The sequence below is a fragment of the Trachurus trachurus genome, assembly GCF_905171665.1.
Source record: "Trachurus trachurus genome assembly, chromosome: 13".
NCBI classification, from domain to species: domain Eukaryota; kingdom Metazoa; phylum Chordata; class Actinopteri; order Carangiformes; family Carangidae; genus Trachurus; species Trachurus trachurus.
The window spans coordinates 31,343,271-31,478,929 of NC_139892.1; the positions used below are offsets into that span (position 1 = coordinate 31,343,271).

At 42.3% G+C, this 135,659-nt stretch overlaps 5 protein-coding genes across 5 annotated transcripts; 2 read left to right on the top strand and 3 right to left on the bottom strand.

Annotated features, from left to right (window-relative positions):
- Window positions 1–12,524: 12,524 nt before the first annotated feature.
- Window positions 12,525–20,683, top strand: LOC310995482 (putative G-protein coupled receptor 149; the record flags this gene model as incomplete). Its single annotated transcript, XM_083984550.1, has 5 exons — window positions 12,525–13,496; window positions 14,933–15,113; window positions 15,260–15,762; window positions 19,637–19,780; window positions 20,177–20,683. The coding sequence occupies 5 exons, from the start codon at window positions 12,525–12,527 to the stop codon at window positions 20,681–20,683; spliced, it is 2,307 nt and encodes a 768-aa protein (XP_083840676.1).
- An 8,605-nt stretch (window positions 20,684–29,288) lies between these two features.
- On the top strand, window positions 29,289–49,940 carry dhx36 (DEAH (Asp-Glu-Ala-His) box polypeptide 36). The gene is made up of 26 exons (XM_083985046.1): window positions 29,289–29,839; window positions 30,700–30,857; window positions 31,022–31,135; window positions 31,275–31,479; window positions 32,114–32,152; window positions 32,346–32,516; window positions 32,611–32,690; window positions 34,489–34,563; window positions 36,698–36,864; window positions 36,981–37,062; window positions 37,147–37,284; window positions 38,379–38,484; window positions 40,768–40,855; window positions 41,842–41,897; window positions 42,021–42,085; window positions 42,648–42,791; window positions 43,214–43,331; window positions 44,500–44,598; window positions 45,443–45,616; window positions 45,768–45,854; window positions 45,945–46,028; window positions 46,180–46,279; window positions 46,397–46,487; window positions 47,500–47,620; window positions 49,106–49,258; window positions 49,340–49,940. Exons 1-26 carry the CDS (start codon window positions 29,567–29,569, stop codon window positions 49,568–49,570), a joined length of 3,219 nt encoding a protein of 1,072 aa, XP_083841172.1. The 5' UTR covers window positions 29,289–29,566; the 3' UTR covers window positions 49,571–49,940.
- A 452-nt stretch (window positions 49,941–50,392) lies between these two features.
- Window positions 50,393–77,627, bottom strand: LOC310995883 (rho guanine nucleotide exchange factor 26-like). The gene is made up of 15 exons (XM_083985047.1): window positions 77,456–77,627; window positions 75,285–76,972; window positions 74,596–74,647; window positions 74,284–74,426; window positions 72,093–72,149; window positions 71,479–71,639; window positions 68,924–69,076; window positions 68,613–68,742; window positions 67,952–68,026; window positions 67,513–67,602; window positions 66,852–67,006; window positions 60,606–60,815; window positions 53,479–53,549; window positions 53,166–53,270; window positions 50,393–52,088 (listed from the first exon to the last, which is right to left on the bottom strand). Exons 2-15 carry the CDS (start codon window positions 76,878–76,880, stop codon window positions 51,946–51,948), a joined length of 3,141 nt encoding a protein of 1,046 aa, XP_083841173.1. The 5' UTR covers window positions 76,881–76,972; window positions 77,456–77,627; the 3' UTR covers window positions 50,393–51,945.
- A 30,191-nt stretch (window positions 77,628–107,818) lies between these two features.
- Window positions 107,819–110,511, bottom strand: LOC310996179 (ras-related protein Rap-2a). Its single transcript, XM_083985553.1, has 2 exons — window positions 109,601–110,511; window positions 107,819–108,928 (listed from the first exon to the last, which is right to left on the bottom strand). The coding sequence occupies exon 1, from the start codon at window positions 110,207–110,209 to the stop codon at window positions 109,658–109,660; it is 552 nt and encodes a 183-aa protein (XP_083841679.1). The 5' UTR covers window positions 110,210–110,511; the 3' UTR covers window positions 107,819–108,928; window positions 109,601–109,657.
- Window positions 110,512–128,270: 17,759 nt separating this feature from the next.
- On the bottom strand, window positions 128,271–131,215 carry p2ry1 (purinergic receptor P2Y1). Its single transcript, XM_083984685.1, has 2 exons — window positions 130,968–131,215; window positions 128,271–130,629 (listed from the first exon to the last, which is right to left on the bottom strand). The coding sequence occupies exon 2, from the start codon at window positions 130,598–130,600 to the stop codon at window positions 129,539–129,541; it is 1,062 nt and encodes a 353-aa protein (XP_083840811.1). The 5' UTR covers window positions 130,601–130,629; window positions 130,968–131,215; the 3' UTR covers window positions 128,271–129,538.
- Window positions 131,216–135,659: the final 4,444 nt, after the last annotated feature.

Genomic DNA, 135,659 nt, shown 5'->3' on the forward strand with positions numbered 1-135,659 from the left:
TGTTTCCCATGAGACAGTTTAATCAAATAAATATGCATTATTTCACAAATTACTCTTAGTTTGTGTGTTTATTCTATTATTATTCTCTTACTACTCTGTGCATGTTGTTGTGTTCATCCATGTGCAGGGCCGTTGCTAGAAATTCTGGGCCCCCTGAAAGAATACTAAAGTGGGCCCCTGACATTTCCACTTTTTTTTCTTAGACTACGTATGTATTATCATTTTTTATTAAGCCTACTTTGTTTTGATGCTAATGCATCATTACTATGAGTATTAGTCAGGGTCTTGTGCAGAATAAATCAGTCATACAAAGATTAGACTACTGGGGTTTTCTGTGGGGCCCTACTGGGCGCTGGGCCCCTAGAATTGTCATCACCTTTCTCCCCTATACAACGGCCCTGTCCACGTGTATGCAGTTCTGAACTGGTACTAGACCCAGAAGAATGCTCACTGATAGCTCTCGTCTGTCATAGCCACTTAGCATGCCTTCTCCTCAGTGTGTTCCCTTACCCTCTGGCACTTCAGTGTCAGGCTCTGAAAGACTGATAAACTGTTACACCATGTCCCACTACCATACCATTTGTCTCTGTACACAAATGACCTGACAGAGGTCGGTTAATGTATGCGAGTGACTTTTCTTGCAGTGTCCATGCCCCACAAGGAGCTGATGACAGAAGAACTACGTGTTTCATTGTCATAATTAAAAGCAAATTTGCTTATGCTAAACATTGCTCAAATAAACGTACAAAGGAAGAAGTACCTGTTTCTAATAAGTCACCTTTTATCAATGGTTTTACATTGTTACAAATGAGTTCATATGATGGTTTATTAATAACCTTGTAATCCCATTTAGATAATTCAAAAGCCACAGATGAGATCAACTTTTAGTTTGCAAAAGAGTTGAGTACGTAGACAATAATTCATTACTTAAACAACTTAATAATTATTTAATTAGGTTTGTAATAGAATTATTACCAAACAGATCAGGAGAAACAACATTATTGTTCGAAACCCAAAGTGTGAAGGCTAATTATTCACAGTTTTTCCTTAATTTTTTGTTAATGCTTTAAACTTAAATGACAAATTATAAACTCTTAAAAAAGGTTGTCTTATTAGAAAGTGGTGGCAGAGCTGCTTTTAGTTACTGTACATAAAGATGTGGTGAACAGACCATTGTTACATCCTCACTCTTTCATTATGAATTACCCCCAGTGTTTTTCCAATTCACTGTAGCCATGTACAGTGATTTCTGTAGAAGATGCCTCTTTTTCACTTTCTATTACATGGAAATGGGACAAGCAATATGCTGGTTTAGATATACTAGCACAGTAACCATGGGTTATGCTAAACCTCTTGTTGTTTTAATTATAACTGATTGTAGAAAAGATTATGGTAAAGGAATGTGCATACAGCAACTGAAAAAAAGTTTTTATTTTACTTCACTACGTGGTAGCAATGAACTGATTCCAACACAGATTTTGTCCTTTTGTACCTTTTATGTTTGTTCTGTCATCATCACACTGCATGTTTCAGCAGGAATCTGGGCACAGCATACTGTGGGCACATAACAATGCAGAGGCAATGATGGGATTCAGGCTAATCCTGATACTGAAGATGGATTTGACTGAAAGCATCCGCTGATCAAAATGTAAGGCATGTCTAGACCGATCCTCAAGACTGCGTTTGGTGTTTTTGTTTTGTTTTGTTTTTTTTGTTCACAGTAAACCAGTCATTTAGTGCTGTGGTATTTCAGTCCATTCTGTGTGACAATCTGCTGTTCATAGAGACAAACATCCCCGTGAACAACGTGTGGTCTCCTTTGTGCGAGGTTCTGTTTTCTCTCAGCTGATATCACTCAGTTTCATGCAATATTTGACTTTGACATGCCAACACAATGTGCCAACCACTGCTGATATTCCTACATTTCTGTTTGGGTTAACACTCTCCGTTTCCTCCTCCTCTCGCCTGTCCCTTGCCCCTCTGTCCCGAAAATTCACAGACAGGAAGTGTTTTATTCCACTTGACTTTGAACAGTCAGCGCAAACACAGACAGATTGTAGACTACATCTTTCCTTTTCTCTCTCACTCACTCTCAACACACTGGAGGAAAACAACTGTCTACTTCCCAAGTTTCTAAAAGTTTCTGCAGTAAGTGAGCATATGGGTGGTGTAAAATATACAGCAAATGAGGTGAAAGCAGCATGCAGGTGAAACACACAGCAGACAGAGAGACAGACAGACAGACTTGTTAATATGGACTACTGAGTGTCATCTACCTCTCCGATGTATTTCAAAGGGCTCTGGTGGATCTGGAAGCCACTTTGGTGCTTTATGTAAAGCCACTGCCCTCTAATGTTCTGTAATGAAAGCACAGCAACATCGACTTAGCTGTAACCCCCTGTGGTGAAACAGACGTGTTATTTTTAGTGATGTTCAAAAGAAAGAAATTTTTTTCTTTACACCAGCCAAGTATTTCAAACCGCTCAACTCTGTCTGAGATGCACACTGGATTGGAAAGACCAAGATTGAAAACATACTTCCCAAGATAAAATCTGCTGCCAGTTGACTTGTCGGGGAGTTGCTGCGCTTCCACAGTGTTTTGAAGAGCGCTCTAGTTTGATAGCATGCTTGGTTGAGAGGTTTTTAAAAGTTTGCCCAGCCAGGCTTGTCAGAGTGTGGATGATAGCCAAACAAGTGCACGGCTGTCAGTCAAGAAAAGCTTTGGACCAGGCCTCGGTCCCATATGATCTGTTTGTTTTTGGATAATTCAGACATTTAGCTCCTAAATTAAAGCACTAAATGCACAAATGTTTATTTAATGAACAATCATATTTCATAATTTATGTCTCACCACTTTGCCTTTCTGCCTCATTTCAAGCTGATGGCTTTTTCTGAAAACCCCATTTGTTGGTTGCATTTAAAAAAGCCTCTCTTCTCTAAGAGTGGCTCCAGATATATTGCAGTTTACTGAATTCTTGTGACAGTGAGCCATGTGTGCTGCCACTCTCTGTCTGCTTATCTATGGTTATTGCATCAGAGGAATGAATGAGAATGCAATAGTGAGATGGGGCCCTGAGGGAAAGAGTGGTACTAATGGGCCCTTAATGAAAATCTCCAGTCCGCTCATTAATGTAGAAATATACACACATCATGCACATGGGCGGGGAAGGGAAACAAGGCTCAGCACTTGCGCGCGCACACACACGCACACACACACACATGGAAACAGATGGTTTTGTCACATCACCTACTTATTATGCTCTCCTTTTATCTCCTCTCTCGTCTGTCACTTAACGCTGTCTTTCACTCTAGTAACGAAGAAAACAAATGGTAGATTTTCATCACCAATTTCTTTGCATAAATACTCAAGACAAATGTTTCCCTTATGTTCTCTCTTTAACCATGCAGGTAAATTACTCCAGGCTAGTTGTTTTCTCCTTCTTTTGCTACAAGTAATTGATTCCATTAAGGCGGGCATGCTGGAGGAATTCATTATGCTGATTAGTGTGGAGCAGGTTGTTGGTATGGACGTTTGGAGATCTGGGAGTGAGATAGTCAGAAAAAAACAGAGAACTAATTTGTCACATTTCTTCACAGGCAGATGCCTTGATGAGTTCTGTCTCTGAAGGACTGTAACAGTGACCCAACTCAAGGCACACAGGATCCTCTGCAGTCAGGACTTGCAAATCAACACCATGTACGTATACGTTATACCGGAATGGTTAAAGACCTGTAGAAGAAACATGGTGGACAAGCCAGATATATTGCTGTGTTGCTCTGGTTTTGTTCAGCTTATACTGGCTTTAGGCAATGTTTTGCACACCTGCTTCCTCCATAATGGGTTGTTTGATTCTGGCCACATACTGTGGGGTTCGTCACACAGGCCAGTTTTCCCACAGTGCAACAGGCCCACCTGGTGGACAAATCAGAAAAACGGTGTGACCTGCTTGCTGTAATCATTTCTACTGGCCAGAGATTCCTTCCTCATGTGGTTACAGTATAATTAACAGTCCTCATTCAGTGCAAAGCTGGTTCATATGAGGTGTCATAGTAGAAAAAATACAGGTACTCGCAACTCTGCAGGACTCAGCGTATGAGGTGTCAGCAGTCTGACTTATCCATTCAGTATCCTCCAGAGTTTCAGTGCTTTTAGTACAAAATTAATTCTGTATCTTACTGTCTCTCCACTGCAGTGCAGTACAGAAACACTGTCCAGTATACATCAACGGGGAATGAGAGGAGGGACTCTACTTTATTAGATTAATCATTTCTTTCCTATGTGTTTTTACACAAAACAAGGATTAGGGATTTTCTCCTCCAGCATAAGGGATTTCCTCATTGATATTGAAAAAGAAGAATAGTTACAGGCAGAAAAACTGTGCTTGTGTGCATATGAGTCTGACTATTGTTTTAATACAGACACATGTAGAAAAAAATGTGAAAATACCCTGAAAAGGCAATGGTCCCCAGCCCTTTTTTCTTGAGCACACTGCTTAAATAACCAGAGGACAGAAACAAAATAATCCCTGGTAGTTTGCTGGAAAGCACAAGGGGACATATTACTGTAATTCATGACTGGTGTGTGTATAAACATATATGTACTTACCTGGACCGAGGTCTTCAACATTCATCTTCATCATTTTCAAACATCCAGTGACCCCTTTTGCCCTGTTTGGAGATATTTATAGTTTAATCAGGTTTTCCTCCTTTATCACTTCAGTGGGTTAGGGTTACTTAGGGTCCATAGCTCCCTAGTGACATGTTGACGTCTTCCACATTTTTAATAGTTTCATTTCTATCAGCCCCATGACACTTATTCCAACTCAATGATGATGCAAAGCTTTTGCAAATGCAAATCAGCCTAACGCGGCTCTAAAATAAATCTCTGAGAAACTCTGAGAAACTTCAAGGTTTGTTGGTCCTATTTGTGCAGAGTTACCTGTTAGGGCTAACCTTGAATATTTGTTGAATCGGGTAGGCAGAGAATGGCTTTTTTCCACTAATGGGTACTGTTTCATTACAGGTTGGATATTCCTCCACTCATTGCTGCTAAAAGTCATGTTTTACCTGTGGAAAAAAGAAATGTAGTTTTGATTTAGCCTTAACGCTCACAGAAAACACTATCAGTCACTTTTGAAACCCTTTATGAAAATTAATGTTCAAACTAGTCAATTAGTATGCAATACAAGCTAATACAAACTGCATGTGTTTTATGTGTGTGTGTAAGAGAGAGAGAGAGAGAGAAAGAGAGAGAGAGAAGCAAAAAAGTGTTTGTGTATGACCACAAATGCCTGTCAGTGTTTCCATGGAAACAGCAGCTGTGAATTACATGTGGCCTGGTCAGACTTTCTGACAACTTCAACTGGGCACATAAACACATAAAAAACAAATACTTACAAATACCACTTTTCCTGTTCTAGCTGTTCTAGCTGTTTTGTTTTGTTTTTGTTATAAAGCCATCAGCGAGTAATGGAAATGTGCTCAAAGGTTTGGCCTTCTGACACAGTCTCCTGTATTATTGATGACTGCCCTTTACAGTATGTGCACACACATTTGTGCACACTGACACACTCACAGACAATTTCACAGACGTCATAAGCGACTGAGCCTACAGGTGCACACACTTGTGCATATCAATAGCTCCAGATGCATGGTGCAAGGGTTGCCAAACAGTTTATAATCTTACACTCTGAATTTGAATTCTGAATTTGTATGAACATTTCTGAAACAGATTTTTTGGATTTATTTCAGACATTTGTGTCGTTGCATATCAGCACCTTCTCTCTCCTCTTGCATTTCTGTATTTTTATCTTTATTGTCTCCACCAAATGGGGGCAAAAATGCCAAACAATCAAGTTTAAAACAATGTTTGAAAATTAATTCATGTGCAAATAATTTAAACATGCATGTGGCAAGCTGAAAAATGCACAGTTAATTTTTGTATGAACTTGTCGATCTTTAACTCCCTCTTCAATGAAAGATCTGTTTTTATATACCCATAAAGTCTGAGAAATAAAGTTACTGACACACTGCGAAAATGTGCTGTAAACAGGATTTTTCTTTCTTTTACAAGTCAGCCTTTGCCTATGAATAAGTAAAATCTTTTCCCCAGATGATGGGTATATGCTGGGAAGCCTATCCAAGCACTGACTCAGCAGACCAAGTACTGTATACAATACACAGTGCCTGTCTTGACTCAAACAACTTGAGGCTGCATGAGTTAGTGTTTGGCCACAAGGGGGCAGAATACATTACAGTTTTTCTCTGTTGGTTTGGCTCATTTCTTGAAACAGAAATTACATTCTTAAAACTATAAGACCATTTGGCCAAACAGTCTTACAGTTCTGCACAACATTACAGCTCACTAGCAAAAGCGCATATCTCTCCCAAAACTGTTCACACATGCTTCAAAACTAGATTCCTTTACCATGTAAAGTGTCAGTACCATCAAAATGGCAAAGATCTTTCTCAATTGCTTTTGGCTCATTTGCATTCACTTAGTGCTTTTACCAAAAATAAACTGGATGGTTCAGCATAACACCATGGATGAGCTGCAGAACCTCATATCTCTCCCAAAACAGTTTACTTATGTGTCAAAACCAAACTTCTTTCTCATGTAAGTAGTCAGTGCCCCCAAAATGCATCATCCCTGTGGCATTCTGTGAGCACTGCAAGTCAAAATGCTTAGATGTTTTGTCACTATGGCAGAGACGTATAAAACCTAAGAAAAGGACTTTACAGTAAGAGCAGCCTCCAAAGTTTGACATCACACACACTGCACTCATATTGCCAAGGAAATTGTAACCATTTTTATTCACATAGCCTACATAAAGTAACTCAAGATTATGTACTGTAAAAACAAAATGTATAGGCCTACAGTTCTCTGTACATGTACATGTATGAAATCCGCCTATTCCACCACGCATCCGCACTCCTCCTCCTCTTCTTCTTCTTCCTCCTCTTCCTCTTCCTTGAGCAGGGAGTTGCTCATGATAATTTTCTTGGCCAGGTACCTCCATGTTTATACTGCAAAAGGTACAGGCCCTAGCCAAGCTCTATACGCGTTTGGCAGCATTCACAATCATAGACAGCACCAGTCAGGTAGCTAAACAGCTGATTGATTGGTCATCTGAGATGTAGGAACTCCTCCTTCGTTAGTGAAGTTCTAATTTCACCTGACTGTCGATTACTGTCATGAATTTATGAAATGCTGCAAGAAATTCATATGGTTTTCATGGTATTAGCCTACAGTATGTTGACTAATTTTGACAGTTGAACAGACTATTGTGCATATGATGATTTACACAGTGAAATCATGCTGACATGTTTTGGAGAGAGCAACCATTAGACTGAGAATCAACTAATCAGCTTAGATCAGCAAGATCTATTCATTTGGAAAATGTGCTAAATGTATGCTAATTGTGCTAACTCTAGGGTACTTGTACATAACCATTTGCAAAGATGCACTAAGACACTTGAGACATGTACTAAGACATTTGCAATTTGATGAAATCAATGAGAAATGCCATTCTGTTGTGAACATTTGCAAGGTGGTTTGGAGATTTGTCCATGTTATTTTGAGAATGTAATTTCTGTTTCAAGAATTGAGCCAAACCAATAGAGAAAAACTGTAAGTCAAATGTGGCAGAAATCGAATGCATCCACAGACTGAAGTTATTGAACATAAAACCAATATATTCCCTATGAATTTAAAGTTTCTCTCAAGGCATGTTTTAAACAACTCAAGGATACTTCACTATGATTATTAGTTTGACTTTCTCTCCTCTAAAAAAAATCAAAAACTGGGGTTTATCTACTCTAGTATTACAGTAATTGAAGGTTCTGTTCTGGACTTATATCTGGACTTATGCTCACCACTGCTGCACTGCACACCCTGGGCATGTCAGGTAAAGTAGCAGTAAGCTTGGCTATCCATATGATAGCAGAGGAAACATGGGAGCCTTATACTGGAGTTTCACTCAGACCAAGTGTCTTTTAGGAGTCTGACATGCACTAAAATCAATGTGTCTGAACAGTTAGTGTGGCTTCTTGTTTGTTTTTTGTTAGCTTGTGTTAGCTGACAGTGCTGTCAGTTGTTCTAATGCAAACTCTTGCTTTTCTGCTGACCAGGTTTTGACTACTTCAGTGGAGGAAACATCAGAGACTCAGTTACATGATGGAGCCTCACCATCACTCAGATGAGCGTGTTTTGCACCAAAACCATCTACAATGGCAGACATATCAGAGTGGGTAGGATGCAGCAGCGTCTCTTTTTTATTTATGCTGCTTGCCAGCTTGCCAGCTTGCCACTGGCTGTGACTAACAGTGTTAGTGATCGTGGTACTGCAAACTCTGCAGAACATATTTTAGGTTTAGTTTGCTGACCTCTTGTCATATATCCCTGTCTGTCTGTCTGAGTCTGATTTACTGTAATGAGTGTGTCATTGGTTCACTGTAGGTGCAGATCCAAGGTGGCGATATTGCTAATTGTGTCCATAATATGCATTTACATAATATAAATTACAGTAAACAACAAAAAAGCAATGGACACTTTGGTAATGTTAGCTTCATTTTCTTCAGAGGGCCTGTTGCTCTGTTTTGCCCCCACCAAGCCTTGCTTTAGCAACATTTGGCTCGACTCAGCCTTGACTCTGTCAGTCTTTGAGGATTACTAATTTTGATTTACAGTAAGACAGTGTAGTATGTGTGTTTGCTCCAATGCTCCTACTGGTCATACATTTGTTAGCAACATGCTGTGTTTTTCCACTACATTACTGTACAGTAAGCACATTTTTGGTATTCAAAGTCAACCTAACTCTAAACAGCACTTTAACAACACTAACATACACTGCATTTATTTTAAAATGCCAAACCCTGCAGAGCACCTGAGCAGGGAGTTAAAGGTTGAGTCATTAGGACTTCAGCCTCCTTTTCCTCACTCACTTTTAGTCTTCCATTCTGTTACCATCTTTGTGCCAGTTGTTGCTTCATTAATATTTGATGTGACATGGGATAATGATGCACATAGACTCTCTCTCTCTCTCTCTCTGTGTGTGTGTGTGTGTGTGTGTGTGTGTGTGTGTGTGTGTGTGTGTGTGTGTGTGTGTGTGTGTGTGTGTGTGTGTGTGTGTGTGTGTGTGTGTGTGTGTGTGCGCGCGTATGTGTGTGTGTGTGTGTCTCTGCCTGCAAGAGGTGGATTTGTGTCTGATGGCAGTGTCACTACAGCAGCTCTAGAATTTACAGTCACAAAATTTGCAGTGCTGGATTTAGGGTGCACCACCAGAGGCCAGTAAGCAACAGAGTAATGTGAGCTGTGGGATTTGCGCAAACACGCATGCAGTTATATGAGCATAATGCAACAACACGGTACATTATTAATGAACTTGAAGGGTATTTATACATCATATTACAGCCATTTGTCATTGATTAGCTGCTTCCATTTCATGGTTCAGATGAAGTGCAGCAGACACACAATGAGGTTTCTCTCCTAAGCATTCCCACGGTTTCATTTTCATTTTGAAGCCAATATTAAGGATGAATGATTTATTAGATGGCGTAAGATATCTGTAATTCTCAAATCAAATTCTCACTTCATTAGTTTTAATGTAATTTGTTTGACTTCAAGAGGCTCCGTTAAATGTTTATTGAGGTAGACACAGCAATGGAAGTAGACACCTTAATGAAAATAACTGATTTTAGGCTAACACCTTTTCTTTGTTAATAGAAGAACAACTTTTCACAGATTGATTGTCCCAAAACCCTCAACAAAAGAATCAATGCAAAATGAATTGAAATTTCTGTTTGCACCTATAAAAACTCTGTTAGTCATCATGTAGCAGCAGGAAGATCTGCGTTTATATCAGACTGCAGATGGAGAAGTATATTTCTTCTTCTGCATATAGCACATTCTGCTAATTTGTGCATTGAGCACACAGCCACAGCTAACTATGGCATCCACAGCAAGTTTGCCATAACGGTAACAAAATCAAACTTTATATTTTCTGTAATAATTTGTTTTTGCATTTTTATTACAGGTACTATTAAATATGCTTCACTGTTTAAGCTCTGGGAAGCATAGCCTATAAAGGAATATGCTTGCAATATATCCAGACTTGAAGGAGCTCATTTTGAATTCATGATGGTGTGTATGAATCTGTATGCTATCTATGACATATTATTTATGACATAATATTTAATATTTTTTTGTTTTGGCAATGCATGTCCATATTGATACTGCTGCACATACAGTATATGATTCTAATAACCTATTCAAAACTACATATCACACCTACCATATGCACTGATACACATTTTCTGAGATTTTGTGTCCCTCATTTTCTATCTGTAACTGCCTTGATATGAAATTTATTTTCACTCTTCCCTCCCTGGAAATATGATTGGATTTGTTTTGACAGGATGGCTGCAATTTAAATTTTCTAACAGATCCTGTTTCATAGACTTACTCCCTTCCTCACCAGCGCACTTGTCTCTGGAAACCTATACTGAGCTGCGCTCTCACCTCTTTGCCTTTTCATATGAGCAACTATTGCATGCAAAAGGCACAAACAGGCACACACACACACACACAAAGTAGGTCACCTTGATGTGTGACGCTGAGCTCAGCTGGTATATCTGTAAGCCTGTGTCTGTGTGTGTTTTTGTGTTTACCCTTGTAGATTGTGTTTTGTCCTCTTGTGTCCCTTGCTGTGTCCTCGTGGCCCCAGAGAGAGTCCAGTCATTAGACTGGCTCTAAGTCACTTAGCCCAAACCCTAATTGAATTACCAGACCTGAAGTCAGATGCACTCACAGTTATGTTTGCATTCACATCGATATATGCTGTGCAAGGCTAAAAAGAGCTGAGCCCCCACAGATGTGGCAGAGTGATATCATACAGTGAGTGAGAACATGACAGAGTGTAAATAAATGAGCATGGACTGTCATCATGCAGATCCATGTGTACATTTGCATAAAGGGCATAAGTCCAAAAATCTTTCACCAGTGATAAACAGAGCACTACTCAGGGAATATTATTTATATCTGTGGAGCGGCATGAGGATAAATGAACATTTACCATCTAAACAAACGGAGGAATCCTTCAGGCTGAAAATCCTTGAACACCAGGGAAGGGAAGGCCAAGGCCAGTTCCACACCAGGGTATAGGATTCACACACACACACACACACACACACACACACACACACACACACACACACACACACACACACACACACACACACACACACACACACACACACACACACACACACACACTGGTTTCACACACAAACACATCTGCCTCAGTCCGGCCTCAGGGTCATACACTGTTGTAATTTATTTTCTCTAATTGGCTACAACCCTTTGTACTGTCCCTCTATAACCTATCTAATATAACTATCTGTTGTAATTACACCATAATTATTAATTAAATTGCCTTTTAAAACACATGTCTCTGGAGACAAACAAGATGAATATGTTTCCGTGTAACACAGAATCAAGCAAGGATAACTTTTCTTCTGAAGTACTTCAGTACACACACACACACACACACCCAGCTGCCTCATGAGGCCTGCTCCACTCACTGTCATGGCATAAATGACAGACATGCACTTACTGTACAAACATGCACTTACTGTACAGTAAACTGGCCGTCTGGCTGTGGGAAGCATTCAGCCGACATGGTCACAAGATACCACTCAAATCTTATCTAATTTATGTTTCCTCTATTATTCTAGCCCTGGCATTTAGTTCTCAGACTGCAGTGAGTGAAAAGGCTTTTGAAAATGGAACATTGAAAGGTAATCTGCTGGAAGAGGCTCGCACAGACGCAGCCCGTCCGTTTAAATGAGCATCTTTGGTTTCTAAATGGAATTAACCACAAAGTGATGTGCCATTTGGACAAAAACACAAATCTCCAATGGCAGTAAAATACTTTTTTTTTAAACCCTCTTATAGCCTATGTTCAATCCTAAATTGTGTTTAAATACCTCTTATTGAGAGAATGGGGTTGAGGGAAACAGAGAGGCAGAAGGAAGAGGGAGGGTGTTGGTATTTGGAACCCGGGGGGACGCGCCGAGCCAAGCTACAAAATAAACGCATCAGCTCCACACAGACACTGTAGCGGCAGGCTGCGTTTTGGCCCAACCCCAAATGACTGCCGTGAGAGGAAACGTTGATGACGACAGCACGTAAATCGGCAGCTGGAGACTAGAGGTGCTCGCGTTACGCGGTTTTGAACGGTGAACACAAGTGCCTGCCAGCACGGTACCCGGAGGCTCAGGCTCTACGTCCAAAGACACCGGGAAGCTTCGGTTACGCGTGCGTTCCGGCTTGGATCGGAAAGGAGGATGTTGCGCCGTGTCCCTCACATCCTCTCCTCTCTCTGATGTGCGTTTGTGAAGAGATGCGGTGCACGTTGTGCCACCCTCACGTCTTTTGCGGCGCGGTAAACTTTACAGGCTAATGAGTCAGATTTGACCAATTAAAAAGTGCCAAAAGAGGCAAAAGAAGTTCCATTCAGTGAAAGATGTCCACGCCGCACCTTACCTCCCCGACGCCAAACCAGAGCTACCTTTCCACGGCAACCTATGATGAGAAGACAGACCCTTCGGAAGTGGAGAGGCAGATCCGCCTGCTGCTTTTCGGCTTGTGCGTAACCATCGCCGCTGGTACCTTTGTCGGAGGTGTGTATTCGCTGCTGTCTCTCCTACGGATGAGGAGAAAAACCTCCTTGTGTCTCATTGTGGCTTCCATGTCGGTGGACGACCTGCTCAGCGTGGTCCCCCTCTCCTTGTTCATGCTCCTCCAGTGGGAGGCAGATGGGAGTGGAGGGTCGGGCAGCCTCTGCACTTTATCCGGACTTCTCTACGTGTTCCAGGGTGTTTCTAGCAATATGAAGGCTTGCCTCATAGCAGCCTATACTTTTTATGTCACCAAGAGGTTTGGAGTGCTTCAGTCTGTCCGCCGGCCCGTGAGAGTGATGTGGGCTATTGCCGGTGTGTGGGCGGTCAGCCTGGCCGTCAGTGTGTTACCTTTGTGCGGATGGGGCAGCTTTACGCCGGCCTCTCTCGGGTGTTTCCCAGAGAGCGACAGTTTTTACATCCTGCTGCTTTTCTCGTTATATTCCCTGTGTTTTTGTGGCTTGTTGTTTTTCTTTATCTCCCTCACCTACCAGCTGCTGTGCTCCAGAGAGCCCCAGAGGACTTTACTGTACCCCGGCTATTTGGAGATGGTCAGGGGACTGAGTGGCACTGCTCCCCTCTCTGAGTTGCCGTCCTTCTCTCGGGACAGCCTGAATAAAAGTTTCGGTGCCTATAACGAGCTGAGCCCAAGTTCATGCGTGACAGAGCTCAGGGACAAAGAGGACAGTGGCCTGTCCCCAGTGTCCGTCAGCGGACAGAGGATCCCCACTGTCGGAGACACACCAGTCGTGTTTGCACAAAAGCGCTTCTCCATGATCCTGGCGGTTGTCCGAGTGGTTTTATGGATGCCAATGATGGTAAGCACCGTGATAAAAAACATCAGAGGCTAAAGCCAAAAGTTAGAGTGTCTAAGAAGTCTGAGTAAACGACCTGACATTTCAAAACACTTAGCCTAATGCCAAACATGCATCTAATAGACCAGAAATGTTCTTGACAGGTGACTAATGTTTGCACTTTGCAAATCATCTTGTTTGCAGATCATTAAATGCTATTTAGTTTGGATAAAATGCCCTTTTTAGGGAAGGCAGACAATTCATTATACATGTCATGAAAATATATGACAGTAAACCTCTCACTTCTTTAAATGATAATCCAAAAACACTCATGTATGAGTCTGTCTCTATTTAGGTACACTCATGCATCCCTAAATGAAAGATTGATGTTGTTTGTGTACTATGAGTTTATAATGTGGACAAAAGTACCAGAGAGTGGGATATAATGAAAAAACAGGAGTGGGTTTCTTACTTTTTAAATCTTTTACTGTCATGAAGAAATAAACTACTCTGTTTCGGATAAAGATTAAGAAATCTTTAATGTTGTTTGAGGCAACTTTGGGAAACTGATGCCTCTAAGGTTTTGAAAGCATTTACATATCTGGCAATGGTTCACTGTCTCGGTAATTTTGTTAAACACTGATTACTGAAACAAGCATTTTTTGTTATAGCTCACATCCCACTAAAAGAGCATTCCACTAAAGGCCCTGAAACAGTAGTTGGCAGGTTTTAGTCAACACTTAAAGGGCAGCTTTAATCAGGTTGCATTGTGAAACACTTTGCATCATTGCACCACACTGAGTGCTGCTGTTATACAATTTTGTTTTTACTCAAAAAGGGAGTTTTAGGTGATGAAATTTATCATTGTCCACTGTGCAGGCAGCACACAATGCCATTTCAAACTTTTGACTCCTGAAAATTAGTACAAGCACTGGAAATGACTGCAACAAAAAAGAAAGAGCATAGATCATAGGCCTACTCATAAAAGGGTTGTCTTTCTGTGTATGTGATTTTTGTTTTGTTGAAATCAACATGTTTTGCCTAAGAGAATTTCTTTTCAGATATCTATTGTTCCAGACTGTGTTTTCAGTTACAGGTCATATAATTTTCTAGAAATCTGTTGCGGTCCATATAACGCGCTACACCTGTTGTCGCACGATTTACAAATGAGCAAATTCACCTTTTGATAAGCAACGCAAATATCCACATTTATTGTCAATTCAGTGAACCCATAGACAGTATAATATATGCATCCTTAATTATGTGGCATTTCCACTCAAATGGCACTGATATACAGTAGGATAGTCCGAAACAAAAGAAAATCAAAAACCAAAAAAGCCCTCTATGTGTGAAGGATCTGAATTATATTTTTTCATTCATGTGTTCCCCAACCCCCCATTTCCTCATGCATATTGAATCACTCCTCAGTGAATTAATTTCCCCTTCCCTTTTATTCACAGACCTTGGTTTTGGTGCGCCATGCACTGAATGCGCGCAGCTCGTCCCTGGAGACTCTGAGCTTCTTTCTCACTCTGCTTGCCCCTGCGGTCACTCCGTTATTCATGCTTTCTGAGCGCTGGATCCACATGCCATGTGGCTGTTTCATTAACTGCAAACGGGATCCAGCACAGGAGCCTTCAGGTAGACCCTGGGATAATAAAATTCAGCAACAATGCAGCATCGATAGTGTTTCTACTGAATGAACATGTTTCCCAAATTGAGATCATATTTGGGTTAAAGGTGCCATGAAATTATTCTCAATGTTTTTTTTTTTTTGTATTTTACAGTGATGAAAAGAAGATTTGAGTTCAACCTGTCCTTCCAGCAAGGCTGTGGAGTATACAAGCTGTCACATGCCACCATGTCTCAAAACAGTCCACCCCTTGAGAAGCCTGCCTATCACAGCCTGTTTAACTGTGACTTCCCTAATACCCGCCTTGATGCACTAGAAAGTGGTGGGCTCTCCAGCTTGGGGCCCAATTTTGATTTCAGCACCACAGGCCCAGTGGACAGTTCCTCTCACGCAGACCTTCTATTAGAAGCTGTTGCTGGGGGAGGAGAGGCGTTGGCTGACTGTCCTCCACTTCCCCATGAGAACCATGGAGATGATGATGATTTCCGCTGTGTCCCCTTGCTGCCTCCTCATCACCGGGAGCAGGACCACAACCTCACAGACACGTCGTCGGTGTTTGAGGGGCCGGAGAGGAGACTATCGCATGAGGAGTGTCGAAAAATTGAGCTGACCGACTGGGAGTGGTGCAGGAGTAAATCAGAGAGAACACCCAGACAGGTAGACAACTGTCATTGTGTGGTTTATGGCTGACATTAATTGATTTCCCCACTCTTCCCCCATCTATTACTCCTTTAAACCAGTCAAACAAAGGCTGTGTTACAGTAACATGCAACATATGGTGATGTGCTCTAGAGGTGATCGTTTAGCAGTGATCAGTATCTTTGGACCATTAAATGGTTGGATTTTTACTCTCCTTTTATGTATTTACATTTTGTCAGCTTTTGTGTATCTGTGCGGTTTATGTCTGTCTGGATGCCTGTCTGACTTTCTGTGTGTTGTGTGTCTGTGTCTCTGTGGGGGGATTTTCCACATCTGTGAATATGCTTCTTTATAATCAACCTGACGGACTGGGAGCTGCTCATTTCATTTAGATAAAATGTTTAAAATCCCCTCTCCTTAACCTTAACCTCTCTCCTCTCCTCTCCTCTCCTCTCCTCTCCTCTCCTCTCCTCTCCTCTCCTCTCCTCTCCTCTCCTCTCCTCTCCTCTCCTCTCCTCTCCTCACACCATCTTTATCTGTGCTAAATTTCAATTGACTCTGACTAATAGAGCAATTGATCAAGATACTATCAGCAGCATACCATGTTAGTAATAAATGCCACATCGTCTTTCAAACCTGAATATTCATTCAGTGCAGCTCCACAGATACTCTAAAATCAGACAAGCTCTCAAGGCTGAGCTCTATTCATTGATTTAGTCTTGTGTTTATGGGGTTTTAAAGGCAGTGTTTACAGGTTCAAGATCAGAATTTAATGAGATTTATCCACTGAAGGTTACCTCCCTTTTGTGTGATTGTAAATGCAAAACCCCCAATCAGCAACTTTTTCTAATGAAAACCAAACAGAAAAATTCAACGGAATCAGTTTTGATTCTTATTCTAGTTTAGAGTTTATAATAGATAGATAGACAGACAGACAGACAGACAGACAGACAGACAGACAGACAGACAGACAGACAGACAGACAGACAGACAGACAGACAGACAGACAGTATGGTGCAGCTTTGTCCATCTGCCAAGACCTAAGTTTGGCTCATAAATGTATTATTTGCTCAACCACTCAGTAGTTGCTGCACCTTCTAGTATGTCTCCTGGCATTGCAGCCTTATTCTGAGGAACATTACCTTTGAAACTGACAGCACAGTTGTTGTGACTTTTAGAACAGTAGCACACTGAGATTGTTGCCGACTCACAAAACAAACTGGGACATGAATAGATGTGCAAGCATGCAGGCATACATGTGCACACACGCATACACACACTCTATCTCTGTCTCTCTTCCTCTCTGCCTCTGCTCTGCTGTACTTATAAGTTTGAAATGTTTTGGTTTAGAAATCACCAGAGGGTGGAAAATCCATGGAGTGTGCATCTACAGCTTGGCTTTGCCACTCACTTTGCATCATATAAGTCGGTCACTGCTAGCTTTCGCATGTGTGTGTGTGTGTGTGTGTGTGTGTGTGTGTGTGTGTGTGTGTGTGTGTGTGTGTGTGTGTGTGTGTGTGTGTGTGTGTTTCTCAGTAGCAAACTGTGTATATTATGTCCCCTTAGGCTTCATTCAATGATTTGTGTCAGTAGATACATTTGCAATTATAGTATGCATATGCACTAACACAGTGCATATAAACAAACATGAAAACACATGCACACACAAGAGTATACAGAGCAAAGATAAAAATTAAGCTGCACAGATGCACAAGCTCTCCCTCCCCAAAACAACAGTCAAAGAAGACATAAATATCTAAAATAAGCTCACAAAAACACGCAAGTACTGCTGTACTGTATTCACACACAAAGGCAAACAACAGATGAAAGCCAAGTCTAAATAGTTTGTGATTTATAGTGTTTCCTGGCTGTGTTTTGCTCCTCATTAACAGGCTAGATGTCATTACCCAGCGTCTCCCACTTTGCTGTCAGCCCTACTGGCCTTAAGTATCCACAGGGAGAGGTGGAATTAGAGCTTAAAGACATCTTTACCCTCTCTGTGACTTTAGACTCTCTGTTAGCAAGCGCAGAGCTCGGGGGCGCGTTCACAAGTGCTGTCTCTGAGAGGGAACGGAGGTAGTGTGCATTCAGATGCTGGGAACTGAGGGCTGTTTAACTTTCTGAAAACACATCTGAAGCTGTAAACTAATGTTGTTCTCACAAATAAGACTACACTAAGGAGAAGGGGAAATATATTGATTTTCAACAGACAGGCAAATCACACAACCTTAATCAATACGCTGCAGGATGTAATACACATCAGCATAGGATATTTAACAGTGCTGTTGCTCATTTAAAGTTGTATGCTTGCACTTGAGAGTCAGGTGAACCATAAATGTTTTGTAGATGTTGAATTATTCCACCAGATAAGTGGGAAGCTTTCAAACTGCTGGCAGTGCTAGAGAAGAAGTCAGGATGGGACAAATGTTGATTTAACCCTCTGGGCCGCATGTGGATGTTCATTTTCAAATTTTGTGGCGCACCATTTCAAATAGTCAAGACTAGGGATTCCCCGATTGATTAGCTGCTCATTATGCCCATTATCAGCCATTTTTTATTAAAACTGATTACAGTAACTGTGACTAATACTCTGGTGTTTGCTTATAGTAACCCTAACCCAAGTTATGCCTCCCACCTTATTCAACATGCCGTTGTATGGCAGGCTACCAATACAAAACATATCAGCTGTGGATTGGTCAGTCTCACCCATTGATGCTCCGTTACGGTTACGTCAGCAAAATATGTGATCATGGCATCCGTATAGTTAAGATATTTCAGAAAAAAAGTAGTGGTGCTAGAGGAAAGTAAGGAATCACTGGATGAGTAGACTCATCCTTTCATCCTGCATAAAATGTGACAAGTTGTTGAGATGAATCAGTCTGGATCCATGAAGATAAAGCAACATTGCAGTGTGTTTACATTTATGTCATGTAGGCTTATATCAAAGTAGAATTACAACAGCACGTCACATAGAATAAAAACAGGCACATTGTGTGAATATAGCAGAACACACACACATCCATCAGTATGCTTCCCACATTGATGGGCTCTGAGCCTTATTTGATTTACTTGACAATGTGTTTTCAGCTCAACGTTGCGGTCTGTCTCCCTCTCATGTCTCTCAGTTCACAATGATGCACAGACAATGACAGGAAAACAGACAGAGTCAGGGCGGACAAGAGATTGACATCCTCTTTGTTTTTTACTTTGCGTCATAGTCACAATTGGATCATTACATTGAACTAATCTAAATAATTTAGAGGACTTAATGAGACCTGCCACGGTCTCCCACCGTCGCACCGCAGCCGGCAGAATGCATTTTGTCAAATGCATCATGTTAACAGAGGCTCACTGTGATGCATGTGTGGTGAATTAATCTCTATGAAAACAATATGAAAATATGACTGGAAGACATGCAATTTGATTTAAAATGTAAACAGTATAAATGAGCCACATAATTTAATAACAATGGCAAAATGATAAGAAACTGAGAGGAAATTGGACTGATACATTTTACACTATTTGAATAAGTGAATTAAAAAATTGTGATAACAGCTAAATGGCTTTTAGATAACACCTCCCATGCTTTGGCTGCAAACTTAAAAGTTCAGTGGTAATGTCTTTATGCACAGAGCACCAACATCTCATTTTACCTGCAGAGTGCTATTGACAGAACTCTTACATGTTCGCCTCATTAACTCTGGGGAGAAAAATGGTCAGTCAACACATTCATCTGCCTGCCCTTGACATCATGGCTGCAAATAAGCTCAATTAGTTTGAACAAAGGGAACGAGATGCAAAAAGACCTTGTAGTTGATGTAAAGCATCACATGCTTTGTACTTCTTTCATGAGTAAAAAGACCTGAATCTTTTCTTTGGTTTTCCTGTTTAGCGATCCTCAGGTGGTCTGTCAGTCCCCTTGTGCGCCTTCCAGGGCACCGTATCTCTGCAAGCGCCTACAGGGAAGACTCTCTCTCTCTCCACCTATGAGGTCAGCAGTGATGGACTCAGAATCTCACCAAACAACGCCAAGAAGGTAAAAGCAGGTTTTCACTCCTCTATGAGTGAAACTGTCAAAATACAACTATTGTGTCACTGCAGTGTGAAACGATTTGTGTGGTTTTCATCGATTTTGTAAATTTCCTTTTGGGGTCCTGGGGCAAAAACCAATGAAGGTTATAATTAGAATGATTGTAGTGTTGAGATTAATGAATATCCTTATAATAAGTCAGTGGGATGCTTTGGTACACATGAAGCAAAAAGACATTGTACATTGCAATCTTAGACAGAATATGATCAGACTTGAATAATTCCTGTTATGAAAATGTTTTTATTGAATAAAGCAATTATCTTAGCTCAAAAGATTATCTGTTCTCTGTTAGTCTGTTTCTGTTTAAGATTTTTTTACTATTAATCTCTCTCTGCCTTAAAGGTGGAAGTGTATCGCTCCAAATCAGTCGGCCATGAGCCCAATGCTGATGACCCAGCGTCAGGAGGCCAGGCCAGAGACGTGAATGTCAGCGGCGTGGAGATGGGCATGGAGATAGGGATGGGGATAGGAGCGGTGGTGGGGGACACCAACGTCAAGATCCACCTGGAGGTTCTGGAGATCTGTGACAACGAGGAGGCCATGGACAGCGTCTCCATCATCTCCAACATCAGTCAATCCTCCACCCACGCTCGCTCGCCATCGCTGCGCTACTCGCGAAGGGAGAACCGTTTCGTCTCCTGCGACCTGGGCGAGACGGCCTCCTACTCCCTGCTAATCCCCAGCGGCGGCAACCCGGAGACGGAGACCATCAACATCACTATACCGGACACCGTGGAGGCTCACCGCCGGAACAGCAGGCGGCAGACGCAGGAGGGCACGGGATATCGCGAGGAGATACAGCTGCTCAATGAGGCCTACAGAAAGCAAGCCGGGGAGATGGAAGAGTGACACACCTGTTGGATGACAAGACGGTGGTTCTCAGGAGGAGGTTGAAAAAGGACCTCTGCCACCAAAGATTAAAGACAAATTGCCTAATCATTCCACATTTACTTCTTTCTGATCATCAGAGAAATGACAGGTGATAGAGACTAAACAGAGACTTAGATGAAGACTGCTATAACAGTTTGCTTACTCTCATACCTCCTCTTTCATGGCCTTATGAGAGCAACATGCATCTCCTGTCTGAGTACACAGAGATAGATTTGTCTGTGAACGGACAGACAGTTGTTAATCTGGGTAAGGAAGAGAGAGATGGAGAGAGAACCATAGGAAGGGGAGGAGTAGAGAGAGAGCCGGTGTTCCAGCAGAGCATCTGTATTCCTGCCAAGACTTTCACCATATGGCAGCCTGTCATCATTAAATAGATACATCGAGACAGAAACTCACTTAGACGTGGAGAAGGAGGGTGTAATGCCACAGTCTGGTCACATGTCTGACATAAAGCAGCTCTACGTCACCGGTGACTCAGCCGTGAGGGGAGGGGTCACCTGACCCGTGTGTCTGACTCATCCTAGCGTGTTGTGCATTACGTGTGCGAGGAGTTAGCCCTGCCCATGAGGAAGAGGGTACATGTAGGAAAGTAATGGTTTGTGACGTCAACTGCCAAAAGTATTCAAATGTTTCCCTGTATAAGAATGTGTTCATCCTGCGTATTTCTTTAACTTAAGGAGTGTTTTCCTCTGCACCAAGCTGCTATGTTCATCCTGTGTTACACAATTAGTGTCGCTACAATCAATTTGGAGAGAGACCACTATCTGTGCTGAAGATCTTAAAAAAGAAAAGAAAAGGAGAGTCAAGCATTAGAGGGAGAGTACAAGTGATCATTGGAGAAGAGGTTAAGGGGATACTTATGCAGAGCAGTTTTCTGCCTCGTGCACATTCGGTGCATTTAAAATGAGTGGCAGTGTGTGTATTTTACGACAGCAGGCAGCATATGAATGTACATTCCACAGCCACTTTGGGGGCTCAGTTCGCTGCCCATCCAATCAGTGGGCCAAAGAGGCCTCGCTCTCACTTTCTGTCGAATACATGCATAAATTCAGGACTCAAATCAAATTTTCATAGATTGTGTTGTGTATTTCACGACCATTTCATGAACGGCTAACATCTTTAACCTTTACTCTTGTTCTCTGATGATACAGTATCAGTATATCCATCATTACTTTTAAACACATTGACGTGTACATGTATGTAAAACCAGTATTATAGATTAATTTTAGAATATATATGTATTTATGTTTGTTTTAATGTTGTATTTTATATATCAGCATTCGAGATCTTCAGCACATCATTGGCACTTTGTGGACCTCATTTGTAGGCTTTTTAACTGTTCTTTAGTGAGCCCACTTCATCAGTCGCAACATGTCCCTTCCTCCTGAAGACTGTTGTCATTAAAGATTCATACAGGAAAATTGCCTCCAACAAGGTTGCCATGCATTTCTGTTTCGAGTGCTCCTGGGAAAAATGTAAAAGAAAAATAATGTACAGTTGTATGAATCATAATGAATGTGAAGTTGTATTCAGTGTCAGCCGTGTCAGTTGTTAATGGTGCCAAAGGTTTTCAGTTGAGCAAGGCTCCATCTCTGCGGCCGTGGAAGTAATTCAATCATCTGCTTATTCTTACTTTGAAAGAGGACTCAGCTTCTGGTCAAACATTCACATTAACCATGTTGATCAATAAACTGTTGTTTGCCTTAGGAACTGCACATTGGCTGTGAAAGAGTGTGCATGTTTGCTTATTCACGTCATCCATCTGGACTCATAAGGTAATTCACAAACTACTCAGATGGGATTTTTTTTTATTACAGAATAAAAGCAAATGAGGCGTTATAATTAACTACTTAAGAGACTGACCTACATAGAGTGCAACCATCGTTGGCTGCTGTGCCCCTAGGATGACAGCAATGTGAATAATCCATAGGAGCTGTTTACAACAGTATGATACTTTCATTGTGCTCTTATCAGTGTTTGAGCTAAAAGAAACGGCAGTAAAAAACTCACGTATTCTTGTGTTTTTGGAAGGTTTCAGTATTTTTTATCTGTGTGCGTGCACACATTTAGATGTGTGGTGTTTGTAGAAGGAGTGAGACTGGAAAGCAAATAGTGGGGAAGAAAGCCAGAAAAGGGCAAATGGCAGTAAAAACAAAAAGCTGAATAATATAAAAATTGGAAATATCAAAGGTCTTGACCAGCCGCTTTTCTTAATGTTTTATGATTTCTGTCTAATCCACAGACTTTAACCTTCCCATTTGCAACATCTCATTCTGCTGAAACAACCAGGTGCAGGTAAGCCTTTACCAGAGTGTGGTAACGATGGAACTGCTTGAGCTAGTCTAGTTCAATACATGCACCTTCATCAAGAACAGCATGCATAGTTGAAAATGTAAACCAAAGCCATAAACGGGAGAAAAAGCAACATAGTTAAAACTTGATGTCTTTCATCAGAGGGTTTTTTTCATCTCCATATGATTCTGTAGGTCAGAGATCATTTGTATGCATCACAGGCAGCGCTGAGGGTATGAATACAATGTGCAGAAGAATGGTATCTGCAACCAAACTGAAAGGAGCAGGGGGGGGGGCATATGAAACAGTGCCTTTTCCTTTCATATCATTTTGTTTTCACAACCAATCCACTACTCAGACAATTCTCATATTTCTCTCCCTCCTCACACATCTCAACTTCACGCTCAGCATGTTTTTAAACTGCCCTATAGTTTCTTATCAATTCCCTGCACTGCTTATACTGACTCCAGCTCATTTTGAACCCCCATCTTTTTCCTTTAAAGCAGCCAGCTAAGATATTCATGGAGCTCATATGAAATAAAGATACAGATAAATGTATTAGAGGCTAAATTATGTGCGTCACTCCCAATTCAAACAAAGTGTGGTCATCACAGTTGATGTTTTTTTTTTTCAAATTGAGCCCACGCTCAAAAGGAAGGGAAAGTCAAATACTTCATGCTTAATGATTAAAGATGATGAAAACAAGCGGTGCACTGAGACATATCGGATAAATTAGGGTTATCTTTCACTCAAAGTGACAATGGAATACATTTTTACTAATCTCCGGAAATGATCTTCCTCAGCTCTATCTGTGTGAACAGCTGGATTTTTTTAAATAACAAAGTGCTTGCTGGCATCATGAATGTAGACAAGCTGCACACGTTTTTCATTTCACAGTTGATAAACTTAAACGTATCTTATCCTTGGTTGTATCACGAACGAACACAAGTGCGTGCAAAAGGAATAAGTTAATTGTAAAGTGGTGATGCATGACAACACTGAGCTTTAGGGTGGAACCTATCTGCAACCTCCCATGAGCATCATGCACACACCCAGTGATTGACTCTTTCACGCCATTCATCCCTTTCTCTATCCTCTTGTCTCCGCCTCGTGCTTCGGCACTAATTGGATGTATATTTCTTTTACTTTGTGAAACAAAGACAGAAGGAGAGACTGGGGGAATGAGAGCGTAAGGGGATGGGGATGGAAAAAATAGCACATCTCTTTTAATATTCAAGCTAATTTAATGAGAATGTTGCGCACAATCCTGTCAGATATTTGCCAACAAGCTATATAATTCGAGGTAAATACATGATGAGAATGTTTAGTTAGAAAGCGATACATTGATATTGTTCATTAAAGCAGAAGTAAGTGGAATATTTGTGTTAATATAAGTCTTAAATAGTTATATCTTCCTTCCTACGGCAATCACTTACATAGAGTGTTTGGTCTGAAACACGGGTCTGTCAGTCACTCTGCTTTGCTGTAAGCCGAGGAGAAAACTTTCCTTGTATCCTATACAACCTTTATCCAATGAGGAGAGAGAACGGCATAAAGGGGCGGTCCTCTCTGTGTGTGCAGCCAAGGGATGCGCGTGAATATGGTGACGTATAGGGACGAGGGCGGGGACTGCTAACTCCATCGGCTGACAAGAAGTTAGCCAAAACGACCAGATCGCTTACTTCTACATTAAGTGTTGCTTGTTATGCCACCACAGCAGAACAACTGATTGTGAAAAGCTGCAGACTTTTTGTAAAATTAGGGTAAATGCTTTGAATCTGACTATATGGACTCAACACAATGTCCATGTTATAGCAAAGCAAGAAGCCTTAAGGTGATACTGTCCAAAGCAGTCATGGTAGATCTGTTTCATTTGGCTGTAACCTTTAAGGCCCAGACAACAGGTCAGTCCCTGATGTTCCATTGAGCTGCGAGCACAATGAGTCGGTTGCAACAGTTACACTGACAGCACATACTGTCTCTGTCTGCTGTGCATGCTCCCTAGAGTGGAGCTTTAGAGCCAGAGAACATTGTTTAAAAGTTTTTTTTTCTTTGAGTGCAATGTCTGGCCTGAAGGGGAAAAAAAGGATGGATTTATCAAATCCTGGGCAAAGGAACACTCTTGTTTTGCTGCTGAAATCTTTTCAGTGATTCCTTTTGTTAATGAAAATACATTCAGAAAAACTGATTAATAGTATTAATATATATAGTATATAATATATACATCATGAACTATTTCCCTTACTTTCATAATAATGTATTGACTGCTTTAACAATGAAAAGGGTTAGTATTACGGATATAAAAGTTTTGACCCTAGCCCTGGTGTTGCTATAGTATTGGATCAAAACCACATTTTGTTGTGTCATACTTTTATGAGTGATTCAGTTTCAAATAACCAAAATGTTATTTTCCAGCAGAATATACATTAGTCCATAAATAAGATGTAAAGGTTTGCTTCTGAATGAGGTTTCAAAGGCTTCGTTTTTTTCTCATAGAATAAGAATTATTACAAATAAGTAATTTAAACATTAGCATAACTAATAATATTGATAATGTAATATAACAATAATAACTACGTAATTACTAAAGAACATTAGCTCACCAATCATATCACCATCAGTGTTGGAAGAAGTAGGACAAAACCTTGTACAAAAATATGTTGGGCATGAAAAGGAATAACATAGTACTCATTTCTGGTTCAGGTAATAGCAAAGGAAACACTACTGAACACAAAAATGAGTAAATAAATACAAAGTGAGTGGTGAGTATTGTTCATTGTTCAGTGAGTTCAGATCATTTTTCACTGTAGAATTTTCTGTCTTAAAGTGCAGCAATTTCCTGATATGGTGTAATAGTGATTATAGCAGCAATTGTACAGTGAGATGCAGAATCTGTCAGCGAGTAAAGAGCATCCAGGAACTATAAACTGTTCCTCAGCCTTGTGGTTCTGGCCTTGATGCTTCGATGCCTCCTGCCTGAATGGAGGCAGGGTGGCCAGAGTCCCTCATGATTGCAGGAGGCCTTTTCCCATACCTGCTGTTGTAAATGTCACTGATGGTGGGTAGGCCTCTGCCAATGATGCAGTTTCTAACATCCCCTGCAGTGCCTGTGTATATCTGCTGCAGAGTACTAAACAATGGTGTCCAGACTTTATGATGTTCTCTGACAAATATATGTTGAAAAAAGTGAGGACTTTGGTGCCAAGTCCACTGTGCTCCTCCTGAAGACCTAGAGGTGTCGATGGACCTTCTTCACAATGCTGCATTGAGGCAGAGACGTGCACTTGCTGATTTTTAAAACAGGAGATGACCTCGACAGCAGCGCCCAGGATGTGAATTTTCTTTACATTAATGGAGAGGTTGTTTGAAGGTGTTTTTACTTTTTTTTTCTGACTGACACTGTGAGTCTCAGCAGCAGTCTCAGATGCTTGGCTGAGCAGCCATAGGTCAGCAGTGTGTACAGCAGGCGCCTCAGGGCCGCACCCCAGGAGGAAACCACTATTGATGAGTTGTTGTGGATTCTATCAGTGTGGGGCCTATTTCTTAGGCCAATAAGCATTTTCACAAAGATGAGCTCAGTCAAAGTGGTGTCAGTTTGCCTGTCAGGGTCTGTGGTGTGTTGGTGTTAAATAAAGTCAAAATACAGCACAAAGTGTTTTTGTTCTTTAGGTCAGTGATTCCCAACCAGGGGTATGTGTACCCCTAGGCGTACACAAGCATATTGCAGGGGGTACATGCAAACATTTATTAATTTATTACTGTAAAATAATAAGATGATAAATGGCCTAAATATTCCCAATCATTTCATAAGCCCACCATTACTAAAATGGTATGTGCGCGCATAACTAGTTCCTCCTGGTAGACAATAACCTGTGGAACAACTTTGTGAAGACACATGCTGCCAAGGCCAGGCCAAACTTTGATAAATGGCTCCAACATCCAGTTACTGTTGCTCCAGACTCAGAAGAGGTCTCAGGGGAGCTGAATGTTATACTGTATATTATGAATGTTACAGAGTTTAATATAACAAAGGCGGGTTGATTTTTATTTATTATTTATTTCATTTTTGAAGGTAAATAGATTCTTATTTATTTTTATGTTTAAAGCAGAAGTAAGTGGAATATTTGTGTTAATATAAGTCTTAAATAGTTATATCTTCCTACGGCAATCACTTACATAGAGTGTTTGGTCTGAAACACGGGTCTGTCAGTCCCTCTGCTCTGCTGTAAGCCGAGGAGAAAACTTTCCTTGTATCCTACAACCTTTATCCAATGAGGAGAGAGAATGGCATAAAGGGGCGGTCCTCTCTGTGTGTGCAGCCAAGGGATGCGCGTGAATATGGTGACGTATAGGGACGAGGGCGGGGACTGCTAACTCCATCGGCTGACAAGAAGTTAGCCAAAAGGACCGGATCGCTTACTTCTGCTTTAATTAGAGTTAGAAAGAACAAAAATGAAGGAGAATTATTATTCAAAATACAGTACACTATAAGCATAAAATGTCTTTGTACAAATTAAAGAGATAAATTAAAGCAGAAGTAAGCGATCCGGTCGTTTTGGCTAATGCTGCGTTCCAGGCAGGCTTTTGGAACCGTAAATTACAGCTTCAAGTCACAACGTACGACTTTGTAGCGTTCCAGGCAACCCACTCGTGTTTTTCCGACCTGTTTTACCGGTGAAAGTCACTATAACGGCCACTCGTAACTTCCAACCCGTGAACTCGCACCAGATCGAACTGGTACAACTTCACAGGTCGGAAAAACACGAGTTACGGGCTGCCTTGAACGCACCATAACAGTCCTCGTCCCTACGTCACCACATTCACGGCGTCCCTTGGCTGCACACACAGCCCTGCATGCCGTTCTCTCTCCTCATTGGATAAAAACTGTAGGATACGAGAAAAGTTTTCTCCTCGGCTCAGAGCAGAGCAGAGGGACTGGGAGACCCGTGTTTCGGTCCAAACACTCTATGTAAGTGATTGCTGTTGGAAGATATAACTATTTAAGACTTATATTAACACAAATATATCACTTACTTCTGCTTTAAAATGATTTTCATTTCATAATCAGTTGTGTTATGTTTTATATGACCACTTTTGGATAATTATCAACACATATGAGTGAGGGGATACTCATGGTAGGACAAAAGGCTCACATAAGGTTGGGAACCACTGCTTTAAGTGAGGGCCAGTGAACCACAGATGAGATGGCATCTGTAAAGGAGGGTTCTGTCTAAATGATCATCTGTGTCTTTTCATCTGTACAATAACCAGCTGTTCAAATAATTTTGTGATAATTAGGGTAGTGCTAATGGGCATTAGTCATTCAGGCATGGCATTGTTGAACTCCTTGGCACAGGGATAACCAACTGGGACAACAGTCTTCAGCCACTGGGACGGACAATCACTTGGGGCAGTGAGGTGTTAAAGATGTCCATTAGCACCTCTGTTAACTGATGTACACAGTTCCTATAAGGACCTAACCTGGGATGTTGTCCAGGCGTGTGAATGGAGGAAACAGGTCCCTGGGGTCTTCTGCTCTATCGCCCCTCCACATGCTCCAAGGGGCATGTTGCAAAGGTGACCTTGGATTTTGAGAGAATGTGTGGCTTCCACCACCCAGTTTCACCTTGTTGCTCTGTTGCTGATGTAGCCAAAGACACCTCTATAGAGGCATCTCTATATTCAAAATTATGATTCTGATCCGCTTAGAGGAGAAGCAACCAGCTGAGTTGAAATACAGCAACTTTGAACATGTAGCCCACTTAAAATATTGATCATGCAGCTTGGCTTCATTCACTGTGTGAGGTTATAATTTATTAGGCTATACAGTAGATTATTAGGAGTTTGTTTCCAGCTCAAACAAATTCATGCCAGAGCTCCTTCATGTTAGCCTACATTAGATAATTAATTTAATTGTAGTCATCTACGGAGTGGATTAGTTGTTTAGCACTCCAACATGATATTCATTTAAAATGACGATAAATAGCCTAGACTAGGCTATAGGCCTAAATATAAATATAAGGGCACTTAAAAGTAGCACAACATGCAAAAGCCCTGGTGAAGTAGAATATTTTCTGAATTGTATTAAATTAAAACATTCCAGTAAATCTGCTCAGTTAGTGGATATTTAATTATATTTAGGCCTATTTAACGATATGAATTTACCACTCAAGAGTGTAATGCGTTTGCGTGCGCGCGTGCGTGCGTGGGTGACAACCAATCGCAAAACGCAACGTCAATAACGTGCAGCAACAGCAACGTCACTGTTGTGCGACGTGCCGGACGGATACGAGCAAGCCGCAACAATTTGACAGCAGTAACTCAGTTTTGTTGTTTTATCAGTGGCTTCATCGGCCAGGATTGAATTTGTACGAGTAGATATTAAGACAGCCTGTCAGTAGTTTAGCGGGTGTAGTGTCATACTTGAAGCCTCAGTGACTGGTCCACAAATCCAGTGAGCCTGCAGCTAACGTAGCATCAGTTAGCACCGTAGTCTCTGGTCCATCAGTATTTGCTGCTAAGTTACCAGTGCTCGTTTGTGACGACGTTATGAGTTATGGATACGGCGGCGGAGGTGGAAGAAGAGGCAGAAGAGGAGGTCGAGGGAACAGGGATGGCAGCAGAGAGAGGTGGGACAGAGGAGGAGACCGAGGAGGTTTCAGGGGACATAGCTCCGACTTTGATCAGGACCGAGGAGGCGGAGGAGGAGGAGGAGGAGGAGGACAACGGGACCGTCCTCCTCCACACCTGAAGGGCCGTGAGATTGGACTGTGGTACGCAAGATATGGGGCCGTGAGGAGAAAACAAGCTGACCGGAGATCGGTAAGGGCTGTGTTTTGATGCATGCTCTTGCACATTGTGGCGAGCAGGACCGGTTGTCTGCAGAGTTTCAGTCTCCCATTTAGTTTGGAAACTAACAGAGTTATGTAAATGCTCTTGAGAACTGTGCAGAGTATTCGCATGAACTTTTTGCTCCACTTCTCTTCAGAGGAAAATGGTATTTACTATAAAATAGATTTGTGTATTTGACCGTTTATTTCTTCTCCCATTAATCAGCCCCTAACATTACTTTTACTCCTACAACCACTGTAGCATTAATCTCATAAAGTCAAAAATAATTTGACAACCTTGGACACTTCTATTGCAAAATAAGTCATTTTGACACTGACACATTTAGCCAGTGGTACCTTTGTTCATGTACTCAGGAAAGCTTTATAATGCAGAACTTTTATTTAGTAGAGGATCTTAGTATTCCACCCTGCTTAGAAATTGTAATATTGGCCTCTGGGTTTAATATGAGATACAAATGTTTTAAAGAAGTGGCAGTCGTTTCCCTCACAGAGTTATTAACTTCTGCTAGAAAACAGGTCTGTGGTCTGAACACGAGTGTTGACTGTAGAGCACTGGGCATAGGCTGATTTAATTGGAAAATGGCCCAGAGCACAAAGTCTTCAGAATGTGAAGAACTGTTAACAGCGAGTGGGCAGCAACCCTGCACACATGTGGTGAACCAGCCTGATACTGACACGTCCTGTCATGATAAATTGGTGGGGTAGACTGTAGCCAAAACAGTAGACACTTTTTAAAACAGAAGCTAGAGAATCTTAAATGAGCTGGTACTTTTCATCCCTGACTAAAATGATAAAAAAAAAAATGATTGCACTTTCCGTGTCTGTGTGCAGCGAGCAGTGGTCCAGATGGATGAGGCCAGAGAGCAGCACATTACCAAGCTGCTCAACTCTGTCCAGAATGACCAGTCTGGTCCAGGGAGAGACAACAGGCACGCAAGAGCCTCTACGTCTGACAGCTGGCGGACAGACACTGATAGTGGTGGTCATTGGTGAGAACAGCTTGCATAGCATTTCCATTTGAAACTTGTGCAGTATAGTTTTTTTTTCTTACAATAAAGAAAGTGAGAATGCAAATGTCTAGAGTGTCAGTCATTTATTTCTGCTGACACTGGTAGGACTCTTAGTCTAACCTGTTTATGACCCTTGTGAGCAGTTACTTTGACGGGGATATGCCTGAGGAGGAGAGACTGAAAAACGAGGTCAAATCCGAGGAAGAGGAGGAAGAAATTAGTTCAGGCCAGAAGAAAGGAGCTAACACATCACAACGGTAAGCAAATCAGATGCATGCTCGGAAAGAAATGACTCGCTCTAAAAATATGATTTTATAGTTAATGATGGTCCATGCCACAATCACAGACCAACCAGTATTGTCTGCTGATTAACCTGCATTGCTGATATTTGCACAGTCGCAGTCGAGCAGTCGCCAAAGATGAAACTCCAGACACGTGGGATGAAGATGAGCCGCAGGAGGACGAAAAAGAGAAGTTGAGGAGGAATGACAGAGATCTGGACTTCTTAATCCAGGAAGTAGTCAGAGATGATTCACTGGACGACTACTTAAATAGAGATCTACAGAGCAAGCAGTCAAATTCAAAGTACAGAGAGATGCTGGTGAGTTATATCAAGTTTTATAGCAGCATCAGTGAAAGTGAAGGCTTTGTGAATCCTAATAGATTTTTTTAACAGTATTGATATCATCACAGTTGCAAGATGATTTGTATGGAGTTACTGTAGCAAGGAAAGGTGGAGCATGCATCAGGACAAATCCATCATTTAAGACTTACGAAGAGCAGAGAGCTGTTATTTAGCTGGATAATTAATAAGACATACATTACAGTTGTTTTGCAGGAATTTGCTGCTATATGGGCTGCACTGACATTAACGGGGTGACAGATGTTTTTGTTTACAAATGTTCATTATTACAAGACCCCAATGCGAAATAAAGCTGGAGTTCTGGTTAATTAGTACCTCGGTAATTCTAGCAATGTTATGAAATATTCCTTATCTATGCAAAATACCGTAATGCTGTTTTATTAGTCTGTCACAGCATCATAATATTATCACCTCATTTTATTCCATGAGTGAAATTTACACAGTTACTGATTTGTTGTGCCATACTGAGCTGTTTTACAAAATCAGAGCTTATCTGTGACTATTTGGATCATGTAGATGTTTGGATGTGCTAAACCTCTACTCACTATCAAGTGAGTGTTATTAAATTATTACTCATATTTTGTCTCACCAGAAATTCAGGGAAAGACTACCATCTTATAGCAAGAAAGAGGTAAGTTTTTGATTTTATATATATACTGTATATTATAATGTTTGCACAACTCCTTATCATCACAATCTGTTACAGCTGAATTTGTTTCTTTTTTTTTAAAGAATTAAATGAAAAACACATTATCCTTTTCTGTCAACCTTTCCGCCTCCTTATGTCACTCTCCATCTGCTTCCTTCCATCTCTCCATCCTCAGGAGTTGGTGGAGCTGATCAACTCTAACCGTGTCCTGGTTGTGAGTGGGGAGACAGGCTGTGGAAAGACCACTCAAGTCACCCAGTTCATTCTAGACGACCATATCAATAGAGGCGTGGGCTCCATGTGCCGGGTGGTCTGCACGCAGCCTCGTCGCATCAGTGCCATCTCAGTATGTACTCTGCTGCTTTTTCAGGTCTGACTGTGTTAGATTATATGGTGCTGTTGCCACCCTTATATTTTGGTGTGTGTGCTCCTTCTCTCAGGTAGCAGAGCGTGTAGCAGCAGAGAGGGGAGAAAGTGTAGGCAATGGAAATTCTTGTGGTTACCAAATCCGCTTGCAGAGGTAAGGAAGTCTCCACAAACATATGTTGATGCATAAATTTGAAGAACTGTATGTAATTAGAAATAAGCATTTGGTTCAGTGACACTGAGCTGGTGGAGTCACCACTGTTTTTTTGCTGGTATAGTTGTTCCAGCTAGCACAGATACTGTTTCTCTACATCTTTAAAAAAAAAAAAAATAAAAAAAAATAAAAATAAGGGACGGGAGATGTAAGCATTAGTGGATGGAAATAATGATCTTACACCACACACACAGGAAGAGATGCTCAAAGCTCAGAAGAAAGGCACTGCACTTGAGCAGACTGAGCAAGCAGAGTATTACAGGGGACACAGGAGGACGCAGCTATCTAAAGTGAATCATACAATAGAGTATAGAGCATGAGAGAGTCTGAGATTGATGTAACAGGGGAGGATACAAGGCAACTCTGGTGTGGTATGAAGAGAGACTGATACTGGAGAAGTAAAAGGATAGGCAGAGGAAATTATTACTGACTGTCAACATAATAGAACAGATAAAAAGATGCCAGACTAAGAGTTTAAGAGCATTTTCAACATTTTCTAAATCTCTAACCTATTTTGAAATGCATCTCTCTGAGCTATTCTCACACTGTGGTGCCGTCACCGCTTCTGTCACTTTCACTGGTGATGGGTGTCTCTCAGTAGGTACATATCTTATCTGGCAATTTGTACCTCAAGCTTTGTTAAAACTCGCCTTGATGCACCAGCTCCTCCACTTAGCAAGTAATATAAGAAAGTACACACCTCCACACTCTACTTTTCTCCTATTGGTTACTCAGCGGGTAATCAGCTTTTTTTTTAAAAAACTGAATACAAATCGTCCAGAACACATTTGATCATCAGCTTGTGTGCCAAGGAGCCAGTGTATTCATCTACACAACTCAGTCGTTGCTTTGGGTAGTTATAAAAAAAAGCACAATAGGAGATAGGAGACTATTTAGAACAAATAAAGTGAATCTGATTCATAATAATCTGTCGTAGCCAATATTTCAAAACTGTCATAAATAGCCAGAGATGACGGAGAACTAAAACTACTGTATTTGTATCCCTTCTACTCTGGTTGAATTTCAGAATTGTTATCACTGATGCACTGATTGTGCTCTGTTGTGTCTATCACTCTGTTTTATCATTATTTATTTTCTTTATATATAGGCTGTTTTATCATTACAATAGGTAGCAGTGAGGTCTGATTTGGTGCACTGTTTCACTGCTTTGGTTGTGTAACTATTTGTTGTGTGTTGATGTTGTGAATTACTGAATATTTTTCAAAGCTGCTTCATAATTTTTTTTGTTGTTTATTAGAGTGTTATCTCCCCTGAATTGAGTCCAAGTTCTGTTGGAAATATTACTTTTGCATCAATTATTCAGCAAAGCCTTTGATGTGGTTCAATTGTCAGTGCAATTCTTTTAAATGTGTCATAAGAGAGGCAATTTTATTTTGTTTGTGAATAAAACTGATGAGAAGCTATTTCATGATTGCTTTTCATTGGGCAAATCCTTCATCACTGACTGGTACTTAGCATTTTGTGCATACGCATGGTTTTTATAGCAACACCTCTCAGCTTTCTGCGACTTTTGTTCATAGAGAAGATATTGCGATTATGAAATCACATTTGAATGTTTGAATATTTGATATTTGGAGTCATAAAACAGGATAAAAGGGTGGAAATACAGAGAAAATAACAGAGAAACTCATCCTGGCAACGTTTGTCTTACTAAGTCCTGTGTCATTTGGGGAATTTAAAGTTCTTTTTTTTTTTCTTTCTTCCTCCTGTGTCTCAGCCGGTTACCACGGAGACAAGGTTCAATCCTGTATTGTACAACAGGCATTATTCTTCAGTGGCTTCGCTCAGACCCGTGAGTTACCCCGACTCCCTGCTTCCTCATCACTTCCTCACCCAGAATTTCTCCCTGTCTGTTTTTCCTCCTAGTGTCTCTGCTCCAGCTGTCCTTCCTCTGCTCTCTTATTCTCTGTGTGTCAGTCACTGTTTTATCCCCATTGATTTGTGGTCGAGTCTACTGTCTGTAGAAGAAGCATTAGTATGGGTCTCCAGTCTTACAGACAGAGCAATGAAGGCACACACACACACACACACACACACACACACACATACACACACAGCTTCTGTTGACTCATCCCTGCATACGCATCCTTGCATTTTGAGTGTCTTCAGAGAAACCACAGAGACTAAATGAGGGTGCCAGCTTTTCTTGTTGCCTTGCTTCATGCTCTTTCAGAATTGGCACGACTCTTGTGAGTCATTTTAGGACTACAGTTGTCTGACAAAACACTGCAACTTTTTGGCATTAATGTAGATTTATATATATATAATCTGGCTTACTGGCCGACAGTCTGATGGGCTGCGGCTCTGACTGCATGTCTTTGTCAGTTTTGGTGGGACTAATTGTCTCCAGCCGCAACAGTAGTGATACATTAACCTTTTCACTCCTATAGGCCAGTGTTCATTACAGACCACAGCTGTACGCCCTTAGGGATTCTCTTCAAATTTGGAACAAATGTCGGCTTGGACTAAAAGCTGAACTGATTTGATTTAGGTTGTCAAAGGCCAAAGTTCAGCTCAGTGACCTCATGTTCTTGTGAATGCAATCCATCAGAAATACCCTGAGAGAATTTAGTTAAATTTGGCACAAAGATTCACATGTAATCAAGGACGAACTGATTCCAATTTTGTGATCATATGTCAAGATCACTGTGACCTCATGAACCATGTTTTTGGTCATTACTTAGAAATGTATACAATACATTAAAGCAGAAGTAAGCGATCCGGTCGTTTTGGCTAACTTCCTGTCAGCCGATGGAGTTAGCAGTCCCCGCCCTCGTCCTTACGTCACCACATTCACGTGCATCCCTTGGCTGCACATACAGAGAGGACCGCCCCTTTATGCCGTTCTCTCTCCTCATTGGATAAAGGTTGTAGGATACAAGGAAAGTTTTCTCCTCGGCTTACAGCAGAGCAGAGTGACTGACAGACCCGTGTTTCAGACCAAACACTCTATATAAGTGATTGCTGTCGCTTAAGACGAATATAGACACTAGGGCTGCCCCCGACCAAAGATTTTGTTGGTCGACCAGTAGTCGTCACCTATGGCGATTAGTCGACTAATCGACCCCCCACCTTGAGGGAAAAAAATAAAATAAAATAAAAAAAAATAAAAATAATAATTATTTTTTTTGCCCGCGGTCAGGTTGAGAATTAATTAATTAATGCTCGTGACTACGGCCGTGTTGGGTCCGAGATTCAACAACAAGCCGGTCGGGTTTCACCGTTATTACCGGCAGAATGCCCGTTTATCACCAATAAACACAGTAGATGAGGAGGGTAAAAAGTTACTGAGCTCAGGCTGTGACGGGGGTGCGGGGGTGGGGGTCCGCGGCGTGGAGCGGTGCGGGCATAGACATATGTCTATGGGTGCGGGTCTCTGACTGCAGCGGGGACTATCATGGATCCGCTCCGTGACACTGAGACTGACCGCCGGTGAGAGCTGTGGGACGGGACCGGGGCTCAGACAGCACCCGCTAATGGTGACAGCGGTGATACGAGAGAGACTGCCATGCCGTGTAAAAAAAAAAAAAAAAAAAAAAAAAGTGTCACGTCACGACTTCCTGTATCTGGCCCTTCAAAATAAAAGCCCCATAACCTTTCATATACAGTTCAGTCATTGATGTTGGCTTAATTTTGACAAGACACGGCTCCAAATGTTTTTTTTTTTTTTCCTGCGACCAATCGACCAATGCAATTTTGGTCGGCTAATGATTTTTTGGTCGACCAGTGCTTGGTCGACTATTTGGGGGCAGCCCTAATAGACACATTAAACTCATATCAAACATATCAAAATGGTCCAAAGGTCAGCTTCACTATGACATCGTGATGTTTCGTAAAAGCACTTTTGGTCATCGTTCAATTCTACGACTGTAACCACATGTTAGATAACCTGGACAGTTGGTAATTCTGGATTTTCATTTTGTCAGGTTGTTGTCCAGCGTCAGTCACCTGGTGTTGGACGAGATACACGAGAGGAACCTGCAGTCTGACGTTTTGCTAGTTATTGTGAAGGATCTACTCAGCCTCCGGGACGATCTCAAGGTCATCCTCATGAGTGCCACGCTCAACGCAGAGAAGTTTTCAAATTATTTTGGTACGCAACACAACCAAAGGACATTTTGTGCATTTTGCTCAGCTGATGTGTTGTTTAATTGGTTTGGTTTTTCCTCCTCATCTACCCATCTACTCCCTGTATCAAACTCCCTTCAGACAACTCGCCAATGATCCACATTCCTGGATTGACGTTCCCAGTGGAAGAGTTCCTACTGGAGGACATTGTAGAGATGACCAGGTAGAAAAACACTCCTCCAAATCACATGCATACAGATACAAATGAAAAACTGTGTACATGTAAGCGGGTTGGTGTCTCTGCCAGGTATCGCCCCCAGAATCAGAACCGCCCGTCATGGAAGAGAGGCTTCTGGCAGGGCCGCAACTCCAGACCTGAGAAGGAGGAAAAAGAGGCTGAATACAAGGAGAGCTGGCCTTGTTATGCACGTACACTGCAGGGCAGGTGAGCAGGGGTGCATAGTGGGTTAGTGAAATTGAAAGAGCAATTTTGCATAAATAACTCTCTTTAATAACTCTCAGCGCCACAGGAGATGTAGTCCACTTCTCTGTAACACTGAACAAACCTTCCTTGTAATTTAATACAGCTGTTTGCACAGCACTCCCTTTTCTTTGCTGCTTTTATTACTGCTCTGTTCCGGAAAAAGAATATGAGGGAGTGTAAACATGATTACTTTTGGTGCACTTTACCTGTAGAAACTGTTTTCAAACACACACAGCCTGAATGCCCTGCACTACAATCTCACTATGTGATAGAGTTAGAAAAGCAGTGGGCAGAGCTGTAGACTGCATACACCTACACTGCCTTCCTACGCTGCAGTAAGTCCTTCTTTTTGCGAACATCTTCTTGTGACTGCAGCGCACATATGGCGTGTATTGTAATGAATTCTGATTGCAAAACAATTTTATACATTCAATCCAGAATATGAACAAATGTGAAGTTTGTTTTTCAGGGTAGCAATGTGTGAAAAATGACCAGATTAATAAGCTTCACATGCACAGAAATGACAACTGAAAGCACTCGTTTCATTTTGTATTGAGTCCTGCCTGAATTTTCTGAGGCAACGTCTTTTTTTTTCATTTTTATGTTACATGATAGTCCTAAACTGACGCAATCTCTCACTGATTAGCTCATTAATGACCTGTCACTCTCACATTGAAAGCGATGCCCAGAGAGCCGAGTTTCCATATTTGGAAACGTTCATGTCTGCAACAAAATAATTTGCAACAGTTCAAACCTGAGCATTAGGAAATACGGATGCAAATGTGCTAAAGGAAAAAAAACAGAAAAACATTACAATAAACATTTAATGATCGTGTTTACTGAAGCTATGATCACGAATACAGTTAAAACTGTCAAAACATTTGTCAAGTCCACACTATTGTTTGACGCCGTAAAGAAATTGGAGAAAGACTTCTGTTTGCAAATGTATAAATCTCAGTCAAAGCCACAAGTAATGGAATAGTTGGAAACGTAGGAACACTTAGTTGTCATTTAAGGAGGTGGTTTATTTATTGTTCATGTGTCATGTTTCACAGGTATTCTGACAACACTATTGCGGCACTAGAGATGTTGGATGGTGATGACAAAATTGACCTGGAGCTGATCCTGGCTCTGATCCGTCATATTGTACTCAATGAGGAGGTGAGTTTAGCCTTGGATGTCTGGTTTCAGGCCAGAACTGTGGTGTCTGAAAAAAACTATATTTGTATTCAGAGCTGAAAATTGGATTTGAGGGAGATATGTGATTTATGTTTTTAAACTTGCACCATCTCTCAATGTTTTGATAATAGACAGGCTGACAATATTGATCAAATAAGAGTAAGTAACAAAAGGAAAAGAGTACCTTATATTCAGAGGTGAAGCAGATGGAAGGAACAGGAGGGCTAGCTTCCAAACACAGTGCCACATTAGATCAGATGAAATAGCACAGATCCTGGCAGCAGATCTGTGCTAATGAGTGATTGAACAGATGCTTTCCCTTTGCACATTCCCTCTTTTTCTCTTTCCAGTTCTTGTTAAATTTCATCATTTTTGTCAGTGCCATTTCAATGCTCAGTGCACAGTTTGGTAATGTGATGTATAATATCAACCAAGACAGATGAAAGTACCCTTTTTGTGTAAATGTTTTACTAGACCCAGAAGACCCAGTCAAACAGAACCGCAAGAGCTGCAAGTTAATCACTGTTTCAGTACATTGCCTGCTAAAAAAATATGTGTTTGCAGCACTTCTCGTGTAGTCACAGCGTCATGCGAGACATACGCAAGCCAATATGTGCAAGGCCAGACTGGCACAATGGAGCAGAATATCACAGAATGCAGCCTATTGTCGCTATTAAGAGGAGAATAATGAGGGTGAGGATGACTTGCTCTCACTTGCCCTGCTGGTTTTCCAGCTGAAGTGGAGCCGCTCTAACGTTTATTTCTGTGTCCATGGAAAACGTATACGAGACAAGGACAGAACAAAGAGACAGGCCCAGAATGAGGAGTGACTAACACTGATAGACAGAATAATTATCCTTTCCCCACACGAGGCTGTATCTCTATCAGTCACGGCCACCATGAGCCAGTCGAACAGCTGATTTGCCGTGGCATTGTCAAGTGGCTCAGAGGGAACCGGCTGATGTGCTGTGACGTCGTTCTGAGCCGAGGATGGGAGGGGGGATGGGGGGCGGTCTGCCAGGCTTTCATCTGTGAGGATTGGTTAATTATGTTGCAGGGGACTGTGATTAGACACCTTGGGGGTTGACACAGAGGCGGTAATGAACGCCTGCTGGGTGCAACTATGTGTGTGCGAGCATGCTGCCGGTTTGGTGTGCGTACACGCTAAATAGTAGGCCAACATTGCAGAGCTTACTGTGCCGTTAGTTTAATTTTCGCTGGAGTAAATCGGAGCCTCCGTCTGTTCTGTGTATGTGTGAACATGCGTTTCTGTCAGATTTTAACAAGGCACACTGCCTGCATCTCTCTGCTCCTCCTCGCTTTTCTAACACATGTACACGTGCACTGACATTAACACATACACACACACACACATACACATACACATACACATACACACATACAGTCCCACGTGGGTGCCAGTTGTTGAGCGCTGGTAATAATAATTAGCTTTAATTAAAAGGCAGGGGTGCTAGGGGCCCGGAAGCGACTTTTAATGTCTTTCCTCATCTCCACTCAGGAAATGAATAGCAGAGTCCTTTTATAAAAACAGGGTTATTTTACACCAGCTTAATATTATCCTGAGAATGATTTTTCTTTAAATGTACTGTAGGTCTATAATGTGGTGTGGCAGAATAGCATTTCCTCAAACTTTAACCCATTGATGATTTTGCTCAGGTTCAATAAGTTTAGAGCTTCTTAAATAATAATTAGTCATAATTACTGTGCTGTCAAAAATACTGTTGACTGTTTAATTATGGTGCCTGTAGCACATTGTCTGGACTGCTGTGTACAATCTGATCTACATGTACTGTATATGTCAGAAACATTGTGTTTGTGTTTAGGATTAACACTGCAGCATCACTGTATTTCTGCATGGTGTTTTCAGACTGCATTTGTGTGAGTTTTAATTCCCAGGTGACCGATTGCTTTTCTTTTTTTGGCTGTTTGGAGAAAATCAAGTTGGTCCCTGTGGTAATGTGAAGCAGAGGATGCCAGTTAGTGGAAAATGTTGTTGTCATGATGGTGTTGGCAGTGAGTGTCAGGGACTATTGTGTGGCTGAATGTGGAGGCTGGGAGCTCAGGGCAAGTCACCTCCATCTGCCTCAGCTCAGCTCCTGCGGGGACACGGGCACCTTGTTCACTTCTTGGCTCAGTTGTTTTTTTGAGGCTTCTCCAGCTGATGGCTGCTGCTTCCTGTGTGTTCCCGCTGGTTTTTGTGTGACTTTCAGCCGCTAAGTGTTGTTTCGTGTTTTTGTCTGACAGGAAGGAGCAATCCTGGTGTTCCTCCCCGGCTGGGACAACATCAGCAGCCTCAATGACCTGCTCACGGCTCAACAGATGTTCCGATCAGGTAAATGACACGGCTACAAGTATATGCATTTTCCATTTTTGAATTGTTGGTTGATCAAAACAAGTCAATCAAATGGTTGTTGTTTTTTTCTTCACATTTTTAACTAATCCATTACAAAAAAAGATAATTTATAGATGGGGACTAATCAATTTGTTGATTGACAAAAAAGGTGTGTGTGTGTGTGTGTGTGTGTGTGTGTGTGTTTAGTTATACAAAAATGTGATGGCTCTTGATCAATTAGGAAAATATTCTGCAGAATAATTAATAATATTGTGTGTAGTGTGATGTGGAAAACCTCCACTGCACATATAAACAGATGATATAGATTTATACAATCCATAAGTATTTTTCATGGTTTCATGGTAATTGAATTGAAAATTTAAAAGGGACACAAGGCAAGCATACATGTCTGCAGACTAATTACATGGGAATCTTCAGATTTTTTTTTCATTTATGAAACATAAGTGTTTGGTTTGAGGTGAGCCTTCACCCACGCACACACTTCTAGGGCTCTTTAATTTAACAACAGCCATGATTACGAGATTGCCACCCACAATTATTTTGATTTGATTAGGTGCAATTCTGATGCTTTCTGTTTGGAGTGATTGCTCTGGTGTTTCAAATCACAAACACAGGGGAACTCTGGCCAAACAGCCATTTCATTTTAGCACGTTGATTAACCGATCTTTGATTTCTAAACTATCAGTGACCTTCAGATCTAATGTAACTGCCCGCTCTAAGCAGAGTTGCCCTAAATGTGTTTTATTTCATACGTACATCATAATTTAATAAATATTAAGTGTAATATAATATGTGTTTCAAAAGATGGAGAAAAAATAATGTGGTAAATGAATGTGCTCTCAGTATGCAGCAGGCTATTCATGGTTATATATATTTAGACAGACACTTGCACCTACTGTACGTATCTGATGCTTACCGGTGGTGCTTTGTTTGAGTTTTTCCTTTTGTGTCCTGTTGTATTTCAGATCGGTTCGTTATCATCCCTTTGCACTCCCTCATGCCAACCGTTAATCAGACCCAGGTCAGCGGCACTCTTCTGTTCCTCTCTTTGTCCATCTCTTTGACTGTGTCTGTCTCTGTCGATTGTCCTGCTTTATTCTGTTCCTCAATGTCCAATCTTGCCTTTCTCCCTCGCTCGTCTCAGGTGTTCAAAAGGCCTCCTCCTGGAGTTAGAAAGATCGTGATTGCTACCAATATAGCAGAGACCAGGTAAGTGTGAGTGTGTCTGCGTGTTTTATTCATCCAGCCTTTCTACTTACTCTCCTTTAAAAAAAGTCTGTTATGTTCTGTTATTTTCTGGTAAGTTTATGAATAAATGATGATATTTTCTGTCACACTCTGTAGTTTATGTGTGTGTTTTGTATGTGGATGTGTAATGTAAGTCCCAGTCATTAATGGAAACAACAGATTTGTTGCCAATTAGCATACATTTCTTGGAGTGATTACGAATTCTGTCATATTGGCCTGGATGGAACACAGTGAGTCTCCGACAGGCAATTTGTTAATGCGTTCACATGGGCCTTTCACACGCACACACACACAAACTGATTAAGGAGCTGTCTGCACTCCCCTCACATCCCTCCACTAAATATAGAATCTAAACCTACCGAAGGGCTAAATTTAATTTTTAGAAACTGTCTCTGTGTGTGTGAGTATTAGCTAAGCATTCCTGACAGGCTCCTTTGAAGTTTTTTTTTTTTTTTTCTTTCTTTTCACGTTTGGTCTTTATTCCGTTCCCTTTTTCTCTCACTCTCTCCGCTCTTGCTCACAGCATCACCATCGATGACGTTGTCTTCGTGATAGATGGAGGGAAGATTAAGGAAACCAACTTTGACACCAACAACAACATCAGCACCATGACAGCCGAGTGGGTCAGCCTGGCCAATGCCAAGCAGAGGAAAGGCCGCGCTGGCAGGTGTGTTTGTGTTAATTTGCTTGCAGGGGCTTCCGCAGATATTTTTATAATAAGGGCATGCTGCATATTAGTGCCTCTGCGTGCATGATACTAATCTGGGAGGATTATTTTTCCCTCTATTTGTCATCCCAGCTCCCCGGCAGTCTTCCCCATCAGCCCACTCCCTCCTCCCTCCCCATCTGTAAACACAGAGAAAGGCAGAGTCTAGTCACTCCCAGGTTGTTTCCCGTCAGTGACTATAGACGTTCTAGACGTTAGCTAGCGCTGACATCAAAGGGGGAACGGGCCCAATTATCAGGAGCTGCTTACTGTGCGCAGTTTCATCCCATTAGTTTTGAATTAAGCCCTTGTCACAGAACTAATATTACACATAACCTTTTCTTTTCTCTCTCTCAACTCTCTTCTTCTCTGCTTATCTCCAGGGTGTGTCCAGGGAAGTGCTATCATCTGTACAACGGTCTGAGGGCCAGCCTGCTGGATGCCTATCAATTACCTGAAATTATGAGGACGCCGCTGGAAGAGCTCTGTCTGCAGATCAAGGTTTGTGAATGTGGAAAGAAAGAGTGAGACAGAGTGACGGAGAGACCCAAATAGGTGTTGGCCCGGGAGTTGAGATGAGGACAAGATAGCTGTGAGTTTTGTAAGGGGGGGGGGGGTGTGAGGACAGTGCTTCTGTTTTTGGTCTTCCATCGAATTATAGCCTCTCCCGCCTAATGAGAACAAGGGATGGACATCCAGGGCTGACTCATGTCCCTTGCTCTCTCTCTCTCTCTCTCTCTCTCTCTCTCTCTCTCTCTCTCTCTCTCTCTCTCTCTCTCTCTCTCTCTCTCTCTCTCTCTCCTCTGAGCCTTGTTCTGGCTTTCTTCTTCAGTTGCTTGCTCTTTTTTTTCCCCCTCTATTTTTGCTTTCTCTTTCTAAAATCCCCGCACTGCACTCAGACATATTTCAGTCCATGCTAATGGAACATTAAGGCAAAGTTCATTCAGATCTAGTATTCACAGTGATTGTTCTCACCCATGGCTTTATTGGATATGCATTTGAGTGTGTGTCTTCCACTGGTTCAGTTGGAAGTATTTGTGTGCGTGTGTGTGTATGATGTGGTTTTTGAAGCTAGTGGGTGAGAGGCGGACTAATGCATTATATTGTCCTTAACGTGAGAGAGAAACTGACAATAGGCTAACCCTGAGCAGACTCTCAAAAGCATAAACACTCCAACAGCACTCTGTTAGTCAGATAGGGAAATATGTTCACTTCCTTACTCTTAATTTTGCTGCATGTTGGTGTTTGGAGCGTTTAAAAAAACATTTTCTGAAGTGGAAGTGAATTCATGTTTAGAGATTGTCGATGTCATAGAATCATGTTTTAGCATATTTGTTTTGTTCTCAACCCAGAACTTCTAGAAGAATGCCAGTGTTGTTAATGTTACACAGTGTTATATCTTGTATAAATAGCAACAGCCATGTGAGCGAACAGTGTCTTGGTATGTGTTGGAAGTAAACAGACACAAAGCTAATCGCTCTGCCACAAGCGTTTGCCTGAAATAGATGCTAATTCCCCTCCCTTCCAGGGACTTGATGTTGTCCCTGTTGTTGTTGTTGTTGTTGTTGTTGAAAATTAATTTAAGAATCATGAGATGCTTTTGCTTTTCAGTAATGTAATGTGATGTGTTGGCATGTTGACAGTTGACATGTGATGTGTGCCTCCTTAGATACTGAAGCTTGGGTCTATTGTTCAATTCCTGGAGAAAGCCCTCGACCCTCCAACTGAAAAGGCTGTCAGTCTGGCCATCAAGAACCTCTTAGACCTGGTAAGAAAGAATGACCATTATTCAAAACATTTAAAATATATGTTCGTATCAAACCAGCAATAACAATTAATTAGTAAATGTAATAGCCCGAAACCTAAAAATCATTTATTTCAAGTTTGGACAAATCAATAATTTGTCAGTTGTTTCATCGACTCAATTTTCTGCTGATCATCAAATGTATTAATTGACTAACTGTTTCGGGTTTTATTAAATTGTTTTAACAATAATGCAAGTGACAAGAACACAATCGCTTTTTGGGAGATAGTTGCAGACTACCCCTTGACCTGAGCTTGTGATTTCAAGGTCTCCTGTCAAGAAGCATTACTTACAAATCTGCTAGTTCGCAGGATGTTATTTTGTAGCTTACCCTCTTATCCAGGAGGGAGGTGGAAAAAAAAAACCTAACCCATGTGGAATCAGCAGAAAAATGAGCACTTATTACACGGGTTCAGACGATATAATTTGAGAAATGTTTCATGCTCCCGAGGTTAAAACACATTGTTGAATTAGGAAGCAGTACTTGAATTTGACAATAACAAAACGCAGCAGTGGTTCCCAAAAGCTTTCAGAGGACTTAATTAGCACAGCAACTCGTTTAAAAGCAACACCAGCGCACACTGACTGTACACTGGTCGTCTGGGAGCACCTTGCCTTTATTGCCCTGTTGTTATTGTGATAAATGCATTTTAGTGTTTTCCACTTTAACGATGCAGTACATTGTTGAGCTTTGGGAAATCCATTTCATGTCTTGTAATTGTGTTTGGATAACACCTGATCTTGAGTTAAAGATGACTTAAATGTGCACGTTGTGTTTGGGCTCTTGTGTGACCATGTTGTGTGTTAGAACGCCCTGGACCATTCGGAGAATCTGACAGCGCTGGGCGTCCACCTGGCTCGTCTGCCTGTGGAGCCTCACATCGGTAAACTCATCCTGTTCGGAGCTCTGCTGGGCTGTCTCGACCCTGTGCTCACTATCGCTGCTTCACTCAGCTTCAAAGACCCTTTCTTCATACCCCTGGTAAGCCACTCAGGTCACAGACATGAAAGCTTTTCGTTGGCAGTGACACAAACACGCAAACACTTCAGCACATTGCTGCAGCCTAAATTGTGACTTTTTCCATTGCAAAGTAGCTTTTTTTTGTCCTTAATGCATCTAATGCTTCTCTCAGGGTAAAGAAAAGATGGCAGATATGAGGAGGAAGACCCTCTCCAGAAACTCCAAGAGCGACCACCTCACTATTGTCAATGCCTTCCAGGTAAAACGACTGACACTTGTCGATATTGTTTTATCACTGTCTTCTTTACAATCGGATTTTGTCTTAATATATCATCCATTGATTGGTCAGGGGTGGGAGGAAGCAAAAAGGCGTGGTGCCAGGTATGAGAGGGAGTTCTGCTGGGACAACTTCCTGTCTGCCAATACACTCCAGGTGAGCCAGGATGATTATGAGTGTTGTGCTGAGCTCTACAGTTAAGTGTTTTGAAAATAAAACCAATGGTAGTACATGATTTCATTTTGAGCTTGACTTTGGTCTGAGCATTTAAAGGCATACACCCTTTTTATATGATTAATCCTTTCAGATGCTGCACAACATGAAGGGTCAGTTTGCTGAGCATCTAATGAATGTAGGCTTTGTCAGCAGCAAGGACCCCAAAGACCCCAAATCTAATGTCAACTCAGGTGACTAAGACAAAGTTTTGGGCTTCAATTCAGTATTCAGAAAACTCTCACGAATCTTAAAACCATGGTGTGGAGCAGTAATAACACGATGTCTCTAACTCTCACTTCCTTCCTCAGACAATGAGAAGTTAATGAAAGCAGTCATTGTCGCCGGTCTGTACCCTAAGGTGGCCATGATCAGACCATCTCACAGCAAAAAGAGGCCGGGGTGAGTCTGTCGAACAAGGAGGGAGAGGAGCGATAAAAGACAGGGAAAGGGGCTGCACAGCACAAGATAGAGAAGTGTGCAATCATTCTTATTGATCAGCGGGTAGAAGAATAGGCTTTTCAATGCAATATCATCAGAGCTCATAGGTAATAGTTCTGTGACAATCACCTCAGGCTGTGCAGGGAGCGTGTTAGGAAAACTCTCAAAAAACAGAGGCGCTTTTGCAGCTGAAGATTAATGCAGTCATCATAAACCTGCCCTCAGGCAGCTGTCAAAGGCAACGGCTGTGACCTGTGTTTGAAACGACAGACGCATGCAAGAGGGAGACAGACACACTGTCTCGCAGTAGGACTGTCAGTTATTTTTTGTCTGTATTGGTGACAGCTTTGGACCCAGTTGCAGAGTGAAATTGCCGGGGTCATTTCCCCCCCCCTGCATAAGTTATTCAAATCAGTCGTGATGCCCCAGCCAGTTGTAAGTTTTCACATGTCCGCATCGCAGCTCTGCAATATTTAACAAATTCAATGCTCAATGAAGTGTGTTTTTGTTGCTAAATCAGACCACTGTCTGGTACAAGGAGCCTGTTGCCGGCAGCCAAGCAGTCGGCTTTGTCTGGCTGACACGCAGGAGTTTGGAACACAGCTTTGCTTTGATGTTGGAGACGTCTTGCCAACTGCAGCACAGTTTCTCTTTGGTACCCCTTTGGCTCGTTAATATGATGCACAAAGAATCTCCTGCCACTTTGGCACTTGGAGGCTTGTTTCTGGCGCTTTTTGGAAGTCTGAGGGAAAAAAAGAATTCGGTAATAAAGCATTTTCACTGGACGACCGTTTGTACACACACACACACAGAGCCATTTATCACACTTGGAGAAGCTTCACAGCTGAAAGGGGAAATCAATACCACCTGTGACAGAACAATAATGGTAGTGCTAAAAACTATATTATTGTTAATCGCTATTAGACTTTTACCACAACAACGCACAACAACTCCAACACTATATCTTTCTCAGGGTTAAGGTGTATACCCAGGCCGACGGAAAAGTCTGCATCCACCCGAAATCCGTCAACGCTGAGGAGACAGAGTTCAACTTCACCTGGCTCATCTATCACCTCAAGATGAGAACGAGCAGCGTGAGTAGGCGAAAGAGGGGAGGGGGGGGGGGGGGGGGGGGCATGGGGACACTTTCTGTCATGTTTTGCTCACCGAGTATGAATGTTGCGTGTTGCTGTGTGTCGTCTTGGTTATGTATGTGTCCCCCCCTGAAGGGTGCATGTGAGCGGAAAGAGGGACCTGCGGTTAAAGGTTAGCAGTGGCGCTACGCCCAGCTTTACACTGAATGAATATTTGATTAAAAGGCCGCCTTTCAACTCCCTCTCAAAGGCTCTTGTGCTTCAAAGCTTCCAGACACAATGTAAGATGTGGTGGTGGTGGTGGTCGCTGACTGCCGCCCTCACTCCTGTCCCCTTTTTCTCTTTTTTTCGGTCTTTTTTTTTTTTTTTTTTTTGGCGCTCTTCACACTCCCATTTTCCCATCCCTTCCATCTATCTGTCTTTGTTCTTTCCGTGCTGTCTCTCTTTGTGAATGTTACTATTCTGCAGAAAAACACCTTTCATGTCCTGTCTGATTGCTGCCTCTGCCTTTGTCTCTCACTTTGCCGCTTCGTCTTTATGAAGAAAAGTGTTTTGCTGTATTTCACCATCATCATTGCCGCCATCAATTTTTTTCTCTCTCCCTCGTACCCTGTAAGTGGTTTTGTGCGCAAGGCACGGCATTTGTGTCTATAAAAAAAAAAGTAAGATATTCTGAAATAGATAGTCAAGGTCATTTGTTTACTGAAAAAGAAAAAAAAGGAAGGAAGCGGGAGACCAGCACTGTAGACAGAAGAAAAGAAAGTGAGTTATGACGTTACACTTTATCTGCTCTGACGCACTTGCCCCTGCTGGTCCATTACATTACACATTCATGGGGCAAACACAGCTGTCCCAGCTCTCTCCTTCTTTCTTTTCTCGCATCATCTTCTGCCCACTCCCTCTACGTTTCTCTCCCTCTTTCAGACACTAATTCTCCAAACTTTCGCCCGGTACCTTCAAAGCTGTATTAGGTTTTGTCTGACCTCAGTCTGCTGTGTCTGTAGCTTCAGCCCTTAAAGCTTAGGCGTTTCTGTTTCTGAGTGTGCGCATACAGATCAGTGTGAGTACCACTTCTGTTTTCTATCTGTGGCAGTCCGTTTTCAGTAATTTGTGAAAAATATTGATTTACTTTGACCTTCGATATGTGAACATGAAAACTAGCAGTTCTCTTAAATCAGTGACAAACTCTTCTACAGCTGTCAGTTCAGCCCAGTGCGCAATATGGATGGAAAAGAGTGTCACACGTTAGTGATATTCACAGACAGGGCAAGATGACATTTTTTTCTAACACTGGAGGCACTGAAACACATTTCAAACACACACAGCCACTCCTCACTAATGGGACACTTTCAGCCCACACCACGGAATAGCTGCTGGGCACAGTGTGTCATAATGATGCTACTCTCTGTCACTGAGTGTGTTAGCGTGTTTGTCGCAATACTCCCGTCGTTGTGTGTCAGCGACATCTCTCTGTGTGCCTCTCAGATCTTTCTGTACGATTGCACCGAGGTGTCCCCGTTCTCGCTGCTGTTCTTCGGAGGAGACATCACCATCCAGACAGATGACGGCCAGGAGACCATCGCGGTGGACAAGTGGATCGTCTTCAGGTCCCCCGCGCGCATCGCTCACCTCGTCAAGGTAAGCCGAAGACACGCTCACGTAAAACTTTTCTCAGTCCTGATGAGATGACGATGAACTAAACTTCTGTCTTTTCCACAGAGTTTAAAGAAAGAGCTGGATTCTCTACTGGAGGATAAAATCCGTAGGCCAGCTCCTGTGGACTGGCAAAACCGTGAGTCCAAAGACTGCGCTGTCATCACAGCCATCATAGACCTCATCACCACCCAGGAGAAGCCTGCAGGCAGCACTAAAGGCTACGGCAGAACGTGGGAGTCTGCCCCGAGGGGACAACACGCTTACTTCAATGACGACGACGATGATGATGACTAGAAGTGGCCAGGGTTTTGGTTGGCGAAGAAAAGAGGAGAAGAGACTGACTTCATCCTTGGACACAAAGGTTTGATGGGATATGTATGCTTACCAGCTGGCCTCTACCCGATGGTGCTGCTTGGTTGAAATTTTGCCTGCTCCTGAAGGCCAAAACTCGCACTTGAATGACACCCACTATTAGTTGTCTCCTCTTTTTTTTGCCTATTTGGTCACAATTTGGCAAGGACCAATCCATGTTCACAAACACTCTATAACTGTTTTGTTTATTCTTCAGTTTGTACACCTGTGGTTTGGATAAAGCCCCCCCTTGTTTCAAAGCAATGTCACTTAATGGACTGGCAATAAAAGGAAAGATGTATCATAAAATGCCCTGCTGAGCTTCATCTACATTACGAGGCTAACATTTAGGGATTAAAAACACAGAGATAACCATTACTGTGAAATATTGCTGACTTTTTGATGGGGGGCCATTATCTGCTCACTGATTAGAGAACACCATTTGCTCTGAGCTCTGGATCATTAAATTCACATGGGTAGTATTTGGTTGGAATGAGCACCTGCATAGCTGTTAAAACTTCAGCAGCACAGTTGCAGATTTAATGTTGGATATCTCATAAATAACTGAGAAGCTGCTGGTGGCCAGAGGGTTTCTACACATTTCTAATTGACCTTCACTAAGTGTCCAGAGAGCACACGGTTAATTTATTGTTCCAAATGTAACTGGAGGAAAACAAGTGGAGTCATCGTCCAAGGGATGTCATATTGATGATTAAGAAAACACGACAGGTACCAAGCAAATAACTTTTTTATTAATAGTGGCTGATTAAAATATATAGGGTTGACTAATAGGTTTCTGCAATATAAATCTGTATTTTGAAAAACATAGCATGTTACAATTCAGGCTGTTTTACATATTTACATGTACACAAGATGATTTACAATAGTTACAAGTATGTGATTGAAATAAAAGGTCAGTTCATGCTTAGCTAATGACCTAGCTAATTTTCCCTGAGTGCAAATGCAAACCTTGGTCTGCTCTCTTCAGAGTCTAGATACTTGTGTCCTTCCTGCAGGATGTTCTGCCCACTACTGTCATGCACAAGAGCAGTGGGCTTGATATATGGCGTTATCACCAGTCTCTGACCAAGCCATTCATTTCCTTTAGCTGGACATGGCAACACTAAAAAGATGACTCACAGTGGACAATCAAATTAAAAGCAGGGCCAGGCAGGGCTGCTCGTCTCTTACCATCAGCACACAAATTAATTTCATCTTGCCTTTGTAACATCACAGATATAAATCCTAAGGGAGGGTATTTATATACACACTTTCAAGCTGGCATTGAGTGTGTGTGTGATATTTTTAAGCTGTCCCAAGTCATCGAGTGGATGGAGAGAATAATGGTAATTGTGTCATAAATGTGGAGTCTGATTCATGAGGGCGACATTAACTGGTGACAAACAGCAAGGTGGAAAACAGATCTGTGGCCCTTCTGCTTAATCACACAGATGACATGAGATTTTACACTTCATAAATGATTGTAATTCCTGATATTATCCAATTATTTTTGACTTGTGCTATTTACACAAAGTGCCCCAGGTTTAAGACAAAAATAATTCATTCGAACATACAAAATATTGTATTGGTGAAATATTACTGTGTAGTTTCACTTTCTATCAGATGCTACTGAAACATTTTCAACTGACAGACACAATGTAAAAGCATCGTCGATGTCACCTTCTTGCCTCATTATCACAATCAACATCCTCATTGTTACATAGTTACTGACAAAGCTCCCAATCACATAGCCTGAGCCTCATTAACAGGCTGCTGTCAGTTTCACGCTATTCTATCTACCTTACCTCCTATAGTGGTACTGTAATCATCACACTTAACACTCAAAAACGATTATGTTTTAAAACCAACATTTACATATTTGACAGCAGCAGTCTTGTAGGGTGTGACTTTGGCTGTGGGAGTGAAATCTTCAAACCAACTGGAGAATTATTAAATGTGATGAATTCCACTGTCAAACCATCCCACCCACACAGGGACTGATCAGTACTTAAGGAAATATCTGTCCTTCCACTGGTTTTGTCCTGAGCTCTAGTCTTTGTTATGCAGCTCAGACTTTATGGAAGTGGATGCTCAGCAGAAGTCTGAATTATGGCTTCATCTCTATCCCACTTTCCAAAGGGTCCAACATCCACGCAGCTCCCCGTTCTGCTCTGCTTGGTCCCTGAAGGCAAGTCAGTGGTGCTGTTATTGAACTCATTTGTCTGGGTTCACAGCTTGAAAAGGCAGGTCGCTGCTGTGTCAAAGGGTCACTAACAGCTGAGGAAAACCCTCGGTGGTTTCAACAGTTCTCCTCCCACTCACACATTAGTCTCTAACCCCTGCAGGCGGTCCATCCTCTGCACGTTCCGCTCGATGGTGGCCGGGCATGTTATCGGTTCGGCGCACTCGGCGAGGAACCACCCTCTCTCCCCATCGCGCAGTCGCTCCCCTTCACACCAGCCTGGGAGAGAAAAATGTATATATTGACGTGAAAACTGAAGCACACGCTGCTATTACTGTCTCTTTGCTTTTTGACGCTTGATCCTGTCTTTTCTTTAACATGAAAGCCTGTTGCCATGGTCACCACAAGGGAAATAACCTTTGGCCTCTGCGTATTTGTGTAGGTTTTTAAAGGGATAGTTCAACATTTTGGCAAATTGGCCCATTGCCATAATCGCTATAGTCATAGCAGTAGGTTCGTTACCTTTATTTGTCGGTGTAAGCTATTTTTAGAACGGAGGAGCGGAGCGGCAGGCTGTTCAGAGCTACACTATGGAGGCTAATGGAATTTCTTGGTTTCCCTCATCAAACTCATCAAATACAAAATCCCAAAACTCCAAAACGCTTTCGTGGACAAGTTGTGACCTGCACAATCACCACGCTATGAGATAATAATGGAACGTTACGAAACGGAGCCGTTTTCGAAGTAAATACAGAGTCTGCTTGCTGAAAAACTGTCCCTGAACGCAACGCGCATCAGCGGTTTTGCATGAATTTACCTCTAAAACAACTCTGTCTCGTAACGTTCTATTATTATCTCATAGCGTGGTGATTGTGCAGCTCACAACTTGTCCACGAAAGCGTTTTGGAGTTTTGGGATTTTGTATTTGATGAGTTTGATGAGGGAAACCAAGAAATTCCATTAGCCTCCATAGTGTAGCTCTGAACAGCCTGCCGCTCCGCTCCTCCGTTCTAAAAATAGCTTACACCGACAAATAAAGGTAACGAACCTACTGCTATGACTATAGGGATTATGGCAATGGGCCAATTTGCCAAAATGTTGAACTATCCCTTTAAACCAAGTCATCAAACAGGTATCATGTCCTTTATATTTAAAAAAAAAAAAAAAAAGGTGGCTGCTGAAAACGAGAAGGAGAGCAGATAAAAGTGCATGATGAAAGGGTGCGTCTGAAACAAGAAAGTGGAATATGAGAGGAATACTAAAAGGGGGAGGGGAGGCGAGTGGAGTGGAGCTTTACAAGGAGCAAGAGAGCACGGCTGAGTCAGAGAGGTGAGGGAGGTATGAGAGCTAACGCACCGTCTTCTACAGTCTGCGAGACCAGCACCACGTCAGCCACCTGCAGGGACAACTCATCTGGCTGCTTGGCTGTGTAAGTTCTGATCACCTCCATCTGCATGGCATCTGGAAAGTAAATACACATGTAAATGGATGCTGTCAAGTTCATAAATGACATTTGTTACACTGTTTCTCTTTGATTATAGTGCATCTATTAACATGCATGAAATCAAGTGGAGGAGGGGAAAAAAACACATGTCATCCAGTGGCCACCAGGTGGTGCAACAGCCTAAAAGGAGAAGTCGATGTCCAAGTGTGTTTGTGTGTAACTCACTGATTCTGTCCTCACTCTTCTTGTTGTTGACACTCTGGCCCAGAGCACTGATCCATCGAGCTCGCTCATTTCTAAAAGAACACACAACATTAAAAAGTCATTAAACCACTTATGAGTTCTGAACACTTAAGAAGAGTTTTAATTAATTTCACAACTGTCGAAAGTTGACAGCATTATAGGAGCTCACTTAGATTATGTGGGAGTTGCTCACTTCTTAAATTCCTAAAACGCTTAATGCATTACACAAGTCAAGTGTAATGTCAGAGGTGTCATTAAGCGCATACATAAACACAAGCTAAAAGGCTATTAAGACAAAATGATAATGAAGTTGCTCAGCGAGTTTTGTCTCCCCTCCCTCCCTCCCTCCTCTCGGTTTCTTGTGAAAGGAGCACAGAGGTGTGTTTTCAGTCGAAGCAAAACGAGGAAAACGGGCACAAAGGCCCATTCTCAGGTGCTGCTTTTTCTTGCTCTCTCTCATGTGTTTCATGGGGGTGAGGAGGGGACACTGGGTGGAGTCGCACAGGTCAGATTCCATGAAACTCTATCTCCTATTTCACCTGTTCCCATCTCCTACAGAATGGAGAGCAGAGGGGTGGATTTCCGACAAGAGCAGGAGGGGGAGGGCTAAAGGGGGTTCAGGAAATGAACTATGGGGGGTTTATTGAGGCCCTCTGTGAGTCAGCACCATCGGCCTGCATCATGCAGAAGGCAGTAGCATGCACAGACGATCACAGACTGACCAGTATTTGTGTGGACCCTCTTCACAGGGACCTCAAAAGGACCTGAAACGGGCAAGTCCCATGAGTCAGGCCTCATTATAGTGCTGTCATTGTACAAATGCTGTTCAGATCCTTTTCAGGACGCAGCTGTAAAATAGTGGGTCACAGCATCGCACGCACGGTATGAAATCACCTTTATGACCACTGCTGTGGATAAAACCATTAACCTGAAGGCCATCACATACACAACCTTTGGAATTGCACAATAAATGTTTCCGTCTTGGTACAGTTAGTCGCTATCAATGCAAAAATCCCCGATTAGTGATATGTTTTTTCCTCTCATATATTTTATATCCATAGTTTGATGATTTGTGTTGGAGCCTACCACTGTTCTACCACTGACTTTGGAAGATAACTCCAACCATGTGATGCAAATCTGCTCTTGTGACAACTATATTAAATTGAACTTTTTTCCTAAGTTAGTTCACTAAATGCATTAAGTAACACAACAACTGCTGTTTACGACCATATAAAAGAGGAAAGAAAAGCAACGCCATTGTTCATGTTCAACACCACCATATCCACATTGGTTACCCACAAAGAGGAGCAGCAAATCTTTTGTAGCGCCACATTTTAAGCATGAAACTGTAAGCTTATAGCAGGACAAGACACAAGTCTGACAGGGAAGACGTCAGCTTTACTGGTATTTCTTAGACAAACGCTTCTGCTGGATGGAAAGTCAAAGGATTAAAGTTGTTTATGTTTTGCGACATGAATCTCCATATTGAATCCCATAGCATCTGTACCAGTTGATAGTTACTATTTAAGTCTGAACCAAAACAATGGGTAACTGCCATTCACAGAGCCGTGATTTTAGCATGGATACAAAAGAAGGAAAAGACAATAGAAACACTTGAAAGCGGGCATCATCTTACATAACCCATAGACAAAAAGCAGCCTTTATGTAGCTCAACCTATTCTGCCTATAACTGTCCCTGAATGACAAAGCACATAACAGAGAAAAGTGGGAAGAGACTGGGTGGAGAAGGTACAGTAAAAATGAATACACACTTGATTATTAAGACAAACATACTGATTATTCTACTCATATTTTAGTAGACACCTATCAGGAGGTGAAAGTCACAGATCAGTCTGCGTCCACTGCTGTGGCTGCTAATGAATCACCTTCTCTGAACTTTCCTGCAGTTTAGAAGTGTTTTAAATAATAGACCGGACATCCTGTGAGAACAAACTTGCATGAATTAAATGATTTTTCAGTGAATACATGTTACACAAAAAGGAAGAAACAGGCTTCAGTCAAAGGCCTGACTCTGCCTGTCTCTATCTTGAATGTACAATGTCTGAGCTCCTCTGTGGGAAAGGCAGCTGTTAGACGTTGCTTTTGACAGCTGTACACACACATGCCCGGCATGTCTGATACATGTGCACATACAGCGCACACCATCAAGACAGGTCGCCTTCTCACACTTAAACAGCTGAAATACTTTATTGAAACTATGAATGTACAAATATTTAATATATCCTGCACAGGTGCTAACAGATAACCATGTGTTTAACAGGCACTTAATGGTTATCTGTGGAATGTGCGGCATGTGAAACAGTGTTCAGGTAAAAAAAAAACATATATATACAGTATATATATATTTTAAGGGTGTGTGTTTACATACAAGCATGTGACTAGTGCATTATGTACAAACAGCAGGTGCTTGCCATCTTCCCCCCTCTAGATGACTACAGGCCTGTGCAGGATCAGGTCTATTCATGGTACTAAAGCTCCCACTGCCTTTAACCATTCATCCCCAACCACGGGAGAATGCCAAGAATCATAAATCCATTGTCAGAGGTTCTCCTTTCACCTCCAAAAAGAAGCAAGGCCTCACCGCTGCACTGTAAAACCTCTTTCACACAAGCAGATAAAACGTGATGACAGCCTCCTCCTAACCTCTCTTCCCTCTGCCAACTCCAAATCACCACCAGGCCACTGTTTTCCATCTCATTTCGGTTTCATCACAGCCTCTCCTTCCTAACCCGTCTTGCTAACTCCTATCAATTTGTTTACTCCCAGCTGAACCCTTCCCTTGTTTCCACTTAACCACAGGTCAGAACAGCATTTGTGTACAATCCCTACTCTTCCAATAAAAACATGACATCTCTCTGCCCGGAGCAGACCAGTGAGGGGAAACTCCCAGGCAGAAGGAACGATTCCCATCAGCAAGTTTTTTCGTTATCATATAAACAAAAGCAGACATAGTAAGAAAACCAAAACAATCTCATAAATGAAAGCAGACGGCGTAAAGTCGGAAAAAAAAAAAGAAAAACCAAAAACAACTCCAGAGTTTGCAGCTTAAGTACAGACTCTCCCCTCGTGGTCGGGGCTGTTGCATAACCGGTGCTGCTTTGTGTTATAACTGCATATCTGACTAACAGAACTGTTTTGCTGCAGAGTTCTGTAGCCGCTCTGTTCCACTAATAGAGAAGCGCTATTCACTGAGTCTGGGAAGGACACAACATTGGGTCATGGGGAAGGCGCGCTGACATGCGCACACTGAACAAAAGGATATAAAGAAAAGGACAAGGACACAGACAGAAGAGAAGAGAATCACAGACGATGCTGAAGAGGAGAGCAGCCACACAGACGTCCCTGTGCCATCTCCACTCCAGCTGTCTGTCTGAATTCCTCGTGTATTACGCCACTGCTGCGCGCAAAGATCACTCTATTGTATGCTTCTTTCTCGGACCTCACACAGTGGCGCGTAGGCTACAGTAGATACAGGTTAATTGGCTTAAAGGTTCTGCAGGTGGAGAGCGAATGGAACAAATGAAACTGACAACTGAAACTAACCCCAACACGGACTGACCAACACAGAAAAGTCCATATCTGCTGTTTCATTTCCACAAAAAACACAGACCCGCCTTCGGTCAGAATGTGTGGAATTTCACATTGGAACCCGACCTGAGCTGCACTTAAATGAAGCAGGGAAGTGAGCAATACACAAGAAAACACAGCAAAGCCACTTCCTTGTTTAATTCTTCAAAATCACTGACGCTTGGACCTGAGAAGCCACACACAAAGTAGGGCAGCATTTGACTGCCCTGTCCTGTCCAATCAGCAATTTCCTTCTCAGGCTCTTTTTGACTTGAAACACACATGCAAAACAGGTTTAGTTTAGGTTCAGTAGGTAAAAAAACGCACATTTTGTCAAAGACAAAGATGGCATTAACTGAATCCAGAAAGGAAAAACCACACGCACATCCGTGCCAAAACTTTGGGCAGGTGCTGAGCCGATAACGTACAAAAATTAAAAAGAAAATAGAACGGCTCGCACACCACAGGGCTCCAAAATGCAGTCCATTTATTCTCAGGAGATAACATGTAACGTTTCGAGCAACAAACGCTCTTCGTCAGTTGTCTGAGTGTAACGCTTCGAGCAACAAAACACTCTTCGTCAGTTGTCTAACGAGGAGCGTTTGTTGCTCGAAACGTTACACATTATCTCCTGAGAATAAATGGACTGCATTTTGGAGCCCTGTGGTTTGCGAGACGTTCTATTTTCTTATTAACTGAATCCAGCAAATCATGTTTCACTCTGATGGAATGATCTGAAAAAAAAAAGAAAATTAATCAGCAAACGTAACAAATCTATTAGTTGTTTAAGTTATTTACCAAGAAAATAAACATTTTCTAATCCCAGGTAAAAAGTCAGGATTTGCTGCCAACTTAAATTTGAGCAGGAGGTCAACTAGCCTACGTATAATATTTGTAGCTTAGGAAAACTGACGAATTGATGGTTTTTCAGCATTTTATTGATTAAATAATTGACTGTTCCTCCATCCTGCTTTTTACCATTTGAGGTAATTTTACAAACTCCATGAGTGATCAAAAATATAAAATTGTATAATCTATAATGGAACTAGTTATTAGTTAGAGTCCCGACACCGTCTGTCCTGCTCACAGCAATTTCCGAGAAAACCTTAAATCTCATCATGTGTCCTCTGTACTTCATTACGCTCTGTTAGAAGACCAAAATAGGCTGGCTAATGTAACACCACTTCAATGTGTCATGTTGGGTTAAATCACTAAACTGGAATGAATGGCCGGAGGAAGAGGAAGTTATTCTGCGGTCATCAAAAACAAAGAGCAGACACTGGCTGCTGTCTAACGGATCAGATGCGGGACTGTGAAGAAGAGTCGGCGAGAGCGAGGCAACAGGGCAGGAGGAAGGATAGTCGTGGGAAACAGCCCGCTTAACAATGGGCTGCTGCTAGGCAACAGCTTAAACAATGCCTAGCAACCACTGTAACAATGGACGGTTGCCAGGGTCCCCCTGTCCTCCTCGGTCCATTCAGTATTACAGTGAGTGGAGCGCTACAGACACACACACACACACACATCATTACATCTCAGCCGAGGGCCCCAAACCCCAGCTATCAAAGGGAGGGAGGCCGGGGGCTTTCCACAACAACACACACTAGACAGAGGGGGCAGTCAGACAAGGAGATCCCCACATGTATACATGGGCAGTATCTAAAGGCTCAGTGGGCAGCACATTGAGTCATGTCAGTAAGATTGCCACCTACACAGGCCCTCAGTCAGTCACACTTAATGCTATTACTGCAGTCGCTTTGTTCTGCTTTTCACATCACAGCGACTTACAGCCTATACAGTAAGTGACCCACTCGAGAAAATAGTTTTAATTTTGAATCACCACAGGGAACAAATAAAAAACTGGACCATGGAGGTGTGTGTGTGACTGGAGTGGATGGAGTAAGGATGACACATAGGTGATTCTTCTCATGAGAGTTGTATCAATGCTGTCTGCAAGTCTAATGTGACATCTTTAGATGTCTTATATTTCCTTGAAAACAACCCAAACCCCCAAAATATTCAATTTACAAATGACAGCAAACAGAGAGAAGGGGAAAAAAGAAAATCCTCATATTTAAGAATCAGAAAATTTATTTTTCTTCCTTGCAGATGGCTTAAATTAACTGATCCATTATCAAAAGTTGCCTGCTGATCAGTTATCTGTAGATTGTTTCACATTAATGAGTGTAGCTAAAAGTTGTACTCTTGGCCCTTAGGCACCTGTAGCTACCTCGTGCTGAGTCATTCTCAAGCTGTTGAAAATAACCATTAGGCTACCGTCTGATCTGAGCCCTACTGGAAGGTCATTCAATTACCTCCATTACAATTAACTTTTGTTTTCGAAGTAAATTGGATGGATTGAATCTTTACAGCATACATGGTTATAGAGTGATACACTCTTAAAACATTTGGCTGATTTGAGAGATGGTTTAAAGCAGCACTTTGTACAGTGGAGCTGAACAGAAGGAGGTTCACTGACTACACAGGAATGAGGAGGAACAGGCCGTGTGTGTGCATATGAAAACACAGCATTACAAAGCTTTGATCCACAGCAAATAATTAAACTGTGTGCGTGCGTGTGCCATGTTGTGTTTGTGTACATGTGAGAACGTTGCTAACACCAACTAGAACAAATACGCCCTGTATGAAGTCCAATACGACAGATCTCCTTTGTGTGGGTTATGTAATCCATGTAAATAACTTCGCTCTTCGGTCAATTCACTCTACAAAGAGCGATGGACCTGGTGGTGGTGGTGGTGGTGGTGGTGGTGGAGATGGGCGAGGGTGGTTTGAGTTTTACCCATACAGCTACAAGTAAGAACTTCAAGGAGCTTCAAACCAGCTGAATGTATTTCTAGGTCAGCTGTGTGAGTAATCACTGTGCACATGCAGTAAAGTTCAGCATACTTTAAAGAAGGAAACTTGCTTCCCTCGTATAGATGCTTGTGTTGCAAGACGCTCTGTCAACAAAACAATTATCTGGTACAGCTGCTCCACGTTACAGTGCCACTGCAGACTGTAAAGTGCAATAATAAACTCTATTTCCTAGGTCACATGAAGAAGAGGAGCGAGGCTCAGGCTGCATCTAGAGAATAGATGTAACAAAATATGCCTGGGACCTGTAATGGTCTAAAATGAGACTAAGAAATAAGAGCTAAGGAGAGAAGGGTGAGGGGATTCTCTTACATGTACTTCACGTTAAAAAGCACACTAGGGCACATAAAGGTAAAGATAAGGGAGTAGGAGTCTGTTTCAAGGTGAGGAGCAGATCCTGAGCTGTTTTGAATCCAGCCATGGAAAACAAACTCTCTCTGCCATCCTGACTGGAAATCAACCCTTACCAGCACCCTGGCCTAAATGTGTGTACGTACAAAGATGCAGGAGTGATTTTATCCAAGAGGCAAAAATGATTCACCAGTTGATTTACAGCAGATCTCGTAAATGTGTTGAGAACGCAAGTGAAACAAAAACAGCAAAAGTTACAAGGCTCAAAGGTTGAGAAAAAAAAAAAGAGCACTCACAGCAACTCCGTCCCCAGGATCATGGGCACTTTTTCACCGGAGTGGTTGCTACGGAAACGCAGACAGAAAAGATGGTTGGCGCCGGCTTGCCGGGAGCCGAGCATGCCGGCGGTGGTTCTGACCGGTGACAGGTGGAGATCCTCGGGCTGGCAGGAACCCACCCAGATCTGGTTCCTCAGGGCGTAGTCTATGACGGTGTAGCTCTCCTCACTGACAAGACAGAGAGAGACAGAAAGGGTTAACAGAGTTTCACTTCAGGTATTCAAGATGGAGGTCTGGGTGATGGATTTATTGGCAATGGAGACCTAGAAAAGTGTACAAGGCCGCCACTTTGGATTGTTACTCCGACCGAAGTTGGACACTCACATTACAACAACTGATAAAAGCATGTTTGCTTAAAAATGGACACAGTCCACCACACATACAGACACAGCTGTATACTCACATACACACACACATTGTTGTTTTGGCAGAAAACTATGAGAAATTGAATTTGACAGTCAAATTAACTCATTCAATAACACAACTCCTGGAGGTGCAGCCACGAGCCAATACAGTTGAATACACATGCAACATAAACACAAATGAGACCAGTACATTTTACATTTTGTTCCATTTTGCAATATAATGAAATAAAACTTAACTTGGGTTCACTTGGGAGTCAGACATAAAGGTGTGGTCTAAAAATCCAGATAATAAAATGCTTCTCTGGCAGCTTGGTATTAAAACAGAAATGTGGATTCAGCTTCTTTTCCTCAACTTCTTTACCAAACATTTAGACAAACATTAGTATCATTTAACTTGAGTTTGTTTGTGTTACTCTTTCTCAATGATTCCTGTGGGTCTGTTGAAAGCCTCCATCCACCACTGGTGTAATGTGCACTTCAGCCCTAAATGTTATAAAGAGAGCTGAAAAGAGACTAATGGATGTCATGGCAAAAACATTTTTCACTAAAGCTTAAGAGCATATTCTAATATTAAAAAAAAATACAAAATATTTCAAAAAAATTCAGAGCTGCAATAACTGATTGCATAATTTAAATACACCATTTATTATTGTGTGCCTTTCTGCACCATCGACTGCCTAAATATCAAGTTGAAGTTCATTGTTTTCAGTAGAGATCCAGTTTCTTGGTGCCTCAGCTGCTCGACCCCCGAGAGGCTGCAGACCGTGAGGTTAATCTAATTCACCTGGATTTATAAATCAGATGTCACATTATGTCTCACAGTCGGTGCCAGTCAAAACTCCACATGTTCAGCCGTCTACCTGTCCTTACACTAAATCAGCTACCCTCTGGTTCCTCTAATACATGCCTACATTTCCCATGGGTGCTTTTACCTGAGCACAACCCCGTGTCTAGCGGTAAACACAGAGGTAGCTGGAAACATCTGGAGCTGATTGAGAATCGAGTTCGCTCTAAAATGTGTGTGTTTTTTTCCACAGCGCTCTGGAGAACGGGAGCTTAAGTCCAGATCACATGTGTTTTATCAACCTGAGAATGGAGCTTTGAGAGACTGCTGGATTCTTGTAAACCAGCATACCCATTAGTCTAGACACTCAGGCCGTGCACACACACACGCGCATACACATAAGCAGAGACAAAGGCAGCAGCTACAAAAACAAACACTTGTAAGCAGTGTATCTTACCCATGTCTTACTGTCTCACCCTTTTACCAACACACACAAACCCTGCACTCTGGTGTTGTGACTGGTTGGGGAGTCCAGATACGGTTGGAAGGTTCTCAACAAGGTTCAACTGTTACTGCTCAGCTCTTATTGTTCAGCACCAGCAGTCAGTCAACTTCAAGACTGTTGCCCACAACCAATTTACCTCTAAGAGGAGAAAGAAACAAGAACAATGGGAGGCAGATAAAAGCAGAGGGAGGGAACTGGTGATCTGTGCACAAGGATAAACAAACCAAAGAGAAAATCTAGAAAATATGCAGATTTTCAGTCTTCCTGAGTTAGATGAACAAAGGACACCACTCTGAATATGAAGCTGTCAGTTAGCTTAGTTAAAGCAGAAGTAAGTGGAATGTTTGTGTTAATATAAGTCTTAAATAGTTATATCTTCCGACGGCAATCACTTACAGTATAGCCTATAGTGTTTGGTCTGAAACACGGGTCTGTCAGTCACTCTGCTCTGCTGTAAGCCCAGGAGAAAACTTTCCTTGTATTCTACAACCTTTATCCAATGAGGAGAGAGAACGGCATAAAGGGGCGGTCCTCTCTGTGTGTGCAGCCAAGGGATGCGCGTGAATGTGGTGACGTAGGGACGAGGGCGGGGACTGCTAACTCCATCGGCTGACAGAAAGTTAGCCAAAACGACCGGATCGCTTACTTCTGCTTTAAAGGTGTTCAGAAATATTACACTAATGTTAGGACCCACAGTGGGCTCAAATTCAATTTTCTTTTCTGTACAGCTTTAACATTTTTTACCATAATAATGTACTTAAAGTTTTAAATGGGATTTTAGTGAGTAGCAGATAAATGAATGTGCAATAGTGCTTGGTATTTCAATATATCCCACAATGAGTAAGGAGTTAGGAGTAAAAAAGAGAGAAAAACATTACACGCACCAAAAATAATGAAAACATCTACATAAAATTATAATTATAATTCTAACCCTTATAGAAAATGTAAACTGGCCTCCCTGAATACTGTTGGGAAAAAATCCATACAATATTCATTTTCAACAGAAGAAAAGAAATCTGACTTTCATATAACCCAAAACCCTTATGATCCCAACTGGTTTCTTCCAATAAAAAAATAAAAAATCCCAAGTATTCTTGGGTGGTAAAATAAGAATCTCTGGATTTCAGGGCAGCAGTATTTGGCTCCTCCAGGCTCTACAGGTAAAATACCTGGAATACCATTTACATGAAACACCAGGATGGGATGGTGAAGAATCTGCATGTTTGTGAGGTGAGTTTGTTGATGTGCATGGGCGGATATGCAGTGTCAGATCATTGCTAAACAGAGGAATGAAGGCGGGAAATGCATCCTGTGTGGAAATGTATACGCAAAGAACAAAAAAACGGAAATACTAGGAGACAGAGACTGTATCTCATCACATCAACCACCTACAGGAAGACAAACACACAACCCTGCTGGTATGAGAATCACTCCACTGTTTGAAACAGCACAGACACCTTTCACACGTCATCAATACTGTGCCAGCTGCCATCTTGTGAGCGTACAACAAGTTCTCCAACACACAAGCCGAAGTGAAACAAATCCTCAGAGAGATGTCGAGATAGGATTCCAAGCGTACGCAAACACACACACACACACACACACACCGCTCGGTGAAAGCATAATGTTCTGGTGAGAAGTGGGAGTGTTGTGACTATAGCATCGAGGGGCAAAAGTGGAACAGTGTGTTGGGATTACAGACTTACAGACACACACACACAGGACAGACAAAAATGCCAGAAGGTCATGATGACTATCAGAAAGAACAGAGTTAGAGAAAATACTGTAGAGGGATGGAAACCTCACCCTCAGCACTACTCAGTGTTTAGATGATGCCCAACATCACAGAGGAAAAAAAGGGGGGAAGTGAAGATGAGAGAGGAGCCAGCTGGTGTGGACTGGCTGTTATGTAAGTGTTCCAGTGAGCCAGAGTGCAACACTTTCCCCCGCTGCGTGACAATAGGCCAGTCAGACATGGAGCTGGTTTGCAACGGCTAGTTTCTTCTTGGATCAAGTCTGAACTTGATAAAACAAACACATTTGTTAAGCTTTAAGTCTCACGAAAGTCTTAGCGGATGGTTTATCTCCACTCCTTCCTACAATAAGCCGAGGGCAATGAACAATAAATACCAAATATGTAAACAAACAAAAAGCAAAAGAATAAACTTTGTTTTGTTCATTCTTAAATACTTAGGACAGGGCTGAAATTATGAGCATTATTTTTACACTTATTTATTAGTTATTCTCTTCATTAAACTCACTTACTGTGTTTTATTTAATGTCCGAAAGTCAGAAGAAAAATTATCTTAAGTTTTTAAATGAAAACCCAGAGTAATTGAATTCACATCACTACACAGCATCAATAACAATAAATCCTCACCAGAGGAAGGTGGATCAGCAATTAATTAAGTGGCAAAATAGTTGTGAGTAAATTGTGTCAACCAGATTTACAACCTTTATATAGTATCTCAACCGAGAGGCAATGCTAAATTCCACTGTAATGTTACTTAATCCAAACCACAAACAGCATTTTAGGATTTGCAAGTAAGTAACACAGGCTAACACCCACACACGCCCCCACAAACAGACACACTTGTGTTTTCTTTCTCTTGCATATCGAGAAAATCAATCAAAAGGAGTGAAACCATTCTCAGGTCATAGGTATGTTTTTCTCTGCCATGTAAGTGCTGTTGGTTTGGCCTTTTCACCCCCTCCCCCTCTGGTTTTTTCTGATATTCCTGGAAATGTAAGTGAAAGGATGTGAGCATTTGGTGCAGTTAGCAGCTTGTAACCCACACACTCCAGGCCATAATGACAAGGGAAGGAGCTGTTATACCATTATGTCTAGAAGGGTGTGTGACCTGGTAGTGCCTGGCTGGCCTTGTGTACCCCTGGTGTGTTTTTGTTTTGATGACTGCAGATGGAGTGCAGTGGAGTAGCGTGCCACAGCAGGGCTCCAGCGCTACAGTACAAACCAATATTATAACAGCTTCTCCCATTCAACTGTGCACACACACACACACACACACGCCGATTCTGAAGCACTCCCTTTCCCAAATCCCTCGTCCAAAAACAGGTTTGACACCACCCACTGCTGGAGCCGGCCGTCCAGGATCAGATTTCCAGAAAAATATCACAAGGAATTTTTCTTCTTCTTTCTCTTTTTTTTTTAAATGATTCTTCGGAATTCTGAGTTTGCGAGTGGCGGGACAATCAGTTCCAGACACAGAGGGAGATGGACGGGAAAGGATTTTTTTTCCTGGCACAAATAGACACACATGTGCACGCACACACCCACACAACACGCACGCAAATGAAAACCACATAATTCGGAGGAAGTTGTCTTTATGGCTCGCTTCATGGTTCTGCCTAAAACCAGAGGAAACAGGAGGGGGGGACGCGGACAGACGACACAGCTGACAATGAGCAGGTCCACCAGCTCCACGTGATTCACGGCTCCACGGCGTATTGAAACCTCTGAGACCTTCATAAAAGGAAGCTTAGATCCATAATCCTAAGTAACAGTAGGTTCAGGTAACTGCACCTGTTCATCTTCATAAACACAGTAACACACCCATGCAGCAGGGGGACAGCGAGGGGAAACCAGTGCGGGCGCTGTGATTGTGCAGTGCACTGCAGGTACCAACCCTTCTTAAAGCAGAAGTAAGTGATATATTTGTGTTAATATAAGTCTTAAATAGTTATATCTTCCGACAGCAATCACTTACATAGAGTGTTTGGACCGGAACACGGGTCTCTCAGTCCCTCTGCTCTGCTCTGAGCCGAGGAGAAAACATTTATCGTATCCTACAGTTTTTATCCAATGAGGAGAGAGAACGGCATGCAGGGCTGTGTGTGCAGCCAAGGGATGCCGTGAATGTGGTGACGTAGGGACGAGGACTGTTATGGTGCGTTCAAGGAAACTCGTAACTCGTGTTTTTCCGACCTGTGAAGTCATACCAGTTCAATCTGGTACGAGTTCACGGGTCGGAAGTTACGAGTGGCCGTTATAGTGACTTTCACAGGTAAAACAGGTCGGAAAAACACGAGTGGGTTGCCTGGAACGCTACAAAGTCGTAAGTTGTGAATTGAAGCTGTAATTTACGGTTTCAAAAGCCTGCCTGGAACGCAGCATTAGCCAAAACGACCGGATCGCTTACTTCTGCTTTAACTTTATGCAATCTTCCACAGCCCTGCTGATAATGACTTAAAGCTGCTGCTGCTGTGACGCAACTGCTATTGTTGTCGTTTCATGTTTTGTCATTGTTTCATTCTTTCTTTTCAACATGGACATCTTTGTTTTTTTAATCTGAGTAGAATCACTTCCCAGAGCAAGTTAAAACACGAGAACAATGTCACACGCCCTGTGCCCAGGGACTTAGCCATATGCAGTTCACACACACACACAGTGACAACAGACGGATTTTGGTTACACTTTCACCTTCAACATGTCAGAACAGGTGAGTAACGAGCAAAGTCGGCACACCAAGGTTATGCTCACACCAGATAAATCTAACACACAGAGAGCGTCTGTGCACTGTCCAGCTCACCTCTTCTTCCTGGTCACAATCAGGACGTCGTTGAAGAGGAAGAAGTAGACCTGTTGCCGTGACGTCCGCTTGAGGAAGATGCCGTTGTCTTCCACAAAGGCCGTCAGCTCCCCTCTCTTCACCATCCACCTGGAGGATGACACCAGGGGGAAGGGCTGCAGGAGAAGAGGTGAGGAAAATGTGACAGAGAGAAAAAGATGACAAATCGAACCAAATAAAAGTATTTAAAAAATGTCGGTTACTGTCAGGAGATGCTAAATCACAGTTTGTGTGTGCATGTGTGAACAGCTGGTTATGTAGAGAGAATATGTCCACTAGACATCTGTGAATCCCAAATGTGCCAACAGTTATTTCCCACACTACTTAGACACTCTCGCACCTGCCAAGCCTTGTGTGCGTTACATGTGTAGATACTCGCCGGGTGAGTGACGGTAATGCGTGTCTTATTGCATCTGCCTGTGTGCACATGCCAGTGTATGACTTCATGACGCCATGTTCTACATTCCTGATTAGGATCTAAACAAACTGTTTGGCACTTGGGAAATATTCTTATTTACATGGTTGCTGGGAGACAGAGAGCAAATCGGCACACCAGCCAAAAAGATAAAACTAGCTTGTTTGTGTCAAATGTATTAGTTTGAATAGAAGAGCATGTCCCTACCTTGATTTTGAACTCCAGCTGAGAGTTAATGGTGTACATCATTTCAGTTCTCTCCATTGTGCGAGCTCCTTCATTACACTTTCTGACCACCTGGACACACACACAAAAGAAATGCACACAAAATTTGTTAATCACACATTTTCTGGTGTGATAAAATATATTAGTAACAGGGGGATTAGAAATGTTCGTATTTTCGTCACAAATTCGTCACCAAAATATATACTTGACAGTGACTGCCTCTTAGCCTAAACCTAGTTTCATTCAGTTAAGAACAGTCAAGTGTTGTCAGTGTTGTTACATATCTATAGCAGAATGGGGGAAAAGAGAGGCTGTGGAGATATTGTATGTACAGATATGTGTCAAAGTAATGAAAATATGAACACATAAAATCCAGATTGAGGTGTGTAACATTTCAGGTGGACTCCTCGAACCCACTGACCTTGCTGACCGCTTGTAAAGCCTTCTTACACTCTTCATATTGCGTCGAGTCTTTAGGCGTCTTCTGACAAATTGTCTGCAACACAGTGGGGGAGAGGTGGACGTCAGGGCACAAATCACTTACAACAATTCATACCATTAGAAAAAAACCCAGCATAAACCACACTTTTGCACAAAAATATCCACAACTCTTCATTTCACGCAGGCACACTCCACACTCACACCAGAGGCCTGACAAAATACTGATGCGTTAAAGGCACTGTGGGAAGAAATGAGTTGAAACCAAACTTTCTCAGGATCCGACAGCCTCTGAGTTTATGAGCATAAAACCCAGAGTCCCAAGGGAGACACTGACGGAAGACGGGAGAGGGGAGGATGAAAGTAGAGCACAAGAGAGCAAGAGAGGGAGGCACAGTAGGGAAAGAATAACGCGGTGCCGAGGGAGGCATGAAAGCGAAGAAGGAAAATATTAAACGAAGAACGTGGAGAAGTGAAATCAGTTAGCATTATAAAGGATTGATAAGGTCACGCAAACGTCTGTGAGGTCAGAACACACCCCGAGTGGAATTAGTCAGGGGACTATGACTAATCAAACTGTTGCGTAAGAGCGAAAGTCTTGTATTTCCAAAGCCCGTGCTACTGTTTGTCTTGTGTGCACTCACATCCATGAGCAGAGGCAGACGGGTGATCCTCTGCATGGGCAGGATGAGGAAGGAGATCATGGGGAGGTTCCTGCAGTCTGGGTGGCCCTCGATCCTGGTCAGCACCTCCTTAAAAGCTGGATTCTTGGACCTGCAAAAGAGACGATAGAGGGAGACTTGGAGTTCAGAAGGAGGAGTAACTGATGATACAAAGAGAAAGTATGGAGGGGAAAGCAAACTCCCCGGTTCAAAGTGTCAGGACAGTCATGTTGGATCACATCTGAGAGAGATATGATAAGACCGCATGTTTGTGTGCTCGCTCGGTCACTCACACCAGCCTCTGCAGGGTTCTCTGCTGGTAGACCTCATTGGAGCAGTAGGTGATGTAAGGATCAAAGTTGGACTGAGCGTGCTTGCAGACGATGTCGCTGATGTCATCGATCACAATGCTCTGTTGGTGCCTTTCCTCCAATTCCTTGAAAAACCTGAGCACGGGATGAAATAAAGGGATTGTTTGTCAGTGATTCACACTGTAGATGGCAATAGTTTGAGTCAGAAGCATCAAGTCATGAGACATCCCACACTAGGGAAAATATAGGATATAATGACAGATGCAAAAAGTCAGCAAGGCAGGAAGCACGGCCAACACCTTTCTCCTCAACCTGCTGTAAAGATCACAAAAGAGGAACTCCCCACCTCTTAAAATAGACATAGCCTACCATTAACCATAACACAGAGGCTTTTCCTCTTCCTGAGCACCACCAGATGGCCGGTTTAACGGCACGCCACATGAGAGCTTCAAGGGAATAAGTGTTTTTGCATGCTTGTCCAAGGTGACAAACAGGAAACTGTCGCACAGACACAGGACGCTGACCTTGACTGGTTGGACCAAATTTGAGCTCATCTGCAAAAGCACCTCATGCCCCTGCAGAGCCCCATCCCTGCCTACTCCACACACACACACTGTGCTATTCCTGTCGATGGCAAACAATGCTTGTCGTGTAGCCTTGTGTGCATGCCTGACCCAGCGCCCTCTGAACTGTAACCTTTCTAACAAGGGCACAAGCACACAAGCCAACAGAAAATATACGTGCACACACATCTACACACATATTTCACCCTGTCCTCTGATCCATGCCCTGAAGGTGTATCCACACAGCTACAAGTTCAGGCCGGGCTCCCTCCTGGGGTAAAACCCACTGACCCCAATAACAGCATGTTGCCAGGAGGGGAGAGGTCAAGGGATGAGAGTTAAATCAGGATGCTGAAAATAGAAAAGGAACTGCACGAAATTAGACTGCTGACCGGTTATGAAAGAAAATTAGAGTTCTACCACCACATACTGAGGGACACAACACTTATTAGGCCTTTATTGGGGACATGCTCTTTCTCTCCTGCTCTATATCACACACAGTCTAGACAGGAGTCTGCAGGTGGAGAGACATTCTGCCGTTTTCTTTGAGAGGCTAAACCCAAAGCCTGTTTCAAGTGAAACATCTAGTTTTACCAGTGCCACAGGGCTCTTCATATCTTTCAATCTGCTGTCCTTACGACTCCCTGTCCTCCACTCTCCCTAGAGCTATGCAGCCCTAAGTATTCAGGTGGGGAAGGGAAGCTAAAGTATCACATTAATGTGTGTGGCCTGTCTATGGGAATGAGAAAGGGGGAGATATGAGCTGCAGCATGTCTGAACACAGTAAGGAATTGTGGAGGAATTTACAGGTACCCCTATTTATGAGTGTGGAGCATGGGAATGAGGTGTCAAATGCTGTAAATATCAATCCACGTGTAACTAGTGAAGCTCAGAGTGTGGGGGGTGATATCTACAGTAGCTGCTTTAATCCTGATAATGGAGTCACATTCACATGTAGGCGCCACATTGTATGCAAGGGGGAGAATCTGTCCCCCTCAGGAGGGGGTTGTAGTCCTCACATGGAATCTTTGAACAAATGTCATGAACAGTTGTACGTGGGAGGCAGTAAATACCCAGCATGGATGCACACACACACACGCACACACACACACACGCGTTAAGCACTGTCAACTCAATGCTCAACCTCAGCATTCTGCAGTTGCATCAGAACAAGAGCAGACCCTGTTACCCATAATTAACACAAAAAAGCTGACAAAATCCACAGATCAATCAATCTTTCAATCATTTGTGGAAATAATGATGCTTGGTCCAGCACATTTGCTGCTGTGCCAGCACAGTTTTTTTTTTTTTTTTTTTTTACCAGTTTCATGCATGGTTTCCATCGGTTTATGGGATCCTTGGAAGTTAATGGTCACCTGGCCATGACTGCCATTAAACAGTCCACACACATGCACTGTAAATCATGATGGACAGCTCAGCTCAGAGGGCTAGAGTAACAGCGGCAGATTTTGGACACTGCATTTAAATGCGCTAACTCTAAAACCAGGAAAATCACTGACATCCGGTCTGCTTTTGATTTCCCTCCGACAGTGAGGAATGTTCCTGGTGACAATATAACCTTTAAGATGTTACATAATTGTTTTTTTTGCTCCTTTTTGTTCCACTCAATTTGGTCTCTGCTTCTTCACAAGCTCTTTTTTCTCTCCATCAACATGTGACATTATAGATGGTAAACTCACAACCGACCAATAGAATAGTATCAGCATGCAGTAAATGGTGTTTACAGACACACCTCACATGGAATGAGTGTGGTGCACCAACTGTTAAAGTGCAGTTAAACAAGAGCATTATCCAGCTCATTAGCCAAAACCAAAAACCACAAACACTGACAGGGTGAGTTAAGTCTAAAAACACTAGCTACTTAATGTAAAACATTCCTACATGAATACACACAGCAAAGTGTTCCTGGTATCAATTCTGACCACAAATTAAAAGAATAACTCAACCACTTACTTTTTGCTCCCCTCACAGACGTCGGTAATGTTGGAGAAGAGGTGGTGGTGCTCAGTCTTGGTCATGGCCTCACTGAGCTCTGCAGAATTCTTGAACATGCGGATGAGGATTTCCAGACTGTGGAGATAAGAGTGCTCCGACGAGATAACCTCGAAAATGGCCTGATGAAGGACAAGAGAGAGGGAGTTTGTGCTTTTGTTCCACATGCAACATTTCCTACTGTTGGGCCTTTCAATCCTGAGTCAGTCGGAGGAAGGTTGTGATATGAAGGCCTACCTGTGTGTGTGCTTGGCATGTTATTCAACAACGCCATGCACTTACATAAATCTGTCAATCAATTTAATAGTCCTAGTCTTAATATGACATGGATTCAGGTTAGTACTGTAGAATTTATGTCCTTCTCCTCCCCTTTACAATGCATTCACTTAATGATATAATACTCCATGATGCATGTTTCCTGCTGTACTCCTTTAATGGATTTTTTATTGGTCTAGTGGAGTTTACAGAGAGCAAATGGAGAGCTCTTCTCCCCAGTGTTTGGTAGGTCTTAACTAAATGCATGTGTTGTATTAGATTCTCCCCTAACCAAACAAAGAGTAAAATATAATTCCCACCTCTTGTCTTTTGCGTTCTTCCTGACTCATCCGCTCAGACAGACCACTTTTCTTTACCTGAGGGGAAAACACACTTTGTGAAAAATCTGAGGAAGGATTTTAAAAAAGGCATGCATGCAAAGATTAAAACACAAAGTCTCACTTGTTTGACTACTCTAAGATTTTCTCAGGTTTAGGGCCATTTGCATTTTAGAATGGGTGTGTGCGTGTCTGTGTTTGCGTGCCACTGTTGTCCCTATATACAAAGAGAGGAGCACTTTACATACCACACTGAATAGAGAGCCAATTAAACTGTTGTTAAACAAATGGGGGAAACGTTAGAAATGTCACTGAATAAAGATGCATGGAGTAGAAATAGGAAATTTGTTGTATGGGCAAAATTTTTAGGGGAAAATTGGCAAAAAAAAAAAAGGAGGGCAAAGTGTACACACGTGTTGGTATGTGGCTGGCATGAGTTAATGCTGAGATATTTGAATGAGACTGAAAGAGGCAATCTTTTGGAACGGACAGGGCGTGGAGAGCTATTGAATTAATCAGCCGGTGGTTTCTAGACTGCAGGTAAGGTTAAATAAAAAAACAAACTTGCGTCTAGTGTTTCAGCACATACAGCCAATATGACCTAGGGCACATTCATGTTAGACCTCACCAGATCACACATGCAGGCAGAAATCCTGAGAGGCCATCTTTCCCTACTTCCATTACCTCTAGTCTTATTTTGGTATAAAAGCACAAGGAAGCGATACTGCTCCTGGAGCAGCCTCCTTCTCTCTAGTATCTGCCCTGAAGCCTTCAGCAAACACTGAGAACAAACAAACCCGCAGTAGAGCAAATATCTCTATTCCTTTCACACATCCTTTTTATTATTTAGCACTCTTACTCTCTTCTTGCTCTCTTCTAGCAAACATCCAGTCTTCAATATCAGTGATAACCATTGCTATAGAGCTGATTTTTTTTTTTGGTTTCCCTTATGCCAATTGAACTTTATCCTGATTTGTAGTTTCACTGGGAGTAGCAGAAACACGATCAATAAGGTGTCATTATTCAAAGGTTCCCTCTCTGAAGCTCTCTGAATCTAGGTTTAGTTGTTTGAGCTACACGACACAGCTCCACTACCTGACACTACAGCTTGTAATCCCAGCAAACATGACCTTTCTGTGATATGATATGCCGTCAAACCCTTAATGGCAAGAGGTGCTATGCCCAAAGAGAAAGAGGAGGGGCGTGGAGATTAAAACTTGCATATCTGGTTCTCGGTTTCACTGGAAATAAACATATTTCCTGTCACACTATGGCACTGACAGCACCTTGCCACAATTTCCCAGAAACTGTGATAAAAATTCCTGATGAATTATGTCTTGTATTTTGTGGAGAACACACTCACAGATCTGCAGCTGTAATGCAGCTGTGGCGGAAAAGAAAGTTTAGTGTAGTCCTGGTCAGGCTGGTAGAGTTGAACTGTGCTCAGTTCATTTGTGTGTCCTGCTGACATACACAAGATGACCAGAGACACTGTCTACACATCTTTAGTTTCAATCAAATTTCCTATATATTAGAGTCTGTGTGGATTTTTTTCTCTGGCAGGCAATTTCAGAACTAATCCTAAATACCTCCTTGGCCTGTTTTGCTCCCTCATCACCACGTAAACCAAACAAACACATGCGAATGCCCAAACAAACACATGCGAATGCCCAAGAAAAAACTAAATTAGCCCATTCACTTCCGCTATCCTTACATTCCAATCCCTAACTATGTTATGTAATGCAGACCCACTGCACTTCTCTCTAGAGGCAGCATTTTAAGCATATTTTCAGTCTGACGAGTATGAGGAGTGTGCCAACACATTGGCATAAGGCCCAGAAGTGCTTCCAAGGCTTCCTGTGGGTCTGGCTGACTGTCTGCCTCCCTGCCCACCCGAGTCCTAAACCAAATGCTTCTGTGCTCCTTGATAAACACAGTCAGGAGCAGAAGAAGGCAGAGACGGTGGGAGGATGGGTATGGACTGTGGCCAAACTGGATATGACAGCATTCTTCAGAGCACTCAAATTCCAAGACGCTGTAGCACAGAGTGTATACTGTATGTTTGTGTGTGGAGTGGATGTTGAGAAAGAGTGAGAAAGACAGAAGAAGAAAAAGAATGAAAGCTACCACAAATCAAGTGTGTGTGTGTGTGTGTATGTGTGTTATGTCTGACCACACTGAGCTGGCTCCAGAAGGTTCGTATGGGTCTGTACTGCACCACGATGCCGTTATCAACACTGGGTTCTTTGGAATCAGCATCTTCATCTGAGTCATTGTGCAAGGCCTTCTCCTGGTAGTTCTGGTACAGCTCCTCCTCTGAAACATCCAGTTTTTTGACATCCATTATGATTTAAATTGTGTTTAGGTGGTTCGAAAAAGGCAGATATTGGTTGTTTGAGAGAGCAACAGGAAAGAAAACCAGGCAGTTAAGAGGAAAAAAAAAAAGGTGGTGGAGGAAATAAAAACACAGATGTGTGTTTCTCACCCTCACTGTCAAATGTCCGCTGACTTGTCAAAACTTTCTTCTTATCTGGATTCTGAAAGAGAAACGTAGCACAGATGTAATGACTTGGACAAATGGAGGGAGCAGCCATATACACAGAACAGGTGTGTGTACCTCCGTCACCTGTCCATGACCTGTCAGTGACCCCTTCGGTGACACCCTTTATTGACCCCCATCTAATTATACAACTATTGTGGATGTAAGTGTGTATGTGTGGGCACTGGGCACAGCGTCACATTACATCATGTCTGCTAACAACCACATTAATTGTTTCCTTGTAAGGCTTTGTCCCAGCTTCTGCTGCTGCTAAGTTTGCTCTACAATACTAAGCCTGTGTTGTGATTTTATCATTTCTTGGACTTTGCCCCCGATACTGAAAGTCCATAATGAAGTAATCTTTGTGCACAGTCAAATATAAACCCATCAGAAGGATTACGAATTAACTACATGCATCTCAATACAATACGAGGAGTGATTTAAGCACTCAATAACAAAATGGCTTTCAGGAGTTTGTCTCCAGGCCTTAACGCATCAAGTGAAATTACTCCAAGTCCCATATGTGTAAGTAAATTAAGTTGATTTGAATATTGCCGGATACTTCAAATGTTTGTTTCTTGGGTAAATTTCAACACCTCCCACCACTACTTTTTAGGACTAACAGGTTTACCCACCTTGTTTTTGCCAGTGCTGGTCAGCTTTTCTGTCCCAGGGCTGAAAGGCTTTGAAATCCTTGGGCTGGCGGCTTTGGGTGTTCCCCGACCGACAAGTTTGGGTGTCCCAGGACTGGAAGACTTAGGCGTTCCAGGGCTCGCAGGTTTGGGTGTCCCAGGACTGGGAGACTTGGGCGTTCCAGGGCTCGCAGGTTTGGGTGTCCCAGGACTGGGAGACTTGGGCGTTCCAGGGCTCGCACACTTTGCCGCACCAGGGCTAGGGAGGCTTACAGTGCCTGGACTTGCTGGGCTGACTGGTGAAGCTGGATTATCCCTGTCAAGCCCTTTGATGACGGGCTGCAACAACCTATGGACCTTGAGATCTATGCCTGGAACCTCTAAGTCTACTCCACTCACAACAGCCCTCCTATAGGATGTACTCCTCAAGCCTCTCCTGAGTGTCCCCGGGCTATCGCTCTCTCCCTCCGTCCCCTCAATGCAGTCCCCTCCTGTGGAAAAGTAGGCTCCTGTCTCCACCATGCTGAGGGCTTTCAAAGCTCTCTTGGATTGATCCACCCCCAGACGCCCTGCCAAACCCTGGCCTTGCTGCCCACAGGGAGCTGCTTTGCCTTGCCGAACATCAGACGCTAAACCCTTGGGAATGAGCTGCTGGGTGCCCATCTTCAGGGCAGCTGGACTGTGGGTGCTGAGGACGATGGAGGGAGTGATGGATGGGGACAGAGACGGAGAGGGGGAGGGGGAGGGGGAAGAGACGGAGGAAGAGGAAGAGGCGAGCCTGGTGTCCTGAGAGGATGCAGGCGAGGATGGGGACAGTCTGTGGTGAGCCTGTCCTCGATCCGCTGGCGATGGGGAGCGAGGAGTCGGGGGGTCTGAAGAGTTGAGGGAAGAGAGGGAGGGGATGCTGGAGGTGGAGCTGTGGGAGGGGGTAGGGGTACGGCAAACTGGGGGAGAAGGGCTGGATGCCGACGAAAGGGAACACAGTTCATGGTGGTTGTAGTTGTTATTGTTGTTGTTAGGGGTGCGTGGAGACAGGACAGGAGAGGAACCGTTCAGAGCAGCGGCTTCAGGTGAGGGTGAAGTAGTCCCAAATGCTATCTGGTCTTTCTGTGAACCCAAACTGAACGGACTGGACATGCGTTTCTGGGAGTCCAGGTGGCACGGCTTATCAACCCATGCCATCTCTCCATTACCGGTTTTCCCCCTGTCACTTTCTCCATTACGCACTCTATTGTCCAGCGAAGCAGATCTGTTATCCTCAGACCTAAATCTGGACAGTGAGAAGCGTCCATTGGAGAAATGTCCGATGCTGATACTTCGAATGACTCGAGATTTCTTGGAGGGTTTGTGTAGAATGTGTTTCAGCACCACGGTGTTCCTGCCCGAACTCTGAGGCGCAACAACCAGTCTCTCAGCAGGTTGGCTCAGGGTGAAGGAACACTTGTCCTCCACAGGGAAGTCTGTTGTCACGGCCCCATTCGTGTGGTAACTGAGGGGTCGCGGTTTGAGCTCCTGGGGTTTTTTACAATTGTCTGTGCGGCGTTTCCACAAAGGAGTGATGTTATTATTGGACAGATCTACATCATTACCAATATCCATGGTTGCAATGTCTCTGTGTCCTCTTCACTGTCTGTTCAAACACACAGGTCACAGGGGAAACACTGCAGCCCTGTAGCAAACTGATCTCACCCCTGAAGATAAACAACAGAGGGCAAAAACAATCAGTATCAAAGAGCTCAGTGCTCTGTCCAAATTCCCAAAGTTTACTCATTAACAGAGATTCAGAGCAGATACTGGGAGCTAAACTTAGGAAACAGGAGGGCATGCAGAAGAGAAGCCAAGACGGTGCAGACAGCTGATAATCCTATTGTATATGATCACTGTTGTGAAATGCTTTAATCACAGACACAAAGCTGACAGGATACACTTAACCGTGAGCAATGCCAAATGTAAAACAATGCTCCACAGCAACAGAGGGCTTAAAGACCATGCAAGTACTTTTTTTGTTTTGTTTTATCTCCTAGAGACCACTTAAAATCCCAACAATGATGTGTAAAAGAAAATCACAACACAAACGTATGCTTTGGTTATATCGAGTAAACAACACCAGAAAGTCTCTGTCATAAGAAGTCTGGAAAAGAAATACATTTTTTTGTTTTGTTATTTGTTCTTACCTCTAATCAGTGGCTGTGCTGCAGAGTGCGGTCATTGTACCTGCGCTGTCGGGAAACAACTTTCCTCTTCAGCCGAAAGTTAATGGGCTTAATCCAGCGTGGCATCGAAACCGAATAAAGTTTGGGAGAGCGAAGTTGGAGCCGCAGAGACACTGAAGTGACTGTGCGGTCGAGTGCGCGGCAGAGAGCGTTTGTGAAGCCCAGCGGGACTGAGCTGATAGGGTTTCTATAGGGAGGAGGAGGAGGAGGAGGAGGAGTGACTGAAGCTGAACAGAAGTGAGAACCAGCTATGCCAAGTTCCCAGGAACCCACCTGTGTATCCGAAGCCAGTCATGTGTCAGACAAAGTGGAGTCCAGAGAAAACAAGTGGGACGGATGTTTTTTTATTGATTGGGTTTAATATATGTTTAATGATATCACAGTTTAACATGTTTTTGTATTTGAGTTAGTCATTTAGCCTATTTCATATCAGTGATTAGTAGGCCACAGACCTACAGCCTATTTGCCTATCATAAGTAGATCAAGAAAAGCCAATTTTAAACTTTGTACAACTTTGTATAAGTTTTAAAACCTGCTCTGATGAGGAGAAATCAATTGCCCGACTGCTGTTGTGTGCCATCTTGTGGTGAAAGACGCTGCTGCAACTGGAAATCACTACAACACTTAGGTTTACTAATGTCTCTGTGATTCATGTGTGTTTTGCAGTGACATTTTCAGACTCCTCTACCAATGATTGGGTAAGTATCAGACAATTAAGGGTGTATCGCCTTTCTATATGTTGTGTAAATTGCGGCCGTTATTAATTCGGAAAATTTTAAGATTGCGAAACATGTTGCCCAAAACATCCGCGCATAGGGAGCAATCTTTCAGCGGCTGGATTTTTTTAACCCACGGAAAACTACTCGGTGATCATTTTTAAAATAGTTTTACAGGTAGGTTTCTGGTGTAAATAAGTGATCAGGCTCCAAGCAAGTGCCACCTGTTTCATGGCTTGCGTGCCAGTGATTCGCCTATTTTGCCGCTAAGGGGCGCAATTGTCCTGCTCACCAATCACTGTTAGGTTAAAGAGACCTCAGAAGTTCTAAGGTCTCTTTAACCTAACACTTCAAAATAGATTATTTAATTTAATAGTTTCCGTTCACAAGTCATGATCTTATAACAAAAGAACAAATGTCATCTCTTTCTGTTATGATCGTAAAAGTACCAAGATTTTCAGGTAGACATGATGCTAGTGCTCAGATGGATAAATGCAGCCAAAACACAGGATTTAATTAATGTCTCACACACACATGGACAATTACATGGACATAGACAGAGATAACACACAGCTTTACACAGCCTGTAGATAGATAAATGGGCAAAATACATCTAAGAATCATGTGTCCTTATTGCTTTAATCTTTATTCTTACATAAATAAAGATCAGAAACAAGACTTTGACGTCTTCCACTCTGACAAATGACTCCCACATAAATCCACAGTAATATTACTGTAATGTCATCACCAGCGACATCTGCATTTCTCAAAACAATCCGCATTAAGGCCATTATCATAATTACCATCATTTATTACCTCAATATTATTTCCATGCTAGCATTCATCACACAGACCCCATGTGGTGTGACAATCCACATTTTGCTCTATAAAGGAAGTGCAGCAGCTTATCCTGTTGTATTGTTTAGAGGAGCTATATGTTTCCTCATGTTGTTTGGTAAAAAAAGAAAAGAAAAAAAATGGTGCTTCCTCTTCCATCAGACATGACACTAGCCTCTGACTGGAAGGCCCACATACAAGCCCCCTGAGCCTTTACACATCCGCCCAGGTGAGGAGTTGCAGGATGAGACACTCAACCTTCACACGTTTCTGTTACCGGCCCCGCTGACTGTGGATGCAGCACTTCAGCTTCTTCAAAATATAGCCTACTCTTTATTCTTCCATACATCAAAGACTAATAAAAAAGAGCATTAACTTTGTCAGTGCCGGTTAAAATAGTTTGTAAAGGCAAAGTTATGCTGAACAGAAAAAGGGTGAACTGAAAGTGACAGGACAATCAGGAAAAACAAAACTAATGTAATTAATATGAAGAGAACAGCTAAGGTCCCTTTACTCTCATAGGGGAAGTTTCTGATAGTTGCGAAAATAAGTCAATGGCAGACTTTTGAGTTTTTCGTGGAGTTTAGAGTCAATCAACAAGAATTAGGAGTTGATTTACAGATTGTAATGTTAAATACTAAATGTCTTCTCGAAGCAGATAAGTGAGCTGGGGTTGTTCATGAAATGTGGTGCTGACAGGAACTGACACGTGGCCAAAAATTGCATCATTTTGTTCCACAGAATTATGGATGAGATATTTTTTTTAGTAAGCAAACACACTGGCTGGAAGTAAGAACTGCTCTGAAAGCAGAAATGAGTTCAACCTTGTTGGCCAATGTGGATGAACCAGTTTTTCTGGTTAGGTTATATATTCATGGGGAAAAAGACAAAAGGAGAAGACAGAGGAAAGGCTAGCACTGTGAAGTGGGCCCTGCATCCTTCCTATGAACTCAGAATTCATTTTTGTCATAGTCAAGTATCTCCACAAGTGCTCTAGTTTATCATCAAAGGAGGCACGTGTGCTATCTACTGCAGGGATAAACTAGTTATCTTGTGTGTTTCGGCTCCTCAGATAAGAGCCGCTAAGTTCATTAAGTTCATCCTAAACAGATTCCTGAGCACCACAAACATTTAAACGCAAAAAGCAGCATATTCTGATCCAGATGTTTGTTAAAAGATAAAAAAAAGAAGAAGAAGTAAACATTAAAAGCATATGATTAAAGGAAACCCTCACACTTAAATGTGGCTTAGAGCCTATAATGCAGTGTGCATTTCAGGAAGAAAAGAATATCTTGTTATACCAAGTGCCAGGGATTACTGCCTTAGCCTCCATTCTTTTGTACTTAAGCTGCTTAGTAACCTGCAGGGTTTAACCTACAGTATTCACTGCTGTTGCGTGCATTTGCATTAAACTTTGTCAGACTCTGCTGATAAGACGTTGTCTATGCAGTAATTTGCTGTGAGCGTTAACTTTAGAAATCTTCGTTGTGAGATTTTTGTACACACACAGTGTGCACAGTCCTGACAGCATAATCACAGGAACTGGAATATCAACAGGTTTTTTTTTCTGAGTCACAGTGTGAAGTTTTTCTGCTGATAAGTAATTTCATCCAAATTACAAAGATCAACAAAAACATTTTTCCTGACTAACATCTGGTGGTATCCAAGGGCGTTGCAAGACATTCTGATATTCATACTGTATATCTAATATTTCTGCTATTATGTCCCAGAACAAAGAACAGAAAAACTGAATAAAATGCAGTGCTAGCAGCATTGAAAAAAACATTCCTAGTAACTAGTAACAACAAGGTCATTTGGACAACTTATAGCAGTAAATTACAGTTTGTATGGGGGCTGGTTATCCAATGTTGTTTTTTTGTTTTTTGCTTTTTTTTTTTAATTCCAATGAAAAATATCCACAATAGGTTCTGTGTATTATCTAGAGTTACAGGGGCAGTGTTTCTGAAAAGACTGTTTGAATTTTAAATCTCATTTTCCAATGCTGTGGTCACCACAAATTAAATCACATCATCCCCATTCTATTGGGATGGAGGAAAAACTATCTGCATGTAGCTGTGCAGATAGACTTAACAATTTGTCCCTGCTACAAAAATTAATGCAACCACCATCAGATGACTCCTGTCCAGAATTGGCTCATCCAATGAGTAGCACACACATGTCTGTAATATATATTTTACAGATGGATAGATAGTAGTGAAGAAGCAGACAGGAAGCATGAGAGAAAGAGAGCATGTGTCATGCACCGTAACCAGCCGGCCCCTTAGTCTATGTGGTTCTGATAAAATATGAAACAAAGACTGAGAGCAAGACCCACACACCAGTGCAGAGGATGCAAGAGTTGTGTATTTGAACAACAGGATTGATGGCTGCAGTGTCTGCATTGATGTTTGCCATGAAAAGTTGTGTTGCATATAATTCACATCATTCACAAACAATGTAAATAAGAACGGTGAAGCCGTGGGAGTCAGGAGTTCAATCAAATGATTCCTCATGATGTTAGTGTGGCAGAAGAATCAATGAATGGGGAAGCAGGAGAGAGGAGGTCAAACAATTTTGTTGTGGTGAATGTGAAACACAATTTCAAATGATTGTTACCTGTTAATACTAAAATGGGCTGTAGCATTTAGGGGATTTGAAAATACTGAAATGTAAAACTTCCAATTCTACTAGTTTATAATCAGTTGAAACTATGTTGTGTTTTCATGACCTAGTAGCCCAGATCAGAGCATTGGCTCAAAAGACGGCCCTCCGTGTTTTCACATCACCTGAAGTTCACCATAGGTTCTATTTCAAGCCTGGAAGTGGAAGGGAGTGTATTCAGTTGGTTGCAATCTGCAACATCTCCTCTAGATGACACTAAATCCTACACACTGTTCCTTTTCCAGGAATAGGAAATCACAGTTGTACGTATTTTAATACGTTTTCATGTTGAGCCTCGGTCTAGTTGCGCCCCCTCCCTCTCTCATCTGTGCATCATGAGTCACCTGCCCAAGCCCTACCTCGCCAGATATGAACATTAGAGCTATAACACAGAGAGACAGCATGAGCACAACATTCCTGAGCTTTCTCAGTCTTCTGGCATTTTAAAAAAGCCCTCCACACACTGACCTTTTCTCAGCAGCATACCTCTCTGTTTCTCTCGCTGCTGCTCTCTCCTCATTTTCCTCTGACTCACAGCCCATTGTACTTCTCCTACTCAGCACTGCTGTTTGCTCGCTGTCCTTGCCTCCCCTCCCCTCACCCTTCACTGCCACCCACACGTCTCCTCATCCATCCTCTCAGAGAACAATACAGAGGAGAGCTAACGACTGTAATTACCATAGCTATAAGTTACAATGGCTTAAAAAAGTGAATTGCTACCAAACAGAAAAGCATTTTTAGAAACTGCAGAAAAAAACATGTCTAATGCATGTATGGATCATATTATGTATGCATAAGCCATATGTTACAAAACTAGGACAACCGCTCATAATAGGGTAGTTTGTGGTATGAGTGAGTTCACCTCAACAGCTCTGTGCCCCCTCATGCGTATCCCCACCCACGGTACAGTACTAACGCAGCAGGCCAGTTTATGTACACAAGTGCATATGGAATCAACACGGGGGGCATCTGCCACACATGCACGTATTTGAACCCAGGCTAATCACCATGGTTACGGGCCTTTTGGCTTGAGCTGATTGGCTGTTGTTATTGCAATGACCCGTGATTGACTCCCCCCTGTGGGTTCTCATTGGCTGTTTGCCCCAGGATGATGATATCATCATGTGTGGCATGTTGCAGTAGATGTGGCATTGAGACATGCACTACTGGGCATGGGTGGAGAAGGCAAAACTAGATCAAACCTGGAGGTGACGGCCGCGGCTGATCCAAACGTGAGAATGATTATCACAGGCCCGTTATAGAAGCTCTGTCCCACAATCAGATTTCCTGATTGATGAGGAACGAGGAAGCTGTAGAAAGTGATGAAAATAATCTATATATTTGTACATAGAGAAGGAGGAGGGGGGCAAGAAATAAACATAAACTAGAAGATGGTAGTGAGAGAAACACATTCACAGATTCTTGAATACACACTAGCGATATTTGAGTTTGAGTTTTTTTTCTCTTGATTCAGCCATTTTCATGAATATCCATTCTCATAGCACATTGTTGAATTAAATCACAAATACTGTACATTCTTGGCAATAATAGCAGACTTCTGCATTTCACATTCACAGCCCTTTTGGTCCTTAAAGCAGATATCAGCTTCACGGCCGTTTCGGCTAATGCTGCGTTCAAGGCAGGCTTTTGAAACCGTAAGTTACAGCTTCAAGTCACAACTACGACTTGGTAGCGTTCCAGGTAACCCGTAGCTCGTGTTTTTACCATCCTGTTGTCTGTGAAAGTTCCCTATAACGGCCACTCGTAACTTCCGACCCGTGAACTCGTACCAGATCGAACTGGTATGACTTCACAGGAAGGAAAAACACAAAGTACGAGTTTCTTTGAACGCACCATGAGTTAGCAGCCCCCGCCCTTGTCAGGCATCAATTGGTCCTCGTGCTACGTCACCACATTCACGCGCATCCCTTGGCTGCACACACAGCCCTTCATGCCGTTCTCTCTCCTCATTGGATAACACTTGTATCCCACAAGGAAAATTTTCTCCTCGGGTTACAGCAGAGCAGAGTGACGGAGAGACTCGTGTTTAGGCTGAAATACTTCATGTAAGTGATTGCTGACGGAAAATAGGACTATTTAGGACTTATATTAACAAAAACATTCCACTGATATCTGCTTTAAACAATTACTGTGTTTGCGTAAGATAAATACACTGACATGCATTTGGGACACATATTGATCAAACCTTGGGCTTCACTAGAACATTGTGGGTTTAACTGCTTCTAGAGTTAATAAACTGTACTCATGAGCTCTGCTCCTGTGATCAACAGAAGAAACCACACATTTTTTCTCAAGCTTTACAAGACAGAACCATATGTGGTGAAGAACAGCCCACTGACTGTCTTTTATGAATGACAATCTGAAGGTGGAATTAATATAAGCCCCTGCAGAGCTTATTATGTTGCCATGGATTTTGCCATTTGAAGTTTTGTTATGTAAAGTTTTCACAATAAGTGCAATAATGGGACTCTGTGGAATATATTTCCACTGTCTCTGTTGTTTTCTGTTGTGACTCCATCACTCTGCTGCTCTTCCTTCTGGTGCTTCTGCTGACTCATCCTGAACCCACTGTTCAGTCCGCCACACACGACCCCCACCACCGCTCCAGTGAACCCATCAAGTCACTTAATTACTCTTCTCGAGGCTGCCTAACGAACCCTTTAATTAAATAAAACTGAAATCTCTCTTCTCATGGTGCAGTGACCCACACCTTGATCTCCAGACCCGCAGTGGACAGAGCCGCACTGCCCAGGGGCCCGTCTGGACAAAGTTTACAGGAGGAGAAGTGAGAGAAGTGAAGGTAGGAGCAGCGCAGGTTTTAATGGTCCAACTGTATCATCTGTCTTATTTGTAGTGTATCTGCTTGAATGCCAATATTGGTTCATTACTCACAATTATTTGATGAACTGTCACAAAATTTGGTCCAGACTTTTATGGTTCCCAGAATCCCCAAAACTTTGGTGACTCTTTCTTAATATCTACTGCCAGCATGAGTTTTACATTGTGGTTTTGAGAAAGATATCTCAACAATTATTGGATGAATTGAATTGCAATTTGGCACAGATATCCATGCCCCTTTCAGGATGAATAGTAATCACTCTTGTAATCCATTAGCTTTTGCTCCAGCTTTATCATTGGGTCAGCAATTCCAATTTGTCTAATATGTTGGCTAATGACAGAATAGCTGCAAAATGTATGACATCATAATTACCTTTTATGCTTGGTGCTAATTAGCATACATTAGTATGCTAAACAAAGATGGTGGAAGTGGTACACATACCTGGAAGACATGTTATATTGTCATTAGAAGAGTTTGACTACAATCACCACTGTGCCTTGGTATCTTGTTCCCTTTATTCAACTTATCCATGGAGTGGTGGCGGGTTGGAGCCAATACTAGCTGACATAGGGTGAGAGCAGGGTGCATTCTGGACCAATCTGGGCCAGCATATAGAGACAAACAACACACACACACACTCACATTCACACACTACAAGTTGCCTAATTTTTGGGCTTTGGGCCTGAGAACACGCAAAATCCATCCAGAAATCGAACCCAGTACTTGCAGAGAGGCAAGGATGCTAACCACTGCACCACCGTGCCATCCTTACTTTCCCCATGTTTTATTGAATACATGTCATATATCCGTTTAGCCTGTGGTTTTTGTGCTGCTGTCTTTGTTGATTCCCCTGGATAAGAGATGTAATCGTATGGAGTATAGAGTCACATGTTCATGTCTCTCTTTCTTTCTTTCTTTCTTTAACCCTTATTTAGATCTTGAAGGCCATTGAGGGTAAACACTCGTTTCCGATGACGTCGAGAGCACATCAAATCAAAACAGCAGTCACATAACAGTCACATAAATCACAATCATACAAATCAAAACAGCAGTCACATAGAGCACAATCACAAAAAAAATAGTTTATTTTCAGAGGTCATTGCAGAGAGTTCCAGGTGTGAGCAGCAGAGAAACTGAATGCAGTTCTACCGAAAGCTGAGTCTGTCCGGGGAACATGAAGTGTTAGATCATTTGAGCGTGTTGGGTAATTTTGAGATGGCCAGTTGTGAAACCTGTTAAAACTTTATAGATAAAAAGGTAGTAATGTATGTCTCTTCTGTTTGATAAGGGTGCCCATCCTACTTTCTTATACAGTGTGAAGGGATGGGTGGAATAACTGGACCGAGTGATAAATCTGAGAGCATGTATTGAGTTCAGTGGGGCAAGAGCAGATTCATGTTAAAAAAGTGAAAAGGGCCTCTATTATGCGTTTTCTGTAAGTCAGTGGAAAGTTAGATTTGTTCCTGTAGAAATATCCAAATTTTTGTTTCAATCTAACTGCAAGGTTGTCAATATGGAATTTGTTATGTAAGTTTCTGATCCAACCAGATGCCTAGATATTTGTATTCAGTGACAGTTAGTTATCGTGGATGTAATATCATTGATATAGGCTGTGAATAATACGGGTCCTAGAATGGATCCCTGAGAACACCCTTAAGGGCAATATTTTCCTTTGTCCAGCACACTTATGATGCCATTAGTAACAGATGTAATAGCAGTGACAGTGCTATGCTTAGCTCGGAAACCGGACTGGTGAGGACTCAAAACAGAATATGTGAAAGAAATGATTTTAGTTGGTGACTGACAAGTGATTCTAAGATCTTTGCGAAACATGGCAATTTGGAGATTGGTCGATAGTTGTTGTTTGTTGAGAAAGAGGAAGGCGTCACTATAAACAATAAAGATTATCTCATTCAAATGCTATATAATGGAACACACCCATGTCAGTACATAAGCACATGTACACATACATTGTATATAGGACCAACAAAGCCAATGCAAAGCCAGGAAGAGATGATAGCATCACTTCCTACCAGATAACTATGGTGTGGAGTCTGCAGTTGAGTTTGTTGTGGAAAGAAACAGTATGTGTGTGTTTGGGACTGAAGTGATGAGGCTTCACCGAAAATGCAAAATGAATATTCTTTTATTGGTTCAGTGTGAGATCTGATTAACTGATGAGTCTTGAAATTTCTGCAATATTGTCTCAGTGGAGATTTCCCTGCAGCTAGAGCTTCATCATTGTATTTTAGGTAAATAGCTATAACAACTGAGACCCATTGGCAATATGTTGCCTGTAATTAGGGATAATTGCTTTCCTTTGGGATTTTCTACAGCCAAGACACAAGTCCCAAGGTTCGCACCTCTCTGCTTTCCACTCACACACATACAGACACACACAGACATATACACAACAGACTTGCCATTTACCTGCAGCTCCAGGCTGAGATATTTGGTTGTAGAAAAGCTCATATGAAGAGGACAGATGTTGAGAGAGGAAGAAACAGAATGATAAAGATTCTGTTTTGGTGTTAATCACCAATGAGAATGTAAATGTAGGTGTAAAAAGACTTCGTGTCTGTGTGTGTTTTTGCACAGGAGGTCAATAAACAACTGCAATTTAACCTTGGTGGATACAACCACAAACTTATCACCATCTCATTTTTTTTCCACGGACATCTCAGCATCACAAAGACACTCAGGCTCATGCGCCGACAGGTAAATCAGGGAAGACACAGCCATGAAACAAATTTGCTGCAAACTACATGATATGGAATATCTTTGTATTAGAGATAAACAAGGAAACAGCGACATGTTGCAGACAAGCAAACCCACACACCCACACACACACACACACACACAATAGAGGGCAACATCTCTGTCCCTCTGCAATTAAAGTGTTAGTCATACTGCACCAAAGGCTATTTCAGTCCTCTTCCAGCCCAGTTTCATCAGCCATCTTCATTGAATGTTTTTTTTTTCGTCATCCATGTTTCTTTTTCTTCCCTCGTTCGTTCTCTTTTGTTTGGTGACAAGGTTGTGAGTCGAAGTCGAGCCTATTGATGGTGATTATTATTGATGCACATAATTGGGCCAATCTAAAGTCACCAAACAGCAACCGAAGAGGCTGTGAATGTGTGTCTTCTGTATTGTGAGGGATAGGCAAGATTACTCTCTTCATTCCTGCCACAGTTCTCTCACACACACACACACACACACACACACACACACACACACACACACACACACTCTCTCTCTCTCTCTCTTTTTTCTCATCGAGAGGTAACAAAAAAATCCAATGGAGTTTGACAACTCTCATCTGCTTGACGTGAGCACACAACATGCTCAGCACTACTGTCCTTCTAAATCGTTTGAATATACATCTCTCACACACCTCGGTGTCCTGTCACTCAGTCATAACACAGAGAGGCTCTCTGAATAGACCGTCTCTTGTCAGTCTTCCCTCCCACACCTCTCAGCTTGCTGTAGATCCAGTCCTCCTGAGCGCCCCAGAATACCGCTGAATGACAGCTCTGCCCAACGTGCCACGTCTGCCGCTGACAAATTTGGCAGCATCCCTCTTTCTCTCATCTGCTCACATCGCCTTCCTCTCAGGCTACATTTGTGTCCGTGTGTTTCATCTGGTTTTCCTTCCCCAGATATATGAGATTTTTTTTATTTCTTTTTCTATATAGTGGCATTGTTTGTTATGTATCATCATGTAAGATTCTCCTGTTTTCCTCGGTCGAACACACAAAAGCGTACACATGTTTTGTCACATCAACCTTGTGATATAGAAACTGAGTGCAAACAACAGCTGAGGACTGACACGACACCAACATATCAATGATTTCCAATCCCAGCATTTATTATGACACATTATGAAGTGCAGCAGAAATGTTCTCTGTCCTCCAAATGTGATTTTCTGGAAATGCCCTGTGGGATGTATTGACACAATGCACACTCTGAGACTGAGGCGGTGGTATGAAGTCACTGCCACATAATCAGAGTCTGCAGGGTGCAGAACACATCTATATAGCCTACAATGAAAGATTTAAAATGCCCTCGCGCCACAAAAACACTGATATCATCAGGGCAAAGAGAATGACATCACTAACAAATTTACACCCTCCACTGCAGTGTGACTAAACTGATCTGAGCGATATCTAGGATGAATGGTTAAAATTTTAAGTCAGCACAATAAGGAACAGGTTGGGGGGGTGAGTGTTTAAAAGAAGCCATCTTGGCCACGGGTGATCAAAGACACTGCAACATGAGCTCATCAGTGAAAGAAGTGAGCTCATGTCTTAACCATTAAAGCGGTACGCCATGAGATTCTGATGTTATTTTCGTTTTTTTGCAACGTCTTTTCCTCGCTACATAAAGAGCTAACGTGCACTCTGTGGTAAACGAGAGATGATTTTTGGACGCTGCTGAGGTGTTTTTGTGCGGTAACACCCAGAGATCACTTTGTAAACCAAAAAATGCGACAACAATGCAGTCAATTTTCTGTAGTGTTATTGCCTTGTCATAGTGTTTTCTGCTTGATCTGTTCAGCGAAAGTGGCTATCAGCTTACACATTAACTCCTGAATTCTCTTTTAGCGCCAAGCAAAGAGTAGTCACTTATGTTAGAAATACAAAATGTGGAAACAAAATGTGGAAATACAAGACTTACAATACTGTAGCACACAGGAGTGAATAGAGGGAAGAAACAGGAACAAGGAGGGTTTCTATCAGGGTGTAGCTCCTTTGAGTGGAGAAAGAGTGAGGTTAACTCTGCCACCTGTGAAGGTGAAGGTGCAGACAGAGGACAGAGAGAGACAAACGAAAAAGGACTGGCAGCAGAGGACAAGGGAGGAGGAGAGTTTGAGCCAAAAACCAAAACTAAACGGTGGAAGTCTTCATCACATGTGAGTCCAGCAGATTAAAAAAACACAACCTGTACTAATAACAATACAATCAAGAGGATGTAAAAAAAAAAAATAAATAAGGAGAAAGTTTTGCAATGACCTTTCATTACAGTTCGAGGCCCTGTGCAGACTGGATGTGTCCAGGGCCTTATGTGAGATGTGGGCTGTTGCAGGGAAAAATGATCCTCAGGCTAAATAATAGTGGATGAACTTTCTTATCTTTTGTAAGTCTGAGAATACAAAACCAGGTAATATCATTACAGTCATCTTGAGTTTGGCTTGAGACTTGAAATATTTGCAAGAAAATCTGTGTTAACAAAGTTCGACTAGCTGCCTCTGGGGTTTCAGTATAATTTTACTAGCTGTATTTATATTTTTTGTGAGTTTACTTTCACTTTTAGCCCCTAGATTCCCATGCCAACATGTAATGGTGTATACTTTCCAACAAACAGGTGTTCCATCCTCAGGACTCTTCTGCTAACATCAAAGCTGTTATGTGTTACGCACATTTGATAAATGAGGACCAATGAGTGTACTGATCTTTAAGTGTAGTCGGTGGAATGCCCTTTCAAAAATAATTTGAATAAAGCCGTCATACAGGTTATACTCTTATTCAAAAGCTTTCTGTTTACAGTAAGATTTGTCGTTTCAGTCAACAAAGCTCATTATGGAAAAGCTACAGAGGGCGTTATTCAACTATTTCCATCGTCCTCCCAGCTGGTAAATTGATGTCGACATGTGAAACTGGTGGAGTGGCCCTTCGATGAAGCTATCAACAGCAGCAAAATCAAAGAAAACATTTAGATGAAAACATCACAGACTGTCACTTTCATTATCATCTTTGTGCCACTATTTGTGTATTCCTCATCTTGCTTCATGTCACGCGTGTAATGAGTTGTGCCATAATGCAGTTTCCTTCATCTGAGAACAATGTAAAAGCTCGACTAACTGATGCTTTATACACCCACACAGTGAAGAGTGACAGAGGACAGAAAAAACATAGATAGATAGATAGATAGATAGATAGATAGATAGATAGATAGATAGATAGATAGATAGATAGATAGATAGATAGACGTTGCAGTGGCCCTTCTCATCTTTAGTTTTGCATCTTTCTGTCACTCTTTTGCGATCCGAGATAAAATAAAAAGCCTGAGGGTCCACAGAACTCTAATCTATTTTTCCTGCTCCTACACACTGTGAGTCATCTATACACACTCAGCTAACCCCTGCTTTATCTCCCTCTTTCTAAGGATGGCTCACTGAGAGCGAGCCTTCGCACCCATACGAGCTGTTTGACTATGACCCCCACAGACTAATGGAGCACATCACCATGACACCCTTTCACATCTCAAACTGAATTAGAAAATTGCATGTAAAACAGGTTGCAGGGTTCATTTTGCCTACTAATGCTGCAGGAATGCAGGTAGTGATGGATTTAATTTCTCCTTTTTAATCCATATTTCTGAGGGCATGTAGTGAGGAGAAGGAGTGGAGCTTTATTTCTTGTTGTGAACACACTTCATCTAATGTCCCCTGTTTGGTTTATCTGAATTTGCTTTGTGAGTCATAATACCGTATCACTGGGGCTTATTTCCACCGTATTACCAGGAGCCATAATAATTGTGGTTATGCAATGAATTCATTGGACATTTGGAGCAACACCTGACCTTGCATCCACAGCTTCCCCACAATCTCTTGTGTAATTAAAACAATTTTATCTTCTGCAAGACACTGGAACAGTGAATATCTAAGAAACCTGTAACAATTCAGTAGACTATAAATTTGTATTTCATACCCTCTACGGAAATGACTGCCCTATAAGACAAAATGCTTTGTCTTGCTGCAGAAACCACTGGAGACAGCATAATGTGATTCTGACATCGTGGACTTGGTTAGCAGTTATTTTCAGTAATCTGTTCCCTGTTTCCCAATCTCAGCTTAACTTTTTCAACATCACAACAAACTACAGCCTCCAAAACGAGCATGAAGTGAAAGTGAATGAAATTGTTTTTTTTTCACATGTAACTTCTCACGTTCTACATGTGTGAAAATCACATGCGCCTATATCATTAATAATGCATAACAGTACACTTGAACCCAGCGACTTGCATAGAAAACAGAGCGAGGTCAGTGTGTTTGTGGGTCTGTGACAGGGCCTTCATTCAACAGAATACAATAGTGCCAGTTAGTACAGTTGACCCACTGTCCCGTCTGGTGGCCAAATGGCAGAATGCAGACTGGCCTACAGTATGGCTCCTCTCTCCTTACCCGTTTTAGGGGCACACACACACATTCACACAGAGCACAAGAGGCCACTCAGTCCACAAGTGAGAAGAAGCATTCATCGAGGGAAAACAGTGAATTTGGGAAACCAAATGGCCCGGGTTTGACTGGAGTGGAGAGGGGAAGGGGAAAAAATGTTCAAACAGCCACCACAAACACAGACACAACCAGGCACGGAGATTTGGAGCCGCACTATCATAGCCCATTTCAGTTTCCTGTCAACGGCTACAACAGTACCTGCCTGCAAACCGTGCAACCTAAACCTATCTTATCAACTGCAGGCTCAGACACGGCCACAAAACTCTGCAGCATGAGTGTGTGTGAGTGAGAGAGAGCGATAATGTGTGTGTGTGTGTGTGTGTGTGTGTGTGTGTGTGAGAGAGAGAGAGAGAGAGAGAGAGAGGGAGGGAGAATGTGTGTGTGTGTGTGTATGCCCCAAGAGGCATGGGGAATGAATTCACTTTACAGGAATGCACAGCTGAGTCTGGGTGTTTTACATCAAAAACACCTTACTGTATGTGTTTATATGTATATGTACACTGTAATATATCAATTCAAACATTCTCCTTTTGTAATAGAGTGTAATTTCACTTTCAGGTTCAGCTATAAGCCTGTGCTACAGTATTTCAAAAAATACAACAGCATAGTAACAGCTGTAGGACTGACTGACCACTGCTGGAACAGGAGGATGTAGAGCTATTGATGTAGGCTAGTCAGTTCACCAGCCATGAGAAGCTGCTGTCAGACTCTGGAAAGACAGAGAGTTTGGTGGAGCCCTGACAGCCACTAGAGATGCGATTATGGCCCTTTAAGAGGCTCAAGTGTATTTTCCTTTTCTTTTTTTGTGTGGTTTGACAGCCTTCAATATCTATAAGCTAATAACTAAATACAGTGTATACACTAGTATACTACCCATGGGTTGCTGTCACAGATTAATAATTCTCGATCATCAAAGTCATTTTTTAGCTTTGCTAATGCTAACATGACCAGCAGCAAGGTATGAGAGCAACAAACTGAGGCTACAGCTAGCAGTACGAATTGTATCAGTCTTGCCTTATGGCATTAGTAATAGGCCATAGGAGTTCAAAGAGTTACATTTTGACCAGTTAATAAATGTTTTTAACACACACACACTAACAGTTGAAAAAAAATCACCTGTATCAAATTTAGGGCGTAGTTGCCCTTTAACCCTTTAACCTCTCTAAGATCTATCTGTCTATCTATAGCTCATATTCTCTGTAATACACGCAGTCTCCTTCATATCCACTTGAGCTGTGATTCTTATCTGCTTGTTGTGCTCGCTCTCCTCATGCATGCACCTCTCTGTCACTGCAGCTGTTACATTCTTAAGAGTACATCTCCATCCTGTCCTGGCTTGTATACTTGCTCTTTACCGCCTACAGTTCTCTGAAAATAGACAAATAACCCGTGGGGAGCCTGACACATTCAGAGCTCTGCACCTTGAGAAACAGTAAAATTGCCGTTTGCTAACCACAGCACAGTTGTCTCATCTTGCTCTAAATTCTCCCCATTTCTCCCAAATGTTTTCGGCGTGCGCTCGCCTTAAAAACAGTTATTGCACCAACTGCTGACATTGAAACCTTAAGAGAAGATGATTGGACAGAAGCTGGAGATGAGACACACTTGAGGTGAAATGTCAAAAAGCAAAAACATCCTCTTCTGTTGACTTGAATTTTGTGTGCAAGCCTCAAGCGATATGTGAATCACATCACTACTCTTCAAGCTATAGTCAACAAAACAACCGTTTCTGATTGCTTGGATCCTAATAGCTTGATCCTCGAGTATATGCAAGGGTTATGTGACAGAGAAGGTTCCCTGTGGGCCAAACACTCAAACAAAGACATCACATTGCCTGAGAAACAGAGAGAGAGATTATCTCAAGTCCAGTAACAACAGCATTTAGGAGTTAAGTAAGATGCGAGATAAACATGAGACACCCAATCTCTCTTGCATGTAAATACAAGCTGGAACAAACATACCCTCCCTGTCCTCACACAGAACCTCTGTATCTTTACTAGCAATCTGCCTTGCCTGACTTTTTAATAACCCTGTGGCTAAATCCTGTCAACCGTCTGTCTCACCTACGAACGAACTGCTTTCAAAAAGACTCTCACCCTGCACTCGGTCTAATAGACATAGCCTATATCCAACATATTCAGCACAGGCACAGTATATCCGACCTTTTCTCTTCCGAGAGAGTTATTACTATTTCGGTCTGATCTAAAAATGCAAACCTAATCTGACGTGGCACTGAAGCTGATCCATATTACAGTATTACATTACAAACTGAACGCCATAACATATACCATATCGTGGGCAAGTTTGCGCTGGTACATGACACCCACAAATCACGGTTTAATTATATAGTGTACACAGAGAGGGAGTGGATGGAGATACAACAGACAAGTGCAGACAGCACCAATTAAATGCTGGTTTAAGTGTGTTGTTGTCATGGTGACTAAGCTAGTTGGCTACCTCTGAAATTCTGTTTCATATTAAATGCCGTTGTTTTTGTCCCAGTGCCCGTCTCTTTATCCTTAACCTCCCTGCTCAGCGTGTCTGTCTCTCATTTCATCCCCGTGTGTATCCGTCTGACTGACTGAAAAAAACATCAGATACGGGCAAAAACAGTCCAGTTTAACCAGCTTCCAACTGCCTCATCTCCTTCTCCGCCCATCTCTTTGTATGTGTCTTTCCATTTTTCTTCCAGCTGTGCCCTCATCCATGTTACCACGTTAGACAGTTAGCAGACACAGTGGCACATTATGTAGTGGGGGTGGAGGATTTTGTGCCAGGGGGGATTTACAATCTGTCTTTCCCCACGTTTCTAAAGAAAACATCGTATTTCATTGTTTACCCGGGTGTTCAGAGACACCGAGGTAAATGGTTTTATGTGATCTGTCTAATCTTAGAGAGAAAGCCTGACAAGAGGAGAAGCGTGGGAGCTTTGAAGTACTTTGATTTCAGTGACCTTCCCTTTTTATTACAGTCTGGCTCTGCTGCAAGTCTATGCAGGTAAAAACATACAGACATACACACACACACAGACATATGCCTAGGCTATACAACAACCACACACACACACACACACACACACAGGAGCATACAAACACTGAACAGGTGAAATGGTCATGGCAGTATTTTTGCAATGCAGAGCTTCTTAGCTATAGGCCTTTTTCTATGGTGTATTTTAGATTTCTGGATTTTCTAACTGCTCCTAGCTGCCACAGGTTAACACGCCTCTCCATATCAAAATCCATATGCTGACTGAAAACTTACATGTGTATTGCATCATAAAGTAAAGAGTTTTGATGTATGATGCATATACACACACGCATTACGTAATAAAATAATGTGTGTATTACAGATTCAAATTAGTTTTTAGAGCCTGCAAATTGATTTTTAAATAATACAGAAATGGAGACAACTAAAAAATTGATAACAACTGTTGGAATACAGTACATCCAGACAGCAGGGTGTTGAAATCTGGATTTGCAATCATATAACTACTAAATGGCCTAAAACCCTGTGGAGTTTATGCAAGAGTTGACATCTTCTAAACATATTAAAGTAAAACAGAGGAAGATGGAGCCATAGCTGGTAGGAAAAGGAGATAAAAAAAAAAAAAGATCGAGAACATACAGCTCTCTGAACTGCCAAAGTACATATACAAAGCTTCCATATGGGTATATGTGTGGGAAGAGGGTCCAGGTTGACTTCTACAATATGGCTCAGGAAGGGCCTGATGACTCAGGTAATATGGGGGCAAGTTACTTCAGAAGCAAATGGAAAGCATGAGATGTAGACAAGTATAGGCAGGCAGGTAGAGAGCAAACCAGCCAGAGGAGGAGGAGGAAGAGGAGGAGGAGGAGGAGGAGGAGGATGGAAGACTTCAAGGGGAGCAGAGAGACTGACAGATGAACACAACACAAGCCTGTTGGGTATCACCGTTATACAACAACAGACGTGAAGGTGCAGACTAATTACAATGCAGAATACAAGATGATACTGAGGTTGGGCTAATTTTGTAGAGAGTGTGCGTGCGTGTGTGTGTGTGTGTGTGTGTGTGTGTGTGTGTGTGTGTGTGTGTGTGTGTGTGTGTGTGTGTGTGTGTGTGTGTGTGTGTGTGTGTGTGTGTGTGTGTGTGTGTGTGTGTGTGCACTGGTGTCTCTGCAGCCTTTCCATGTGGGATTTATCTTTGCCCAGCAGGCAGTGTTGTGCCATATGGTCCACAGAGTAGATATTCCTAAAACAACACACACACAACGAGACACAAAGACACGCAGGCTCTCACATTGAGACAGACATGTGATGGAGGAAAAGAGGAGGATGAGACACACAGAAAGTCACTGGTGAGCAAGATAGCTCCATCTGCCCATCCTGGATTTGACGAGATCCCCAGATCACAAACCAAATAATAATAACACAAAAAAGCCAGCACTGTGCAGAGGAAACAATGGATTCTATTTGATATGCAAAATGTCAGGGCTTAAATTAAATCAAACTGGGGGGAAATGAGGGGGGGGGCAGGAAAGTGAGATAACAAAATGATGACAAGTCCTCAGACTTTGTTTCAGTCTCCAGACAGGAAGTTTAGAAGCAGCTAAAAAAGACAACAAGATGCCCCTGAACTCCCCTCAAACAGCAGACCCTCGGAGGGAGGGGTGGTGGTGGGGGGGGGGGGGGGTCTGGCTGGAAGTCCACTAAGCCCCTCAGAGCCCATATGGTCTGGAGGCTTACGCACCCCAAGATGACATGAGAAGGCAAACCCAGAGGCTGAATCTACGGACAGGAAGAAGAAAGAGGAACAAAACGGAGGGGGGGGGGGGGGGGGGGGGGACTGGCGGCATGTTATGAGCATTCAGAGATGTGTGCTCATGTGTGGCACACTCTGTGAAAGGCCTAATTTGCGCAAGCCCGTGTGTGCATGTCTGTGTTTGGATAGCCATTTTTTGTCTGGCTTCAAGGCTACAGGGTTTTGTGTGAGGAAACTAACTCTACAGGATATGTGACATGGTGGAATTTATGTATGTGTGTGTGTGTGTCAGGGTAAATAAATAAAGAGCAGTAATGACTGTGTGTCATATGATCCGCCTGCACAGTGACACTAATGGCATTAGTCTGAATGAGAGACCTGCAGCGTGGCCTCCTCTCGTCCCTCATGTCCCCTCCCTCCCTCTCTCTCTCTCTCCTTTCTTTCTCCTCTCATCCGTCATCTCCAGCTTGTCTCCAACACTTTTTCTCTCCCTAACATATCTGCATTCATCCATCCCATCTTGTTCACTAATTTGTCTGAGGTCGTTTCAGGCAGACTGCCGGTGCAGTTGTTAAGGCCTATACTAACCTTCATAATTGGATGACATCTCATTACGGCTGATGGTTCACACACTCAGTGGTAAACAGCCCAGATATCAATCAGCATTATCATGATTGGAGTCAGCTCACAGTTTTAAATTGAAAGAGGATCAAGGGAGATAATTATGATATTACAGATGAGATGTGTCTGTTTAAGTGATTATCCTGAGAATTCATGGGGCTTTGTTGTTCTTAATTTATCATTCTCAAATTACCTCTAAACTTATTTTGCTTGGGGATGGAAGCTATGAAAGCATAATGTGTTGCTTTACAAAGTCCTATTAGACAAATATGGAGCACAAATTAAAAGAATAGTTGAACATTTTTGGATCTCAAAGTTAGCTGAGAAGATCAATACCACATATGTCTGTATAACTATGAGGACACTGCCAGTAGCTGCTAGCTTAGCTTGATACAAAGGCTAAAAACCAGGGTAGTCTGGCTGCGTCCAAAAGTAACAAAATCTGTCTTCATGCGCCCCTAAAACTCACTCATTGGGACACAAGTGATTATTTGTGGGGGGGGGGGTGTGTTGTGTGGACTATCTCTTGGCACAGAAAAGTGACTTCCTGAAATCTTGGCGAGAAATATTGTGGATGATGGACTTGCACATTTGGACAGAGTCATACTAGCTGTTTCCAGTCTTTGTGCTACAGTGCTCGGCTGCTGGCAGAAGATTTCATTTCTACCAAACAGACTTAATTTATAAGCTATTCTTATTAAACTTCACAAAATACTGAACCAATAGTGTGAAGGAAAATAAAAGTGAAATATCTGGTATTATGTATGCATACATATATATACAGTATGTATTTGGAACTAAAACATGTTGACTTCTCACTCTGTGGACAGGTGGTCCAGCAAAAGCTCATAAAGTGATTGAAGACAAATGTGGGTGAGATAAGGGAGGAAGGCTTGGACATGTCCTGCAGGAGAGCAGAGGAGAAGAGTGAAGGGAAAAGGAAAAGAGCAGCACAAGGACCGCCACTGAGTCACACAGCGGGACAGGAAGTCTTAGATGGAGACACCCTTCCTTCCTGTCAGCACACTGATCACCAACACTGGACACCATTCAGTCTCACATCACATGACACATGTGACAAGTATTATTGAGGACAGTACCATGCGTTGTACTTTGTGAAGTTTATATGGAGTGGTGCTCAAGTCAGCGTGTCGCCTGGAGTAATTTATTTTAGTAAAACTACCAGATCAAATCCAAGACTCTGGCTCCACATGAGGCCTGTAAGTGTGCGATTTTCTCAGGGAACAGCTGATTTTTTCCTCCCACCTTCTGCTTTTGATTGCAGTCCCTGTGATGATAAAAAATGTATCCTTGGGGGGTATTTTTTTCATCTATCGTAGTGGAGTGTTCTTTTGGTAAAAGCCCCAAAGGCAGCAGGATTAGGACACACTGAAAACTGAGAGTGTGTTTGAGCACACCCACTGATCAGCAAATTACTTTGTAACCAAGCATAGGTTGCCAAAGGCAGAAAAGAGCAGTGAGCTTCAGGTTCATGTCAAGCTCCCACCTGTTAACATGCTCTTCAGTTACTCTGTACTCTGCCTGTAGCCCAAAAAGTTATTTGCATATGAGTACATGCTGCAAATATCATTTTAACACCTTTCAAAGTGAGCAGAGCTGGATCCAATTTCCAGACAGTTAGATCACACCGCTATGAGTGTGATCTGTTGTAATGGAAGGAAATGGCAAATAGCTAGAAGGGTCTCAAATTGGATTGCACACACCCACACACACCTACAGTTGCTCCACTATTGTACCCTAATTTAATTTTGGCACTGGGGGACTTCAATTGACCTTGAGACGTGTGCCATTCATGTCATATCACTCGGATCATTATTCCATGCTACCAAGTGGGAAGATCATATCACATCAGCCTCTGACGCATCTGAGAATTTTAGGGAATTTCTAACTGTGGCACAATCTGAGGCATTTATCGCCCATATCGTGTTATTCCAGAGTTCAAAAAAATTGTAGTTGATCACTGCCAAGAAATGTAGACAAACAAAAAGCAGTGGAAAAAATGTCAGCTCGCCTAACAACGCAGGATTCAGAAAATCCCAGCCTTGCAAATGTTACCCGAGGCAGGAAACACTATTATCATGTTTGATAGGCCTCATCCAAATAATGTTTTTTGGTGAGCAACACTGCATGTAAACTTGCTTGACAGGAAAAATCCACAGGGCACCTTCAGGAATAATTACAGCAACATATATGTATGTATGTATAACATGCTCTCCGGTTACTGACATCAATCAAGTTTTCATCAGTCTGAAGTGTCTTTTCTAACACTGCAAAGTATCAGCACTGGTAACAATAATGTAGCAGGATCCAGAGTCCAATGATGTGGGTCAGTAGACTGGAGATTCCCCATGTCACAGGAGACTTCCTCTTCCACAGCTCCACACAGGATATGAGCAATTTCCTCAGAGCCTAGCCTCTGCAACATTCCCAGAAATCAATTCACTGTGGAGGGTCATATCTGGGGCATCTTTTGCATATTTCTGTTAACACATGGACTGTGATGACACTTTCATGTAAGGCCATTATGCACTTGCATGCAGGAACAGTGAGCAAGAGTACGTACAGTACAGGTGTGATTGTAGCCTACACGCATTCTGTCAGCAGAAAAATATCAACGTGGTTTCAGCGAAAATGAAAGAGACTTGCATGTGACTCATGTGGTAATAACTCGGGGCTGTGTTAACAGTGATTTGGCTGGAGGTATGAATGTTTGGTCCTGACTGCTGCACTGTCACAATCTCTTCCTTCTGCGGTGTATTGGTGTGTGAAACAGTCGCTCTGGCATTTGGGGTGTGGCGGTGTGTAATTTTACAGAGCAAACTAAGTGAACAGTCAGCTGTGCCACACAATGATTTATCAGACTACACTTCCTGTCAACCATATTTGGAAAATGCTTCCGAAAGGTAAATAAATAGCACACCTTGACTAATAGGATACCGAAACAAACTGTAAAATACAGGCGTGTACTTAAACACTAGTCACTGTTGATGTAGCAAGTAGAATTTAGTAAAAGATTAAGAGACACCTTTAGGTCTTTAGTATGTTGGGACTCCTTGAAATGTGTTTGCATGCCTCAAAAATGAGTGTAAAGATTCTATTGACTCAAAGGAAGCAGGAAGTTGGCCTAGCTGCCTCTTGGCAGGTTAGCAGAGAAAATATGGGGTAGCTATTCAATCACATAAACAAATCCAAACAGATGAGGTAGGTCTGTTGCTGTATGGATGAGTAGATTCGGTAATTTAATACATATAGGAAAGTTCTGAATATGCTATTTTAGCACCATCAGGACCATTTATTATCGTGTGTTTGGGCGAAATTCAAATTCTTCAAATTGGGCGGACAGTTCATTTAAACAAGACAAATATGTGCGTATAACATCAGTTTACATAAATGAAACACTTAGGCATTACATACACTTCTTTCTAAATATGAAAACCTCAGCTCTTTTTTTGTTATTGCTCTCTCCCACAAGTTTCTTTTTCTGCCCCCCGGATGCTCAGGTTATGAAAGATGTTGCATAAACCTGCCTCAAGAGAAAAGTTTGATGATGAATGTGGACTGGGGGAAGGAGGGAGGCAAATGGATAAAAAAGAGTGCAAGTAAATAACCAAATAAATACAATAATATGCCAGGTATCTAAAAAAAAAACACTTGTCAAGTGTGACTCAAGTCACAGAAAGACATAAAAATAAACTAATAGAGGGACGTGGCAGGGATGTGGAGTAACGATGAAACCAGTCAGATGCATACAAGAGGAGGGGGTAAAAGATGATGGAATGAGAAAAAGAAACAGGATTGCAGATGGGGGAGGAAGGTCACGGATGTCACGGCATGTTAGTCAGAACGCTGAAGTTGCCGTGGTGACAAGAGGGCAACACCAGGGTGGTGGTAGTCACATGACCCAGCATCAAGCCCTGGGGCAGGATGCCACAAACCCTCTTCTCTCAACCACAGATGCAGCAGATGGGGGAGGGGGGGTTGGAAAATAAAGGAGGGTTATGATTATGTGAAAAAAAAGTTAGGATTCAAAACAAAAGCCTGTCTGATACCTGTTCAGTTTGTTTCACGGCGCAAAGGAATGGGGAAGTTAAGTATAGTGAATAAAAGACATAACTCCTCAATCAGAAGGTTAATTCCTTGGTGACATCAATCATCCTGTCAGGTTGAAGTGTAACAAGACGCTGATTCCTGCCAGGAGCCAGTTGCACTATAGTTTCTCTTCAAACTTAACATAGTTGTTTTGTAATTATCTGTAAGTGCTTGGTTATGCATTTGCATACCTAAAGCAAAACTACAAATCTCTCAGGTTTTCATTGGTTTGTTGAAATATGCTGCAGAACATGTCTTCATATGAAGAATGGCTGTCAACAGCTTCTGTGAGCCAGGCTCATCTTAGTCCCTTCTAAAGAGTGTCACCTTTTTTAATCAATCAAAAAGACAGCTTTCACAGTTGCAGGGTATCGATGCACACACCTGAACTCTCTTCTGATCTACTACTCCCAGTGAAGGTATTACCTGCTGCAGGGTGTCACTTTGGCTGACAGACAGGCTAGCATGCTCCCAATTCCTGCGCCAGCTGGGATGGGGAACACAGCGAGGACGTTAGCGGACAGCCTGGGGGGTGCATAACAGAGCAGTGACAGTGATACTTTGTGTAAGTGTTGTTTATAATGATACATAAATTGTGATTATTTAAAATGATATAACAGCAAGTTTTAATTTGACAAACTGTGATGGCAATAATTGTAAATTACCTCTTGTCACAGAATAATCAGATATGACACACGGATTTACATATGATTAAAGTCTTTTATATATGTTTTTAAAGTTTTGGCTAGTGGTTTATTGTGCAAAATACTGGTACTTGGAATGCTCGTAACTTCAAAAATACTTAGTGATGGGTTTAGCTGGCAAAAGTAGCTCAGGCTGTATCCAGATCCAGAGATGCTGCTCTGCTACCGACTGCCCTGGGACATCCTTGTGGTGGTGCTAGCAGTGGTTAAGGGGTGTGGGTATTATTACATTATAAAAAAATCCGTCTGAGCTTTATCACAACCAATAGTTTAAAACTTCTGTGGTTTCACCCTAAACTTCCAACATTACACAAATAGCATGCTCAGGTCCAAATGATGTTGTGTGCCCTCCTCTTCTAAATATGACCTAATGCGTCACTTCTCAACACCGATGTGGGCCTACGATCAAACCAGCGACAAAAACAAACTACAAGGAAATAATCAAGGCCATTCACTTCTTGTAAGTCCTCTGCAGAGATGCCGGCCTGTCATTCATGTGAGAAACCACACCCTAGCCTCAAGAGCTACAGCTGAAGGCTGCTGTGTGGAGGAAACAGCTGCCAAGTGACAGACACAGTGCCTGAATCACTCAGACCAAAGGTAACACTGCTATTATGGATATTGTAATATTGATAGTATCCTGTATGTTTGAAAATCTATCTGCTCAGCGACTAAATATATATATACTATATCTATTACACATACCTACAGAAAGATCAAATTGCAATCTGCTATGCCTGCACGCACTTATTGACCTGGTTTTTTTCTACTCATCATAATTAAAACACTGATTATAACTTAGCTCAATTACAAATCAAGTCCTTAAGCACTACTTGTCCTCACTGACACCAGTGAACAAAAGCTATTAAACCACACTGGGGATGCCGCTAGTAACTAGTCCTGTCTGACTGGCTCCTTTGGCCTAGTTTCCTTTTCAGATCGAGCTCTGGTGTGAACCAAAGCAACTGTGCTATGATTATCTAAAGATGGGTATAAAGAGCAGTTTGACTGTGTGCCCAGTGGGATCCATCTTGTGACACAGTGGGGCGGTGTCAGGAGGCCTGTTTAGACAAACCCTGCACTCTCTTTTTAATCCTTTGTCACTGCCATTCTCTCCCCCTTTGTATTTGTTGCAGATTCTTGGTGATATTCCTCTGTCAGACTTGTGATCACTAACGTCAACAAAAGGTAAGCTAGGAAGCGATCGCTTAAGTCATTTCCAATCAGACATAAAGGGCAACTGTGCTGCCAAAACCATGCAGCTAATCACCTCAAATAAATAAACATCAACCAGCCCTTATCATATCCTGACTTTCTCCTCTCTCTTCCATCTCTCTTTCAGCTCAGGCTAAAGACATGTCCAGACATTACAGTTGAAGGAATGACAGGAATGAGAGGAATTCCGGGGCATTCCCATAGAGGCTCAGTCAGCTCCAAGTCAGAGGGCCACTCCCTGATTTACAGAGAGAGCTGAATGAAGGAGCTAATGGATGATCATTCATGACACTTCTTACTATAAACTGACCCTTGTTATTTTTACCAAGTCCAATGAGAAGCAGAGTGTAAACCATCAGACCCATCATCATCTCTGTGCAGAGAAAGATGCAGCAGTGCTCCTGTAAATATATAACTCTCTACAGCAAAATGTGCATATTTGAAGATCTCGCACAATCTGTAGTCAATCGTCCAGTGAGATATAATAGATCAAGGTGGAGTAAAATCAAAGAATACGACATGATCACATGGATAAAGTAATAAGTGTGTAATAAAGGAACCGTCAGGTTAAATCCGACCCGATGTCTCTGTGAAGGAACTTGGTGAAACAGAGGAGGCGAGTGATGCCTCTGCTGCCTGTGTCTGGACAAAGTCCTGGTGCAAACGCTGCAGGAATCTCAACTGCAGTGTGTTTAAATGTGCACAATGTATGATGTGCACACATGTGCGTGTGTGTTCATGTGTGAAAGAAAGAGAGAAAAAACAAAGCTCATTCAGCCAACGACGGGAAGACAAACACAGAGCGAATGGGTATTCCTGCGTTGTTATGGTAATGCCCAGCTCAAAGGGAAATAACAGTGACACTCGCTGATTAACAACACTGCTGCGTGTAAACCACATGAAAGCACCTTCTTTGTTAAATTCAGAGTTTAAAGTGATGTGATGTGTCAAAATAAACATGCAGAGAAAGAAACACTAATAAGAAGTCAAACCAACTCCAGAGTGGATACTGCCTCAGACAGATACAGTACAGTACATAACAAGCACATCTGCCAAGAAAAAAAGGGCAAAACCGCATTCTTGAACACAACAGAGCCTTAAAAATAGCGTGATGACGCTGGGAGAGAAAGAGAAGCCTGTAATTCAGCAAGGAGCCTATATAGTGATTAAGTCCCATGTAAAAAAAAATGCAAACACACACCACCCACTCTCACTGGCTGTCGCAACACTTCCTGTCAGAGCAACTGTTTCAAGCAGCAGCAGCAAAAGAAAAACACAACACAGATCTTGCATCTGTGCAGCACAACACCACATTTAACCCAAATCTTAATCATTAGGAAATCAATATTTAGTTTACTGTAACCAAGGGAAGGGAGTTATTCATATAAAACTTGTAAAACCTACAGTTATCTAATTACCTCTGAATGTCAAATCACACTTTCTGTCATGATCAAGGAAAATATATGATGGTGACGACTGAGGGAAAGATGATCTAACAGACTGACACCCTCCTCTCTCTTACAGTCACCATTCCAGCAGTGACTGAACTCCCCATAGGTCACGAGGCCACCCTGCACAGCCATACCACATCCCAACCCCCCTTAACCATGGCAACCACATCACATGACCATCTCCCATGACCAGCAACCACTGACAAGCCGGGCCATCTGTAAACCTGAACACTACTGATTTCCTCTTGGCTGCAACTGAGAGCGAGAGGTTTGAAAATAGCTTAGCCTAATTACATTCCTTAAAATAAAGAAAAAATAAAAATAAATAAAACACAACGCTGTGGTACAAGTATGCAAATATGTGGCAGCAACATACTGAAACTTAATAAGTACAAGGCTGAAACCAATTAAACTCACAGCCACACACAGTCGACACTATTGCTGAGTTGTGCAAAACAAAAGGGGCAGGAAGTGAAACTTTCACCTTCTCACTCCTTAGAAAGAGTTAGATAAAAAGAAACAGGAACTCAACAGGCCCCTTTCTCTCTCTAAAGGGCAAATTCTTCTGCTATCAGATGTTTATACCACAGCAAGAGATTGAAGCTGTGCAGCAGTAGAAGATGGGGGTATACATTTACAGTATCTGGGGCATAGCTGTAATAACTTCTCCCACTCACCCACTGCCACTGTAACTATTATTCCAGTACCGAGTTCAACTTCAGTTCTTGTTCATGTCTAATCACACAATCTGTATGAGGGCCTTAGAGGAAACGTGCTATTAGCCTTGACTTCACATTGATAGCATAGCTGTAAACTAGTCACGGGCTTGAGGTTGATGTAAGGAAGATCTAAGCCCTGCTATCAGCAGTCACACAAACACAAAGCACTCCTGAGGAGCACACTGAAACCCAATATTAAGCTGTAAAGCTGTCGTTTCAGCTTCAGGGAGGAGAAAAATACACAGTGTGTACATACACACAGTTTTCTACGTACACACACACTCACATACAGACAATCTGCAGATAATGTAAAGCTATGGCTGGGAAATGACTCAATATTATGGTCTCAGATTTCTCAGTTGAAGTATATTGCGATAATATGGATAGGAATAACTTATACAGCTAAACTTAAAGGGACAACGAGGAGTTTTGGAAAAGCAAAGCGTTTTCACACTACATTTATGAGCCTCAGCGCGCACCGTAAAATTCTTTTGACCGGCGCAAGACGGACTCATGTTTTCATTCATCAAGAATTAAAGTCAGAGGTTCAAAGAGGTTCACATACCGTCGTAGTTCCGACCATAAACGGCGATTCAGCTGCGTTATTCTCATGACTCGTTGCGAAACCGAAAGTAAAAAAGGCTGGTCGGCTCGACCAGCATCTCCGCCACCACTAATAATAACAAAATAACGATAGAGACAAAACGATATATTTATCGAAAATGGGCCCATTAACAAGTGTGGGTAGCGGAGATTCATCCACATTAACGTGAGACTTTTTTATAACCGAATAGAAACTCCTCGTTGTCCCTTTAACTTCAAACATTTGATGATTAACTTTTTTTTATAGTACATTATCATAAATATTTATACATATATTAGAAAATATTTATACATGTTAAAAACATGTCCAAAATATATTCTTATTATCACAATATTACAAAAGCCTTATTGCCTGAGTCTGAGTCTGACATACGCCCATGCACCTTTGCACCTGTTGGATGCAATATTCACTTTGAAATTGCCCCCTAGCACAACCCTGTACCCTGACCTCCCCATGCCCCACAGCCACATGATGCAAGCAAAGCCAAAGAATACATATGATACCATTGCTTACACTGGTTAACAGGCACAGATACCCAGGCCCATATAGGCGTTCAAGCCTGTACTAGACATTGACAGGCAGACACATATGCTAAGACCCATAAGACACACAGAGTACATACCACAACGCAACACACACATGCAGCACAGCTTCAAGACCAGCACAAACCAGCACATATCTACTCTCAGAAAGACTGGACTCTGTGTGAAGCCCGTCTTGTGTTTGTTTACTCTCTCCCCCTGCAGCCATTCTGCGGTCGTCCAGCCAGCCAGGGCTAGGTAATCCCCATAGGTAAACAGAAGCAGAGCGGGGCCTGCTCAGTCATAGCGGCCTCTCCACATCACACCACTACACCCACACACACACACACACACACACACAAACTCACTGCACCCAGGCTGGAGCTCTGGGCTGAAAACACTACTACACCCACACAGTGAAAAAAAAAGACATTTCTCTCTGGAGCAGCACTGCCTGGCCTCGTCTGTTGCTGCATGTGAGGATCAGGAGCAAGTGGCGGCGCTTTCATCTTGATCCCATTTTGTTGATGGATACTGTTAAGGTTCATCATAGAGGCAGCGATGATAAATCTCATTGTGAATTTCTACTCTTCAGAGATGTAGCATGTGTTGTAATAGCCTGGAAATAACACCGTGCTTAGATTACCAATGTCATGTAAACAACCAACGGGGGTGAGTTACTCATCTCTTTTTCTAACTGCTCATACCCTGGTCATACACGCACCTTGGTCTGTTTTTTTTTTTTCAGTTTTGTGATTTTGCACATATACCACAGTGGTCTCTGCATTAACCAGATAGAACACTGTGTGAGAAAAAAGCAGGGCTATGCAGCAGTAGAAAAATAAAGTAGATTTTAGGGGAAACAGCAACTGAAACTGTATTCCATAAAGCTTCTTCTAAAAGGGCGCTCAGTGAAGTTGTCCAACATCAAACTCAATAGACACATTGCATTTTCCTATTGTATTCCTACTTCCTGTTGACCTGTGGTCTACCACACATCCTCAACTATCAACTAGCTCATGTAAATTTGGGTTTTAGGGGGGAAGTCAGGTCACTGTAAATTATGCACACAACTGTGTGTTCACTTTTTAAACTACCGCATTACTGTGGGTATTCGCAGTAATCCACTTATTTTTGTGTAACCAACTTAAGATGGTGTTAAAGCGATGATACACTCTTGTCCAAAGTGCTCGTGACAATTTCGTTTTGGCACGGCAAAACTGGCTATTAGCCATTGTGGTAAAACGCAGAAACAAGTAGATGGCAACAAAGAGAAAACACAGCCTTGTTTCTTTTTTAAAAAAATGCAATTTGTATTAAAAGTCTTGTTTTTTTTTTTAAAACCAACAGCCCTCTGTTAAAAGGCTGGTCTGAAATTAAACTTACAATCAGGTTAGATTTGTCAACGGTACATCATCACATTTCCTGTTAAAAACAACAAAATTAACAGAACAAAGAGAATTCATTTGATTTAAGTGGTCTGGCAGGTAAGCGTTTGGTGTTGTTATCACGTCTAGGGGGTTCCAGTACCTGTGCATTTCAAGATATAGTTTTTGGCCAGACCAAGCAGACATTGCAAAAATGAACACCTTAGACTTCAAAAAGGCCAATGTAAAACATACATGATAAAACCGCCATTCCATTAACAAAAAGCCTATTGTAGTTTGTCTTTTTCTTCAGCCTCCACCCCTACGAGATTATCCAGGTGAACAGTTCACTAGTTTGTGGATTGCCATGTTGAAGAGTTCTTTTGGTGATACATGTAGGTTGGCACTAAATCTGAACAGCTGATTTGTTTTGGAAAGGCACTTGACACAAGGGCGATCGGGTCACCATCCCCTATGTCACTTCAGTTAAGGTCCTCTCATACACTTAAGAGGAGATGAAGGGAAAAAAGTGGCACTCATCACATTTACTCCACCAGCAGATAAGTGGTGTCAATTTAATTTGACTTTGGAAAAAAAAAATAGGATTTGGAGTGTTGTGGAGCATTGCTCCAACGTGGGTTAGGCAGAGACAGCACCCAAATCTTTACCTGCCCCAGACTGTGCAGTTATTTAACAAAATATACTCTATCTCTCTTTCTTCTTCTTATATCAGAAATATCCATTTATGTGTCTCTAAGTGTTGCCCTCCGTATCTTTTCCATTGGGGGTTAGTTCCAGTTGGGAGTACAGTTGGAACTGGCGAAGGGGTTGTTGCTGAAACTGATGCTGGATCTGACACTGTGTTGACATCAATGGTGGACACTGATCGAGCAGCAAAGATACTCCAACCCAGCAGAATTCCTGAAGAGTGGACCCCTCCCCTCTGTCTCAGTTGCTCCCCTCCTCCTCCTCCTCCTCCTTTCGTCCCCCTGCAGCATTCCTCCCTTCATTTTCCTCCAAGGCCAGGGTGAGACATGAAGAAGAGCTCAACAGTACACACTTGCTGCAACACACTGCCACAAACAAGAGATAAAAAAAGAGAGTCATGAGTGAACTACAACAACTTCTGACAAAACATCAAGTAAAAACATGGCGTGTTCGAGGCTAACTTTGGGCTGGGCTCAACAAAAACCCGACTTGCTGATCCCTGAATGTAGGCCATACAAGAACATTGGAATCTCCTGGCTCCTGCTAACCTCATTCTGGAAAATACCATTTGAGCAGTTCCTTAACTCCACACTGTAGGTGTACCTACATACTCCACCACTAACTTAGTTAACCTAATTAAGTCAGCCACAGCTCGTCCCTCCAGTTCTGCAAATGACTCAGACACTTCCCTATAGTCTGCTTAGCAAAACAATAGCCTGCAAGTGTCCTAATGGAGGTTAGCAGTAAGGACTAATGCCGAGCTCATACTGTATGGAGAAGAACTGACAGTTAAACTAAAATAAAGATTACACAGTAACTTAAAGGCAAGTTCAGCATACATCCGGTATTTTGCTTTGCTTTAGTCTACACTTAATATGGGCATGTGCTAAGAAAGGATTTCAATAACAAGTTTATTATAACTTTACTGGCTACATTGTTATCCAATACGTAATACACAGTACTTATTCTAACTATCTCTAATGCCAGTTTTTTTTTTTTTTCTTTTTACATTTTCAGTAAAGGGAGTCTCAACTTACCATTGCAAACTTAAAACCGAGCAAAGAATAAAACTTCATGGTTGTCCATTTTTTCTCTTAAAGAATGACACAAGACGAACAGCACTGGTCGTCGCCATTTGGTGTTGAGGCATAGTTCATCTGTCGGACTATCTCTGCAAACAGTTCGTCCACCGAGGTTTTATTTTTGGCTGAAGTTTCCATGAACGGGCAGTTCCACTCGTCCGCCAGTGCCTTGCCCTCACCGGACGAGACCTCCCTTTCCCCCTCTAGGTCCACTTTGTTCCCGACCAGGATCATCGGCACCCTCTCGTACCTTTTCACCCGAATGATCTGATCCCTCATGGGCTTGATATCCTGGAAGCTCTGCTGGTTCACCAGGCTGTAGACCAGGATGAAGCCCTGCCCGTTCTTGATGTACAGGTCTCGCATGGAGGCGAACTGCTCGGTGCCCGCCGTGTCCAGGATCTCCAGCACGGACGGAGAGGAGTCCACCTCGATCTCCTTCCTGTAGAAATCCTCTATCGTGGGGTCGTACTTCTCTATGAAGGATCCCGTCACGAACTGGACGGTCAACGCGGATTTCCCGACCCCACCGGACCCGAGAACCACTACTTTGTACTCTCTCATGGTTCCCAGAGAGCAGCAAGCCGACAGTCCTGCTTCCTCTCCGCTGTGAGCCGCTAGCCGCCCTGCTGGGTTTCACACCGCTCAGCCTGGCGCCTAGCTCCGCCAGCAGTTTTGTACGGGGCTCTGCTCGGTGGATATACGGGGCGTGGCCGTCAACTATTGCCTTTCGGGAGGTAAATACGGTTGTTTCTGTTTCGGACCCAGGCTCAGCATTTGTATTGTGGCATGTTGAGTTCCCGACGACAGCCTAGCCGGTTCTTCAGCGAGCTTCCCCCGTTTTCGTTCAAGTAGCCACCGTGTGCCCGTCGCTCCCCTTGGCACGGTCAAGCCAACTCTAGTGGCTATGAAGCACTTCCTGTGTCGGTTTTCACAATACAGGCGTGATATCGTTACGTGCCCGGCAAAGTCAATCCAATTGCGTTTTCTTTACTTGTTAAATAAAATAAAAAAACACAATATTACCCCTAGATTCCTGTATATCTACGTAGTCTTGTCGGTAAGTATTATTCCGCTGTGATACAGACACCCAGTTGAAGGCGAGTGATTTGATTTCCGGTACGGGTCTGTCTAACTCCTGCTACCTTGACGCCGTGAGCTCTCTGCGCTTCCTGCCCACACTCAGCACGCAGTCTGCGTCCCACGTCACTCAATAAATACTCTCCAGTGTTTAGTTAAAGGTGCAGTGCGGCTCTTATCGCACAGTCACTGTGTGTTCACACCGAAAGCGATTAAATCGCCTATAGTCGCCCTGGCCGCTCCTATCGCGTCGCTTGCCAGCTCTAGCAGGACCTTGCACCAAGCGACCAAAGGGGCGGGACTTTCAAGCTGTGCTGCAGATGTGTCCATTCAGGCTCTCTCAATTTCTCCGGCTGTGGGAATCCCAGTCCGCTATTGGCTGTCGCCGTGGTCGCGCCGCTGCTCATTTGCATAAAGTTCAATCGTCGCGTCGCTCCCATCGCGTCGCTCGCGTCGCTCCCGCCGCCGGTCGCTCCTCATCGCTCCTCGTCGCCACTGTACATTGAAAATGAATGGCAGCTGGTCGCCGAGGTCGCTCCGGTCGCTTTTGGTGTGAACGCCCAGTCAGCGGGGCTTGCTTGCCCTCAGTAGTACGCACGCAGATCTGCCAGCCACACCTTAGTTTCGACATCAGTGATCCTCGGGCTTACAGCTACTTGACTCATCCTCGCACAACTTACGGGAAAGGCCGCTATCTACTGCAATTTTGATAGTCATCCTATTGCTTAACCCCAAATTGCTTCCTCTCTCTTGAACTCTTGGGTTCATCACATGAGTTTCATTGTTTCAAAATAAGTTCAACAAGTCCAGCTGAATTGTGATAAACTCTGTATAAAATTATAAACAACACACAGAAAGTGTTAAAATGTGGATTTTTACAGTTAGCTCGGATATGTGTTGAAAAATATTAGCCTAGTGAACCGAAATTATATAACAATAGTGAGAATGGAGTGACTCATGTCATTATTTCTGTCAAGCATGACCCTACATGTGACACACTGGGCTTTTGTCTTGCAAGTCTAAACACTACTGAGCTCATTTTGTTTTCTTCATACCACCATATCAAATGGACTTTCATTTCCTTGTGCCATTAAGCCATGTTTCTGTCGTCAGATCAATATCTGAACCAAGGCTGTTTGCTCACTTGGTTGTTTTTCAAATTAGCTTTGAATCAAGACGTTATTGATGAGTCATGTCTTGTGGTGTAATTATTAATCAGAGCGAAAAAGCATGTGATGAGCATGTAATAAAATCAGTTATTAAAAGTCATCACATTTCTCTTCATTAAGTCTTCCACTGAAAAGCCTGTTAGCTCAGTGCAGTGATGACTAAACCACAGTCAAATACTTTGTCACCTCAAGGGCTAAATGGATCAATAGAGTTTTCATTCATCCACAAATCATCATCAGTGATACAACACACACTCACGCAGTTACACACATGAATGTAGAAGTGCGCTCAAACTTTGACTCAGCATGCATCACTGTAATTAGCCTACTGGTGTTCAAAAATTACAGTGTGAGTGAGTGTTCATACACAAACACATGTGATTTTCATTTATTGATAAACAGACAACAAAACACTGTGGAAATTTGGAGGATTTTTCCACAGTTTTTTTTTTTGTTTCAGGTGACATTAGGTGAAATATGTGGATTGGCTCGTCATGTGGGCTTTCCATACACCCTGCAGGCAGCCTCTCCTTAGATCCCATTAAAAAAACAACAAGCCAAAGCCTATACAAGGACAATCAGCACTCTGCCCCATGGGGAGTGAGGGGTAATGTGACCTAAAGCCTTGTGATGTGGATTGTCACATCTGTGAGAGTGATCACCCAGCATGTAAAGAGCAGGCCTGTCCTGTCAAAGCAGACTTTATTTTCACACACCACTGATAATTAGATAGACATGGTCACTTTATCAATTAATGATGGTATGCCAAAAAACCCCAGGTGAATTCTCAACAACAAGCTAACAAACAATGATGGTGATGTGTGGCCTTTTACACAGCTTCTCGCTGGACTGAAACTAGTCTGTTGTTGTGCACAAATATACTTCACTCACTCAAAATATGAACAAAACAAATTGCTGGGAGAAAAAAAAGTTTCCATAGTGTTAGAAAAAATAGGTCATGTGAAATACCCCTTTTGTTCTCCTTCCACTTTCTGAACACAGATACTTAAAGTAAAGATATGTTAAGATACACGCCACTGTATCCTAAAACAACAACCTAACATCTGCACTGAAAGAGTTACCAGCCTCTCATGTCACTGTCTCTCCATTGCAGCACACCAAGGTGTGAAACTCAGCAGGACTTTCAGACTACTATTTAACTTTCACACCGTAACTTGGCTACTTTGGTGCAGTGGAAAGATGCTGCACAACATCAACATGTTTAACACAGCAACTTTAGCATCCATTTTGAGCTGTCTGACTATAGTCATTAAGAATAAGTCCAGTCTTCAGTGAGATTTCGGCCCTATGTTTGGTCTCCATGCTTCTGAGGAAAATACCTGGCTCTTCAGCTCAGCTGTCTGCCGCATCTGAGCAGTTCTTTGGATGAATGAGACTGAACCAAACATTTAGGTTTTACACCAAGAGTACCAGAGTGTTGAATTATAAAATATACACATCAGTCTTAACTTTTCTTTCACATCTAATAATGTATAACGTCAGATGAAAAGAAAAACAGGTCCTCTTAAACATAATGGCATTCTGCTTTGTTTGCATTTCTAAGACTTTCTTGATCCACAGATCTTTAGCTGCATGTCACAGCTCCTTATAGCTTCTACCAAGGGGCCTGGGCTCATTGCACCATTTTCATCTCATATCATCCCCAGCATGCTGTAATTGAAATAGCCTGAAATAGGCAGAGAACTGCCCCTGTGTGATCCATTCAGTGAAAGGTGAAGATCTACAAGAACACAATAAGATGTACAGCGACAGGCCTTTAATCCCCACTCCTGGTCCTGTGAGAGTGACAGTAGACTAATTAAAATGTCTGAGATCACTGAGCTAATTAATGACAGAGATAAGTCCTCTCCAATGTTTTCATCCCACAGGGACTCAGGGGCTTTCAGACAAGTTTCAGGCTGTAAAAAATATCATATTGCTTCCTTTAGATGGTTTGTTTATAGCCTCCTGACCTTGAATTAATTGCTCTGTTTCCATAGTTGTTATTTAAACTCATCCGCTGTGGCACTGTATGTTTTGATTCATGAATTATTCAGATGATGAAAGTTGCCCATTCATCATTTCAATACCATCGGAGAACAGTGTGAACAAAATGTTTTCCATAGCCATCTCATGATTATAATTCACAACTTTGAAACCACACTTGTGGTCCCAATGTGGCAGCTATTATTCTTTAGGGTTTCCAAGTGTTACTCATTACACATAATAATTCAAATCTGGGCTATGGAGGGGTATGTCTAAATCACCCTCTCTTTTCTATCTCTTCCTTGCAGCTGATTAGGCCTACTACAGTTCCTCCTATCAGTGTTGCCTGAGTTGTTCAGCATGTTGTCTTTACAGGTCCAAACAGTATGTCCATTGTTGTACGATGTTTGCAAAAGGGAGTGAAAGTTCATCCTTGACCCTGAAAATACTATTTTCACAAAATAATCTTATGTTAGGTGTCACAGAGACATTGTTAAAAGAAACATGTTGTTTTAGCAATGCCTTAAATAACATATTTTATGAAAATTGCATAAAGACAATTCTGAACTGATTTAATGTTTCAGAAGTCTGCTACAGATCGTTACTTTAGTTTGGGGTCTCAAAGGCCGCAGTTGTCAAACAAACAGGCCCATCATGGATTTCAATCAGTGATTGGTGCAGACAGTACATATTATGCAGTGCTACCCTTCACTTGAACTCATTAAAAAAAAAAATATTTCTAGGCAATCTAGGCATTGCCTTTATTTTTGCCAGTCTCTGTGGAAGACAAACAGGGAAGTCAGGCAGAAGGAGGGGATGACATGGCTTGGACATGTCAATTTGCTTAAGGACTTTTCTGATATATGCTCTATCAGGTGAGCCACCAGGGCACCTGAAATTCAGTATACATTTATTAGGGTTTGTTTCATTAGGGGAGTGCACAATTTACACAACAAGGAGTGCACATTTTTTATTTTTTTATTTTTCAAATTATTTGGTTAATTGCAAATAAAACATAAAAACTTAAAACGAAGATTTAGAAGAACAAAAAAATCATCCACTGAGCACTGAGTCACTTTCTCTGACTTTGTCTTTTCATACTGTGGAGTCATACCTCCACTGGACTATGAAAAATGCAAATGAAGCAATCAGAGAGGAATAACACTGTTGAACTGTCAACAGCTAAATGTCACGAGCTGAGAGGATTGGGAACAACAAAAATCAGTTCTCCCTCTCCTTTCTGCAGTGAGACACTTTGTCCAGTGGAGGGCAGCAGTCTTGCATCCAATCATGTGAGTGAAGACATTTTTGCATTAGTTCAGATGTTGCTCCAAACTCAGGTGAGCAAGATATTTAACACTGAAGGGAGAGAGCTGTGAAATGAGCAGAGCATGTGTTATTTGCACATGACAATAGCATGTAAATGTTATGGGACGTTGTACACACGAATATGAGATTGCATTTTGATTTATGTCAGCATTTTGTTTTATAAAACACGTATCATGGCCTCACTGTCCTGAAAGAGACACAAACGCAGTGCAGAAACACAGCAAGGAGAGAGTTTTCTGTTGGCATCCGGCTGGATGAGAACTCACTATTGTTCAAACTGCAGAAAGAATGAAGACAACAGACAAAACGCCATTATGTTCACCAACAAAGCTGGAACAGTCTGGAGAGAAACTGATAGAGTCATTGACACTGTGACATACAACTTTTCAACCAAACTAATTACAAAATGAATAAAATGGAAAAAAGTAGATCTGTAGAATACATGATGTAAGACAGAGAGCAGAAAACAGAAAGAAGAAGCAGTAAATAGATAGAAACAGGGTGGCTGAGAGAGAGAGAGGACACAGGGGCTTTCATCCAGCCCACAATGCTGGCCTTTCATGTGTGGAATTTGGCCATCATTAATAATACATACAGTTCTACCCAGTCCACCACAGTCGGCCACTGGGGGTTAAAGTTTAGGGTTGAGAGTCACAGCAGCCCTCATCATCACAGAGAAGAGCCTGACATTTTCACTTCCTCACTGAAGCTGATGGGGGAAGTTCATAATAATGAGAAGTGCTGTGAGCGACTGTGTTCTTTTCATGGTTTGGAGCTCGAAGGTTAGCACGGGAGGCTGCAGCAGTTTTGTAAAGTCCTCGGGCAGATGTGAATACTCTTGTCATAGCCAGATGACATACTGTGGCCGAACGTAACGTCCACGGTTCAGTGTTGGTGGCCAGGGAAAGAGAATGACAGGATCCCAGCAGCCAGCGTAATTACTGCTGCTGCTAACACAATAGAAGCAATTCATCCATTTAAAAAAAGAGGTGTATGTGCCATCTTCCTCTGCCCCACTCCACTCCACACACACTAACACACACACAGCTAAATTGGAATTGGAATTGGAAAGGCTCTGAGGTCCACTGGGGTTTCACGGAAGACTTCGAATAGACAAAAATAAAGTAACTGACTTCTCACCTTCTATTCTGCTCAGATGACATATAAGACATGTCCACACAAACGAAAAAGGGCAACTGTGTGTCTAAGCATGTCTTCTTTGGTGATCTTTCTCAGCTATTCAGTCCACAGTGACAAAACCGGAATACCCTTCAATCTCTCCTCTTCCCACATGCCTGCTATATAAAAAGATCAATAATGCTCTCATGTGTATGAGCTAAATATGAAGCTCCAGATGCTTGAAGTAGGTTAGCATCAAGACTGGAAGCAGGACGACACAACCAGCCTTTGTTAACAATTAAGGGATTATGTGCCAAACTATTTCTTCCCCTGGTGTGGTGACCCCCTGCAGTTTTTCCATCAATGTGACGTAGCCATGCAACCTGCATGCTTCCCGTTTTTTTTTTTTTTTTTTTTGCTACATTTAAACTACTACAATTCATTTAAAAACACATCTCCCATGAAAACAGAAACTGGTGACAATCCTGCTGGCCCTGTTTCAGTTTGACAACCTGCATGCTTCCCTTTTTTTTTTTTTTTTTTTTTTGCTACATCTAAACTACTACTGTTCATTTTAAAACACATCTCTCGTGAAAACAGAAACTGGTGACAACCCTGCTGGCCCTGTTTCAGTTTGACAACCTGCATGCTTCCCTTTTTTTTTTTTTGCTACATCCAAACTACTACTGTTCATTTTAAAACACATCTCTCGTGAAAACAGAAACTGGTGACAACCCTGCTGGCCCTGTTTCAGTTTGACAACCTGCATGCTTCCCTTTTTTTTTTTTTTGCTACATCCAAACTACTACTGTTCATTTTAAAACACATCTCTCGTGAAAACAGAAACTGGTGACAACCCTGCTGGCCCTGTTTCAGTTTGACAACCTGCATGCTTCCCTTTTTTTTTTTTTTGCTACATCCAAACTACTACTGTTCATTTTAAAACACATCTCTCGTGAAAACAGAAACTGGTGACAACCCTGCTGGCCCTGTTTCAGTTTGACAACTCCACAGTTGCATTGTAGTCTGGATGGGTGAACATGGAGACTTTTGGAAATGATGCCGAGGATGTTCATGGTCAGTGCCCAACTGGCTGTTGTGAGCTTCAACTAGCAGTGGTAGTACAACTCTGATAATGAATAAACTGACCTTGCTGTCTTTGCTCGCAGCTGTTGTCCAATTAGATTCTGCATTTTAACACTGAAGCTGCCTTTGCTGTTCCATGTTAAAAATATTTTTTTGCGACTGATCAACTGCAGAGTACACAATCTGCTTCCTGTTTTCTGAGCTTGTGCATGCCCAATGAATGTGATTGCTAAGGTATGTATGTGATTTCAGGTGGGAAAGGTGTTTGGATGGATTCAAATGTTGGTCTGGACAGATATGCGTTCATTTAAAACGTCTGATTCAGAATGCAAACCTAGTAGTGTGGATGTAGCCTTTACACTAAATGAGACTGTTTCCTGTTTTTACTTTCATATTGAGCAGACAGAACATGAGACTCTCAGTCTTTATATCTAATGCTCAACGAAATGGTGAATGAATTCCCCAAAATGTCAAACATTTCCTTTAATCCCCTGCAAGTGATCGACAATCTTATTACATGGTCTTCTACAGCAGGTGTAATTCCTCCATACCAGCATTTGATCTATTAGCATGTTGTGATTTTATCCATAGCGAATTTTAAACTTCTCATCGAAGTTGGCTTTAGAGTTAAGCATGAAAGTTCATCTTGACCTTAAAAATAACAGTTTGACAAAATAATCTCAGTGTTCATGCACCAGCTATTCCTTAGGCTTTTCAACTTTTTTCTGAGTCTTCATCATGTCAGTGAATAAATGTCACTGTGAGCATCAATGGCTGAGATCGGATGGTTGGAACAAACCAGTGGCGGTTGTCCTGGTTGTTTATGCTGGAAGATTTGTTTTGCAGTGCAGATGTCATACACCTGCACAGGTCTAGATCACACACGACAATCAACTGCAGTTCCTGGATTTAACATTGACAAAACTGATCAATTTGTTTGTTTAGTTTTCTCATCAACTGACAATAGGCCTTTTTATTTGGGTTGTCATGATAAGAAAAGCACATTGTTAGTGTTTCAAAGTCTCTCAATAAACCATTGTCAAGTATAACAGTGTGAAAATATGCACAGCCCTAGCTCTTTATTTAGCATTAGTGTGGATGTGGCCTTGTAGTCCAGTCTGTGTGAGTCACAGTGTAGCCACCCACCCCTGTCCCTCGCTGGATCAATATTCATTTGAGTGGTATACGTTCATGTGAAGTGAGATCAGCGGTGTTGAAGCAACAGGTACTAAGGCTTTACCCTGCCGCGGCCGAAATCCGCCCAGTGAACCGTGCTGATGACCACTCAATCACGACCACAGTCACTTGGCTAAGTTTAGCAGGGAATCCAGGACAAGTGTATCAGCTTACAGACACACACACACACACAGTTACCCAGAGGGGAATCACAAACAGAGAAAACAACAAAGTACACACTATTTAGTTACATTTTGTTGCAGTTGTTTTACAGTTGACTGTTAACTGCCACCCACACACCCAAACAGCTTCCAGCTCATGTCAAGATCAGCAATAGTAGTTTCACAACTATATTCCTCTGCAGAGCTCCCATTAAAGCGCATCACTTCCCCTCCATTTTCACCACATCCACATTTCACTTCCATCTTGAAACTGTCTAGTGAGAGAGACGCAACATCGCTCCAGAGTCTGTTTCCGTCCAGACAGACGAACCCCTGCAGACAAGATATTAGCAGGACACCTGCGAGGTAAGTCTGTCCGTATGCGAGAGTCTATTTGTGGGTTGGAGCATGTGTCTGTGTGTGCTGCCATTTTTCACCTCACCTAACCCACACCATTAATCATCTCAGACATTCGGCGACCACTACAGCCTCACACTGGCACCACTTTTAGTTTAGACGTCCATAAACACACATACATACAAACACACACACGCGCGTGCACACACTGAACTGCTGGGGATTAATGGGGTGAGGCAGCCAAGCAGCACAGGATAATAGAATCTAAACAACAAGGCTAGAGGGGAAGAGAAAAGAGGAAAGGAGAAATAGGAAGGGGAGGTGTCTGCAGAGGGAGCAACTAATCACTGGAGGAGGTCAGGGAAGGGGAAGTGAATTTATGGTCAAGAAGGAAAGGTCAGGGGTAAAACATTGCTAACACAAAGCATATGTTAAGTATAGAGAATACAAATTTTGTTTTGTGAGGCTGTGTTTGTGTCTTTCTGTGATTAGCCCCAGCTCTCCAGATTTGTATGTTGGTGTGAGTGCGGCAATTTTTGAGGGCAAAATGTTTCGTCAGCCATTTTCTTGACAGTGTATTCCTCTGCTGATTGTCCCCATCTGCTAATGGATAATGGAAGAGTGTGGGGATACGCAGTGTGTGGATGCATTTGTGTGTGTGGGGCTTGTTAATATTTGTGAATGCAATGGCGCACATGTGAGTAGAATTCAAAGTAAAGTATGGTTTCACGTAGATTAAACAGAAACTGAAGCAAGTCGGCGCTGGAATTGAAATAAAAGAATGAAAACTGTGGTTGTGTTTGTTTTGGTTTGGATTGAATACCATTTCTTATTTTATTGCAGACTTCATTCCTGCACAAGGAAACTGAGGAAATCTTATCTTGATTTGGACTTAATGGGGAAAGGAAAGACCTTCCAGTGGTAAAGTCTCTAAACACACCTAAACCAATAAAGCAACATCAATAAAAGAGCTGAACACCTGGGAGTCACCTGCTAAGCATGCAAGGTGCATCTCTGTGGAACACCCCAACGCTGGGGACTGCATTGTTGATAAGGCAGCGTTATCTGTGGTGGATCATTAACAATCCTGGACCTGAGCAGGAACAACAGATGAGGTATAGAATACTATTACTGTATGCATGTGCAGGAGTCTATGCGTGTGCACACTCTCACACACATATGGTATAAAGAGGGGAAAAGAGACAAGATAATGGAGACATGAAATGAAAAAGGGGAGATTAATTAACTTTGAAGTTGCTGAATGAAAAATACAAAGGCAAAGTTAAATGCCAATTAGCGCCAAAAGAGATCTGCTATCGCTGCTTTTTCATATGAATTTTCAAAGCTGTCGTTTTTAATAAGATTGCAAATGATTATTTCAGCCCTTCACTAATATTTTTGGCACTTTATTATCTCACATTTTATTATGTTATTATCTCAGTCTAAAATTTACGTTAAATTAAAGTTCTGCCTTTCTTTTCTCCGACCGCTGACTCCTCCAGGATGTTGCAAAGCATTTCATTAAAGCTGTACAGAAAAGAAAAATGAATTTGATTCCACTCTGGGTCATAAAATTAGTGTAATAACTCATCTATCAGATGATGTAGCCCAAACTCTGTGCAAAACTCTATTTTCAAGTAAATCCGGGATGAAAGTGGGGTAGTTTTTTTGCATTGGATAATGCAGGCACACGAATAATGCGTCACGCTGCTCACGATTCAGCAGCCACTGATATTGGATCCGCCATCCGCCAATCAAACATCTGAGACACGCTCGGTCTCGCCCCAAACACTGAATATTCCGCCTACTCGATAACGACCAATCAAATTCGATTTCCTTACTCGGGTAAACTCATGCGGCAACTAGTGGAAACGCGTAGTTGGAGGCGCGACAAACAGGACAAACGGTCAATTCTGAACACCTTTAAAGGTTACACCATTTTCTGAGCCATGATGAAGAGAGGTCCCTCCATGTGAAGGAAGAGATATGTTTCTATGTGTGTTCGTTTTTTAATAGAGATGATAAAACCAAACATCATACCTTGAAATCACACTGGGTTATATGAAATGGTATCAGGAAATGCACACTTCTTTGCTGCAGATTCTGACTTCCTGCCCAGCTTGTTGCTTTTGTGCTGAGTGATTATATAGAATTTAGAAGGCATGCACAAACATGTGCAGATGACATTATTTAATAAAACATTATAGTCCACAATGCCGAAATGAACGTCAGTATGGCATCAGCTGTGTCTACATTCACATTAATCCTTTCAAACAGTGTGAGAAGAAACGATTTAGAGAGGGAGAAAGAATTTCAAAATGTTTACAGATTTGTTTGTGGCTGCACAATAAACACAAACAACACTTGTCGTGCTCTCATGAGAAGATACGAGGTCCCGACGTGCCCCTTTGCTCTCTCTTCCCTCTTCAGCCAGGGAGCACATAGATTAAATGTAAGCAGTGCTCCAAGTGTTTGAGTTTGTCCAGTGTTTGTACAGGGTACTGTGCATTGCTGGAATAAAAGAAACTGAAACTGAGAAAAAGGAAGTACATGTACTGAATGCATTCTTAAAAAGTCCTTGGACTCATTTAAAAAAGAAAAGTGCACATTACACCAAGGTATTATTATGTGTGTTTTTTTATGACTGGACATATATAACTCCTGTGTGGATAAACGGGTTTCATCCAAAGTTGAATATCTTATTTGCAATATATCATATCATATCATATCATATCATATCATCATTATCATACATGGTGAAGGAGACAAATTAAGACTGTGGAGTGCATTCATGGTAAAACCTGAAGAAACATGGCAGTTTTGATTGTTTGCATCCAGGGAGTTATTAGAGTAAAGTAGTATTTGCTTCTCCCTAATACATTTGTGATGGATCTGCAGGGTCATATAATATCCCAGGGATATAGCATGCAATGGATCCCTAAGCTTCTACTGGTTTCCTTAAGGAAGATGATAATGGACTCGTAAATACTGCTGAACAAACTCAAGTGCTGTTTCATAAATGCCACTCAAGCCAGAACTAAACATTAATGACTCTTCATGGGAGGTTGTAATCCCTCACAGAAACAGGGTTGTCTTTCCCACCACACACAGCTCAGGACCTGTCTGACGGTGAACCAAAAACTGTTGAGGAGGAGTAAACCTGTGAAGGCGAACGTTGACCCAGCTTCTTACTCAGACTGCTTATATGGTTATGTTTCCATTATTTATAAGTGCTGTATAAATAGATATATGCCTACACATAGCTTGTTGCAAAGCCCTTTCCTTTCTTACAACAAAAGTTTATTCACACTCTGTCACACACACATGCTAACACACCATGAGTACGGAGCGGATATAATCTACCGGTGCATAAACTTAAGTCTTGAGAGATTTATCATCCATCTCACAGTGGGGCAGTGGGCAGACTGACAGGATGCCAGCTAATAAAAGCATTGGACTCCAGTGGAGTGCATAGCTCATCACCCTCAGTAGCTTTACAACTTGCAGACAAGCTGCAGGCAGAGAGGAGCCCGTTACATACTTAAAAAAAAATGTCTTCTTTATTTTGTTACTGTTGTCTTCACAGCAGCCTTCCACTTAAGTCCTCTGTATTGATTCTGACATTGTTGTGTGAGATATTTCTCATGATCTTATTGAAGTATCTTTTTGAAGAAATAGACTAGACAGCAGACTAATGTTATGAACTGAAGGGCATAGCAACAGAACATGTAGAAGCTTGTTACTGAATCACCATACTGCCATATTACAACATTTTTTTTTGATTGCATAAACACTAAAATCAAAAGTATTACACAATTATTAAAACGTTACACTCAATGAGTAAAACATCAGCCCAGATTTGCACCACTATTACCACAATGTCACCCGCACACTTTTTGCAAAACAATACATGCAGTGATTTGCAAAACACTAAACACACTTGTACATTAGACGCAGAAGTATATCATGGTGTCACTTCCTTCCAAAACATTGACTGTTAAACAACCACACCTATGATGCAAATGATTAAACACAACCATCAGGTACCCAAACACATTTGCTTAATTGTCGACACACCAATCAGGTTAAAGCACTATAAAAAAAAATACAGCAGGTGAGTTCCTCAACCAAAATGGAAGGGGTCAGAAATGCATCAGATGCAATACATTGTCATCTGAGACAATGAGTCATTCCACCACTCTGGTCCAGAACTGCTGTCAACACCATCCGCAGTTTACAGTATATTCTCAGTTTCTAAACCAATCAAAGAGTTTTTTCTTGGCATGGCGGTGGAGGGTTTCAGTCTCTGGGCCCAGGTTCAGGTTCCCTTCATTCAGGCCATGGAGGAGGCCTGTGACCAAACTGACACTGCAGATGTGCACGAATTCAACATTCAAAACTCCACACGTTGTCTGCACGGGGCCAGTGAGGATATCACCTGTGATTTTGATGAAATTCTCTGGCCTGATCCAACTAGGTGAAGAGATAATGTCCAGTTATGTCTGTACTGTATTTTCAGTTTGTTTCTTTGTGGGGGGGGGGTTATTTTGTTTTTTTTCATTTGCTGAGCTGACAGTGTTATGAACTCTACTGTAGTAGCATAAAAACTGGAACATGTGTTGTTGACATGTTGTCTGTTTTAGGTTTATGTAGAAAAATAAATAATATTTTCATCAGTCCGCAGCATTGGTCTTGTGGTGTCTGGTGAGTGTGTTGTATAACAGTGTATAACTGGTTCAAACAGAATTAAGTCATATGAAATGTGTGTTTCAATATGGTAACAAACGTATGTTTTTGTTTCTTTTAAATAAATGAGTGTATAGTTTTTACAAGAGTGGTTCATTTGGCAAAGGACCTCAGGTGTTCTGCTGATTGGGTGTGCAGCTGTACTAATTGTGACCCTGTTTTCAAAATTCTGCGTAAGCAATCAAAAAAACAAACTGTGATCACCTTTTCCTTTTCAACATCCATACGGTATTTTGTTATTGTTTCCTTGCTTGTTTTTTTTATGTTTTCTACTGTTTTCCCTTCCCCATCTTCACCACACCTACACATTCTGTATCTATCTCTTCAAAACTTGTACCATGCTCTCAGTAAATCTATGTAGGCTTCTATTGTTAGCTCGCTTTTTTTCTCTTAGTGCTTCTTCCCCTGAAGGTCTTTCTATGACTACTATCTGTGCACATTTGGTATCGCCCAAGTTCTTACTTGTTCTCACACCTTGCCTTATCATTTCTCCTCCCTGTCCTTTCAAGCAGCAAGCACCCTTTTTATTTAGCCTCAGTTCATTTCAGAGCTAAACTTCATATCTCATGACTCTTATCAGACAGGCCAGGCCGTCTGCACTCTGTCTCACAACGCTCTTGTCGCCCAGCTGTGTCAGTCTGTTTGCAGAGCCACATCCTGTGAGAAACATTATCAGCTTTACCTTTTCTTTTTTTTCAAAATGTATATTGAATAAAACCTATGGGATGAATATCAAAATAGCTTGAAAAAAATCCAAACAAGCCATACCACTACCAGGCTCGCAGATGTTGATAAGGTTAAACTGCTTTGTGACCCCATTGTGTGAAATCAAAGATGTAGGTTTATGGATGTCAGCCAGTAAGCCGATCGTTCAGATTGATCAATGACAAGGCAAGGAAGCGGCAGAAAATCAAGAAGAAGCCAGACAGGAGTGGCAGCAGAGATATTGATCGCAAACTTATGACAACCAAAATATGACAGCCCCTGCTCTGTCTCGCACACACCCTCCTCTCCCAGTCTAATCTGTCTAATCCTTGCACACCTTACAAAAGCGGTATTGACACAGTTTTGTACATACATTACATTATGCACATTTATATGTATTTGGCACAGATTGTTTTTGTTGTATTGCTTCTTTCTATTTACTTAAGTCTAAACTCGTAATATTTTCACTTGCAGGAGTGCAAGCAATAAGCATGAGATTGCAATAAACCATGCAGTTAAAAATTATGACAGTACCCATCTATTGTTATGCTGACACCATCTGTAGAGTAACAAAGCGTCTTTCAGTTTGGTTTTACATGTCCATACAAGTCTCGGAGCAAGTCTATATTAAGCTTCACCTCTCAAATGTGTACGTCTGACAATATGATGAACGGGAAATTATTTCTTGGTGTCAACAGACCAGCACCAGAGGCGACAGTAAACATAATGCATCAAAGAAACCCGTTTCATTTCAAATAGCTTTTACTGTCAAAAAGTAACCTTACCCTAGGCCATTGATACTTTTTATAGCACATCATTCATTCTTTATACGTACATGTCTCTCTTTTTTTTTTCAATCATGTCAGTATTGTCCCGGACGCTGCTAATGTTGACATTCAACACAACAGAGGTGGAAGATTACTATTTTATAATAAAATTGAACTGAAATGTTTACAAAATTCTTCTCAAGACTCATTCCTTCATCTTTCTCAACTTTCGATTTATTCTATTATTTGTACATGCTATTTTTGTTTTGAGCTATATATAAAATGGTCTATCTATCATTAAAATACAACATTGCATTTACTTCATAATTGTACTTCAGATCAAGTGTAGTGCATATAATGTTAACAGGTGTTTGTTTACCAGTCTAGAGAAAACACTGAGTTCAGTATCAAACTTCATTACTTCCCGTCTATTTTCTCCACCTAAGTTAGCAAGTCAATCTGCTTACAAGCGAACCTGCTGGTTGCAGCCCTTGATGTCACCAGGTCCTAGTGGCATCCAGTCTGCTTGAAGGGTAAGCTGTTGATGCTAATGTTGCAATGCAGAATACAAACCGTACCAACAGTGCAACATATTCCATCCAAACAATACTGGGAGTAAACATAGCCTACTACAGTATAGGTGGAATGGGTTGAGTTTCATGAACACCGTTCATAGACATACCAAATCCAGTTCAGATTACTTTTTAAGTCCTCCTGTTGGCATGCAAACAATGCTCCATGGCATAGCCTCACATGCACACACACACAAAAACCTATGGGGTTGCAGATTGCGAGCTCTAGGAAAACAGGTTTGAGTGATACAGAATCATCTGTAGTCTGTGAATAAGTCTTTGTCATCCACTTTCACACATGGGTGATCAAGTTCAGTAGCAATATTAGATTATTCTCTGGTATAGCCTTTTTTTATCAAGCCTGTAAAATTGACTTTTAATGAATTGACTATTAATCTATGAGTGTGCAACTGTGTGCCCTGCCTTACTAGAGCTTCATTTTGTTATACAGTACACCTGCAGATTCTTATGATCTGTGACCTCAGACTCGCGGGCAAACCTGTTTGCTTTTTGGGCATGCATCAACAGCCTGAATCCTTACACAAGTATTTTGATTGCCACCTACCTGAACAGCAGTGTTTGGTCTGAGTCAATTGGATCAGACTGTTGGCTAGTGTATGTTTGGTTACTGTGGAAATGTTCTCATGTTTTATTCTTAAATCAATCCCCAACATGTCAGTCCATTTTGATATTCCTATGTATGTGCAGCACAGGACCTCTGCTGCGAGGTCTAGTAGTTGATATTAATATTAAAGAAAATATCAAATTGCAAAAAAATATTGTGCACAAATGCAATCTGTCCTGGAAGTATCAGAGGGCTTCAAGTTATTGCATGTTTCATTTATAATACAACACCCAAGATGTGGGAGTTTATTTTGTCTCACGTGGTTTTTGTAGCAGTGTCACATGGTATTTATGCGCTGGATGCACGAGAGTTTGCAGCTTAATCACAGCACTGTGTATCACATGTTGCTTACAAAGGACCACACATTGACATATTGATTCTGTTTGGTTTTTGTGGTTAGCGGTAGTTTTTGTTTAAAGCAGACAGTGCCCCTGTGATGGATGTGGTTGTCCCAGCTCCCACTGTAAATCTCTAAGAACAAAGCTCGGTGTTTTTGGTTAGCTGTCCTGACTGTGATTACTCTGCAGGGCCCCCACTCTAAAAAAGCCACACACACACACACACTCACACAAACACAAACTTTGTTGTTCACAACTGCCATCACTCTTCACACTCCACTCTTCCCTCTGTCCTCTGCTGTGTAGCAGAACTCTCTCCTCCACAAACCCCAATGGTCCCTGAAGGAGGTGAAATAAAGCGAACAAAACCTCGTCTTTCTTTCTTTTCTTTTTTTTCTAAAAGAGAAAAGAGGTGAAAGGTGTCGGATAAAGGGAGGAGGGAGGAGATACTGGCAAGCATCCAGACTTTCTGCAAGTCAAGATTCGACACTCAGGTTCAAAAGCACTGATTCTGGCTCGAAGTTTGGCGCTGGCTGAATCCAACTCAGTCCCTTTTATCAAATCACGTGTACAGGGCATAGAGGATGCATATGCCACAAATAGAAACAGATACATGTGTATTAATATGCCTGTGGTCCACGAGCGTGTCACAGTGGCTACCTTTGATACCGAAACAACAACCGGTAACCAACAAACGGAAATAACGGCTAAAACAACTACCTAGCTGAATAAGGTCTCCATTGCCTACGGGCTCTCCAACAGAGAAACACACACAATTTGCCAAAACCTGCTATGCTGTTTGCACCTCAAAGCAAGGAAATCAAAAGCTGTTTGTATTCATGGGCCCCGTTTGGAGGAAGAGGGTTGGTTGGTTTCCTGTGCCCACAACACCGTGCTGCCCCGGGGTCCTGGCAACAGCCTCGACACCCCTGTCTGCATCAATAACCCCCCACACCATTGTGACGGACACAAAAGCTGTCTTAGGATAAGCCAGGAGAAAAGGTGCCACTCTTTATTCCTCCCTCGTCCCCTCGCTTCCTCCTGGCTCTGTTGAAAAAAAAAAGTCAACAGTAGCACGGAGAGAGAGAGAGAGAGAGAGAGAGAGAGAGAGAGAGAGAGAGAGAGGAGGGGGAGCAGCGAGAGGACACAACTCTGCACGAAATGCCTCCGAAAACCAACAGTGTTTGCTCACACACGACAGTGCATACATTCGACTAAGAACACGTGCAGCTGGTGTAAACATGTGGACATAAATGCCATAAATCATCAGAGAATTTAAATCACCCACAATCTTTGAGGAATTATACATCTCATTACACTGTCTGTCATGTTTTAAATAGAAAAATTTATTGACAAAGATACTGGTGGCCCCAAATATCCCATACAGGTGATTCACTTCCTTTCTTGACAATACCTGACCACATTACAGATTTACAAATGTATTAGTAGAGACATCAAACATCTATGTAGTCCAGGGTAAAATATATACTGAGAGAACTCCACAGTCATTTCTCCAGAGTAACTACAACAGATACGTACAAAACAATGATTACTGCCAAAACACAAACACAGTGCAGTATTTACTTTGAGGTATCTCATACAAAAGAAAGTCTTCAATATCGGCGTAGACACAAAGCAGGTGACTGAGTGTGTGTCTGCTTCAGCTCATTGATAAGCTATTATTCCACATAGGTTACAATAAAGAGTTGAGCAGTTCCAATCTGCTGTGGCTATAGACAGCATTTCACTGATGAGATCGGATGATAGACTCATGCACTAAGGATCTGGATTACTGATACTGACTGGAACAAACAACACAAATTCATCTGGAACGTCACAACATCCTGTACAAAACATTCATTATAGTATCGTATACACAAAAAATACTGTAAGTATTATTTTCTCTTTTTTTCAGTAGGGAGCAGGTTAACAAGGGAAGAAAGACTGTGGTAACAGAGCCGTTGCAGACCTCAACCTCATAGCTGTCAAAATTAAAAACTAGTCGACCACATTCCTCACACAGTCAATACTGTAATAGATGCGGAAAGAAATGAGGAGTAAGATAGATAGGTAACCCTCGGCGCAGAGATTCACCGGTCATAGTGCATTACAGTGTCTGCATGGCGCATCCATGCAGCTATCTCGCGTTCAGTGCATTTTTTTCTCCTCTAAAAGCCATCCCAGGTACACTCCCTTAACCACAGGTTCCCACCTGCTTAATAGCTATTGATTAAGGATCAGCTCGGTGGCCAGAGAGAATCCATTCTCAGTCCAATTTTTCCTGATCAAATTGATGAACAGGGCAGTACAAGCTGAAGGGAAACCTATTTTCCTCCGGCTTGTCTGATCATGATGTTCATTTAGTCCGAAGTGTAAGCAACACTTAGTATTTAGATAAGAACAAAGAGTGATGGCTCCAACATTCAGAGTACAATACATGTAAAGGACAATACAGTACGGTAGCTTATCAACATCGACAGGCTGCAAGCTGCAAGCGATGGTTATCACAGGGTTAAATGCAGTATTTATCCTACAGGTCTATAAACCATCGTCCAGTTTATTCTACAATACAGCCTTCAGTCTAGACATTGCATTTATTCATTCAGTATCAAGTCCACTGTGTTTTCTAAAGCTAACAGGGATCCACGCCCAGTAGCAGGCACACAGAGGTGCCCTGTCACAGCCTCCGGTCCCCATTCTCTACATACTCTGCCAGGCTGTTGAGCGCCGTCTCCTCGCTCTTGGACTGAAGGACAGTGTCCCCCTTCCTTGAGGGCTTTTTAGTGGCCCGTGACAGCTTCCTCCTGAAGGTATCTCCAGCCAGGAAGTAAAGAATAGGATCCACACAGCTATTCAGGCTGGCCAGCCCACGCGTCACCTGGTATGTGGCGTAGACACGGTTATTGAACTCACACATGTCAGGGCTCTGGAAGTACAGCCGGGCCCTCATGTTGAGGTTCTTCATCACGTGGAAGGGAAGGTAGGAGACGGCGAAGACCGCCAGCACGATGATAACCAGGTGGATCGATTTCTGCCGCAGGGGCGCGTTGTTCATATCATTGCAGATTAACGCTTTGACTATCATGCCGTAGCAACAAAATATAATAATAAAGGGGATGCAGAACCCAAACACAGTCAAAGTCATGCTATAGATGAAATAACCAGGTAACTCATCCTCAGTGGTGGTGTCGTAACAAGTGGTTGCATTGCGCTTTAAGCCGGTCCTGGAGTAATAAAGGATCGGGGAAATACTTATAATGACCACCACCCACACTAACACACTGGTTATTACTGCACTTTTCTTCTTCAGGCGACCCAGAGACTTGAGTGGGTGCACCACCCCGGTGTACCTATGAACACTGATGCAGGTCAGGAACAGAATACTTCCATAAAGGTTCACGTGGAAAATGAAACGTTGCAGTCTGCACAGAACATCCCCGAATATCCAGTCCGTCTTATTGAAGTAGTAGAAGATGAGGAAGGGTAGAGAGAGGACGTAGCAGAAGTCAGCCAGCGCCAGGTTGAACATGTAGACAGAGATGCTGCTCCAGGGTCTCATGTGGCACACAAACATCCATATGGCCAGGCTGTTGCCCACCAGCCCCGTGATAAAGACCATGATGTAAACGGTGGGCAGGTAGTAGAACTGGAAGCCCGTCTTGGTGAGGGAACATCCTCTTGAGTGATTGTGGAGATCTGTGACATTCAGCAGGGAGGTCAAGTTCAAGTCAGTGGTCATGGTGTCAGGGGCAGAGGCAGGTCGTTCCGCTGCAGGAGAGGGATGGACAGATGAGGAAACGTTTGATGTTTAAACCTTATGTGTGTGTATTTGAGTGCAATTACAAGTATAGACATAGGCTAGGTTGCTGTAGGCATTTGGTTACAATTGAAATGGCATTTGCATTCAAAAATCAGTCATGCACAGACTCGACGTTTAAGCTCCAAACTTAATTTGGCTGAACGCCTACGTCTAGTCCAAAATACACACACACGCAGAGAGAAAAAACACACACACATAGAGAGAGAGAGAGAGAGAGAGAGAGAGAGAGAGAGAGAGAGAGAGAGAGAGAGAGAGAGAGGAATGATAAACGTATTTCAACACTCACCGTTGAGATAGACTTGTATTCCACATTCCTATAGCCTTCACAGTTGCAAAGATTTAAGTAAACACGCGGATGGGGCGTTACGCGCTGTCAGGTGTCTTCATTCCGTTTCCTGTTGGAAAACGACTAAAAGTTGCAACGTCCTTCGGGTTTGTTCTGAGGAAAGAAAAAAAAAAGTCTGGCGGCGGTTCGTCCTGAGAGGGCGACGGTTTCCCACAACAGCGGCGTTGGGACGCAGCAGAGAGACAGCTGCAGGCTCTGGCACGAAGAGCAGGAATTGCAAGCAGGCTCCGTAAAGCGAGAGGAGGCTCTTTGCGCTACGGAGAGGGGAGGTGTGCACCACACTAAACCACAGAGCAGCTTCCCGACTCCAAACGCGCTCTTTTCTGTTCCTCCCTCCTCCCACTGGACGCGTATCAGACCTGACCTACCGGGTCGGGCGGTATAGATTGTTTGGAAACATTAACATTCACCTTTTTTTTCAGCCACACCAACAGCTTATCAAGATTAAAGCTAATTTTTTACTGACGGCGCATTCCCTGTCTAGCCAGGGGGATATTTAACATTTAGGCCACATAACATAAATGCTGTTTCAATATGAGAATTAAAGCGAAATGTAAATGATTAGGCCACAAATCACAGTGAGAATGATGACTCCAAAATGTTTTGGGGAGGCGATACTGCACAGCAGTGTCAAGAAAATTCATGGTCTTTATTATCATTTAAATTGGAAATGTGCTGAGCTGTAATGCGTTTGGTTATTGGTTTGTCACTGCAACTCACATTTTGCATTCAATATTCCTCCACAATTACACTGTCAATGCAGAAGAGTCATTGTCCAGACAGGACACTGATTAAAATCGAAATGAGGAGGTTAGACAGGCCAAAAACATAAAACAACAAGAATATATTTCTGTTCTTGTACATGGAGCTGGTCATTTTGTGTGTCTCCCAAGAAAAGGCTGAGACAGAGAGCCGGACGTGTGCGTGACAGCAGCCAAGGACAAAGCAGACACCGTGCAAGGAGCAGCAGACAGAGGATGGTGGAGAATAGCCGTGGACTGAGAGAGCCAAAGGTTAAGTTAATTATGCTATGATGCCAAACATCTTAAAAATGGTGGAAAGCAGAGTGAGCCAAGACTTAAGCAATAATCTAATGGATGTTACTAATAAGATAGAGCATAAAAGTCCACCATAAACTTGCTAGATGTACATTATGGTCCATCAGAGCATATTAGGTGAGGAATAGTTTGTTGAGGCTTTTCTGAAGCTTTCTTTCTCCCTCACAAAAGGAAAGGTGATAGTGAAGCAGCATGTACATTTATTCAAATAATGTGTAGATTTTAAGTTTTCTAATATTTTAGAGGGTATGTGTACATGGGGGCTCCTGGACGATGTCCGGGAGGCCTTTAATTATGAATTCCAATGAACTGTAGCAGAACACTGACTCATTCAGCAAGTGTTTTCAGGAAATTCCTCCGTAGATCAATTATTTATACAAAACCACTACTGTATTTTTCTGGTTCCTCCTTCAAGCCTTTTGCATGTATAGTAAAAAACGCTTTAAAAAAGCTAGCCAAATAGCCAGTGCTAAATCTCCATGAATATTAATATTTACCGTTTGAGTTTTGATAATTCATCTTCTTGCTGTAAGGGATGAACTAGGCAATCCAATTGTTTTACCCCATATATACACATAGATGCCGCACGTGCATGGTTTTACCCAAGTAACAAGTCTGAATTTGTGTGTCCACCATCTTTATTTTCTCTGTACAACAACAAAAGCACATGAACACAACGCACTGGAAAATACCAGGTCACAAATGGAAAATACCATCTGCACCATAGCACATGAAGGCAGCATGAGTCCTAATTGGGGTTTATGTATTTGCATGTGAATGTAAAAGAAAATATTTGAAGGGAATAATGCAAAATAAAAAAATTCAGATTTACATTTGAGCTCATTTTCCCACAGCTATCCTCCTTCCTCACCAGTTTGGACAACAGTTGTAGATATTTAAGCTGCTGTAAAGTTTCAGTGTTATGGAAACACGCAGCATAACAACTCCCATAGGAACATAATCAGTTCAAAATATCTAACAGTGTAAGTACATCTGCCAAAACACAGAGAGTGATGTGGTTTATCCTTTCTGTGCAGAGCAAACACAACAAGTGTGCAGCGGTTGGCACCGAGGCAGACTTCCCAATAGGGCATTTAGATTGCATCTGCTTATTCTATCCTCCCCTAAATACCTTGATATGCCTACCGAGCTGCTAGTGTTGTGTCAGAATAAGTTAAAAGGAAAAGCAAAGTTGTGATATATAATAAAGTCTCATGGTTGAGCAGTGTTAAGAAATGGTCTCTGCACCTGCCATTACATTTCCTGCCAAAGAGCCAATGGTGTTTGGCTCTGACCTCCATTTTCTGCCCCTGCTGACAGGCACAGAGACATATTGGGCACGGCTGAGTGCGCACTGTAAGGTTAATTTAAATGTATTAAGCACCATCGTTTGTGAGGTCAGTGTGCCTGAACCTGTTATAGGGGCTGCTGTGTGATATTAATCTTTCCACTGTACACCGAGACATTTTTATTTTTCATGATTCTACCCCCTACTTTTTCTGTCTGGCACGGTGCACCTTCTTCTCTGTTCCTGTTGTCTTTATTGGATATTGTGTCGTACACACCTGGTAGACAGGTGAGTAAAAGAATGAAGTCAGCCGCCTGTTAGTCACAGATCACAGCAAGTAAAAACACAGTCTTCACATGAAAGCTAATGCTGTGATGACCAGTGACTTGAGTAATAAGTTTGAGGACTTGAGACTCGCTTACTCGCTGTTTCCATTTCTGCTTTTAGAGTAGAGAGTTAATACGCTGATATCTTCATTTTAAAACATTTATTTATTGTGATATCTGTACATATAAAGCCCCGAGTCAGCGCTGCTGTTCTGCCACACGAAGCTTCACCTAACATTCAGACAAACTAATGTGGCTGCCACAATTGTTAGATTTCACCTGTGAGAACATTTATCTTCCAAAAGGAATTATATCAACCAGGGGTAAATCTCCAAAGAGCTGCAGGTAAATTCATCGGATTACTTTCTCCCTGGGGTAATAACGGAGGTTACCAGCCGATCATGCAGGCTATAGCCTCTGAGATAACTCACTGGTCCCGGCTGATCCCATAGGCCAACGGTTCCCAAACTTTTTAGGCCATGCACCCCCAATGCCCGACACAAAAGGCATATAGTCTATATATCAACTCGATTTGGGACTTTTTTGTTTTATTAAAGCAGAAGTAAGCGATTTGGTCATTTTGGCTAACTTCCTGTCAGCCGATGGAGTTAGCAGTCCCCGCCCTCGTCCCTACATCACCACATTCACGCGCATCCCTCTGCACACACAGAGAGGACTGCCCCTTTATGCCGTTCTCTCTCCTCCTTGGATAAAGGTTGTAGGATACAAGGAAAGTTTTCTCCTCGGCAGAGCAGAGTGACTGACAGACCCGTGTTTCATACCAAACACTCTATATAAGTGATTGCTGTCGGAAGATATAACTATTTAAAGTAACATTGCGGAGTTTTTCGGCCTTAAAATAATGTTTCCAGACTCATTGCAATGGTAGAAAAATGGTTAATAGGATGAATGGTGCTGCCGCTGCAGCCTGAGCGGGGTCGCGTCGGCTGAAACTGCACTATGTTACTTCCCTACACGGGTACGAATAGCCGTGCAGGATATTCTGTGCTTGCAGAGCCAGTGATGACACGGTGACGCAGTGATGATTCAAGACCAATCAGTGTTCCACAGTGTTTTCACGTAACCATTTTGTACTTCTTGACCCATTTTGGATTTCTGGCTGAGGTGTGCCAGAGAAGTAGATTTTAAGATTAGGAATATCCTCTCCCAGAGTGATGCTGAGAAACTGGTGCATGCATTTATCACTTCTAGGCTAGACTACTGCAACTCTCTCCTGTCAGGATGTCCGAAAAACTCTCTAAAGAGTCTCCAGCTGGTCCAGAATGCTGCAGCGAGGGTTTTGACAGGAGTTAGGAAGAGAGAGCACATCTCTCCCACTTTAGCTTCTCTCCACTGGCTTCCTGTAGGATTGAGAATAGACTTCAAAATCCTTCTGCTGACTTATAAGGCTCTTAATGATAAAGCTCCAACCTATCTGAAATAACTAATCATTCCTTACTGTCCTACCAGAGCACTCCGCTCCCAGAACGCAGGTCTGTTAGTGACTCCCAATATCTCTAAAAACAGACTGGGAGGTAGAGCCTTCAGTTACCGGGCTCCTTTACTGTGGAACCAGCTCTCTCCATGGGTCAAAGAGGCAGACACTCTAACTACATTTAAGTCTAGACTTAAGACCTTCCTTTATGACAGGACTTTTAGTTAGGGCTGGTTCAGGTAGCTCTGAACCCCCCCCCCCCCCTTTCCCCCTGCTGTTAGACCGGCCTGCCCTCCCTTCCCATGGACCAGTCTGCCATCCAGTCCTCCCATCGAGCTGGCCAGCTCTCCCTGCCCACCCTGAGGTTTCTCAAATTTTTCCCTGTTAAAAGGGTTTTCCATGGAGTTTTTCCTCAGTCGATGTGAGGGTCTAAGGACAGAGGATGTTGTTACGATGCCATGTAAAGCCCTTTGAGACAAACTGTTTGTAAAAACGGGCTATACAAATAAAATTGCCTTGCCTTGC

Excerpts from the sequence above, each read along its gene's own strand:
- LOC310995883 (XM_083985047.1), bottom strand. The coding sequence starts at position 76,880 with ATGGATATTGGTAATGATGTAGATCTGTCCAATAATAACATCACTCCT. Across the intron at positions 74,648-75,284 it reads CCAGCACTGGCAAAAACAAG|AATCCAGATAAGAAGAAAGT; the intron begins GTGGGTAAACCT and ends TTTCTCTTTCAG. Across the intron at positions 74,427-74,595 it reads GCGGACATTTGACAGTGAGG|AGGAGGAGCTGTACCAGAAC; the intron begins GTGAGAAACACA and ends TGGATGTTTCAG.
- LOC310996179 (XM_083985553.1), bottom strand. The coding sequence starts at position 110,209 with ATGAGAGAGTACAAAGTAGTGGTTCTCGGGTCCGGTGGGGTCGGGAAA.
- p2ry1 (XM_083984685.1), bottom strand. The coding sequence starts at position 130,600 with ATGACCACTGACTTGAACTTGACCTCCCTGCTGAATGTCACAGATCTC.
- dhx36 (XM_083985046.1), top strand. The coding sequence starts at position 29,567 with ATGAGTTATGGATACGGCGGCGGAGGTGGAAGAAGAGGCAGAAGAGGA. Across the intron at positions 32,153-32,345 it reads CATCTTATAGCAAGAAAGAG|GAGTTGGTGGAGCTGATCAA; the intron begins GTAAGTTTTTGA and ends CTCCATCCTCAG. Across the intron at positions 41,898-42,020 it reads CAACCGTTAATCAGACCCAG|GTGTTCAAAAGGCCTCCTCC; the intron begins GTCAGCGGCACT and ends CGCTCGTCTCAG.